Source organism: Leptonotus elevatus, chromosome 15, assembly GCF_054856555.1.
Source record: "Leptonotus elevatus isolate MCC_2025b chromosome 15, RoL_Lele_1.0, whole genome shotgun sequence".
In the NCBI taxonomy this organism is placed as follows: domain Eukaryota; kingdom Metazoa; phylum Chordata; class Actinopteri; order Syngnathiformes; family Syngnathidae; genus Leptonotus; species Leptonotus elevatus.
The window spans coordinates 17,166,982-17,311,160 of NC_141253.1; the positions used below are offsets into that span (position 1 = coordinate 17,166,982).

The 144,179-nt window shown below is 39.3% G+C and overlaps 6 protein-coding genes across 14 annotated transcripts; 5 read left to right on the forward strand and 1 right to left on the reverse strand.

Annotated features, from left to right (window-relative positions):
• The first annotated feature begins 21,337 nt into the window (after positions 1 to 21,337).
• Positions 21,338 to 23,704, forward strand: ier5l (immediate early response 5-like). The gene has a single exon (XM_086095888.1). It carries the CDS (start codon positions 21,489 to 21,491, stop codon positions 22,338 to 22,340), a length of 852 nt encoding a protein of 283 aa, XP_085952014.1. The 5' UTR covers positions 21,338 to 21,488; the 3' UTR covers positions 22,341 to 23,704.
• An 11,031-nt stretch (positions 23,705 to 34,735) lies between these two features.
• ptpa (protein phosphatase 2 phosphatase activator) lies at positions 34,736 to 60,311 on the reverse strand. Of its 2 annotated transcripts, none has more exons than XM_086096764.1 (10): positions 60,183 to 60,311; positions 58,437 to 58,540; positions 57,543 to 57,629; positions 57,164 to 57,289; positions 55,194 to 55,311; positions 53,301 to 53,400; positions 52,970 to 53,094; positions 50,368 to 50,468; positions 42,695 to 42,802; positions 34,736 to 35,913 (listed from the first exon to the last, which is right to left on the reverse strand). In XM_086096764.1, exons 1-10 carry the CDS (start codon positions 60,202 to 60,204, stop codon positions 35,839 to 35,841), a joined length of 966 nt encoding a protein of 321 aa, XP_085952890.1. In that variant the 5' UTR covers positions 60,205 to 60,311; the 3' UTR covers positions 34,736 to 35,838. The 2 variants fall into 2 exon arrangements, with proteins under 2 accessions (XP_085952890.1, XP_085952889.1); XM_086096763.1 differs by lacking the exon at positions 60,183 to 60,311 and adding an exon at positions 59,220 to 59,408.
• On the forward strand, positions 59,352 to 70,513 carry crata (carnitine O-acetyltransferase a). 2 transcript variants are annotated; one of them, XM_086096761.1, is made up of 14 exons: positions 59,352 to 59,929; positions 61,514 to 61,810; positions 61,942 to 62,060; positions 63,452 to 63,505; positions 63,882 to 64,047; positions 64,206 to 64,380; positions 64,560 to 64,738; positions 64,860 to 64,960; positions 66,340 to 66,459; positions 66,542 to 66,664; positions 67,060 to 67,195; positions 68,323 to 68,385; positions 68,782 to 68,919; positions 69,654 to 70,513. In XM_086096761.1, exons 1-14 carry the CDS (start codon positions 59,906 to 59,908, stop codon positions 69,867 to 69,869), a joined length of 1,911 nt encoding a protein of 636 aa, XP_085952887.1. In that variant the 5' UTR covers positions 59,352 to 59,905; the 3' UTR covers positions 69,870 to 70,513. The 2 variants fall into 2 exon arrangements, with proteins under 2 accessions (XP_085952887.1, XP_085952888.1); XM_086096762.1 differs by lacking the exon at positions 59,352 to 59,929 and adding an exon at positions 60,741 to 60,921.
• A 1,715-nt stretch (positions 70,514 to 72,228) lies between these two features.
• Positions 72,229 to 93,750, forward strand: LOC147162282 (leukemia inhibitory factor receptor-like). 7 transcript variants are annotated; one of them, XM_086097756.1, is made up of 19 exons: positions 72,268 to 72,347; positions 72,409 to 72,474; positions 72,554 to 72,716; positions 77,752 to 77,903; positions 77,994 to 78,147; positions 78,246 to 78,521; positions 78,636 to 78,762; positions 83,396 to 83,532; positions 83,635 to 83,780; positions 83,859 to 84,012; positions 84,676 to 84,737; positions 84,944 to 85,160; positions 85,328 to 85,507; positions 85,611 to 85,712; positions 85,843 to 86,004; positions 87,733 to 87,861; positions 87,984 to 88,077; positions 88,167 to 88,233; positions 89,711 to 93,748. In XM_086097756.1, exons 3-19 carry the CDS (start codon positions 72,647 to 72,649, stop codon positions 90,125 to 90,127), a joined length of 2,646 nt encoding a protein of 881 aa, XP_085953882.1. In that variant the 5' UTR covers positions 72,268 to 72,347; positions 72,409 to 72,474; positions 72,554 to 72,646; the 3' UTR covers positions 90,128 to 93,748. The 7 variants fall into 7 exon arrangements, with proteins under 7 accessions (XP_085953885.1, XP_085953882.1, XP_085953880.1 ...); XM_086097759.1 differs by lacking the exon at positions 72,409 to 72,474 and having other exon boundaries at positions 72,229 to 72,347; XM_086097754.1 differs by lacking the exon at positions 72,268 to 72,347 and having other exon boundaries at positions 72,348 to 72,474; positions 72,625 to 72,716; positions 78,249 to 78,521; positions 89,711 to 93,750.
• Positions 93,751 to 98,146: 4,396 nt separating this feature from the next.
• tdgf1 (teratocarcinoma-derived growth factor 1) lies at positions 98,147 to 102,896 on the forward strand. The gene is made up of 6 exons (XM_086097179.1): positions 98,147 to 98,509; positions 98,606 to 98,661; positions 99,169 to 99,357; positions 100,263 to 100,377; positions 101,459 to 101,568; positions 102,303 to 102,896. Exons 1-6 carry the CDS (start codon positions 98,496 to 98,498, stop codon positions 102,404 to 102,406), a joined length of 588 nt encoding a protein of 195 aa, XP_085953305.1. The 5' UTR covers positions 98,147 to 98,495; the 3' UTR covers positions 102,407 to 102,896.
• Positions 102,897 to 107,485: 4,589 nt separating this feature from the next.
• LOC147162284 (uncharacterized) lies at positions 107,486 to 117,122 on the forward strand. The gene is made up of 3 exons (XM_086097144.1): positions 107,486 to 107,618; positions 107,750 to 107,873; positions 116,828 to 117,122. Exons 1-3 carry the CDS (start codon positions 107,615 to 107,617, stop codon positions 116,955 to 116,957), a joined length of 258 nt encoding a protein of 85 aa, XP_085953270.1. The 5' UTR covers positions 107,486 to 107,614; the 3' UTR covers positions 116,958 to 117,122.
• The last annotated feature ends 27,057 nt before the right edge of the window (positions 117,123 to 144,179 follow it).

Sequence of the window (144,179 nt, forward strand, 5' to 3'; positions counted from 1 at the left end):
CGAATGAACAATACTGAGCTCTTAAAAAAAGAAAAAGAAAAAAAAAAGAAAAAAAAAAAGAAAAAGAAAAAAAACAAATAATAAAAAGGAATAAATTTTGTTCAAACTCTGAGGTACCACTGTATATGGAAGTAAATTTTTCGCTCCCCTATTACATTGCTTTAAAAAAAAGGAAAATAAAGCAAGCTTTTTATGAGTTTTTTCAGCTTACTTACTGTCAAGCCCTTACATGTGGGAAAGGAGAGCCACAGCTGCCCTCGCACTTTTGAGGTATTAGTTGAACCAGAGGTGTTCAGTAAAACACATTAACATCATCAGATCATTAATACAATAATGTTCTTGATTGACAATGGGGAAATAAAGGGACAGTGTGTGGAATTTGTCAATATTTCAGTGTTCATTCACTTCATTGTGTTCATTGTGTGTGTATATATATATATATAATTGTACTAATTAAAATACATAGGCTGCGCCACACCTTGCTGGAGGCTAACATGTTTCACCATCTTTCTGCTACGGATACGGACAAACTTAACGAACGTAATAATTGGTGGTAGGCTTACGAAGTGTGGTCTCTCTGAGGCTAGTGCGCATGCTTCAAAATGCACAAGCTTTGAACTTAGGTCCTTGCACTGACTTTAATTTAATTTATCTTTTTTTTTCAAATATTTTAATCCAATGTTATTTTTAAACTCTCTCTCAATGCTCTATAGTTAAAACTGTAAACTCCTCTTTCCATTTCAACTCCTGTTCTCAAATATCAAACTGACCAGAATAATGCTGCCCTGAGGAAATGCCGTAGAAGAGGTTGTACACCCTGGGCGTTATATAGTGGGGATAAATGTCTGTTTGATTTTGGCCTTCCTTAAAATTATTATTTTCCCAAAGTGGAATTATTATACCACATACAAAGAGTTTAAAAACAAGAAATGGATGCACACATTTATTTAGACTTTTTAGTGTCAATTATAGTCGTTATACATATAAGTACAAATCTATACATGGTGTACATTCATCTAAGAAACTCTAAAGGTGGGGGCAAGAAAGTTGTAAAATGTCATGGCCAAGCCTTATTAACGTCTCAAAAGTGAAAGGAATTATTTAACATCTTTCAGATTAAAGGAATTTGGGAATTGTTTTATTTACTATCTTACTTCTGTATATTCGTTACCGCATTTTCCCATTATGATTTGTTTTAATGTGTTAATGTTTTTGTAATGTTAATGTATTTATTGTTCCACCCTTGAGGTTCAACGTCACCCAATCAATCTAATTACAACCTCCTCACTCCTCTATCCTCACTCCTCTGTTTACATTTCAGCTCCTCCCACCAGAGAGCCCATTTCAAATTTGAGTAAATGACATGGTGTCAGCTGTGTCACCGTTTGTACAACCGCAGTAACTGCCCATAGCACTGTGAAATCGGACAGTGTTTACAAATCATATATAGTTCTGCAACAAAGTGTCATATAATCTGTATTTTGTCAACAAAAATATGTTGTTTCTGGTAAAAACAAACCACTACTTATATTGTCGGATTGAATTAGAGAAAATGTTTATTGTAATAATCTTTCACACTGAGTAGCTACCGATGCCTAATTTCACTTTCAGGTATCTAAACCTTGCTCAAAAAAGAAATACTTCTGAAGGACACCTGTCTTCCAACAAGACACATAAATTTTTTTTGACTGAAAATAAAATGGATAAAAATATTGTTGTTGGAGAATCTATGGATTTTTATCAATCCTTGGAATATAAAACATGTATGTAAAATACGGATATTTTCTTCTACAATAACTGATGGTTTATTTGCATGTAATCTTCTTTTGGGTATCATTTCTCCATTTTACCTATAGAATCGTCATCCGATGCAGGAAATCTTTATGAATGCAACAATTACACGCGTCTTCTGAAAGTAGCTTCAGGAGAGCAAAAACATCCTGGAGAGTTGCTGAGGTTAGGGATGGAGAGCAACATGTAATTGCACTTTGCTTCTAATGAGAGTGTGTATGACATATCCTGAGTATTGTTCAGCTCTTAATTGATTGAGACACCTTGTCTTATGTATGGTTATTTATCTTCATTAAAAGTGGGTTTTGATTGTGAGGATGACCCAGGCTCAGACGAGAGATGACTATCAGGTTATGATGCAAAGATATTCATTCCAACATGGATATATTGCTGGAGAGAAAATCTCTTGTTCAGAGGGTCAGAGGAATCCGATGAAAGATTCAGACAGAGAGGGAACAGGATCTGAAGACAGGCGGCAGACTGGGGACAAAATTCAGAACAGGACAGGGTAAGTATCAAAATATTTTGTATAAACTCAATTCTTCTATAAAGATGGCTGCAGCAAACCATGAAGAGTGTTATCCACCTGGCGGTGTTGTAGAGCCTAAGCAAAGCCCAAGATTAGGAAGCTGCTACTGCTGACTGGCCTCAACACAACTTTGTCCAAACCTTTAATAACACACGTAAAAACACGTGCACACTGGGAAAGGGGAAATTGGACAGAGCTCAGGATAAAGAGACAGCAGACCTGACAGCCCCCCACCCCAACTTCCAACCCCACCGGCACCCAGCAAACAGGATGTGACGGTGAAAGTACCAGATGAGTGTCCTGCCCAAACCCTGACAGGCAACAATCCAACTTTCCTCTTCTGGTCCCTAACTGTAAGGGACAGGGGAATGGTAGAGACTGGTTTTATTTCGGAGCTACTGGATGGACACAGAGGGAGGTCACACTGCTTCAATCTCATAGAGGCCTCTGAATTGGTGTGCAAGTATAGAGTCCACCTTCAGGCGGAGGTTCCTTGTACTTAACCACACCTTCAGCATCTTGGATGGTTGCTTAAGGGCCCCAATCCTCACCACCAAACTAAGGTTGATCAGGCTCTTGTCAGTCCAGAAATCTACAATAGCACTGAGGGGTAATGAAGGGTTTTTCCAACAGAGCATAGCAGAAAGGTAAAAAAAATAAACAAGAGGATCCCACCAATACTTTCATCCCTGGCGAGCCTGCCCTTTCACTGGCGATTTGGGACAATTGGAGATGTCATGTAATGACTGATATCCACACAATAGGTTAGAGCTGTGTGAGCTTTGCCGATGTGCTCTCTCATCCAAGACATCCAAGTTGCTATGGCGCAATTCCAGTGTCAATGGGTGAAGCTTGTGGCGAAGTCCTTGGTTCCTTATTATGGAGAAGGTGCAAAGGTGAGACAGTCTGTCATCCACAATAATTACACTACCTCTAATGTTCACGGAGACAATCAAGTTGGCTAGATCAATTAATTGATCAAGAATTGCTGGTTTATTTACGAAAGCTAACTCACCTTGATGGACTCAATTAATGCACAGAGAAAATAATTACTGGAGTACTTTGTTGTTAAACGGACTGTCTGCCACGAGCGTTTTAAAAGTTACAGAAAATTCTGCCACATTGCAAGTGCCTTGACGAAGAAACTTGAGACACTTTGCCGTCTCCCTTTTACAAACCAGGTCTTCCTCATCTCCTCTGTGAACGCAAAAAAACGGCTTCTCTTTGATAACTACTACTTCCTTACTGGGGGGATAGCGTTGTAGTCAAGACCACACCAACCGAGATCAAGACTAGAGGGTATCGAGACCGAGACAAGGTCAGTATCTTTTTTTCATTACATTTACAACAAAAAACTAATTCTGGTATGTTGCTTATGAAATCAAGGGGGTGCGGCACTCCAGGCAACGTTAGGAAGGCAGCGCAGAATCTGCATTCTGCGTTTCTCATTGATCACAGTAGTATACTCTAAAAATGGAAGTAGGTTAAGATCATATTGGCTTGATTAACCAATAGATTGGTCAGACATTGACCATTCCGGGTGGTTACAGGCATACCAATTTTTGGGGTTAGCCAAACAACCAATAAAATTGGTTACAATAGAAAGTAAGTCTAGCTAGATCACTTGGAAATATATTTTTTGCATCAATTTATTACCCATTTTAATTTTATTTATGTATTATTATTTATCACTAGGCGTGACCAACTCAGTGGACTAATGGTATAGTGTCCCCCCTGACACTGGGAGGTTGTGGGTTCAATTCCTGGCCGGGTCACGCTAGAAGATGTCTATTTAATAATAGCGGACTTTAAATATTTGAAATTGACATACAGCCTGCCAGGCACATCCTTGTTTTTGTATTTCCAGCTATAGTTATCCATGAAAACTTATTGTGTGCCTTGTAACACTCAGCTCATCACCTTTGGCAACCCATTTAGTAGACCAACGATCAGAAAACTGGTTTGGTTTCTAGACTATATGCACTCTTATGGAATATTGCCTATATATAAACCTCTTATACAATTGTGGTCTCAAGAACTCCAACATGTGTGCCTTTGTGGGATGGAACAAAATGTTTTCCCGGCCAATCGTCCCCCATTTGCAGAGGGAGGGGAGTTCAGTCAACCCGAGTACGCCGGGTTTGACATTGCGGAAACTGAAATAGATTTGCTCTGGTCCGTGCATGACATCAGCAGATAAACTTCTAGATCTTTTCTTGCAGATGATGTGATGTGAATGTGAAACAACCTTGCACCCACAGACGTCTGTGGAACTCCCCCCATCACCCACGCATTCCTCACGACCCCACCACTCATTATTGTAAAGTGAGTGGGTGCTCTATTAAAAATATAATTAGGATGATGATAATAATCTGTTCAATGAATTGATTTCTACAGTGATTCAGAGGGATTGTCGCAGGCTGTTGTCAAATTTATGAATGAAATACGATGACATCCATCACACACGTCCTGGGGTCTTCCAACTCTGGCCACCCCGCCTTGTTCCCGTGGAAATTGTTTCATCGTAACTTGGCAAAGTTTGTTTTCCTACTTCCTCCACTTCCGAACTATGGATTAATTGATGTGGAATTATCTTGCGGCTGCTTTATTCCCTCACAGTACATTCTGTAGCTACAATAAATTTGACTCTACAGAGAGTCCTCGAGTTACGTCGTATGCGACCTACGTGAACACACGTGTGTCATTCTACAAAAATAGAACCTATGGTCTTTGAAAAGCCAGCTAATCAACATACTTTATTTGAAGTGTACATTATGGGATAATATCTTAGTTTATTGGTACAGAAGTTGAATTGTTTTGTTATTGTCTTGTATCTATTATATATTTGTGATTGTGTTTACATTTTTATTTTATTATTATTTTTCATGTCAAAATGAATGACGGAAAGCAGACCATTGTTCTTGGACATGTTTTATTGGAGAGGGCTACAAAAATGTGTAGGGTTATTTATTGTGTCTGATTTCAAGTAAAGGGAAGATCAAGTGCCACATTAATTTTTTTAAGAGATTGTAAAGAAAAAATTAAATAAAAATTTGTGGAGCCGAATGATCCATTTAAAAATGAAATAAAATACGGGGGGAGTGGGGGACACTTTTTATTATTATTTATTTTATTGCTGTATTATTTGTATACTGATTTCAATGTACTTGACTCTGTAACACTACTACTACTCGATGCATGCCACATTATAATTCAGATTGATTGGCAATGATGAATAAATGTTTTTTCTTATTAAGTCTTAAGTTTCACTTTTGCTTGAGTGGAACCAGTGCTGCAGCAGCCCCTAATGTTTGACTGTTACTGTTGTCTTATTAATAGAAAGAAATAGTGGCCTAGATTGATCAGAAGGACAGCAAAGACCCATGGAAACCTCCTGCAACAACTAGCTATGCAATTTACTGAAATAACTAGTTTTCAGTTCTCAATCTTTGTGAAAATACTAACTGCAAATGTAAGCTAAGTTCCTGTGATTGAGGGGATGGAATGCAAACAGAACCGTTAAAACCGTTTTTGAACAGTTGTTGAAAGCCACCAACAGCAGTTCTCATTCAGACACAGAAGGCGAGCCAGAATCGGAGACAAAGCTGGAGGGCTGTGAGCAGAATGTTTGCTTGGTTTCTTTCTGTTGCATTGCTCCCCTCCCTCGTTCCTTCTACCCGAGTTATCTGGAGACGCACAGAAAAAGCCAGCCTGAAAAAAATGGAGGCAAAACTGGGATACACAAAGACAGCGTTTGCTCTCTCCATCGCCAGCTTACTAATCGGCATCTTTGCTGTGCTCAATGCATGCCTGTCGTCTGTTACTCAGCAGCATTGCCATGGCGACCGGGGTCTGAGTAATCATTTGTGCAATGACCCCTATTCTCCAGAGGGAAGATGGAGGGATGGAGCAATGGGGGGAGGAGTGTGGAATGAAAGTAGAGCCAGCAAAAGTACAGGAAGGGAGGGAGGGAATATGGGCTGCTGCAAAACGACTATGTTTGCTGCTAGCAAAGTAACCAAGTTTGCTTTTTCTTTGCCTTTACCAAATCTTCTCTTACGCATACATTTATGTTTTAAAGCACAAACCCAATTCCAGGTGTGTTAAATGTAAATAACAACAGAATACAATGATTTGAAAATGATGTTCAAGCTATATTTAATTGAATACACTACAAAGACAAGATCTTCTTCTTTTCCTCTCGGCTTTTCCCTTCAGGGGTTGCCACAGCGAATCAATTGCCTCCATCTTACCCTGTCCTCTGCATCCTCTGCACTCACACCAACTACCTTCATGTCCTCTTTAACTACATCCATAAACCTCCTCTTTAGTCTTCCTCTAGACCTCCTGCCTGGCATTTGGAAATTCAGCATCCTTCTGGCAATATACTCACTATATCTCCTCTGGACATGTCCAAACCATCTCAGTCTGGCCTCTCTCACTTTATCTCCAAAGCCTCTAACATGTGCCGTTCCTCTGATGTACTCATTCCTGATTCTATCCATCCTGGTCACTCCCAAAAAGAACCTCAGCATCTTCATCTCTGCCACCTCCAGCTCTGCCTCCTGTCCTTTACTCTGAGGCACTGTCTCCAGACCAAACAACACCGCTGGTCTCACCACAGTTTTATAAACCTTTCTTTTCATTTTAGCTGAAACTCTTCTATCACACATCACATCTGACACTTTTCTCCACTTGTTCCAGCCTGCCTGCACACGCTTCTTCATTTATTTTCCACACCCTCCATTGCTCTTGACCGTTGACCCTAAATACTTAAACTCCTCCACCTTCTTGGTCTCTTTCCCCTGTAACCTCACTCTTCCACTTGAGTCCCTCCCATTCACACACATATACTCCGTCTTGCTACAGCTAACCTTCATTCCCCTCCTTTCCAGGCCAAACCTCTATGCCTCTCCTCCACCTGTTCCCTGCTCTCACTACAGACCACAATGTCATCTGCAAACATCATAGTCCATGGAGATTCCGGTCTAACCTCATCTGACATCCTGTCCATTACCATAGCCAACAAGAAGGGGCTCAGAGCTGATCCCTGAAGTAGTCCCACCTCCATTTTGAACTCCTCCGTCACACCTACAGCACACCTTACCACTGTCTTACAGTCCTCATACATGTCCTGCACCACTTGAACATACTTCTCTGCCACTCCAGACTTCCTCATACAAAACGCAATGCAGCTCTTCTGACCTTCTCTGTACTTTTCTATCAACATCCTCAAAGCAAATACTGGATCTGTGGTACTCTTTTTTTTTTTGGCATGAAACCATACTGCTGCTCACAAATGTTCACCTCTGCCCTCAGTCTAGCTTCAACTACTCTTTCCCATGGCTTCATTGTGTGGCTCATCAGCTTTATTCCTCTGTAGTTGCCACAACTCTGCACTTTTCCCTTGCTTTTAAAAATGGGCTTCCAACACACTTCTCCTCCATTCCTTAGTCATCTTCTTACTATCTAAGATCCTGTTGAACAACCCAGTCCGATTTTTTTTTGCTAACTCTCCCAGACACTTCCATACCTCCACAGGTATATCATCAGGACTAAGTGCCTTTCCACTCTTCATCCTCTTCAATGCGCTTCTCTCTTCGTCCTTACTAATCTTTGCTACTTCCTGGTCCACAGCAGTCACCTCTTCTACTCTTCGTTCTCTCTCATTTTCCTCATTCATTAACTCTTCAAAGTACTCTTTCCATCTTCACATCACACTACTGGCATCTGTCAACACACTTCCATCCTTATCCTTTACTACCCTAACCTATTGCACGTCCTTCCCATCTCTGTCTCTTTGCCGTGCCAACCTGTATAGATCAGTCTCTCCCTCCTTACTGTTCAACCTAGCATACAAGTCATCGTAAGCCCCTTGTTTGGCCTTTGCCACTTCTACTTTCACCTTATGCTGCATTTCCCTGTACTCCTGTCTACTTTCTTCAGTTCTCTCAGTGTCCCACTTCTTTTTAGCTAACCTCTTTCTCTGTATCCACTTCTGCACCTCCTCATTCCACCACCAAGTCTCCTTATCTCCTTTCCTTCCAGATGACATACCAAAGACTATCCTACCTGTCTCCCTGATCACATTTGCTGTAGTTGTCCAGTCTCAACTCCTTCCTGAAAGTCATACAACACTCTTCCTTTTTCAGCTTCCACCATTTCGTCCTCTGCTCTGCCTTTGCCGTCTTTGTCTTCCTCACCACCAGTCATCCTACACCCTACCATCCTATGCTGTCTGGCTACACTCCACCACTACTTTGCAGTCGGTGATCTCCTTCAGATTACACCATCTACGCAAGATGGTGTCTACCTGTGTACTCCTACCCCCACTTTTGTAGGTCACCCTATGTTCCTGCATCTTCTGGAATAAAGTATTCACGACAGCCATTTCCATTCTTTTCGCAAAGTTATCCACCATCTGTCCTTCTGCATTCCTCTCCTGGATACCAAACTTGCCCATCACTCTTTTTACCTCCAGGACGTTCCTAACAAACTCCCCCTTTCACGATAACTCCTACTCCATTTCTCTTCCTATCTACACCATGATAGAATAACTTGAACCTCGCTAACACACAGTATGTCCACCTTCCTCCTCTGCATCATGCCAACCAGCTCTCTACCTGTTTTATGTCAGACGCCCTTCCTGACACAACCCTCTACAAAGACAAGATACTGTATTTACTGTAATGTTCAAAATGATCAACTTGAAAAAAAAAAAAGTTCTGAGACAGGATCATGTTTACCACTGTGTTACATCACTTTTTTTTTAAAAAGTAACATTCAATAAATGTTTGGGAACTGAGGACACTAAGTTCTTGCTTGATTTACAGGTTTAGCTGTTCAAAAGTTGTTGTATGTTATACTTCATAATGCACAGTGCACACATTTTCAATGGGAGACAGGTCTGGACTGCAGGCAGGCTAGTCTAGTACTCGCACCCTTTTACTACAAAGCCACGCTGTTGTAATATGTGTAGAATGTGTTTTGGCATTGTCCTGCTTAAATAATCAGGGCTATCCATGAAAAAGACGTTGTTTTGATGGCAGCATATGTTTTTCCAAAACCTGTATGTATCATACGTAATTAATGGAGCCTTCACAGACGTATAATTTATCCATGTCATTCGCACTAACACAGCGCCAAACCATCACACATCTTTTGAACTTTGCGTCCATAACAGTCCAGCTGGTTATTTTCCTCTTGGTTTAGAGAACACAACATCCACGATTTCCAAAAACGATTTGAGATATGGACTCGTCAGACCACAGAACACTTTTCCACTTTGCATCAGTCCATCTTAGATGAAGCCGGACGGCGTTTCTGGGTGTTGAAATGTCTTTTGTTTAGCATAGTAGAGTTTTAAGTTGCACTTAGGGATTTAGTGTCAAACTATATTTACTGACATTGGTTTTCCGAAGCGTTCCTGAGCCCCGTGGTGATATCCTTTACTCATTTATGTTGGTTTTTGATGCAGTGCCGCCTGACGGATTGAAGGTCACGGGCATTTAATGTTGGTTTTCGGCCTTGCCGCTTACAGGCGGTGATTTCTCCAGATTCTCAGAACCTTTTGATGATATTATGGACTGTAGATTATTAAATCCCTAAATTCCTTGCCTTCGACTATTTTCTTACGTTCTTGTTCACAAAGAGTTTAACCTTGCCCCATCTTTGCTTGTGAATGAATTAGCAATTCAGCAAAGCTCCTTTTATATGCAATCATGGCTCCCACCTGTTCCCAATTAGCCTGTTCACCTGTGAAATGTTTCAAACAGGTGTTTGATGAGCATTCCTCAACATTCGCAGTCTTTTTTGCTACCTGTCCTGTCCTAGCTTTTTTGGAACATGTTGCAGCCCAAAAATTCTAAGGTAATGATTATTTGGTAAAAACAATAGTTTCAGATTGAACATGAAATATCTTGTCTTTGTAGTGTATTTAATTAAACATAGGTTGAACATGATTTGCAAATCATTGTATTCTGTTTTTTATTTATGCTTAACACAACGTCCCAACTCCAATGGAATTGGGTTTATGGGTAGCTTACTACAAGTGCTGTTAAAAAAAACTAAAAAACATTCTTAACAGCTTTCTGTGAGTAATTTGCACTGCCCCAGCTATTGCACATATTTCTTTTATGAGTTTTTACAGTATACAGGCAAGTCTGAATTTCACATTTATTTTAATTTTTTTTGCTTTCAGTGTCTTACCATGTTGTGCCGCAACATGCTGGGCAGTACTGAGGTAACCTGGAAGAGATTCAGTGTAATTAAAAGCAAAAAGAAGAGTCAGAAACAGTCCCTAATGTGCATTCTTCTCACAGAGGAGAGAGAATGCATACCTGTGTTTATTGTTGTGTGCTCTGTTTGTTTGTGCACTGGTTCGTGTGCTAAAGTAGCTGTTGTTTGAAGGTTTCTGATTACCTGTTAGCCGGTCAATGGCGTTTTGCATTATATGTTGGTTTTTTTCCAGGTTCATGCTGTGACCCACTATAAAGCTGATTCTGATGTTATTTCCAATAAACTTCATAAGGTTTTTGTTACACTTACTCTAAATATTGGGACTTTATGACTTGCAGGACACATGAGATAAACAACCGCTCACTGGTCAACAATTTCATAATTTGACCAAAATTTAAAAAACATGCCGTGCATCTCTTTAACTGTGATCTCCGATATCTCACGAGACAACAGTTTTTCCCATAAAAAATTAACTTGAAAGTTGTGCTTTACTTTTATTAGATATTTTTTTCTCACGTGAAAATAGACTATAAAGTGGATATAAAAAGTCTGCACACATATTCATATGCTAGGTTTTTGCAATATAAAAAATACAAAAATAAATAATTGAAAACATTTCCCCCCACAATTAATGCAATTGTGAGCTATAACCAGTTCAACCCAATTATTATGACATTTTTTTAGTGTGACAAATAACTGAGATAATGCGGTTGCGCAAGTGTGCACACCCACTTACTAGTATATGGCTCATGTGAGTGCGTCAACACACACCTGCCAAAATTAAAAGTGGCTCTATTTACCCCCAAATAATTTTCAGTTGTTCTAGTAGGCATTATCTGATCCACCCCCACTTTAATTTTTTCTTTCTAGCTGAAGCTTGAACTTAGTTTTTTTAAACATTGACTACAATTTCAAACTGTTCACAATTCCTTCCACCTTGCCTGAGGCCCAAGAGGCCCCAGTTCCAGCTGAACAAAAACCGCTACCATCATGCTTCATCATCATGGTGTTCTTTTGGTGATGAGTAATTTGCACCAAACATTCCATAACAAAATATCACAAACACGAGGCAAAATAGATTAAAAGAATTATAAAGAAATCCGTTGAGTTGTACAGGTTATAGGTCAAAATGTTGAAACTTGAGATTTATCCTGGTCACATTATTTTATAACACAAAAACCTTGAACGGGGGTGTGTAGACTTTTTAGATCTGCTGTATATAGAGTACTAGTGCTTGTGAAGAAATTTGCAGATGTGTCTGTCCATGCTGTTCAATATAATTTGTCTGAGTACATTTCACTGTTTCTATCACTTTTCATTACCCATATTACATTTCTTTGGACAGTTGCATGAAATAAAACATTTAAAAAATTGAGGTTCATTTAGTTGTGAAGCAAGTCATCTTCCAAACAGCAATCTTCCCTCTTCAAGAGTGATTACTGATTACTTCTACAGATTTAATGTATTAAATTTCCATTCTTTCTTACGGGAACATTTTTGATTAATATGAATACATAATTTTTTTTAGACTGGACAACATCAGGATGATCCTGACCATACAGATTCATAGTTTCTCGGAAGAATCTATCCAGCAGCATATGATGCATGGCAGAGAAGGATTGCACAGGATGTTATAGTCCTGTGTGGATTACTTTGAAGGGGGGAACATGTACCGGGTAGTTTGGACGTCAAACAACAGTATCTTTTGAAATACCAGTCCTGGAACTTATCTGACAAGTCATATTGAGCATCTGGCCACCTGGCCACCTCTCTGGTGAGGTGTTCCAGGGATATCCCATTTGGAGGAGGCCCAGTACAAGCTGAAGAGTATTTTACAAAATAATTTCAAGATGATAGATAATATTTTCATTCGATGAATTAATTTCTATAATAATTCAGAGAGATTGTCACACACTCTTGTCTTATTTATGAATGATATACAATGATATTCGCCACACACGCCTGCGGAGCTCAGACTCTGTCCACCTGCGTATTGATCAAACCCACCAAAATTGCGTTACACCACTTGTGTCACAACTTGCTTTCCACTCAATTTTAGACTACTTTCCGTCACCAAATTGTCTGACATGCTGGGATTGTGTAATAAAGAATCCTCTTGGTACACTGGAATGCTCAGTGAGGCGCAGCGTGATCTGCAGTCTGTAAATTAGATTTACCTCGGCACAAAAATGAATGAGTTTTAATGCCGAACGTGCATGCACCTGGCTATAAAAATACGACCGGTTTCAGAGTGTGGTCCGCATTGCCAGCAGTAAGTCGGATTTGTTTCCAGTGAGGGTTGGACTCTGCCAGGGCTACCCTTTATCACCGATTCTGTTCATAATTTTTATGGACAGAATTTCTAGGCGCAGCCGAGGCAATGAGGGGGTCCGGTTTGGTGGCCTCAACATTGCATCTCTGCTTTTTGTAGATGATGTGGTGTTGTTGACTTCATCAAGCTGTGATCTCCAATTCTCACTGGAGTGGTTCGCAGCCGAGTGTGAAGCGGTTGGGATGAAGATCAGCACCTCCAAATCCGAGATCATGGTCCTCAGTCGGAAAAGGATGGTGTGCCCTGTCCGGGTCGGGGATGAGCCCCAAGTGGAGGAGTTCAAGTATCTTGGGGTCTTGTTCACGAGTGAGGGCAGGATGGAGCGGTGGAACGACAGGCGGATCGGTGCAGTGTCTGCAGTGATGCGGACTCTGTATCGGTCCGTTGGGGTGAAGAAGGAGCTGAGTCGAAAAGCGACGCTCTCGATTTACCGGTCGATCTACGTTCCTACCCTCACCTATGGTCACGAGATGTGGGTCGTAACCGAAAGAACAAGATCCCGGATACAAGCGGCCAAAATGAGTTTCCGGGCTCTCCCTTAGAGATAGGGTGAGAAGCTCGGTCATCCGGGAGGAACTCAGGGTCGAGCCGCTGCTCCTTGGCGTTGAGAGGAGTCAGTTGAGGTGGCTCGGGCATCTGGTTCGGATGCCTCCTGGACGCCTTCCTGGAGAGGTGTTCCGTGCATGTCCCACGGGCGAATGGCCCCGGGCACGACCCAGGACACGCTGGAGAGATTATGTCTCTTGGCTGGCCTGGGTAGGCCTAGGGATCCCGCTGGAGGAGCTGGTTGAAATGGCTGGGGAGAGGAAAGTATAGGCTTTCCTGCTAAAGCTGCTGCCCCCGCGACCCGACCGAAGTGGCAGAAGATGGATGGATGGTTTTAACAACATACACCATAACTACACAAATAGAAGCTCATAAAAACAATACCATTTACTGCTTTATATAAAGACATTAAATTAACACCAGAGGCAGCATGGCTCAGTGGTAGAGTGGTCGTCTCCCATCTGTGAGGTTGTGGGTTCGATCGTCACCCTTGGTGACCATGTTGAAGTGTCCTTGGGCAAGACACTGAAACCCGGTTTGCTCCCAGTGGACCTGGCAGTTCCCTGCATGGCAGCAGCCGACCACTGGTGTGTGAATGGGAATATGTGAGGCATTGGAAAGTGCTTTGGGCACCTTATGGTGTAGTTAAAAGCGCTATACAAAAAAAAAAAACAGTCCAACACTAAATGCAATAGAGGTTTGCTAATTGGCATTGGCCCCAATGACCATTCCAGTTTCTCATGTAGAGTAAACATTTGATTCTCCATGATAGAATAAAGGAAATTGGATGTGCCATTCCAATGAAATTCTTCCTAATGGAGTTGGTTCAAGAAACCAAATATTTGAAATGGCTAGAGGGGTTCTTAAACTTCCAAAGCTGTAGTTTGGGCATTCAAAAATTATTTTGCAATAACATTTTCAAGTCGCTAGCAAGATTTGAATGTAGCCTCACATTAATCTTTATTTTGTAGAGAAAGTAGCCTGCATGAATATTTCCAAATATAAAGTTAAATATTTCATCTGTCTTCAGCTTCATCTGTCGTTTTTTTTTAATTTTCCCTATCTTTTCCTGTGTATATTTCCTACACCTGCACCGTTTTACTCTATCTATCTTGCAAGCTACTTTCTATCTGTGTAAACTTCGGGACATACCTTAATGTGTATCCTTAAATTTATGTCGTTAGTCTTGATTGTTGACAGGAGCTGGACATTTCTGTTCCATGCTAGTCTGCTGTGTCATTGTTGTCTATGTCCTAGAACTATACTGGGTGGGCGGAGTCTCCTGCTGCACACCCGAGGATCATCAGGATAGGTTGAAGCAATTCATTAAATTCTACTTAAGTAGCCACATCTGCCCTGGGGCAGGCTGACGGAAGCGTGGCTGCCAGTGTGCGCCTACGGCCCCTCCCACCACCACCACCACCAAACATTCGCACCTTCCATACAGCAGTGTGACTAGCACTGGAGGCAATGTGTGTGAAGTGCCTTGCCCAAGGACACAACGACACATGACTTGGGGAGAGCGGGGATCAAACAGCTGACCTTCTGATTACTGAACGACTGTCTCTACAACCTGATCTATGACTGCCACACACAGTAAACACAGGATTGTATATCTGTTTTGTATACAAACCACAGTGCAAGTGGAAATGCAAGGAGGATTAAAGTGCCCTGACTGGATGAAGATTCATGGAATAATTGAAACTCTGAAATCAATAAGACATAAAGAAAGGGTGATAAGAAAGAGGTGTGTTAGTGGCGGCAATAACAATCCAAGAATGGCAATTGGGCCTTAATATTGGAGGGAAAGATGGGAGATGAAAGAAGAAATCAACCTGTGCTTTGCTGACACCTGCAAATGCCCCCCAATGCTGAGACACATAAGAGAGATAAACATGCTTAGAAAGAGACAGAGGGCTGAAAATAAGAGCGGGGGAGCGCTGAACAATTGAGCAGTGAGGCTGAAACGATGAGGGGAGAACATAAATGGAAGAGATGGGTGAGGGGGAGAGGAGAGCAGTCAGCAGAGAAGTGCACATGCAACACAGGAAGACTGAAAATAGAAAAAGACCATTGATGTAGAACCAGAAGGAAAACATGGTCATGCAACAACATGTTTGTAAAAGTGTCAGAATACAGACTTAACTTGGTGGATGGTTGTCAAAATAACTACATTGGTTGGATGTTACAGTTATAAATAACATATGGCTCATTGGGGTGCTGTCTAGGCAACCGTTGCCTTATTTAGCTATTACAGTGGTGCCATCATATACGAGTTTTACTTGTTCGATCTGTGACACAAAATTCACATACCAAATCATCTTTTTTCCATTCAAATGAAAAGAAATGCCATTAATCCGTTCCAGCCATCCCCCAAAAACAACAAAAGTGATTGTAATGTGTATTTTAAAGAAAGAAAATGCTCCATAATATTTTCCACTGTATCAGTTGAACTTCCTAAGCGCTGATCATTCTGGTGTGCCCACTTCAACCTCCTGGGGGCAGTATAAGATGAACAGATGGGATCCTGAGATCCTATAAATTGAGATGTCTTAACTTATATATACAATTACATACTTTTATATTGTCTGTCTACATGTGTTGTGTTCAGTCAGTTGCGTAAATTGTTATTGCACCGCAGTATAGCTGATTTTCAGTGTTAGCATCAAGCTAGCAGACAAAAGCTAAGCATGTAGTTTTAAATGAAGAAATTGTAAGTCTTTTTGTTTGTTGCGTTGGACTGTATTTATAATAATTCCATATCATTGATATAAAGGTAAATATTTCTGATTTTATTTTTATTTTTTTTTACAAAATGTAGTCACAAGCTGCTGCAGGCCCTTACATTATACAATACATAGCACTGACTACCTACCTGTGTTGCCTTTATCGCAAAAACTTTATTTGGGAGAGTTGATGCAAGGGACACGTGGTACTGAAACCATCCCACTCATTTCTATAGTTCCTAATAGCTTCTGGGTGACTCTCCCACTATCTAGACTAGAGGCACAGAGTTGGCAGTGCAGCATCAATAGTGAGGTGACGTAGTGCAGATATGGTGCACAAATCACTAAGGCCGAATCCAAGTCAAGTCTCAAGTCCCTGACCCTGAGTCCAAGTCAAGTCTCAAGTTCCGGACCCTGAGTCCAAGTCAAGTCCCTGACCATGAGTCCGACTTGCTGGATAAAGTCTTTAAAAGCAAAAGTTACAATAAACGGCAGCGCTGCAGCAGCCTGTTGCTCCGAGTTTGCCATGCTGGGCACCTGAGAGGCAAACACAGACATTTGAAGTAAGGAGGGAAAATAAGAGCAAGACACACCATAGAGACTCGTAATGTTCACGACTCCCAAAAGAAGAGTCTTTAATGGCTGAGTCAAAGTCGAGTTGCAAGTTTAAAAAAATTGTGACTTAAGTCTCTCACGAGTCCAAGCTGTGAGTCCCCGTCTGTCTCTGACCAAGTGTGTCAGTGGAGGGCCTAACTTCTCAATCCCACTAACCTTCTGAGATCTCAGAGGTGGGTTGCCCTTTCTCTAGGCCTGGGGTCGCTCAGTTGGTTAAAAGAAAAATCAAGAAAAATCCTTGGCTAGGCCTCTGGGTGAATGAGCGCTGCCTGGAGTTCCAAGGCTTTCTTGGTAGACATCCTCTGCAACATTCCTGAGACAGCGCCTCTGAATTAGCAGACCAGACTGGTGGTCCTGTTTAATAAGAAGGGTTTCAAATAAGTGTTTCTGGTCTATTTTGAGGCAGAAATGGTCTTGTGTAAACGTCTAACAATATATTAACAAAATACTGCACCTCACAAAAGTGAGTTCACCCCTCGCATTTGCACTGCAGATATTTAAATGTAATCTTTTCATGGGACAACATTGAAGAAATGACACTGACACAATGAAAAGTAGTCAGTGTACAGCCTGTAAGGCAGTTCAGCCATTAATAGTTAAACCCCTGGCAGTGGCAATAGCACAGGAAAATTTGCATATGCCACTTGGCTAGAAAGAAAACGTCAAGTCTCCGCCCAGAAAAAACACGGACAGGCCAAAACAAATCCTTCGGACTATACCTTTAATGTTGCGTTTGTGGGATATGAATAAAGCCGCAAAATCCGCTTGTTTTTTTCCATCTCAGGGGGCAGGCATTTTGCCACATGCTGCTAACTGAAAATTAGATCAGATTTATTCCTGAACAACTGTGATGTCATTTTCAGGTGACAGAAATTGATAAAATAGCGGCTCCCTGAGATGATAAAAAAAATGTGTGGATTTTTCTGCTAAACTCATATTCCACAAATGCAATATTAATCAGAATCCCATTTAGACTAGTGGGGCCTCATAGAACATAGTGTAAAGATTTTGGGTGTTCAAAAACATCAGCATGAGATAAACTCAACTTTTAAGTAGCCTATATGATCAGCATCAAGTTTTCAGATAAACATGCTTTAATAATTTAACATGCAGCTGAATTTTGTTCAAGGAACCACAGCATTAATGCTACTGCCCAAGCAATGATGCAAATCTATTCATTTTCTACCTCATGGTCGCAGGTGCGCGTTGGAGTCCTGAGGTCCCATGCAGTTGACTTCCGGCAAGAGGCGAGCTATACAACCTGGACATCTTAGTCATGGGAGAGAAAGTACGTTTACATGTGGCAACTACATATGCAAAGTTTGTATAAGGACCATGCAGCATTAGCATTAACAAGTTCCACAGGGTGGTCGGTCCATCACTTTTAGGCGGCAAACATAGGTAATGCTCAGTTGCCATGGCACCCACAGAGAAGCAGTCCTATTCATTTACTAGTCAAATGTAACAGAAATGATTTCAAATGTTAAATGTTGTTTTACTGTAAAATATTCCACATTTTAGCTATAATACACAATAATTGCTTCTCAATGTGTCTGATATCCTCTGTGCTATGTTTTAACGTTTTTCTTACAATCTTGCTTCACTCAATGAGCATGTTACTTATTATACTGCAATATGATGGTTAGATTCTTCATTGATCATTCCGTGTTGCACGTCTGCTCCTTCATCTTCACCAGCCTCCATCTCGTGAGGGGTGATCTTCAAGAAAGTGAAGAAAACCCCTCTCATCCAAGAGGTTACAGAATTATCTTTGCAAAAAACAAAAACAAACCTCCTCCTCTGGAAGAAAACACAAGTCCCACTCTGCATCATACCTTCATCATCCAGTGAAAACATTACGATCAGGTGTCTCAGTCAAAGTTGCTCACAGAGCAGCCGCACTCCCCTCCCTTCATCCTGCATGAAAATAAATGTTTGGGCGGGCTCTGCAGGGTATGAAGTCACTTTCTCCTCAAGGGGAAAATTTAGGAACAGTCACAAAATACTAATCACACCGCAGAAAACTAGAGCTGTACTGGCCTCTACAGGTTCAACACAGGTTATTGCACTCATTTGGCAAACATTTCAACCTATGATTGATCTGTAGAGGCCACTGCAATGCTGCTTTCAGGCTCTGCGCGACTGAGTGGATTGCCCAGTCAATGCTGTGGTTTCTCTTTTCTTCCGCACTACAATTTTCTTGTTGTTGCTTTGACGTATACATTGACAAATATATTTTAATCAGTCACACTCATTTCTGTTTTATATTGAAACGCCATTTAGTAATTTGTCAAGGTGGAAAAGCCATTTCATGTTTTAGTGTTGTCTTTAGGGACGACTATATACTTTTATTCTATATGGCAAATATTTTGTATTACAAATACAAATGATGCAAAATAACAAAATATGGGAGGTTTTATGGCGTTAGGTGTGTCTGGCATGTGTGTTAAAATATCATGTGTGGGTATTGTGAAGTGATGACAGAGTGGCACTGTAAAATAAAATAAAGAACACTTCACATATACCTATTAGAATTGTTTTGAGAGTTATTACAAAAGTGCTTGTGTTTTATTTAGGCTACTCAACTGTCACAGATGCTGTAAAATCTTACTAAGACTTACTTGATGTTTCCACCTAATTCATATTTATTCATTTTGTGCAAATAATATATACTGTGTTTCAAAGCAGGTCATGGTAACCTACTGTTACACTAATATTCCTTTTCACTCTAATTTCTCAGCATCAAACACAAAAGAGGCCAACTCTTGACTGGAACTCTGCAGTATGTCTCCTCCCCCCAAGCCACCACCTAGTGGCCAAATGGGGCATTCTCATGCTTTGTGTCTGCATCACATTCCATGTAGTGTGGCTTTAATGTGCTAGTGTATAGTCTACTCTCTACATCCATGCTCTTGGAAATAAGGCATGTTGATGAAAAAATGTCCTCTAAGGCACTTTGATAATCTAAATAAGTAAATAATTATATCTGTATCAATTGTTCTGTGTTGCAATGCAAGCGCTCTATGATTTGCCGAAGACCAGGCCAGGGTCTTAAAGTCAGCTTGGATAGCTCCAACTCACAAAAAAAATCCCACAAATTGCTTATTTACAGTGACGACTTGACCCTTAATGAATTGACCCTTCATTCTCTCACTTGCTTTACTCACACTTAATAACACTTTGACCATATCTCATCAGCAAAATAATCAGAACCAATCCCCCGTCGTGGGTGAGCTGCACCCTAACCTCACTGTCCTTGGGTGAGAGGCGCAATACACCCTGGACTTGTCGCAGGAGGCAACATTTAATGACATCTAAAGTTGAACAACAAAAATGGCCAACTGGTTTAGACCTGCATTACTCACTAAGGGATGTTACAAATATCTTATTTTGCTGTAGAGAGAGAAAAAAATATGTTCCACTAAGCTACTATTGCGGCTACTTGATAAATCAAAACATGAACATTTTCTTTAATGAATAAATCACACAATTTTCCATAATTAATCACAATTAACCATCATTTTCTACGTCTACTCTTTTCATCGAAGATTGTAGCAAATAGATAGTTACTTGAGTAATATCTTGGAATTAATATAAAATCATCATCAAATAACCTATATTTTAATTCAAAGACTGTCCTAATAGCTTTCTTTGATCATTGAATACAATTCTTCTGGAAAATAAAACTGTTGAACAAAACTATCAAAAGTGACTCAGCTTTACAGGCATTTTCCTTATATTATTTTCATAGAATTTAGAGGCCCTGTGGAGGTCATTTGAAGAGTGAATTTGGCTCTGAAAGACGTGCAACTAATATGCTATTTGAATTTGGCTTTACAAAGTGCATAAATTACTTTAGATTTCTAAAGCAAACTATACCTCTCTAGTAAACTAGTAAACAACTAATAGATTTCTACTAAAACTACCTATACATTCGTCTATGTGCCAGTGACTCCTGTATTTTTGGCTGCACACATGAGCAGAGGTTATTATAGGCCACCGCAGAAATAAATGAAAATACATTCACTGAGCTAGTTAACGTTATAACTAATATTTATTTATTTATTTATATTTTCCACACACAAGTAGGCCTAACATTAATCTGGGTATGACAACTGAAGCCACTAAGGTTTCTCTTGTGTCTGAATGTAAATGTTTCCAAATTTTGATCAGTTTTTTTGTTTTTTGTTTGTTTTTTATAAACATATATATATATATATATATAGATAGATATATAGATATATGTATGTATGTATATACGACTTTGCGCCGTGGTTGGATTCATTGCGACATGTCTACCCGGAACAGCCGGTTCATACATATCCAACGACAAGGAAGCGCTTCTTGGAAGTTTCAGTTACAGGGCCGCTGAAATGAGGACATTCCTGTTAGACTGCCTGTGTGGAATTTGAATGGTACAGAGGAACCGCCAGAAGCTGATTGGTCGTGAACGACATAGTTCCAGCATTGAGTCAAGTCAATCAACAAATTCTAGAGCCCTGATTGGCTTACACTGCGTGGGGGCGGGACATGTGCCTGGTTATATATATATTGTGGTTTCACAGCATCTGCAAATGATTGCTAGCTTGCGCTCGGAGGAGGATCCTCGTGTCCAATGTTTCTTCACAGAGCTGACTTGAACCTTTCTCCTCAGTCGAAGAGAACCTTCCCGAGATAGTTGGAAGTCGGAGTTCGCTGAAGGAGCATAATTATGATCAACACCATGGACTGCGCTGTTGACGCGCAGAGCTTGATCTCCATTTCCCTCATGAAGATCCACAACTCCAGGACTCAGAGAGGCGGCATCAAGCTACACAAAAACCTTCTGGTCTCCTATGTGCTGAGAAACGCCAGGCAGCTTTACATCAAGGAGAAATACGCAGAGATTTACAGGATGCAGCAATACGAGGAGGTGATGGCGGTCTGCAACGAGATCCAGGAGCTGAACCCGTTGGACCTGGACGCGGAGGACGCCGAGAACGAGGAGCAGACGCGGGCTGCTTGCTGCGGCGAAGAAGCGACGCTCCACGGCCGCCCAGCGAGCGCCCTTTCCGGCTGCGCGTCTCTGGTGGACGCCTGCAAAGAACCGGAGCCCTCCTACTACAGAAGCTGCTGCATGGAAGTCTCCAACGTGTCACATTGCGAGCAGTTTCTCGCGAACAACAACACGTACTGCAACAAAACCACCGTGCTGGACTTGGACACGCATGTAGTGACCACGGTGGAAAACGGCTACCTCCACCAGGACTGCTGCTGTGACGCGCTCCAAGCCGGCCAGGGCGCGCAGTCCCCCGGCAAGAAACGAAAGGTTGACTTTGGATGCTGCTTGTGCGACGTTGAGGAGGTGTCAGATTTCCCACTCTCGCGTAAACGGGCAAAACGCGAAGAGTACACGTACTGTAACCCGGACTACACGGACACTTCCAACATCTCCAACCTGATTTCCATCTTCGGATCGGGGTTTACGGGGCTGTTGAGCAGGCAGACAGACTTGGAGCAGATCTGTAGCAAACAGGCACTGGCCAGTCTGGGAGCGTGGACTCGAGCCATTGTGGCGTTTTGAATCGAACACTTTATTTAGGGGGAGATGGGGCTAAATTGTAATATGTTCCCCACACAACACTAATGGGGATATGTTTATTTATTCGGCAACATTGAAATATGCGTAGAGTGATGTTCCCAAATGAGTTGTGGTGACAAAAATACATGCCGGGTGGTTCAACAAATGTTCTGTAGATGGAGACATTTTAAAAGGACAGGCATGATTGAATGTTCACTGATGGAAAGTTATGTGAGACCCTCAACAGGTAAAACAGCATGATACCATAAATGTTCTCTGAATGTTGTAGAACTTAATGGGCACATACTGCGTCAGCCAAGAAGTGTTCCATATAGTGTTATGACTCGGTTGCATAGGATGTGCTTCATGCACTACATGATGAACATTGTGACACGTTAGTTAACAGGAGGTTGGGTAAAACTGGCAGCCTGATCCAAATGTGGGTCCATCTGAACTACATCTAGCAGGTATTAACAACCACCATTCATATGTACCCTCAGTGTATTGAATACAAGCGATGAAGGGATGAAGAATTATACCTCATTTTCATCATTGGTGTATACTGAATGGCATCACTTGCACTTTTCTGATCCACGGTAATTGAGCCCAGTTTCCCCTACAAGGTCAGAGTGGAAAGGACTTTATTTTTGCAGAAAAGACAGATATTTAAACACGCAGAAATGTATGAGTATAGGAGTCATGTCATATACAGTATAGCGTGCAGGCGTTCACATTGGGAGATACCCGCACGTGGATTGACTTCTGTTGCCTTAAAAACAAATGCACACTATTGCTAGCTATTGTCAAAAATGGCAAGTTCAATGAAAGTGACTGAATGTCTGCTGTTCCCTCTTTTGCTCACGCTTTTTTTTTTCAATGGACCTCGCACATTCTGAGTAGTTTAATCATCTTGTGGAACATCACACACTAAACTCTTCCTGAGGTACACAGACATGTGATACAGTGCCAACAATCAAATCCTGATAGGAAACAGTTACACTGGGAGTTTGACATACATCTTTATTAATCCCGTTATTTTAAGTATTCAAGGTCATACATGATTCCAAATTGTCGTGGTTTTGTGAGTTTTTCTTTGTTTTGTAAATTAATAATGTTAGTCCTTTTGTTTTAAAAAGGCAAAGTCATTATTTAGCCATAACCTGAAAATCCATGCATTAGCTTTATGAGCACTATGTGTACCAAAATAAAGAGAGTATTCTGCCATTCTCTGCATATTTTGTTGCTATTCTTGTATTTTTGTGCTTGAAAATTGTATATGGCCGGGTAAAACTGTTGCAGAAAAGTATTTGTAAAAAAGAAAAAGAAAAAAAAGTATAATCAAAATAATAAAAAAATAATAATCTGAAGTGTTAAGGCTTGTTTTGTTACACATACATCATCATCATTAGTGTCACAAATATTCAGACAATTACTATTTTAATTCATTTTAAAGGGATAGAAAAAATTAAAGGAACATTTTGTTCCCTTGATTTTAACACTTTGTTCACTGTGTGTGTGTGTGTGTATATATATATATATATATATATACATATATATATATATATATATATATATATATATATATATATATATATATATATATTCCTTAAATTTTTTTAGCACTGTATATATTCAATGGTTAGATGGCTGTAATAAGGTTTGCAGTTAACAAATTATTATTATTAATTAAGAACTTTATAGCAGGGCCCAGTCAATCATGGAAACAAGCTTCTTGCTACTTATTATTAAGTTCAAAGACTACAATGACTTATCAGCTTTTGGGGACCATCTCAAACAAACTAAAGGGTTAATGTCACCACAGTGTCAGGTAACTTTGAATATTTCCCCATTTTTCATAAGATTTTCCATTGAACTTCATATTAATTTTATTAAATAGACATTTTTATTGGTTAGCCTTCCAGTTTTTTTTTTAAATAATGGAAATGCAAGCAGGCATACATGAAAGCTTGCTAACAGGGTGGACAATGACAGGGTGGACATTTATGGTTAATGTGAGCATTTAATGAGCACATGGTGGACCTTCACTTGAACATGATGCGTTCAGCAAGTTGACTGAACTGCTAAACAAATATTATAAATATATTTTTTTATCAATTGATGTCACTATGACAGTATCACAATATCCAACCAAGCACAAAATAAGCTGAAAATTATGAAAAAAAGTGCACATATTTATTTTACAGCTTTCTTCTGTTTCAGTTTGCATTGAAAAAAGACAAAATGTAAGCCATGATGTCACTGAAAACAGTGGATTTCTTAAAGGGGCAGTTACTCCATAATGACAGGGTGGAAAGCAATTGCAGTGACTCATGAAAAATGTTCAATATGGCTACAGCATGTATATAGAATATTCATTATCAAAATGACCCATTTTACAAACTAATTTGTCAACAATAAAATACTGTTAAAAAAGATTGAATATGATTTAACCACTTAATACATACAGAATAGATAGAAGAGCAGAGTGTAGGACATGCCAAAAATCAGATTTTTTTTAAATAAAATTAAGGAAACACTTTTTAAAAGACTTCTCATTGTACTGGTATGCGTGTGAAAAATTGGCCACAAGACGTCATTCATTATTCCACTGCATCATAATGACCGAATGGATTCTGATGTTGACCCAAAGAAAAAAACCGCAAATACAGCATAAGTGCTAAAAAAATTAAATAAATAAAACCTACCACAAATTAAAAAAATTTAAATAAAATGTGATGCAGTTTCTTACAAAGAATATGCACAGTTTGGCATGTGTTTCTTGACCTTAAAAAAAAAAGTCGTCCCCCGCAATGAATTATAAACAGTATGTTGTTTTCTGGATTTAAGATTTTTCCACATGATGATCATTTTAAAAGCTGAGGGGGGAGTTAACACTCAGATGAAGATATAGGAACAAACATTGTGTATACAGCCTGGATTTTTTTTCTCCCTAAAAAAAAATCGTATAGAGTTAAATGAATTAAATTGTGATTTTTCATTATCACGTAAATAACATGGGAAAAAACGGATTCATTGTTTTCCTTTCAAACACAGTTGATTCTTCATGCCTATGCTGAAAGACTTATGCCATAATTATGTTTCCAGACACAATAGTTAACTAAACTGCAAAAATAGAAGTAGAAGCAATGACAAATGTGAGAGTCCTGTTATCTCTGCAGTGTGCCACTTGGTGGTGTTCTTTAAAATCAATGAATGCTGATCACAAGGGCTCTGTATGCACAGAAGAAGCACATCTGACGGGCCCTCCCTCACACTCACCCACCTAATCTACACCTCTCCGCCTCCTCCTTCTTCTTCCTCCCGCCTCTTGGCTGGCTTGTTCTGCTTGTCAAATGGGGACGCTGCGTTCTAGCACAACACATCACGTCTCTCACCGTTGCACTTTGCTCCCTGAGCTGTGTTTCCCCAGCAAGACATAATAATAATAATAATAATAATAATAATAATAATAATAATAATAATAATAATAATAATAATAATAATAATAATAATAGAAAGTGGGCCATCATGGAAACAGTGGTGGGGCACTTTCTGGTAATGATGCACACATACAGTAGCTCCTCCATCTGGTTCGGCGAAGACTGACACCCACCGCCATGCACACGCATACATTGACAATGTTAATTTTCTTTTTTTTTTGTCCCGAGCACCACTGAATTTATTCATCTTTGCCTCATAATTGTTACTGGCACACTATTTTGATTATATTGTAGATTAATTTGAGATTTGTACATAGGACAACAAAGAATATATATTTTAAGAGTTAGTGATATAAAATGGTATATGCATGTGATGTTAAAGTGTAAAATAAGGTATGATAAGATAATCCTTTACATATAAGCAGAAAAACATATAAGCATAATGAATAATTAAATAAAATACATCTTTAGCTCATTCACTCCTAGCCATTTTCACTGAAGCAACCCCCTTTGCTCCGGGCTGGTTTACTGGATTTTGAGTAATTTTGCAAGGCCCACAGAATATTGTGTTCTATTGCTAAAAAACATGGAACCGACCAAAAGAAAGATTGGAGTCTCTTATTTCAACAGGAAAAAAGTATATTTTATCTGTTTCCATTTTGCAGCAATTAGCATTAGAATATAGCTAAGTTTCATCATTATTCACAAACCTGTTGAAAACAGTGGGAAAAAGAGCTTTTTGCAACATGGCCCTGGTTGATCTCTTATACTCTGCTGCCACCTGCTGGCCGTTTTTTGTAAAAACTACCATTGCTCTAAGCAACCTCTTTAGGTCAGAAGCTGTATCAAAACCTTCTGTATGCTCTAGCATAAAAATCAACAACGTATAAATAAATTTTTTGGGAGTGCAGGAAAAAGTATTAAAAGTGTATTTATACGTTTTTGGGTTTGAATGAGTTTATTGTAGAAGAGTAAGGAAGTAAAAAAAAAAGGCGAAAAAAGAAACTATGAAACACTTCCCTCTCCCTAGTCACTTCGTCCTCCCAGGCCATCCGGGAGACATGGTCTATCCAGTGTGTCCTGGGCCGTCCCTGGGGCTTCCTCCTCGTGGTATGTTCCCGTAACACCTCACCAGAGAAGCCCCCAGGTGGGTCTTAACAAAATGCCCGAGCTACCTCATCTAGCTCCTCTCAATGTGGAGGAGCAGCGGCTCGATTCTGAGGTCATCTCGAATGACGGAGCTTCTCACCTTTTCTATATGGGAAAGCGAGGACACTCTGTGGAGAAAACTTATTTGTGCCACTTGTATCCGGGTTCTTGTTCTTTTGGTCATGACCCACAGTTTGTGCCCATATACACAGTAAAATTTACTCTAAAAAGTCTTTATTAGGTCCCAGTCTAAACTAGAATCAACTTTACACTTGAAAGAGAGTAAAATATATATATTTAAATCAATCAAGGGTTGAGGAACGATCACAGAACCTTCAGGTTGGGAGATGGCCAATCTGAGCCATGCCGGTCTTATTGTGTGACAGTATATCGCTGGTGTCAGGTGGAATTCTTATACCGCCGACCATTTTTGGTCTCCTTTTGGACACACCAGCAATGTTATCCAACAGCAAGTGTGGCATGGCTCAAGTGATAGAGTGGCCATCTCCCATGCTGAAGGTTGTGGGACTGTTTCTGAACCCTTGAGTGATTTAATATTTTATTATATATATTTGATTATTTTCCGAGTGTAAAGTTTACTCTGTTTAGACTGGGATGGCTAGGAACGTAGATTGGCTGGTAAATTGAGAGCTTCACCTTACAGATCAGCTCCTTCACCACGACATACCGATACTGAGTCCATCTGTTGCTCCATCCTCCCCTTACCCATGAACAAGACTCCAAGATACTTAAGCTCCACCAATTGAGGCAGGATTGCATCCCCGACCCGGAGAGGGCACTTCATCCATTTCCGATTAAGGTCAATGGTCTCAGATTTGGAGGTGCTGATTTTCATCCCAACCACTTCACACTCGGCTGGGAACTGCTTCAATGGGAGTTGGTGATCGCAGCATGATGAAGCCAAATTACCTCATCATCTGTAAAAAACAGGCCATAATGAGGCCACCAAACTGGTCCCCCTCAATGCCTTGGCTACGCCAAAATCTGTCAATAAAGGTTATGAACACAATTGTTGACAAAAGGCAGCCTTGGCGGACTTGAGCCCTCAACGGAAGAGTCATCAAACAGCCCGTACTAGGGTGCCCGGTGCCTGATACTCCTGGAGTACCCCCACAAGATCCCCGTGGGTACATGCTCTTATGCCTTCTCCAAGTCCATAAAGCACATGTCCCTATAAAACAGCTTCTGTAACCGAGGATTGGACGGCCAATGTCCCTGCCATTCGGCTGCCACCCACCTCTCTGCACACTCAACCTCTTTGGCCCCTCCCACAGGGGATAACCCGATGGGAAGGGGGACCCACGTTGCTTCTTCGTGCTGTACCTGGTCCACTATCCAAATATTTCATTCATCATTTTATATATATATATATATATATATATATATATACATTAAAAAACACATAAAAAAAATTGTGGTGTTAAAGGAACTTTAAATTAGCTCAAAATTAACGCACAAATTTTGACACCCCTAATATATATATATATATATATATATATATATTAGGGGTATACATATATATATATATATATATATATATATATATATATATATATATATATATATATATTAGGGGTGTCAAAATTTGTGCGTTAATTTTGAGCTAATTTAAAGTTCCTTTAACACCACAATTTTTTTTTATGTGCAATTAATGAGCGCCCCTTACTTGGAAAGCCTGTACTGGGGGAATATCAGTCACAATGCAGCAGACACGTCCATGTCAAAATTTAACAGTAATGCATTTAATAATAACTTTTGAGCAGCACTGTATACAGTGCTGCTCAAAAGTTTGTCAACCCTGCAGGCATGGTCAGATTTTTTTTTATAAAATATTAAAATAACCTTATTAAATGTTTAGTCACACCCCAATCTACAATGCTGACATTGAAAATAATGGACTTGAACAAAAAAAAGAAGATAATATCGTCATTCATTATTGAGCAAAAATTTGTTGATTTAAGAAAAACTCAGATTTCATGGGTGCAAAAGTATGTGAATCTCTCACTTAATTAGACATTGCACCTCCTTTTGCAATGACAACTTCATCCAAACACTTTCTTTAGTGACTTATCAGTCTTTCACATCCACTTTGGGGGATTTGTGCCACCCTTCCTTGTGAAATGCAATCAATTGAGAGAGGTTGGATGGGCGTCTAGCTTAAACTGCCCGCTTCACGTCCCGCCACAGTATTTTGAAATAATTTAAGTCAGGATTTTAACTGGGCGCATCCAGAACATGAATCTTGTTGTTCTTCAGACATTCCTTGGTTGTGTTGCTGGAATGCTTTGGATTATTGTCATGTTGCATGATCCATCGTCTACCAGGCTGTAACTTCACAAAGAACGGCTTCAGGTTATGATCTAGGATTTCACAATATTCCTCTGAATTCATGATTACCTGGATTATGTGGAGTTGTCCAGGTCCTGAGGATGAAAAGCCAGCCCAGAATTGTTAGGGTGAAGGTTATTTTGCTGGTATGCAGTTTTGACTTTTCACCAAACATGACTGTTTTAGTTGTGACCAAACAGTTCAATTTTTGACTCATCTGTCCACAGAAGGGACTTCCAAAATGCTTCAGTTTTGTCCAGCTACTCTCTGGCAAAGTTGAGATGGGCAGCTTTGATCTTTTTTGTGAGCAGAGGCTTCTACCTAGCAAGCCTTCCATGAAAGCCTTGTCGATTGAGTTTTTTTCTGATTGTTGAAGCATGCATGTGTCCCTAATGCAGTAAAAGAGGTCTGCAAATCCCTTGATGTGATGTTTGAGTTGGCTTTTTACCTGAATTATCATTTGTCTTGTGGGTCTTGCTGATATTTTAGAAGTTCGTCCAATTCTAGGCTGGATTGTAGTAATTTTCAGTGTTCTCTAGTTGCAGATGACCTGCTTCACAGTGGAATGATGAAGCTCAATTTTTTTTAGATGACTTTATAGCTTTCCCCAGACAGATGTGCTGTCACTACCCACTTGCTGAGGTCCCCTGAGATTTGTCTCTGTTTCAGTCAGTGATGCACAATTTCTTCGCTAAACCGCTTATTCCATTAGTCCATTTCAGTGGTTAGTTTAGCTACCAATTTGTCCTACCTGATCCTACTTGACAGCTTGTTTTAAGCAATGCAGCTCAGGGTTCACTTATTTTTGCACCTACATGGATTGACCAAAAACTCTATTTAGTTAAGTTTTGACTACACAATTGATAAAAAAAATAAAAAAATAAATAAAAGAACAATGCATTGAAATGCTAAACCTACACCTAAAATGTAATGGTTCAGATTGAACAAGAAAATCAGGTTGAAACAATTGGAAAGTCCAAATTGCTCAAGAGGTTCACAAACTTTTGAGTAGCACTGTGTGTGTGTATATATATATTTATATATATATATATATATATATATATATATATATATATATTAGAGCTGTCAAAGTTAAAGCGTTAACTGATGAATTAATCACAAAAAATTATCGCATTACTCATGAATTAACGCAGATTAATCGCACTATTAATTTTGACCATAGATTATACTTTAGCGTGGCAGCGGATGGCTACGTTTGTGTATGACATTTAGAATATTTGTTCATGTAAAAATATTGGGGTCATTTTTTCCCCATTTTAAATTATACAAGAAATTCATTGATTAGGAAAAAAGGATGATGAGCGTGTGCAGTGGATCACAAAATGTTGAAGACATCCTCATAACATTAAATGTCAAAAGAATTAACACATAACCTGGTACTCTTCAAATTTGGCAGGGAAAAAATATTGAACACTAAGCGATTAATCTGATTACAAAATGTAATAGTTTGACAGCTCTAATATATATATATATATATATATATATATATATATATATATATATATATATATATATATATATATATATATATATATATATATATATATATATCCTTTGATGACAAAAGGACAATACCAGGTGGAGCAGTGACGTGGCATGGCTGGGGGGTGACGAGCGTTGTTCTGAGTGTGTGGGTGTTTGTCTGTGTTTGTTGTGGTGTGTGTGGAGGGGGTCCTGGGAGGAGGGGGACGGCAAGAGAACAGGGAGAGTCGGGAGGGCTGGTATGGGGGTGGGGCATAGCAGGAGGAGCAGAGGAGGGGGGATGCTTTGTTAGGAGAGGGGGTAGATGTGTTGGGGGTTGCAGAGACCACATGTGACAGCAGAAGGAGGGTGTGTGTGCGTGTGTCTGTGTGTGAGTGGGGAGTGGGGGGCTGCATGGAATAGGTGCACTAGGAGGGGGAAGTCAGACTGTGGCAGCAGAGATCACACAGGTCATCTGTCTGAGAGATGTGATGCAGACCAGAGCCTGTCCAATGAAAATAAAATTGGCCAATCCTAGAGTTGCTGTAACTCTGTATCTTAGAGCATAAAAGAAAGTAAAAGGGGGAAAGAAACACAGAATGTATCCATAATGCAACTGTCGGAATAGTTATCACTTATGTTTGTTTCCAGTCCTGTAGGTGGCAGTAATGAGAATTACAGAGTGTGTGACAACTGCTAAGTAAAGGAAGGAAAATAAGTTACGTCCACCATCTTACATGGATCAGAGTGTTAGCAGAGAGCAGGGATTGGCAGCTCAAAAGAGCCATTTGAACCCGTTTCAAACAGAAACAAAGCCATGATACCCTTTTGACATCTCAAATGATGATAATTTCTTTCTTCTTCTTAATTTATTTCTATCTATTTATTTTTGCTGCTTTCCGTACGATACGCGCGTCGACCATATTGCATGTAGCCATCGTATTAGCCATAATATCGGCAAATGATATTTGTAAAATGGTGTTAGAATGGCATATAGTAATAATAAAGTAATGAGTCAATTTTACTGTAATCGTATTAGTAGTGGTTTGATACATCTCCAAGGAGCAAATGAACGAGGCATCGTCAGAGATTGCTTCACTTTGCCACATTCAATACAGCTGCAACGTCGATGTATGATTCATTCATTGGTTGAAGATTTGACCCAGCATGTTGGGTCAAGATTATGGTCCAACAAGGGGTAAAAACAACTAATTTTGAAAAAGCTCAATGTAGAGGATAAAGATATTTTCTAGTGTACATAAAAATGCTAATGCTAAAATGGGCTAGGAACCATGTGAAGTGAGACATGTTTGCTATGGGAGGCTTTAGGAAGAGGTTAATCAATATGATGGGTACTAGCCTGACCAAAATACTAATTGGGACCTATCTAATAAATACATTTGGTGCATGCAGATGGGAAAATAGAATTGTTGATACTGATCTCCACTGTATCTTTAGCAGGGATGTCTAAACATTTTCTTCCGAGTGCCACATAGAGAAAAATCAAAAGATTTAAGTGACACTTTTTTGTTTTTTACTTGAATTGATCAAACACACATAAATCAGCCAATCAACCAGGGCGTGCATGCCTTGCCTTTCACACAAGACAGCTGGACTCCAGCTCACCTGTAGAATAGAAACTGCATATTGCAATGATTTGTGAATAGGTCTGAAAGTGGATATTAAGTCATAATGGCACCAAGTAGACCGTTATGCCAGAGATTTTGAAGGTGGAGTCATCCATTCATGCTCAGTAACACAAACCACACCTTCACAAAAAGCCCATAACAGGCTACATCTTATTGCATATTCAATAAGAGTCTGACACGCCCACAAACAGAATTTCAAAAACTAGGCCAAGGTTCATTTGCATAATTTTATAGAATTGCTGTCCCTTATTTGCATATAATGAAAACGATGGACAGTATTTCAGAACAATGAGACAGCTTTGAATGTCTACGTCTGAGATCTGTGCATTTTTCAAAATAAATGATAAGATACTAAAAAGATAAAAAACTTAAATAATTGCAGCAATTGACAAAATGGTCTGATATAAACTCTTTATTTGACCAAAATTTAACAGAGAAAGTCTAAGTGGTATTCCAAAATGGATTTAAAAATGTGCAATTTTGACCCCCCGCCCGTGATGGAATATTATGGCAACATTTAAAGGGTGAATGACATGAAGACATACTTAAAGAAGACAGTATGTAAATTTTAGTGCCATCTAACTGATAACTAATAGAATGAGACGACCTAAGTTCGAAGCGTGTGCATTTTGAAGCACGCTCACTACGATGCCTCAGAAACAACACAAGTTGCAAGCCTACCACCAATTACTACGTTCCATAAGTTCTTCTCCTTCAGGTATCCATAGTGGAAAGATAATGGTGAAACATATCAGCCTTTTGTAAAGTGAGGCACAATTTATGTAATACTTTTAGTGATTACTAGACCTACGTTTTTGTGTGTATTGTTGAAATTATAGTGGGTTGTTAAAATGAACATTGAAATGTTGAAACCTTTTACTCACTGTCCCTTAAAAAAAAAGGCATGCGACAACTTTCTGGGGACCAATACAGTTTTGCATATGAATTTATGCAGTGACCCAATAAAAATCGACTTGGGACTTGCAACCCTAAAGTTAGGGAATAAAAAAAAAAGCTATGTATTTTAAAAGTACACTGCAGCCAACCACTGGGGGCTCCTACATCTATGCCAAGAGGCATATTGCTACACTTTGGACAAAAGTAAATAATTGACACTGAGACGATGTTCACAGTCTAAGGTTCTTCTCTTCAACATCGTATGCTTTGGTTTTCTTTCTTTCTCTTTCAGAAGCTTCCACTGAAGTCACTATTTCAAGACCTGACGTGTTGGTTCAGGTAAACACAGCCTCCCCATTCCTAACATTCTTCCAAACGAGACAAAAAAATTAAGTCCTACTCAGCTCAGACGTCTGGACCCCCAGAATTCATGGCCACTATTTTCCCACTTCCTAATTGTGACTCAATTGTTGTATAAAACCAATGTAACCTTCTATTATATCAGCTACTTTTGTTGCAAGGGTCTTGTGATGCTTCAACAAAACTACATTTAAAAAAATCCATCAATTTTCTATACCCCTAAATAAATTCGGGTGAATGGGGCGAACCTCATTGCATTGGTCGGCATCAAAACAATTGTACATAACAACTTTATAGTACAGGGGTTTGTACTATCCTGTGTCCTTCAGAAAGAGGTATGTCTGTTCTTATGCATTTTGGGTGTAGACAACATAGATTGTTACAGTTAACAATTTTAATCAACCAGAAATCTAATTCCTGCCTTTTTAAGCTCAAGTTGCTAGACTCAACTGGCACATTGTGAGCAGAGCGCTATTGAATGTTCCACCATTTATGTTAGAGCAGTGATTAATATGTAAAACATTCCATCTGTGGAGCCTTCAATCGTCTATCAAAAAGACGTTTTAATGAATTCCATTTAAAAATCCAGAAATCAGGATCAAGTGGTTAACTTTTGCAAAGTCCTTTGTTAATCTTTGGACTGATTGGCGCCCCCCTCAGTCTAACATCCTCTCTGAGTACGGATTCCCACCTTCGTCCTTGAGAGGGCTCATTGTACGAGAGGGGGGGGAAGTTTGCGCTAGAATTGTGGATTTGCATCGCAAGAGTTGACACACTTTACACACTATAAAGAAGACCAATTATTTGCACTTGGGTCTGAACCAGACCCTGTGAATACAGTAAAAGCCTCAAATGTACGTTCACTGGCTTTTGCCAATTCGGCTCTGTGCATGTGGCACAAATCTACTAACAAAAAATTAAGTTTTCTCATGACAAGTTCCAATTACCGACCAGACTCACATTAGTAGATTCATCCACTACCGAAATCTATATTTTATTAGTTCACTTCAACCAATTCTAAATGGCAAATCGGTCTGCCTAAATACTTTACATTTTAAGTCAAAAGACAAAGGAAGGTGCACACAAAGGTTTATTAGGTCAGGACAAGTTAATGCAAAAATAAGCACAAGAAACAAACACATGGTCTTGCATATGTTCGCTCTTTAAAATTTTAAACAGACAAGATGGAGTGATTGAAAAACTTTGGAATATGAGCAACATAACTTGATCAGGCATAAGTAATCCGGGGGAAAACACAGACTTTAAAGTGAGATGACAACATTAGTGACAGACCAGTTTCCTCAGCCCAGGTTTTATGGACTAATCTTTACCCTATTCAAATAATCTGACAAACCAAAAATGATTGTGCCTCCTTATTTATACCTTATTTATTTGTACTTATTGTGCCTTAAATGTTAAGATGAATGGGAAAATAAAGGGGAAAAAACATACAATGGGAAAGATATTAACATTTGGCTTTGAAAGCAATATAATAAAAATAACAAAAATGTTTATATTACATATGCAAACTAATGACTACCTTTTCTCTGTCATTACCTGCTCCATAGTAAGCAAATCTGGAGGCAACTCAAGCATTCATTTAAAAAACATCCCCTCTAAAACAGAGTTTGATCCAAAGTTTATCCAGGATATAAATACAATAACAAGAATAGAAATATGATCAGAAAATAACAAATCCACAACAGATGGACAGTTTCAACGTATTCACACCTAATACACAACTTGGGTGCTCACAGCACAAAATGGCAGCGCTTGCATGAACGCAAGCAAAATCCATTGCTGTTGACTCAGACATCTGGATGTGGTTGGGAGTACACCAGTGAAGGCCCACACGCCCTTTTTCTTACAATTTGGAAAGCCTGGAACACGACGAGAACGAACAAGTAACGTTTTAATTTCAGAAAGAAGTTATAGCGTGTGTAGATGCTGATGCATGTGAAAGTTGGAGCTGTCAAGATGTGCTCCAAACACTCAAGTTGCATTTCAATGTGAGGTCCAACAAGCCATCATGACCACATTTGGGAGAATGCCGTTTGTGTCCAGATCTGCAGTTCTGTAAATCCACGACAAGATGTTTGACATTGGGAAAATGGTTGATCTGATGTGCTGGGATTGTGGTCGTTCCATCATGTTGCTTGGTTTGATCCAGAAGTGTCAAGGCTTTGATGGCTGGATCGACAGCAGGCTACCAAATTTGAAGTGCTGGATCACAGGGAACTTCTCCAAACACTAAAAAAAAAAAAAAAACGGTTGCAAATTGAGACTTTACCAGAAAAAAAAAGTATACTTTATGGTAATTTTATACAGTGTGTCAGCTAAATTTTCCAAACTGTTAAAATTATGCTATTGGTTCAGCTTTTATTCCAAACAATAACACTTTTATCCCTCGTCCATATAAAAATGGGTGGGCTGTGTCAGAGAGGGCATCCGGTGTAAAAACGGTGACAATCAAATCATGTGAACGAGTTGCCCTGGCGACCAAACAGGGAAAAAGCCAAAAAAAACCTTTTCATTTTGTTTGTTTGGTGTAGTTCCAGGTGACACAATGCAAGTGGCTACCGCTTAACTTGTACTGTTTGGACTGCGTATAAGAGTCCATGCTCTATAGGAACAAACAACTATTGAGTCACTGTATGTGCAAAACTCATTGTGAGCTCATATACATGGTGAGTAATATTCAACACTTTGTGGGCAATATGACTGATCCGGCATTCAAAATGTAACTTTCTGCCACGGTGTATTGAAAGTCCTGTATCTCCACTTGACGTATTTTGATATATGTATATATTTCAAACCCACACTACAAACTTGACTTTGGAAAATATGATTGAGCAGCACGTCTACAAACAGATCTTGTGGCATTTGCTTGGTTCAGTGTGCGAGAAGAGGTGACAATAGTTTTGGTTTTAGATGCAATCTTTTAAGTTCTCTGTGCTCAGTGAAACATAAAACCTGTCCAAAATCCATTTCCCAAACAAACAATTTCCAACAGTAAACCAGAATGCAAGAGTTTGATCATTTTGAAGTTAATTGTTATCCTTAAAAGGGAACAATTTACAAATCAGTTGACTTCTTAATTGGTTTCAAGCATACTAGAGGTCTGGAATCACTAATTCCACTGTAGTATTCTACTGTCGGTTGTGCCCTGTTTATTACCTACATTTTCTAATAAAAACACAGAATGATTTAGCTATTTGTTTACAAGCAGGGCTGGTTTGGCGCAAAAAAAAGAAAATAAATGGGCCCTGGCATTTTGACTTAGACTAGCCCACAGAACTCTCAATGCATTAATGGCTGCTCCCTCTAAATTGTAGGTTATTCTTTTGGGGGTAAAATGGAGGAAAATAATAATCAAATAGCACCGTATTATCCCCAAAGGATGCCGGCCCACCGGGCAACTGCGCTACAGTGAATGCCAGATGGCCAGTCCAGCCCTGCCCTGTCCTTTTAAGGATAACAATTGTGGCAGCCGTGGCTCACGGTGTAGAGACGGTCGTTCAGTAAACAGAAGGTCAGCTGTTTGATCCCCGCTCTCCCCAAGTCATGTGTCGTTGTGTCCTTGGGCAAGGCACTTCACACACATTGCCTCCAGTGCTACTCACACTGGTGTATGAATGGTGAGAATGTTTGGTGGTGGTTGGAGGGGCCGTAGGCGCACACTGGCAACCACTGGCCCCGAGGCAGCTGTGGCTACTTAAGTAGCTTACCACCACCAGAGTGTGAATGTGTGAGTGCATGAATAATGTGTACATTCCATTGTAAAGTGTCTTTGAGTGTCTAGAAGGCGCTATATAAATCCGATGCATAATTATTATTATAAGACATTTTAGAGACTGAAAATGGGGGAACACCAAAACTAAATCAAGAGTTTTTACTTCCACTAAATGACCTTGTATGATCAAAACAGTTGTGTTTCTTTGTGTGTTTGAAAAGGCCTTTGTACAGATGTTTACAGATATCAAAACACTCTCCATTTTCCTATAGTGGCATAAACGGCCTGGTTCATTTGCATACCGCGTCTGAAGGAAGTACAGTAATACAGTACAGTACACAGAAAGTGCTTATCCTCCAAGTCTTATCCATAAGTGTATTTTTAATAGTCCACTCCCTCTCAGCTTAGAGAGAATTTGAGTGTCTCCACTGGTAACAGTAAACGTATACTTGGTGGAGAAGCGTTATCAAGCTTATTTATTAATTTTTATTTTATTTTTCGCATTTGACATGCACGCACACACAACAGCACTGTGCTCCAACCTTCATGAATGAATGTGATGTTTTGCACATATCCTCTGATTTAGAGCTCTCAGGTTTGTAGCTTTCAAAGTTCGCAAATGCGATTAAAAAATTGAGACGTTTTTAAAAGTTTGCACTCCTAAAAATAGTTGAGTATACATGGGATCAACACAGCACAATTTGTACCGTATTGTGTAAGATGGGCTTGAATTTGATAACACTCCACACACCAGCAGCAGTGTGTATTTATGGCACCACTACTGTGGCCAGCGGAAAATACATTTTACTTACTTTTAGATAAGCCCTTGGAGAACAAGCAATTGGTGTTTCCTTACAATGTGATATTGCCAACTATTGGCAAGGCATTCATACTCTTCATTGTTTTTTTCTGAATGCAAGTTCTTATTCTCTCATCACATGTAAAAGGTACTAGGGACAATACAATCTCATTTGTTTACACCCAAGTTCGAGCCCTAGTTGATTAATTTTGAACTCTGGTCCCATATCTCGGCAATGCATTATGAAAAATGTGCATTTCAGGAAAGAAAAAAAATACAATCTACAAAATCAAATAATAAATTCCACTTAGAGTAGTGGCAAATAAAGCTCTTAACTGGCCAATGATCCAATTTCACACAGTGAAAGACTACACGAGTAAAACTAGCACGCTTAACTCCACTTCAATCAACGAACACCGACAATCGTAGTTCTCTTATGTGCATCGCCTCTAAGCCACGTCATCAATCAGCTTGATAGACATGCCTACACCAAGCGATGGACGCATTAGATATGTTGCCTTTTTTTTTTCCTGAAATCAACTTAATGCTTGGTAAAGGCCTCGATACACAAAGCCGACATCAGCCAAATGTGTCCAATGCCAACCGCCTGTGACGTCGGCAAGTCACACCACAAAACTAACAGAAGTACACACCGCAACAGACAACGACGGCAATTTATAAGTACCTTCTGCGCATGTGTGAGAACCTCCCTACCATCGGCGGCGATATACGGCAATCAGAGTGATCGATGAGTAATATAAAACAAAATTATTGATGTCCCTTTTGCAATATCTTTGGACCACACAAGATTATTTTTTTTGCTTTATGAGAAAAAATAATATTATAAAAAAATTATTAGTAAATGTTATATCTATATAAATATATATCTATATATAAAACGTTCTCGGCTCAATTTTCAAGACAACAAACATGAACGTTTTACTGTGATAACGGTTAAACTATTTTTGGACGTTTTTTTTGTTCGTGTATGCTGGATCCACTTGAAGTTTCATAAAGATACAGTCAAATGGGGAAAAGAGGTACAATTTCTCAAGCTGTGGAGTGGGCCTTTGAGATGAAGACATTAGAGCTCACAAATGAATCCAAAGCTTCAAACTATCTCCATCCAAATGTGTCATTTCATGCCTTTGGAAAAATTAGCCCCTATCAGACCGAATAAGCGCTGGATCCTGCTTTCCCCAGGCCGAGTAGAACTCAGCCCGAAACCTTGTGTGGGGCCAGCAAAGGGAGTGAGGAATGCGAGTCTGCTGATGGTTGCTCCAGGCTTGGAGGAAGGTCGGGAAAGAGGGAGGGGTGGATTTAATGAAGGGAATGGCAGTGGAGAAGGGGGAGGGGAGGCAGACAGCTTGGCCCCTCAGCTCTTTGGGAAGACTCGCAGGCTGCTCTGGAAAACACAGGATGTGGGCATGCAGGCGGGAGAAGGCTTAGACATCCCCCCCATACCCCTCCCCCTACCGCCCACACACACGCACACATGCACACAATTCCATTCTCTCCGTTCCTCTCTTAACCCTTTCCTGCCTCTTCTCTTGCTTGCAGATGGTTAAGGGCTTGAGTTTCTTTAATGCCATTAAAAAAAATATATATATATATTTATGAGAAAATACTTCAAAATGAGACTAAATGAAATTTACTGAGACCTAAATGGAATTTTCAACAAGAAAGAAGGACTACAAATACTTCTCATGAAACAACATAAGACGATGCAATATCCCCAACTACAGTACAATGACAATTTACACGACCATTCTTTCTGTTTTAGGCAGAAAACGTCACTCCAAAATAAAAATAAATCCAAAACCAGAAGCCAAATGTTTTTTTTTTTAATTTGCTGACTAAAAATAGGTAAACATTGAGATAATGCAGACAAATACATATCTACCACTGACAATAAATCTCAATTAAAAGTAGCCACTTTCACACCAAATGCCCAGTTAATTAGCGCATCAAGGGCCTAGCGCATCAAAGTAGAGCCGGGATTTATTCGCCTGTTCACATAGCAGTTGCGGCTTGCCTGATTAAAATAATTCGATGCGTGGAAACGTCAGTGACACAAAGGGGTATTGGAAGCGAGTCTTGGGTGCTAAACTTCACACTGCTTGTAGCAGTCAGTATCCTGCCTGTTACAAGCCCTCAAAATCCTGGTCAACTTTAACCCTACCGAACCCTATCAATATTTACCCACAGGACGGAGAACCGGGGATGCAAAGTTAAGAAAAATAGGGGTGGGCGATATGGCTTAAAAATTATATCAAGATACTTCAAGGACATTTGCTGTGATATTTTTGACGATATGAATAAATACAAAGAAAACACAAGCCTTGAGAAGTTAGTGGCCCCCATACCTGTTTGTGCGCTTGCAAATTGCACGAGTCAAGAACGTCCAATATTTTCTCCTGTGTGATTGATCTTCGTGATGTAGAGGCAAAAAAAACACCGATGATATGCTATCAGCCAGTTTGTGTTGTCATGCTTTGCACATCGCAGGCAAATGTGTTGTTGAAAAATGTTTTTCCCTGGGATTGTTTAGGCAGTGGTTATTTTGCCATGATGACAACTCTCCTGCCAGCGTTTGCCGTGAATGTCTCTGATTGGTCAATCAGAGGAGCGAGATATGATGGACACGCCTCGAGAGCACTTAGCTTAGCGGTTAGCATCACAAAGTCACATCAATTAGGAGGCGAGTTGCCGGTCACGGGAAAACAACCATCGCGCATTGTTTATCCGGGCCAAACAATATGTGACCACTTTAGTATTATCTAACCAGGGTCTGCTTTTTTTGTCATAAGGAGTGTGTCTAATAACGAGTGCTTCAGCAATGCTCGGTTGTTCACGTTTATGCCGAACAAAACAAGCTGTTTTCATGTCCTCCTCAGGTGTCTTTAGCCTGCACAAATTTGGCTGTGTGATAAAGCTCTAGTATGTTTCTCCTTAACTTTAAAGGTAACAGTATTCCTGCATAATTTGTAAACAATTGTATTTTGCATCATATCCTGACCTCTTGTAACCAAACAACCTCCACACGACAAAGGTAGCTCTCATTTTAGGCACTAAATCCTCTTTTAAGGAAGAAGACGCGGCAGAACTGGCTGCCAACGCTCTCCAACTTAGTTGTCATGCTGTAGCGAACAACTCATGTATGTACGATGACATATAAGGTTACGGATAACGTCATCACATACCTACAGTTTCAATTTTGCGATATTTAAAATTATTACCACCCCCCCAAAAAAATACATAGCTCCGTTAATTATCCAATAAGGTTACATCATTGGAGCACGTTAATGAAATGAATGGAGTTGAATTAAGTTTTTTTCCCCCATAGGGATTTTTGTTTTTTCCCCATTACATTACTGAATTGACAATGTTGACCAATCAATGGACTGTGTCGAGCTCAGAGGTCTCCAAGTCCAGTTCTTGAGAGCCCCTATCTAGCCTGTTTTCCATGTTTTCCTCCTCCAACACACCTGAATCAAATAATCAGCTCAACAGCAAGCTTTGCGAGGCCTGATCATAATCCGGATTACTTGATTCAGGTGTGTTGGAGAAGAGAGAAATGGAAAACAAGCTGGATAGGAGCTCTTGAGGACCGGGCTTGAAGACCCCTGGTCTAGCTAAATCCTCAATGGCAAACACCATTGCAACAACCTGGGACAGTACATTCGGAATATTATGGTAATAAAAAGTATTTAAACTGTGCAAATGTAAACCAACTACAAACACATTATTCAGTATCCACATGAGGCAAAAAGTGTTGAAGGAAAAGGGTGGCTCCTTTAAGAGAGCAAGGCATGTATGCTGTGGGTGAAACCAGGAAGGAGGGGGAAGCAGACAGGAGAGCAGAGTGCAGCAGGGAGGAGACAGCCACCAGGAACAGCAAGTCAAAGTTAACAGAATGTGAGCACACTCTGGACTGGAAAATTCGACATGCTAAGAAAAGTGACCTGGAAGTTAGCAGAACTGCTCGTTGAGAGACGCACATCTACGATGTGCGTGCGGATAATTCAAAACCTTCCTTTGAGGTAATCTCAAGGAAACTTATTCCAGTAAAAATTCTGATCTCGCCCTTGTCTATGTTTCCACCAAACTATACAATTCAGTTCACTATGTTAAATTTTGGAACATAACAAAACACGATTCTAAGTGTGACATCCTACATGGTATCAACAGTATTTATTTCATGTTCTGTATGTATGGAAATGAGAATTGTCCATGTTGACCAAAGAAAAGCCAAAAATGTGCCTAACTATTGGTGCTGTACCCTGTTCAACAAAGCATGGGTTAGCCCTAGGCCATGTTTCCACCAAGGGGGACAGGTCTATTCTGTTCTCATCGGTGTGACTGGGATGAGTAAATTGTACGACAAAACTTAGATAACATTTCAATGAAGCATGATGGAGTCATTTAATTCAAAGGGCAATTTATCTTTAAGATCCTTGATATAAGGGAGAATTAGAGAGTAAAATGAGTAAACTCACCTCAGCTTTGTACATTCTAATCAGACCCTGGTTGACTTTGGACCAGGAAGGAACAGCACTGATGTTCCACAGCTGGTTGGAGTGTTCAGCAAAAGGACCTGTCTTCATCTAGAAAATTCAATAAAAGATGGAAGACAAAATATAAAACACTGCAGGTATGGCTCTGCTACACTGCATTATAGAGAAGTCATCTCCCATCCGTGAGGAGAAATTTGCCGGGATACAAAACTGCACTGGCCTCATAACAGGCAGCAAAATGTGTACCACTAAACTACCACTCCTTCAAGTCATAATACAAAACACATTTAGTGGCTATAAAAAAAAGGCCACACACCCCTGTTTCATATGCTAGTTGTTAGTGATATGAAATAACGCTATAATAAAATAATTTCAAAAGTTTTTCCACTATTAATGTGACCAGTGCCGTGCTGTCAAGACCTTCAAGAACTTCTCTGCTGGCTTATACACGATCAGAATTATTGTCTTCATTTCACGACATGCGTCTTGGCTGCGCAGCTTCTAGCCATTTGTAGTTTTTTTTGGTGTTTTTTGGTGTTTTTTTCCCAATCACATTTCAGCTTCAATGTGTTGCCATGCAAATATTAGTTGCCTAAGGCCTTTAGAATCCCAAGTGTTAGCGTCAATCACACACACAGTTGAAATTGCTGTTTCTCTTTTCTCATATTTTAGATTCACCACAGCACCCTAGTCAATACTCTGACTGATGTCGGCATTTTCCTGTCCTCTGATAGGTTCAGATATGTTTATCCCTCTGATTGGTTGAGCTTAAAATGTCCACCAAAGATTGATTTACAGGAGAGGACAGTTTCCACATGATCAGAGAGGCATCTCATTGTTCAAAGATATCACTCAGTAGACTGGTACAAAATTATTTCCAAGGAATTACATACACCATGGAACACTATGAAGACAGTCATTAGGTGGAGAAAATGTGGCACACTAGTAATAGTAAAACTAGACGTCACCTCCTTAACTGAATGAAAAGATGAGATTTAAAGAACTGAAGGAATTTCAATCAACTACTGCCTTTTTAGTACCAATTAGACACCAATTTGCCATCTTCTTCATATGACTGACAAATATGCCTTTAATTGTACTAGGCATTTAAAACGTCTAAAAGGTGGCCAATTGCAGAAAATGTACATATTTATATGTATGACGCTTTTTTTGTAGTTTGGCTTGGCAACAGTTGCTTATTTGTATTGTTTAGGCAGCACCGATTAGCATATTTTGATGAAATCTGGCTCACATTGACGGTGTATATCTATCTGCTCTGTCCATTTACGACGTAGGGTACATAGGCAGATATTGAATAAATGTTTTCAGACACATTTGAATTAATTTCAATTTGAGGGTATATGATTTCAGAGGTGCCCCTCCCTTTACCTATTTAGCAGCTAACGGGTAAATAGTTGTGAAAAAAAGGAAAAAAAAAAGATTTGAATTTTGCTCCCTGAACTATTACTAGTTTGAATCCAGTATGTGAGAAAACTAGTTGTGTGTTAATATTGGGGTTCACAGAAAGACAGTGCTTGTGTCCAAATTCACAAGGCTGGGTTTTGAAAGGCCATGAAAACACGCTCAAAAACCCAAATATGCTGTTATTCAGGTTTTCAAAAACCAGAGAAAGACCCTTTTTTTTTAACCCGAAAACCTGTTGATATCAACGCGGTCGAAATAACTCGATTGAACGAGGCATTGGTTTCATGTTCTGCGCATGCTGTGTTCGCAAGCAATCTTGGTCTTTTGAGTACATAAAGTACTTGCATGCGCGACTGTCCCATGCACTATCCACAAGAGTACAGGCAGAGATCAACAAAAATGGCAGAAGTTTGACCTAGTGCAACAATACACTTTTGGAGGAAACTGACTACTTTACTAGTACGGTGGTGAGTGATATGAAAATATCTCTTATTGACGGTAGAAAATGAGAAGCGGAAACGGCGTCAACTTGCGTCATTGTGCTATCTTTTTTTTGGTAGCAATAGAACACAATATTCTGTGGGCCTTGCAAAATCAGTCAAAATCCAGTAAAACAGCCGGGAGTGAAGTGGGTTGCTTCAGTGAAAATGGCTGGGAGTGAATGAGTTAATGGAAACGTAACTGACAATTTAACTGTTTAACAATTAGTAATGAATAAGAAACATGGATTAGTTGTAAACTGCACTCATATCTATGTATGTAAACTCATATGTACGACTTGAAAATAAAAATCAGGTCTTTGTACTTTCCTCAGTTATGACGGTCTGAAATGATGTACAGAATATACAATTTTAAGTAATGAATTATTTTTGTTTTACAATTGACACACAACAAAGTACAAGTAGTACACTTCGATATGTTTGCGCAGATATTCTGGTAAGCCGAATTGCAGGCTCAGCTCCAACACAGCTACCAATAAAGGAACTTGACTTTCAAGCACGGACATGTACAGACAAGCTGGTTACATATATATACTTCAGTCTAAGGCCCTCAACTATCCATCCATTTTCCAAACCGCTTATTCCTCACTACATCACAAATACATGATGAGAACTTGTTAATTGTCCAACTAAACTGGGACTTTTAAAAATATGCTGTGAGGGTGAGAACCAGGAGCATTTAGGCACGTAAAAGAGAAAGATAATTTCAGCAAGAATTCAAATCTCAATAAACATGAAAAAAAGTGAATTTATGAATGAAGTTATATGCTATTTTCCAAATATCTTTTCCCAAGAGCAAAGGAACCCAAACCCAGACCCTGGGGCATCCATCTAACAACCCCCTCCTTTTTCCATTCCACCCCCACCGCTCTCGAGACTTTCCATGGCCTCGCATGAGAACACAAGGGGGGAGGGGCATGGAAGAGGGAGGAAAGGGGGGTGGAGACAGCCCATATTCCCTGGAGGAAGGAGTGATTCACAGCAGCATGTGGGGAAGGAAGTGACTCATGTTTAGGCTGATGCATGCACGCACACACATACACTGCATCCTTGTGTGTGAATTAAAAACTGAATTTGCCTTGTGTTGAAGTACCCACATGTGAAACAAAACAGGAATATAGTTCAGTAGACATGCTAACAGTGAACAAAATGTGTGTGAACCAAACAAAAAGTGAGGCAATTTCTCCCTCTTCCACATACAAAGACAGGGATTTAACACAAAAACAACAAAAAACAAAAACTAGTTGAGGTAGAGTTAAGTTCTTGGACAGTGATTTTAGTACTGGACATTCAAATTATATTTTTAACCTGAAGTAATATTAATTATTACTGTGCAGCCTCAAGTTACGAACTTAGCTGGTTCCCTGAGTTCATTTATGACCTCAAAAGTTCATAAATCAAGGTAATGTTTCTCATTGACATGAATGGAATGCAATTAATCTGTTCTAGCCCCTAAACCAAGTTAGTTTTTTTTAAAAGCAGGACTACAAATGCATTGTCCACCATCCAAATGTTAATCATACTGTTTATTTATACAGTACTGTGCAAAAGCCTTTGGCCGATCAGCCTAACATTAAAACTTTTCAGTGCCTTTTAAATGACTAAAATAATTAAATAATCAATCACTTGTACAGCCGACAGATGATTATAAAACCAATGTCCTGATAAGATAAAACAAAGAAATAATTTTAAGATTCTTAGGCCTTGATTTCCCATGGCTCATGAATGAACTTGTGGGGTTTTATTGGTAACACTGAACCAATAGAGGAATGTTAAAAGATTTACTACATAAAATGTTGAAAAAGAAAGGTGGGAATAATTTGATGTTTGCATGAATATGAATAACATTTCAACTCTGATTTGAGAAAGCAAAAATTGCAATCACAAAGAAAAACATGTTTTACAAAATATATTCAGGGAGCAGCAAGGTAGACAGCCGTGAGGAGATGCGGTACTGTGAATGTACAGGCATTAAAATGCAGGCTGCCATATTTTAGTATGAAGGTGAATTTGAACTTTTCAAGCTGCTAACGAGATTTGAAAGTAGCCTAGTCACGCCCCTCACAAATGTGCAAGCGACCTGCACTGTATACAAGCCGACGTCAGCTATGACTGCTATGTTTGTAGCATGGCAAATTATGTTGTAAAGTTGCAAACACTACATGTTACCAGTTTCATGCTGTTATTTGGGGAATGCACAATCAACTCAAATTAAGAGATGTGATGACGTTACCTGACGACCATGTGAGAACAGTGAGGTTGGCAGTGTGTTTTCCAAGCCCAGCGGTGCAGCTGTCCATATAGGACACAAGTGTTACATATGTTTACCCTTGATTTGTTTCCAGTGCTGTCCAATTACTTATTTTTTTCTTGCTAAACATGCACAGCAATGATTGACAGGCTTCGGTCACACTTTCTGTCACAACAGTATCCACTAGGTTATTCTTATCTCGGCATGAGAAGTTTAAAAATAGCAATAAAAAAAAAAAGAAAAAAAAAGAGGCATATGATTGGGCCAGAATGGGATGATTTTTCAAAAGATCATTTTAATAATATTCTACTGTCAAGTCATACAGTTTAAACAATAACATATACTTCAGTTTAACATATTTAACTGCAGCTTGCCCCTTTAATTCACACGCCTCCGATGTTAAACCAATGTTCAGGAAAATATGCCTCCAAAGTTTCAGAAAACAATTTTTTAACTCATGAGAGCAATGTTATAATAGCAGCACAACGTGCAATTAATGACCGGCCCTTACTTGGAAAGCATATACTGGGGGAATTCCAGTCGCAACTCAGCAGACACGTGCACGTCAAAATTGAGCAGTAATACATTTAATAATAATGCATATATTTGTGGAGACTGGGGTAAATGGTATTTTACAATTTTAAAAATGTGCAGAATTTCACAAGTTACATGTTAAAGATTAGATAGCTCTTAATATGAAGTGAAAAATGCACTGAGCTGTCACCGTCTTACAAATGCAATTATGCCATCTAGTGGCAGAAATATGACCTCAACATAAATCAATATCACTAGTTTTTTACAGTACAGTACAGAATACATAATTAAGTACATAATCATTTGTAATGAATTTCAACTCAATTTGACGAATTATTATGAAATTACTGTATCAATGATGAAAAGATGCAGCCATATTTCTATTAGTTTAACCCCCCCCCCCCACACACACACACACACACACACTTATGGTAGCTAACAAGAGTATGAAAACTTGAAAAGAGTTACTCTACATTTTATTGTACATTTAAAAACAGAAATTTGTGATTAATTAACTATTAATTAACTATTGTTAAGTCATGCGATTAATTACGATTAGAAATTTTAATCACCTGACTCACCTAGTTTTAATATGTTTTGCCTTTTTAATTAATTAACACAAGAAGTCTGCTGAACAACACAATATTACAAATATTATGCACAACAATATTCACAAAAAAAAAGTAAGATTGAGGCCAACTATCTTTCAAGTGTCTTTCCCACTGAAAAGAACATCAGACAGCCTTTTTTCGACTTAAATACAAGACCGTACTAGCTCCTGTAAATAGGTAAAACTATTACTGTCTGGAACCACGGTAAAAACAAAATAATTTTAAATACTTTTTATTTTAAAGCTGGTGGTCCCCTTGTGGCGGTTTTCCAGAGGGTACATATTAGAGTAGAATAAAGTGTTCCCGTTGTGGAGCTAACTTGCTGGGTTCAGTTGAGCTCATATTGAGAAAAGGGGTTTGGCTTGTTTAGGCCCAGTGGGTGGGTCAAGGACTTCCCTCCCAGAATCAATAATATCAGCAAATCAAGGCAGTACACCTTAGTCAATTAGACAGTCACTTGTTTGAAGGACATACCGGTATGTATTTTTTTGTTTGTTCCTGACACAGCTACCTCAAACATTGACAGCAGGACAGTTGGACAAATGTAAAATAAAAGGCACATTTCAAACTGTGTCCTGGAAGTCCATCTGTGATGTATGGATTAATCTATGAAAGGTAGTAAGCGTAACATGGAGACCACTTTGACACAGCAGCCCCCTTTCAGAACTGTGAGGAGGGCGGAACAGGTCAAACGGGAAGGAGGAGAATAAGGGAAGGAGGCAGTGTGTCTGAGTGGGAAGGAGGAAAAGGATGTAGCATGCTCCCCCAACACCCCTCCCCTCTACTTCCCTCCCCTCCTTTTCCTCCCAAAAACAAAAACAAAGCGTACAGTTCCTGCACTGGCACATTACCAAAAGAATCCATCTGCTTTCCCCTGAATAAACCCCTGTCTCCTTTTTCCTGGATATGCTTCGTAGCTAATTCCATACAATGTATTTGCAAAAGCTACATGATCCAGATGATATATATTGTGATTCTAAAAGTTTAAATAAGTCAATGGAGTGAAGCAGTGATGGAATACAAATAAAACAATGTAGATACAAAGTTAAATGGCATAACTGAACCATACAATAACCTTAACTAATAGAGACCTCCACGTGCTATGATCCCCATTTGAAACAGAGTGGCCTTTACTTACAAACTGTGCTTGTGAGAGAAAAAAAAGGGCCCATGGCTCGCTTTCGTTGACGCATTTGCTGGGCTAAGCTGATTGGTTCTCAGAGCAGGCTGGGCGTGCACCGGTAGCCAGCGTCATTAGATTGCTGTGCATTTGCAATCTTCATACTAATATGTTTTATCAGTTGAGCTTTGATTTTACTGAAAATTTGTACAATGCGGGCATACTTAATTTAAAATCTTTTTTATTTTATTTTTACATTTCAAGGCACTACTGGAATGTCCAATGCACATTTGTCACCCTGTTTCCGCAACTAAATGCTGCATTAAAATGATTAAAATGACACTGTTTTGTTTGTTTTTAGTCTTTGAAATGTTCCCTTTTTTTGGGGTCTGAGTGTGTGTGTGTGTGTGTGTGTGTGTGTGTGTACGAGCAGTCTTACGTCTACATATGGACACTATAACCAAAAGCTTATCTACAAGTATGTCAATTAGAACTGCATACACTTTAAATGAATTATCACAATGAGAAAAAAGTATAAGGGTACAAATCATTCGGCTAATTAAGAAATCATCACAAATCACCCCGCAATCAAAATTTGGACATTGGAAATTATGTCCAATCAATGTCCCTTTAACACTGTATAACAAAACACACCTGCATTAAAACATACGTATTTTGTAATAATGATTATGGCGGTGTAAAGTGGGCATACTCTGAAGTCTGAATTATGTTTTCATGAGCACTGTAAAAATGAATGAAGTATTGAAGATCATTTAGCACAGTGGTCCTCAACCCTGGTCCTCGGGGACCGGTATCCAACCTGTTTTCCATGTCTCCCGCAGCCAACACAGGTGATTCATATCATCAGCTAATTAGCAAGCTCTGGAGAAGCCTGATAACGATTCCCACCTGTGTTGGCTGTAGGAGACATGGAAAACAGGCTGGATACCGGTCCCCGAGGACCAGGGATGAGGACCACTGATTTAGCACACACAAAAAAAACTGAACTTCAAGCATGACATGAGTTGAGTTTCTGCAATGAGGTGTAAAAGTATCCCTTAAATACCATTACTGAATAAATGCTAGATTCAAATATATCACAATAAGCGCATGCTCAATTTGACAGATTGTAGTAAATATTGATAGCTACTAAGGTGTTATTTTGGTCAAATGTATGTATGCTTGTGAAAATGTCAAGAGTTTTATTGCCCCACCTCATTTATGAACTTGATGCAGTCCAGAAACATGTAGTCAGGCTGATGTTCGTTGATCACCCTCTCATCAACAAAGTGCCGAGGTTCGAGGGTTGGGTGATCTATGGGAGAGAGTGTTGCAATTTTATATATTTGCCATCAGGTGTCACTATTTGTCTTCTCGTTGCCCTAATTCAACACATTGCTGAGGTTAGGTTGGAGATCTACAATACATTGAAGTAATTACAATCCTTACTTCACCCACCCACACTTGCTACATTGCAGCGTTAATCAATATCAATTCAGTCACAACTTTCCAATCAGCAGCAAATGATGACAATAGTAACACGTTATTAAACCAAAAGAATGTACAATGCAAGTATTTATAGTAGATACTTTGCTGCAACACTAAAAATAAACTCTGGTCCTTCCATGAATTTTTCCTATCCAAGCGAGATGACTCTGAACTACTTGAGGCTAGGAGCATTCAAATTCTAAAAATGTTTAGGAAAAGTTGCTAGCCAAGGTTACTTCTGACCAACATTTACGAAAGGATATACTTACCCACATTTCTTTACGGCAACAATATTTAAAGCAACAGGGCACCAACGTAGTTGACAGACTACGCAAAGATTTTTAAGTTTCATGCTCAACACTTTAAAAATAATGTTAAAAAAACACAAATAGTAATACAACTTTTTGACATAAGATAGTAATTGAAACCAAGAAATATACGTTCAAAGCAAAACGAAAGGTGTGGTTCCACAGAAAAAGAAATACAATTATAAACACCTTTCTACTATTTATTTGTGAATGTGATTCCAAAATCACAAAAAAAAATCATAATAGATCCTAGTATCTGTATTTTCTTCATTTTATTAATATTTTGCAGATAAAGTGAAAGTGAGAGACTTGCGTCACCAACACTTGCCGTCGCATAATGACAGAAAAAGTGGAGTCAAATTTGTGTGAAAGTGCGTTGTCCTTTCCTATGTTTGGAACGATGAACATTTTCATTTCTCCTTCACACAATGACGCAATCCAACAAAGGTTAAGCAAAGGTGGCATAAATGTTCGGGGATTTAACCTTACGAAGAGGCCCTAAGTGTGCTTACTGTTCTTTTAGGGGCATATTCTCCCGTATGCTTAAGTCAGAAAAGGCACATTGCTGCTCACTTTTTGGGCTGTGCATATTCTCCCATTTGTTGTAATTTGACATTTGCCGGTTGGTTGTGAAATACACAGAAGTGCTGCGCTCGCGTGTCTGGCGTTGCTCGGCAACACTTAAACAGCCCACTCACTCACTTTTCAACGAATTCGACAGCTCCAAATATGCATTCAGTCATGATTACAATACTTCGATTAAATTACTTTTATTGTATTTATTAAATACAGAATGCAAAAAACACATGCTCCTTCGAAGTTAGATGAGCCGCACACATCAGTATAACTTCCGGATCCATACGCAAGTCAAGTTTACACCTCTTTGGAGACTGCACCAGTTTTCGCCTGTTACGCAGGTGGGTGTGTCGGAAGAATAGTCAAGAAAATCGTCGCACATTAAAAGTGTGTAGTAGGATAGGCGCATTTCGAAATTGTCTTAAGCGTGACCGGGAGAATAAGTCCCTTAGTGACAGATATCTGTTGTAATACCACGGCTGACCAGTGAGAAGCACTAGTAGTGCAACAGAGGATCTAGGCCAGTGGTGTCCAAACTCAGTCCTCGAGGGAAACCTGCAGGTTTTGGATGTTTCCTTTCTCCAACACACCTGAAACTTATCAGTAAGCTCTGCATAAGCCTGATAACGACCCTATTTATTGGAACAGGTGCGTTGGAGCAGGGAAACATCCAAAACCTGCAGGACTCCGGCCCTCGAGGACAGAGTTTGGACACCACTGATCAAGGCCGTTGAAAAATACTAAAAAGAAAAAAAAGAAGCTAGGCTAGGTGTTAGCCTATCAAAGCAAAATGTGCTTATACTTCAAGCATATTCCTTCTTACAAGGCAGTTTTCTGTAAGAGCATTTAACTTGCATCATTTTTTTCACTTAAAAATACTAACAGAGAACTGTAACCTTATTTAGATTTTATTAGTTACGACACAGACCGCCCAAAAAATTATATGATGTAATATGTGTAGGTTATGCATTTTAAAAAATCACTAGTTTTAAGACTGTTTTTTCAAGCTAACTTTTAAGTTATTTTATGAAAGCTTGCCAAGTCAAATATTCTTGTTCTATTGGCAGAATATTTGGTTACATTAAGTAATACATTCCTCATTTCATTTCTATAAATGACGCAGAGTTTTTTAATGAGTTACTCTTCTATTTGTGTCCAGCAACAGTGAGTATCAATGCCTGACTGAGAGCTAGCTGCTGACCAGAATAAATGATCAAGGGAGGGGGAAAAAAGCCTTGACGAGAAAGATGATCAAATACCGGTACCTATTGGTCCGGCTCCAAAAATCCTGGTTGAAGACATTAACTGTTCTAATAAAGCCAACTACCACTTGTTCATATGTTCTTTAAACAAACAGACAAACACACAAACAAAGCATTGTTTGTTGATGCCAGGAAAATATGAAAGAAACATTTTTTTCTATTTTAGTTGAAAATCTTCATACCAATAAATTGAGAGCTACCCCATATGAAAGGTAGAAACTGGAAGTCATCGAGGCCCCATACACCTTGGCTTCCAGCTGGTTCCATCCTGTAGGTCCTCTGAAGTTTCCGCATCACTGAGAGATACCTAGGCAAAAAGACATGCTAAATTAGTCATGATTTGAAGTGACGAGAGGTGGTGATGAACTAGGAGAAAAATAAGCTTTGGAATGCAATGTATTTGTTTTCAAAAATTTTAAATTCTGGATAAAGAAAACAATGGAAAGCTATGGATATGGTTTCTTGGGTTAAATGAAATAAAGCAATAACACCAAGTCCGCAGTAACCACTTACTTGTTAAAAATTTCGAAAACAATAGCCAGCTGATCATCTACTTTAAGAGCTCCAACCTTGCAGAGACAGCAGAGGAATGCAGCAAAAGCAGCTTCATGACCTGAAAAGGAAAAACATGACGTGAAATGTGACCAGAAACTGTGCATGTGCAGTTTCACTCTGTGAGCCAAAAGGAATATGGTGCTCTAGAAAATTGAAATTAACTTCATAATTCATCTATCCATCAATCTATTACATTTCTATAAATTGTAATAGTCAGTAATTACCAATTGAGCATGTCAATTTTTCATTTATATACACTGTACAGTAAATGCACCTTTATCAATTTGATTTATGGCAGGTTCACATAAAACTCATGGAAGGCGTTTCTATCAAACCTCCTTGGTAATAACCTTGCAATCAAACTGAATTATTGCGGAATTTGTTCACAAACACTACAAGAATCCATCTTGTACTGCTCCCGCTGATCAGTTCACACCTGACCTTTTTTAGGTCGGACCAATCGGGCGTTTTTTAGGGCGGGACATGCAGCTGTAACAAAACCAGGAAGCGCCGATGCCGGGGGAAACAAACAAACGTAACATAGACGAATGGACGCTGCAATTAATTCTGTTCTCGCAGAATTACTCACCGTGTTGAATGTTGAACAGCGGGAGGCACTTTGTGCATTTTTATCTGGTAAAGATGTCCGTGCTATTTTTTTCCTTTCGTAAGACGACATTTATATCTGTTGTCATGATTGGTCAAAACAAACCTGCACAAGATACCGCAGCGTCCAATCAGCTCAAAGTATTGTACAGAATGTCCCGCCTTTCCCGAGCAAATCACAGTAGAGCAGTCCCAGATTTATAATGTGAAGAACTCCCTTGAGTGGATCACAATTATCAATCTGGCTATTGCCAGGTTACCTTGGTGAACAATGCAAAATCAGTTTAACCAACCAGCAACAGTAGTCAAACACAGTGCCGGCTGGGACACTGGCCCAATTTGTTTTCCTTGAGAAATAATGGAAATAAAATTGTGTGTGCATCAAACTACTCATGAATTCCCCCACCCTGTTACTTGTCTTTTCAGTTTTTGTGCTTGTTCTGAAAGTTGAAACACCTTAAAGTTCCACAAGACTGCAGTAGATTTTCCTAATAGAAAAGTGGTGCTCTGGCGCCATCATGTGACATTTTGGTGCTAAGGAACTATTGAAGTGAAGGGAGGAGCTCAGACATGCAAAAGCTCTTTCTAATCCATCTTGTGGTTATCTATAGACAATTCTGAAGCTTTTTAAGGGGGTGTCAATTACTTGTGGGTTTTTTTTCACTATTTGCAGCAGGACCATATCCCTTGTGGACAGCAGGCAGTTAGTGTATTCATGATTCTCAATCAAAACTGTTGCCAATATAACCTTTAACTGTACAGTGGATCCCTACAGGGGAAAAGGGGCGCAGCCCTCCGCCCCAGTAAACGTATTAATTTATGAAAGTCCAACCGTAAATGCGCGGTGGTGCACTGTGCAATGCGTGCAGACTATTTATAGGGGGGTATGTTTTGTCATTCTTATCATATGAGAGGAGAGATAAATTGAGCAATGTTAATATGAAGAGGGACAAACCAAACATTCAGTCTTAACTTAATGACAAATGGCAAAGCTATAATCATAGGACAAGATGGCAGTTCGAAAACAAAAATTTGGTGCAGCTTAAGACGCTGAATTGTACGACCTCAGAGGCATTTGATATTTAGAGAACCAATACTTTGGAATGCACCAAAGCATTACATACCATTGTAGTGATATATATGTGCATAATCATAGCATAGTTCAGTCACATACTTTGTGCCAATTATTGCCTTTTGTTTTTGCAGAGCAATGCAAAAAAATACAAATAAAAAGAATGATAATACCTGTTCCGTAGTCTATCCTGGTGGAGTTCCCCACGGACTCTTTCAGGTAGACAGCTATCTCAGGAGTTGCGGCTTGTTTGTCAGCAGGTAGCACTGCTGACACCAAGGCTTCTGCTTCCTGCCGACAGCAACATTACTTAAGTTGCAAGTATCTACAAAAGATACTGAGCATCTGCTCAGCCTGAGTGGGTCAATGTTAAGCTTTGTAAATTGGATGGGTGACTCTTTTCATACAAATGTTCTTAGGCTGTCTAGCTCTGAGGATCTAAAAAATCTCAGCCAAAATTACATGCTGTACTATGAACCTTAGGCTGTGTGCGATTTGTTTTTTTTGCCCAAATGCAACCTGTATCTGATTTTTTTACGTCAGTCTGAATGGCTCAATTCCGATTTTTCAAATACAACTTGGGTCACTTTAATATGGGATATGTATCCAAATTTTTGTAATGCGACCTCAGTCTGAACAGCGAGGTCACATAGATCCGACCTATACATCATCAAAAGTCCAATATGTGCTCCACATGGATGGGTTGAGCATTCGGGAGACATACGTCAATCTGCAAAGCTATTTTGAGTAACAGTTGTGACTTTATATTTGACTTGAATTTAATCCCACTTGAAAAATGAAGCAGAAAGTTGTCATTTGTGGCGATAATAGTAATTTAGTCATGCTGACGGTTCATTTGTTACTTGTGGCAATGACGTGACATCAACTTTAGTAGACGCCTCCATGAAATGAGATCGAACATGCTCGCTTTACTTTCCCAAAATATTATTTCTACCTCTTCCCGCATCGCTCCTGTTGTAAATATGAGATAATAAAAAGATGAGCTCCAATGACGGACTTATAAAAGTCCATTCCGTAAACACAACATTGTGAGTGACGTCGTCCCTTCTTCTGCACATGCAGGTCACTTTGAGGATGCATGTGGTTCACACAGCAGACAGACTGAGGTCACAACTAATTCAACAATCAGTCAACATTCAATCGACCTTGAACATGACTGTGTTGAACTTGGCATTCACACAAATTAAATTGCTTGTATGACATTACACGTCCATATCGCAGATTTACCACAGATTAATGACATTAACATATAAATAAAGCAGAGATTTATTGACTCATTCACACCCAGCCGTTTTCAAAGCATATATCCCCATACTGTAAGCTGTTTTACAGTATTCTTATGACTGATCTTTCCAAAACCACAGAATATTGTTCTGTAGCAATATACTGTCTGTAACCTACCAAAACAATATCACAAGACCAACCAAAGCAAAGACTGCCAAACAGTTAACTTTCTTTTTTCACCAGAAAAATATTATATTAGAAACAGTGCAGAGCAGTGACTATAGCTGCATTTCCATTAATAGTTATGTTGAATTTACTATGTGTCTGCCCACCGCTATAATTTACTCACAAACTTTCATATGAATATTATATATTTCATATGTACGCCCATGTGTTTACTACTCTTCTAAATATACGTCCCGCTTTTATGACGTGGCGTCCGCTCTTCGCTGATTGGATTTTTTCACTGTGTGTTTGGTAAGGTTTGTTTGCAAACAAAGCTTAAAATATTGCGATATTGTGGTGACCTTCAACAGGGACTTGTATCTTTAAATGAGAGGTGGGATTTATACATGTTACTGGGTGCAAAGGGTGTGTCTGGCTGTTTGCTGTGGAAGCTGTCATTTTTGTTGTGTTGAGTAAAGAGACATGACTCGATTTTGTCTCCTCATCTCATTATTCACTGCATCGCTATAATATAATACAGCTGTAATTCAGCATGCCTAATTTGTCTTCTATGAATTTATATTTTACCAATTTGATTAATTGTTTTCATAAACCTGAAATTGACCTGTTAGTCCTTTGTGAAGCACTGACACGTGAAAAAGGAACAGTATAGACCCCCATACATATAGCAGTGCAGTAAATGTGAGTGTTTTATGTGTGTTTGTTGACTAACCTCGTCTAATTGAGCAAACCAGGTTCTGAAGGCTTTATTACCAAAGCGGGATGGCTGGTCAACAGGAGGGGTCTCATTTATCCATCTGTCCAGAGTCGCCAAAAGATCGAGTAACTTCTCCACTGTCTGTCATACAAAAAGACAACAATGACTATAGTGATAAGACAAGACAACTGGCGCTCGTAAAATGTTTTAAGATGTTAAATCTCAAGGAAAACAATGTGTGTAAAACCACCACTTCTTTGTTACACAATACGTTTGGATGTTAGTCTTGTACAACATGAAGAATGTATCCAATCAATCCACAATCCTCGGAACAGAAAATGCAATTACAACATCATGAAACCATTTTTCTGGTATAAACAAAAAGGCAGCATACCTCAGACACTTTATATTCACATGTTAGCTTCTTTCCTTTCACACTTTCATTAAGAGTCAGAATGAATCCCATGTAGTCAGCGTAAGCCTGTAACAAAGATAAAAATCTGCAGTGACTATGCAGTCAGGCCAATGGCTGCAATCAATGATTATGATGAACAACATTTGTTAAAAATTACATCAATAATCGATTTCACACTGCCCATCTAAGCAAGCATTTTCAAGGGTCACTGTCCTGTGTGTTAGGGACTGATGCGGCACTGTGGTTTTGGGGTTTAAGTTGACCCAACAATTTGCTACCGATGTAACAAATGGCGAACGCAACCAGCTACAACCAGTGTGTAACGTTTAACACCCCACTCAGTGTTATTGCCCCTTTGGGTTGAGAGCAGTAGTCACAGTTGCGGTACCTGTGCCACACATTTACTTTGTGAATGAATTTCTCGATGCTACTTAGTCCTGCTCTGAAGTGTAGCACTTTTCTTTGCACATTGACTTTTTAAATCTTTATCATGGTGTTGTGATATGCTCATGTACTGGTACAATTGATCAGTATTTACTGCTCCCTATTCTGGGTGGAAGGTAGTGACAGTTTTCTGTAATTGTATTGTGTTCTTTTATGGTTACTTAGATGTATACTGTGTTCTTTTATGATTATGTTTGATGATGCATTTATGTGAATTATTGCTCAATGGGTTTTTATTTTCTGATTAGCTAAGGGTTTGATTGATTGAATTATCTTAATGGAAAGACCTGCAACGGTTGAGTGAGCGTGCACTCCACCTCTGTGATTTGTCTAAAAGGGATAAGCGAATAAATCCCAGCTCTTGTCTACAGTGTTGTACATCTGATGCGCCAATTCAATGGCAATGCTGTCTAGCAAGAGGACATTCACCTTAGACCGCTTCCACTTGCCCATGTCGGGCACCATGCTTATTTCTTTCTTGGGTACCATGAAAGGCATTGTAACCTCAAGTGATTCACCCTCGGAACCAGCTCCTACAAAAAGACAAAGTCACTTTGAAATGTGCAGTTTTTTAAAGTTGTCTGCTGGAACAATAATACAAGCAAAATCTAAAAACATCTATTGTGATTGTAAATAACAGACTGAATATTAGTGCTGTTGTTTATTTTTCTTGTTTTAAACTAAATTGCATGAGGCAAGGATCTATGATGGTGAAACGCAATGTGACACAAACATTTCAATTGTGGGAAGCATGTCAGCCTGACTGAGGTTTCCTGTGTTATCATGGATTTTTTCGAGGTAGTCAAAAACATGCATGGCAGCATAATTAACGACTCTATGATTAAAACTGATTTTTTTTTAAATACAACTCAAAAAAGATTACTAAGTAAAGCTGACAACTCAGGGTTTATAGCAGATTCTATCTCGTAACTAAACGAACAATTCAACGTTTAACGAATGCAGAGGTCCACTTGGCATAAAGGAGTAACATAAATGTACTTTAAACGTACGAAACAAAAAAAACAGCTTTGTTTGTGGACTCCACAAGAGTTGTTATTGTAATATTTACACAACGGTTTAACTGTTACGCGTTGATGTGCAATTTAACGTGCAGTATACATTCAAAATGTTTTTGCTAAATGTAAAAGACACATGAGCATAATCGAAACAAAATACACAGATTCTGAAAACAAACATTTAGCTGAGTTTTACCTGACTGCTTTTTTGATTCCGCCATGTCGAAGCTGTCAGTCTTCTTCGCGGATTAAAAGCGGAAAAAATAGTGGATATGTGACTCGCTACCGCCATCATTGTTGGGTAAGTATACAAACAAAATGTTTTGTTTTGTTTTATTCATTTTCCCCCCTTTCGGACACATTATTACAGGTTACATCGATCATATCATATCATTTGCAACATCTGAAAGAAGGGCTGACGGGTAGAAGCCATGGCTTTTTGGAGCTGATGTTTTATAAAACTACTGTGCATATATTTAAACATACACATGACGATGTGTTTATTTGTTGTATTGTTCATTCATAAAACTATATAATAATAAATAAGTCAGTACTTATTTATTTCATGTGAAGTATGTATGCCGGAAGTGCTCGTAAAGTGCCATTTCCGTTACTTTTGTACCTGAATTATATTACTGTAGTTATCTAATCTGATAAGTGATCATAATACTGTATCTGCATGACACTCATTTGTGACTTTTTAGTCGTATTCTATATTTGGTTCGGCATCCGTTTTGTGCAGCTGCCGTGGCGTGTTTAGAGTTTGTCCTTTGTTGGCGGGTGCAACGTAAATACAATACTTAACTGAATCGGAGCTTTCTGCTGGACTTCGGGCACTTACTTTGATATCTTACAACACAGGGGGCGTTTCTAAGCCTCAGAATGTGGGGCATTTGCAGCAGAATGGTAAGAAATCTAACGTTAGTTGAATCTTAACATGGCACAGTTTGCAATGATCATAACTGTTTGATCGCTGTTAGCACGTTGGCTAGCAGCAGCATTATGCTATCTGGGTAAAAGGTTATCTGTTTTTGTTGTTTGCTTTTATGAGCTCCCGTATAGCTAGCATACAAATAGAAACAACGAAAGACAATGCCTTTTCTCATAGGGTGACCATATTCCAATTTAAAAAACAAAACAAAAACAAGAGGACACTTGCCCAATTGTGGTACCAGTCGCATTTACACAGTGTACTTCACTTCCAATTAGTCACGCAATGCCAACCAGACATTTTCATGCATTTATTAAACCCCCGGACATCTGAACAGGACGTAAGAAAATGGTCTGTACTCCCAAAAGATGATACGTTTGGTCACCCTATCATACGTCGTTCTTTTGAAGCGAATGTTTTACTACGGCACGGAGAGAAATAGTGTCCGATTTAAAATACTGTCAAACTGAACCGATTAGACTAAACAAAACATCTACAGAAGCTTCAGATGTGGTTGTTTACACATTGACACTAGTAGCACAACGCTGTTTATCACCCAAAATAATCACTGTTGTTCAAACATTACACATAAGACTGAAACTAGCTAGAGTAGGTTAATATTTATATAAAACCAAAGAGACAAGAAAACGGTGCGTTATTTTTTTTGTTTATGTATGTCACGTCACGTGTGACATAGGAAACGTCTTTTCGTCACTCCTTTTTGATGCATGTGCAGCCTGCCCTCTAGAGGTGACAATTATAAAGTGCAGTTCTGCATTTATAGCCAAAAAGCAATCATTGTACTGTACTTGTCCGTATTGAATACTTGATAATGAAGCATTAGGACTGAAATAAATAAATAATGGGCGTAACTTTGGTACCCTATTATATGTTAATTATTCTTAAAAACATATGGAAAATAAGACATGTTAGGTCTTGGTTTATTCTACTATTTGGATCACGAAAGGTGAGTTTTGCAATGTCATACAAACATGCATCCATTTTCTGTCGTGTGTACCAGCTGACTTTGGGCAAGAAGCTGGGTACAACATGGACCGATGATTCCCAGTCAGTCACAGGGCACATATAGGAAGGCATCCATTCACACTCATTCATACCTATGGACAATGTTTTGTAAAGAGGGAAGAAACTGTTGGTAAACGGAGAGAAAACCCACACAAGCACAACGAGAATATACAAATTTAGACGTGCGAACTGCTAACCAAACTCTCATAGAAGTATGGTCTTTTTTTAATAGAATAAGCACAATTTGCAAGGTAGATTTCTGGAAGACAATGACCAAGAATAGTATTTTGAAAATTCTGAAATGAAGGTATCCAAAGAAATGATATACACATGATCATTCTGCAGATGTGAGGGTCACTAAAATTTGGTGTGTGGAGCAGTGCAACACAGTTCATGTTCTTTTCCACATTTTTTGTTTAAGCAACTACCGGTACATGTATTTGCCTTTGAGAATGCAAGGGGATGCACCAAAACTGGCATGACAAATGAGAACAATGATTTTAAATGCAAAATGATCTTATTTTATCTCCCAGGTAAAGGTGGGGATGGCAAAACCAGGTGGCCTGGTCAAACCCTGCCACTTGGTGAAGCCAGTTTCAGCAACCCGGATCACTGGAAGATACTTGACCCACCAGAAGGGGTTGCCCAGTCTGCCCGTCCCCCCTCTGCAGCAGACCTTTGAGCACTACATCACAGCACTGGAGCCCATTGTGGAGGTGGATGAGTTGATGCACACAAAGGAACTAGTGGATGACTTTCAGATACCTGGAGGGCTTGGTGAAAGACTGCAGAGAGGCCTGCAGAAGAGAGCGCTAAAGACGGAGAATTGGGTGAGCTTGTCAAAAAAAAAAAAAAAAGACATTTATGCTGCCATTTATATTGATGCTGTCCTATTAGTGGTACATTATTGTTGATTTGTTTAATGATCTTTTATTTAGGACTTTTATATGTGTCTGTGTAGTTGTCAGAATGGTGGGTGCAGGTTGCTTACCTCGACTACCGTTTGCCTGTGGTGATCCATTCAAGTCCAGGGTTGGTTTTGCCTCGAATGAACTTCAGTGATAAGCAAGGACAAATAAGGTGATTACACTATGTTTAAAATATTAAAATAGACTCATGCTATCAGTTGTGATATGAGAGATATGAGTGGCGTGTGTCAGTTTAATCTATTCTTGGTGTTATGCAGTTGTGTTTATGCAGCGTTATTGTCGTGAGAGCCACACACATTTTATCCAAAACCGGCATGGCAAGACTGTAAACGATCAACATGCACCCCTTACTGTCACCTCAAACAGAACTGACACAGTATGGGGCGGCTGTCTGCCTTGACCAGTTGGGTGCAGACTGGAAAACATATACCGGTATGATGGGGCAAAAACAAAATGCTCCCACTCTTGACTGGAAGCTATGCTTCTTTTGGTCAAGTGTTCTCATATGTCTGTGGGCAGTGGGAGGGGTGACACATTCGACACCATTTGCCCAACCTTAGTCTCGAGTTATTGTTAAGGAGGGTTTGCCATGTACTACATATGGTATGTGACTGAAATAAATGATTATAAAAGTGATATTCTTAAAGTTTACAAGTGAAATATAAAGTGACCTCTGACTAATCTGATAAATAAATTCAACATGTATTCAATGTTAGTCATTCAACCAACTATAGGTCACAATTTTACTACGCACGTACATGTTTACGTTTTGGGCCAAGAACGATCTTGTAAAAAAAAAAAAAGGCTAATGGGCATGCACTATAATTTACCATGTTCTGCAGTAAGTAGACCAACTGCATTGATATTTAAATTAGGGCTGGGTATCGATTCAGATTTCCAAAATCAATTTGATTTGATTCAGAAGGGCCCGATTTGATTTGATTCACAATTCACATTGATTTTTGATTCAGTTAAGGATTTCATGCAGTACCAATTTTAATTTTATATGGAAAACATTCTCAGAAGTACCCATGCTGCAAACAGTAAAAACCTCTTGCTCTTACTTGGTGCATTAGTATGAAAAATATATAAATATTTACATTTAAAATTGAATCCAATGCAGTTACATTAATATCGATAACCACATCACTATGTAAAAGTGGCAAAAACACTGGGTTCTTCTTGGGTTACTCTGAATAACAGAAGGGCACATTTGAACAACGCTCGAACAACGAGTTTTTGAACGGAGTACGTGTTGCCTCAGGCATATTTCCGTGGTTTCTTTTTTTTGTAAAATAAATTTCCCTGTGATGTGAGAAGCGGTATTAAAAGTATCGATTCATGGTTTTATGAATTGATGTTGGGCTATGAAAAGGAATATCAATTCGATATCGATATATCGATTATAATTATTATTATTATTTTTTTTAAACCTTGCCCTGATTTAAATAGTCAATGCTTGAAAACTGAAGATACTATATGTCCTGTGTGACTGTGGTCATCTATAACTGCATTATTTATTTGTTTATTTTCGGTCTGCAGGTTTGCTGCCAAACTGATTGCAGGTGTTTTGGATTTCAAGACAATGATTGACAAGTGAGCACATGTAATTAAGTATCTTTTGTTTATATTCAGTTTTTTTAATGTACCACACATTTTTGTAGTTTTGTATTACTATTACACCCCTTCAACAAATGAACATCGTAATACTTCTGTAGATCTAAAGCAGCTTCAAGTATAAATGACACTGCCTATTAATGCCAAATGGTATCATACCTCCACTACGATTAAGGTTATTTTAGCAAAATGTTAAAAAATAAGTTGAAAATTGTTCAATGATTTATAATTACAGTTGACTGTCCGATCTCGTTATGTGTTCTTTCATACACAGTCTCCTTTGCCTTATATACACATTGTCATAAAAGATGTATTCCTGTTGTTCAAATCAACAAGAGCTGTTGTACCACTGCAGTGAGACTATTCCGGTGGAGTACCTGGGAGAGAAGCCACTGTGTATGAATCAGTACTATGAAGTACTAACGTCCTGCCGTATCCCTGGTGTGAAGAGGGATGCTGTGGTGAACCATGCAAAAAGCTCCAGGCCCCCTAAACACATCACCGTTGTCCATAATTTTCAGGTGAGGAGCACAAATATGGTTTACTGTCATCTGTCTGTGGGCTCATATTGGTGATCCCGACAATAAAATAATATTCTGCTGTTCAGACATACCGGTAATTAAAGCAGGTGATTCTCTCTCTCTCTCTCTCTCTCTCTCTCTCTCATTTTTGAATTTAGTTCTTTGTGCTGGATGTGTACAACAGTGACGGGACACCACTGACAGCGGAGCAGCTCTGTGTTCAGCTTGAGCGGATCTGCAGTTCCTCTCAACAGACCAATGCGGAGCCTGTGGGCATCCTCACCACCCAACATCGTGACACTTGGGGCAAGACCTATGTTGACCTCATCAAGGGTAAGTGTACTTTAGCAATACAATGTTGAGCATTTGACCATTTGTTTTAAGGGTGTGAGCTGTTTAGCACTCGGCTAAACATAAGGGATAAACATTAGATGATTAAAATGACTTAATCATGTCAAGTCTTCCCTCTGAATTCCTTACATTTGGATTTCTTTACCAATTTGTTTATTTAGATCGGACCAACAAAGAATCTGTGTCGGCTATTCAAAGGAGCATATTCACGCTGTGTTTGGATGGGCCGATGCCTCAAGTGCCAGAGGATGCTTATCGCAGCTGTGCGGCAGTGCAAATGTTGCATGGAGGAGGGAGCCTGTGGAACAGTGGCAACCGCTGGTTTGACAAAACACTGCAGGTGAAAAGGAACTCTCAAACTGGGCCTCTAGGCTAGTTAGTAAAGGTTTCCTGTATAGAAGTTGTTTAACATGATGTGCTCTCAAATTGTTAATTGTAAAGAAGAATAATTTTTCTTTCAGTTCATTGTTGGGGAAGATGGGACATGTGGTGCCAACTATGAGCATGCCCCAGCAGAGGGCCCACCCATTGTAGCCCTGATTGACCATGTTGTGGAATACACGTAAGTAGTTGTCTATAATTATATTGGCAAGGAATATCTTAAACAGCTAAATGTTGTATACTTTGCAGTCAACGTGAAGCCAAAGAAAACACGCGGGGCCTGCTTTACTAAAGATTTGCCTGTGCAAAAACAGGCACAAACTGATCCACGCAGGATTGTGTCTGTCAAACACACAAATTTTCTGCACAGTTCATTTTAGACATTGTTGAAGAAGAATATGCAAATAGGTGAATAAAGCACAAGTAATAAGATTGATCAAATTGGAGGAATTGTAATGGATGATTTTGTGGCCTAAAATACAGCATGTAAAAGGTCGGTGCACATTCAGCAGTGCAATTTTAGAGCTGATCGAGCTGATTTGGAGTTGGTCACAGAGAGTCATGCCGTATCACTTAGGACAAAACTATGCATCAACTCTGCATTTGCTTGCATCTGGGTCATTTTAGTGCTCTTTGGCAATACATTGGAGAGGCATCTCCCAAGTTTTAAATGCAATATTACGCAGCATGGACAGATGCATTCTATTCTCATGCTTTTGGGGGCAAGTAAACTCAAAACAAAACATGGCCTTTATGCAGTTGCTGGCTCCCCCAAAATTATGGGAACAATACATTTATTTTGTGTAACTCAGTAATATGTCTTCAGCTAGCACTCCCGATTACATATTATTCCAACTTAATTTTATGCTTACAGTACTCTCCCAAGTTTTCTCTGGTAAATTGCCAACAACATAAACAATCAGAATAATTGAACACACAATTTATTGGGAGATCACACGTGACATGCCCACCAACAGCCTGCTCAATATTTTTGCGTGAACACACAATTTAGAGCCTGCTATTTGAAATCTTTGAGAATCAAGCCGTTTGGTGTGTATTAGGGGTGTGAATTGCGTAGTAACTGGCGATTTGATCCATATCACGATTCATAGGTCACGATTCGATTCGATGCAGATTAATCTCGATACAAATCTATAAATTGATTATTACGATTTTTTTAAACTCAAATATAGAAAATACTCATCAGTAAACTTGTACATGTACGCTCTAAGATTTGTATGAAAATGTATTAATTTATCTGAAATTTCAGGCGAGCCACTGTATTTAACAAATAGGTTGCAGTCTGTTTCATGTTTGAACAGCCCTGAAATAAAATATTAAGGCTTAATGTTCCATTAATAGAACATTCTTCCATGCTTAAAGTGTGAACCCTAACCCTAAGTAAGATGTTTTGTTGAATATTTCCATCAAAGATGGATGTTTAAAAATCGATTCGGTCGCATATTGAATCGGTTGGAGAATTGTGCACTATAAGATCGCAATATATTGCCGAATCAATTTTTTTTAACACCCCTAGTTTGTTGTATCATGTGAAAACAGGAGGAAGCCAGATATGTTTCACTCTCCCACAGTGCCTTTGCCTATGCCCAAAAATCTGCACTTCAACATCACACCTGAGATTAAGAAGTACATTGAAGAGGCCAAACAGAGCATGAATGCGTAAGCACAGTTTTTTTCACTTCCTGATGAATAGTGATATTTAAATCGCTTGGCTGAATGACTGACATTATGTTCGCTTCAGACTGGCTGATGACCTGGATATGAGGGTTATTGTGTTCAACCACTTTGGAAAAAATGTTGCAAAAGCCCACAAGATGAGCCCTGATGCCTTTATACAGGTGGCATTACAACTGGCTTACTACAGGTGAGGTGCATGAAAAGCTTGACTGCCATTAAAAAATCTGAAGCCATCAACTCAAAGATATTTCTGTTTAGAGGGTGGTTGTTCTTGTATCCCCTCTCTGAGCCTTTACAAAAATGCTTTCCACAATTGTATCATTTGGTTTTGTCTTTGTACACACACAGGCTACTGCTTGTAACTGATAGTTGTTGGAAAAAGCATACGTTATACTCTGTTTTTAAAATTGTTTGCTCAGATGAAGCTGATGGTGCTTTGTAAAGAAAATATTCAGTTTTTAGTGGCTATTGCCCAACTAAGCAATGATCCAAACCTTATTATATGGCTGATGAGAGTTATCATATATGATACTGTATGTTTTTATCTACCGTATGTTACAATCTTCTTCTTTTTTTCTGCAGAATGCATCAGCATTGTTGTGCCACATATGAAAGCGCCTCCCTGCGTATGTTTAGACTTGGTCGCACTGATACAATCAGATCAGCCTCGAGTGCCTCTGCTGATTTTGTAAAGTCCTTCGATGATCCAAACAAACAGGTGTGAAATGCTCCTCTTTGAACTTTATTTATAAACCTTATTTTCCAAGCACTCTTCCAAGACCTGTCACCTGATTCTGTAACAGAAGTGTTTTGGTGTCTAGCAGGCAAAATGGCAGACCCCAGAGAGAGAATTTTTCTGCTAAAGTCATATTCCACAAAATACAATATTACCATATTTTTTCAGGCTCTAAGTTGCACGTTCCGTTCATAGGTTCACTGGCACCCAAATTCCGTTTTCCCTAATCGTTTGACGGCTACGAACGATTTCTGGGTGCATTCAAAACTTTTGCTTCTAACTATGGCAAAGTTGTTCTTTTTAGTTTCATATGTCTTACCTTAACTAGAATCCGCCCATCGCAGATTGACCAAAGGTAGACTCCTGGTTGGTTAATGCACCTTTTGGTGCTGTAAATATTAAATATTTGTTTTGGTCTCGTTTTTTTAAAAATAAATTTCCCCCCAAAATGCAACTTGTACGACTCATTATTACGATTTATAATCTGAAAAATACAGTAATCAGAATACCATGTTTCGATTAATGGGGGCGCATAGGACGTATTATTGTTAAGAAAATATTTTACTTGACTTCCTCTTTGAGTTTACTGAGTATGTACCGCTAGTTTTAACCCCGTATGCACTTTCCACGTCACCAAATCATCTCATGGTGAGGGTGTTCTGGTTGATCCAAAGTCGACGCTTAAAGCTAAATGTGATGGCATATTTTCCATCAGAGTGCTTAAACTTCGGAATAACGCGCTACAGTAGTTGTGATACACGAAATTAGTGACACCTTTTAAATATTTTCGTAAAACCCTCTTTTGGAGTTCCTTTGATGTATTTTAAAATGTATAACTTTTTTTTTCCACCCAACATCTGGCCTCCTGGTCTCAGTTGTTGGTTTGTTTTGTTTTTGGGTGGGGTCGTATATGAGCAAGGCAATTCTCATCTTGTGTTTCTGTATGACAAAGCACTTACTTTAAAGGTGCTAATACACTATACAAATGAAAGTATTAATATTAAGGAAGATGATGATGTCTAGATCATGTGTTCAGATGTACTCTTGTTAAACAGTGATGCACTGTAGACAGTTAAGCTTGAGCACAGTCATCTTTCTCTTTCTTGCAGAACACGGAGAAGGTGGCTCTCTTGGAGAAAGCTGTAAAAGCTCACAGGTCTTATACAAACCTGGTGAGTGATTGTGTTGCCTTCTTAGTTGCTGTTGAAAAGTATAGGTTTTCAGTGTTTATGGATTTTTTTGAATGGGCCACTTACATAGTCTCAAAGGTGAAAAGGTGCTGCCCCAATTTACTAATTTACTAAGATCACTATAATATCATTGTGGGGCATCTGAGTTATTACATTTAAGCTCAGAAATGTACTGTTTCTGGAGGAAGATCAGTGGCATTGCCCTAGAACTACCAGTATCTTGCTAAAGTGCCTTACATGCATGGGGATATATTGTACTTTGCAGTGATGATAGTATAACTCATGATTGATTTTTTTTGTTGAGGATTTGCAAGTTCTAGTTCTGTATGCGTGCAATTATGATGAGTTAACATGGACAATTAAACTTTGTCTTGTCAGGCAATCACTGGTCAAGCCATTGACCGACATCTACTTGGTCTGAAGATGCAAGCTGCTGAAGAAAATATCTCAATTCCTGATGTTTTCAAGGATCCATCCTATGCCAAAGCTTTACACTACCGCTTATCTACAAGTCAGGTATATTTTGTCGAGCTATGTCGTACAATTATGATCATATACAGTACTGTGCACAAGTATTAGGCCAATATTCAGTTTCTCATTTTTCAATATTATAATAATCACATGTAATTATTTCGAGATATGGTCAAAGACTTGTAAAGTGCTGTTTATCAAAATCTGTAATTCCAATCCATTCACAATTAATTACTATTGCCTGGAATCAAACCCACCACCCACTACCTCAGTGTTGCATGATAACCACTCTACCACTGATAATGAAATATGTTTAAAGTCATCTTACCCTAAAACATAAATGCCTTACATATGGTTTGATTATTTTTTTTAAACGCTTTGTCGCCATAGCAACCTGTAAAATCCATTATAAGCAATAACGAGATCTCGGCTGTTTGTTAGCTTGAGCTTCTGAATAGCCACTATAGCAAACACGTGGCAAGAGCACTCCTTGACTTTGGTTTACAACCCAGAGTAAACTAAGCTGCGCCCCATCATTAAAATATCTTAGGACAGGTATAAGGTGTATCTATTCAACATACCTCCTTGACACCAATTACTACTTACTTATTGGGGTGGTGGTTCCATCTTATACCATTTTATAGGTTGTATAAGTTTCACAGAAACCAATGTGAATAGGTGAATTTGTGGATAGCGAACTACAAATAGGAGGGGGTTAACTGTATCGTGCTTTGCATATTTGGATTTCAAAAACACTTTATTCTTTTTTTTTCCAAAAGGTGCCGTCCAAGACTGATTGCGTCATGTGTTTTGGCCCTGTTGTACCTAATGGATATGGCGTCTGCTACAATCCCATGAACAACCACATCAACTTTGCAGTGTCATCATTCAATGGGTGTAAAGAAACAAATGCAGCTGATCTGGCTCAAGCTGTGGAGAACGCTCTTGTTGATATGAGGACACTGCTGGAACAAACTCCAAGAGCCAAACTGTGATGCTTGCTGAAAAACTCTTGGTAGATACAGGTTTAGTGAGCATGGAAATAACTTGAAGGAATTGCCTCATTTCACAGGTGTTAAATCTCCACTTTTTTTCTTTTAAGAGCTCTTCTTTAGCATAACTTGAACTTTATCAATCTCCTTAAGGAGAGTCAAATCATGCAACACCAGAGTCAAATCTTTTCTACTTAAATAATTTGATGAAATTAAATAATTATATTATTGGTGTTAACTCAAGTACAATCAACCATGTGGTGGTAAAAAAAAACTCAACATAGCAAGACATTTATAATGTCTGAAAGAAACATAGAAAAGCCATTGTTTTCTGCAAGAAGAACTTGTGCTCTGCAGATAACGTATGCGCAAGTGGTCAGATAGTTTTGCTGCCCCGCTTAAAAAGAACATTCTATTGTCCTATTTACAGGTTTTAAAAGACAACAAGACTGTGCCTTCTATTATGTTGACACTTGACACTTTGGCCCATGTAGAATGGATTTTTATTTTGAATGGTCAGTTATCTTTTTTGTATAAGATGGGATGTAAAATGTGTTTAATACAATAAAATTGTGTAAAACTGATTTTTTTGACAATTTGTGTAATACGATCAAGAGTTAAACTCAATTAAAAATATTTAACGATCATCCGTTTATTTTATTGTAAAGGAACTTGGTTAGATGTTTAAGTAGTGTTTGCCTCCCAAGTATTGAGGTAAAATTTCTTTTTCTTTTTTGGGGGGGATACTGAAGATTTGGGTTTGACAAATTTGATGAAGATTCTACTGATAATTTTTGGTGCATTTTTCTGTAAATCGCCAAACAAGGGATTTGTAAACTTCAGAATTCATTTTGCTGCAACAATCATGAGTTACATCTTTAATAAAGACATTAAAAGTCTTTATTGAAGTTTTTATTACCACAAGATAACAACAAAACACTCATCAGCAAAAACTTCCTTGAAAAGTGAGTGGCTTCAAACAAAAGGTGTGCGTGGTTGCTGGAGAGCTGCTTTTCTTCAGGATTGTCAGAAACTGATCACAGTTGATGGGGATATGAATGGAGCTACATACAGAGCAATACTCCCAAGAAAAGCTGTTGAGACTGGGAAGGAGATTCATCTTCCAACAAAGACAACCATGGCTAAGCATATAGCCAAAGCTACATTGGAATGGTTAGGTCAAAGAATATCCACGGGTTATAATGGCCCAGTCAAAGTCCAGAGCTAAATTCAATTTAGCATTTGTGGCAAGACTTGAAAATTGCTCTTCACAGATGCGCTCCATCCGATCTGGCTGAACTTGAGCTATTTTTCAAAGAATTGGCAAACATTTTTAGTATCTCATTTCATTTTGCTAATTCAATTTTTTTACCCCGCACCAACCTCCCTTTAACAGACACCAGTGATGGTAGCTTCTTTGTGTAATATTAGGTATTTAAGGTTGAGAGTTTTGTTCTTGTTCAAGTCAAGAATTAAAGAAGTGAAAAAGTGAACTGCCGCCACCGATGTTTGAGTTGTAACCGCATTCAAATGCAACCTCTTGTTCTTGCAAACAAAGAGAGGAAGGAAATAAAACTTCACTGCCAGCATAAACGGGTCAAGGAGAAAGTGAAATGCCCTCTGGTGATTTAATACCCGTCATTTTTCTGTACTGTTTTTGTTTCTCATCGTGGTCACTGTCCGGTTGAGATGGAAAATACCCAAAGACCCATGCAACAGAAAGGCCAGGGCTGAGATTCAAATCCCTGTGAGACAGACAACTTCAAAGCAAGTGTTGGCTGGTAGTGGTGGTGGTGGTGGGGATCATTGGGCTGGGTGTTGAGCACCTTGGCATTTATTTATTTCCATTCATGAATCATAACGAGATTCAAACCATCGCATGCCATGACAGCTTCCCTAAGTTACTACTGTTGAAAGATTTTTTGGTCCTCTTAAAAAAATGACAATACAGTTGACCTATATGCTTACAGTAGTTGTCAGTGTGTATGTAACCACAGTGACTCCATGAGATTTCCATGAATATTAAGTGTTTTTTCCTTACGCCCCTCGCAATCGACGGGAGCAGTCCACAGTCTGCAAGTTGCGGCAACATATTGCACTGAGTCTTCCATTTGCCGCATAATGAAAACCACACATTTTCATGAATTTATCCCTTCCCCCTTGGACAGGAAGTCATGCCAGGGCAAAAGAGTCACCCTAATAAATGTATACTGCCTTGCTCAAAGGAACCTTAACAGTAGCCAATGTCAGGAAGAAAACTAGCATGTCCCCAATAACAACTTGCTCAAATTGTTTTCCCCTGAAATTCCTTCGAAAACATTTTTCTTTCCAACTTAGACCCAGCCCACTGCAGACAGAGTATGTCATTTCCAAGCATTCAGTGTTCATGTCTTTATCTGACCAGTATGACTAATGGTTACCAGAAAGTAGCTTCTCCATTTCCTGCATTCCTATCCCCATGGATTTCACAATCATTAGGAGGTAAGCCAGCAAATGGACTTGAGTGTACCACAAGCTGTGTTTGATGCTAGTGTTGCTACAGGGACAAACTGGAATTAATTTTTGCCTTCATGATTCTTTTCTCACTCTTTTGGAACTATTTTCTCAGGTGAGACCTTTTGAGTTACCTCAGTAATATGTAATCTTTGATAACTGACACTAAACAAAAATCTAATTTATTTCCAAAGCTAACAGCTTCAGCAAAAGACAAATAAGTCTACTGACTCCATGGAGATTAACTAAAAAGTTATACTTCAAGGAATCTGGCCAGTTTCACCATCATGATCACATGGCTGTTACTTGTCTCACTGTTCTGCAACAGCGCACAGGATATACATTTAAAAGACGATGGTGAGTAATTCAAGCTGGAACTTGTTATAGCTTGCAGTCATTATTTAATGACAAACAATAACATGCTTTTAACATGCTCTGTTGCTGCTTCTGAGACTTAATCAAGCTAATTCTCACATTCAAATCAATAAGACCTCAATTGGTTGTCACAAATGCTCACACACAGCTGCTGTTGTACCTTGTGGTTCTATTTAAAGAGTGTTGACTAGATGTGTGTGTGTTTTTATTTTTTTAAACTTTACATTTACCAGCATGAGGGTTGAGATACCTTTTTGCTAACCTGGAACTCCAGAAAATAAATCTCCAGATGGCATACACCAAACTTTTTCCTCAAGAGGGTCGCATGGTATACACCCATATTGAAGACATTCGCCACCAAATCCGATAAATTGCTCAAATATTGCTCCATTTCCTTTATACTGTGTTCCCTATTATATTATATTACAGTAATGCTGAATGGCTATACTCAATTTCAGTTTTAAGTTTCTTGTTTTCACTGTAAAGACAACAGTTACAGTTGATGCAAAACCAATACGAAAACCAGAGAGGTGTCTATGAAAATTGAAAGCAAGCAATTTGTCCAGCAGGGAAAAGATGGATAATTAGAATCATTGCATAAGCATTGGTCATGACAAATACAACAATTTGGAATGTCCTGAAGCCATCAGAGTACTAAGAAGCATTGTGGAAACGGCAAAGAAGGCCCCGAAATTAGTGATGTCAGCAACAAGCTCCAGAACGCAGGAATGAAGAAGTAAAAATTATATAAAAATGTCAAATATTAAATATTTAATTTATACGTTATTTCAGGACTCAAAATATCCCAGTTGAGTTATTCGACACCAAATGCATGCAACCAGCCATGCTTTACAAATTGGTGCAGTCATAAAAAGGTCGTCCCTCAATCTTAGAAAGAAATGGAAGCAACCCCCCCCCCCCCCCAAAAAAAAAGATTTGTCCCTCCATGAAACCATTTCCATTTTGCAGAGTCCGCCGCACACTTTAAACCACTCTGGTGATGTGATTTAAAACTTAATTGCCTTCAACTCCAGCTAGACCATGTACACTCATGTTATTAAGATCCCTGGACACGTGGCAAGTGGAGGTTGCAAACTCTTAAGTTATTGAGTCAGCACAGTATTGCAATTTTTGCATACTGTCTGCCTCAGCACTTTGCAACCACACCCTGCAACTTAAAGTGGTTTACTATTCCAGTGCTAAATGGTTCTAAATTATTTTATTGCACCCAGTTTAACACTGAGAGAGGAAATTACAGATACTGTATAGTTTTTTTTGTTAGTTTTTTCTATTTTTTTTTTCTAAAGAATGGACCAATTTTGTTACAAATGTTTCTTAACGAAGACTGTGTGGCCAGGTTTGGGGAATCCAGGCCCAGAAAGTAAAAACCTGAAACAGTCTGGTTTTAGCCACACGTGCTTCTATTCAACAGGTGGAGACAAGCTTACTTACCTGCCAGTTGAGTAAAAGCATCTGTGGATGAAGCCAGGTTTTTACTTTCTGGACCTGGATTCCCCAACCAACCGTGTGTGTGGCCGTAGTAGATTTGTCGTATTAGTTTGAGGCTCAAGTTGGTACTGGTTGTAATGAAAAGTTTGAATTGTTTTTTGAAATTTCAAATCAACAACTCAACTCTTGAGTAGTCAACGACACCACATACTAATTCCACTAATACTTAGATGCATAAAAAAAAATTAAAAACGGTGAAATATAATTTTCTATAAAGGAAGACCTATATATACACCAATATAGCATGTTTCATCAAAATTGCATGAAATTAAATTAATTTTCTATTCTTCTGATTTCCCCATATGTATGGATGGATATACTAATTTAGAAAAATAGCAGGTTAGTCTTTAATCTGGTAGTTTTAAAATAGGAAAATACAAACCTTATTGTCATAAATAAAAAAAAGGATAACTAGTTTTAATGTTTTTAGATAAAAACATCTTGCAATGGAAGGTTGTATCTAGGTACCGGTATATGGATGATAGATAAATATTTCTATGTAGTGTGTGGTGTGGGTGACCATAATTGTGCTCACTGAACCAAACCACAGATTCAGTAGTGTGCAGTAAGGTTCAAGACTCGTGAGGCACGACTACTCTGAAGTCAGATATAAAAATCTGAAACCAAAACAGAGAATTATCCTATATTTCAATTTGGACTTTGATTGAAACATACTGTACATTTCAACTTTCAATCAAGGTCACAATTGATTTAAAAAAAATAGCCTAACAGTATTTGTTTTCAAAACTTTTAATTATGTTTGAATGAATGCATAGTTTATTTTGGTTCCATACATGGTACAGAAAAGAAAACACAAACATCCTTTCGAACATATCAATTACTGGAAAATAAATAGACTTCAATTAATTCCACACCGTTCAACAATCTGATAGCACGAACAAAAGAATATAAGGTCAAGTTCATTGTTGTTGGGTAATCTCTTAATCTCTTTCTTCTTCTTTTTTTTAATAAAACATTTACTTTTGTATTTAATGTTATGAATGCAGCAATTATAAAATTACCCTAGTGTCTGGTATCATAACTGAACTGGCATCTGATGTTTCTAACAAACCAATCCGTGTCAAAATCGATAAAGAATTCGAGGAGTTATTACTGGAGCCAAAAAGTTACTTCAATACAAGTGTCTGGGAGAGATCGCCAGGGACTAGTGGTCCAAGATTCGAATGGTTTTCAACATGACAAAAATTACCATTCTCCAAATGTTAAACATTTTTACCATTAAAATACACAGGGAAAAAATCTCTATTCATTCCCAATGACACATAATAAAAGAAAAACAGATTAACATTCAACAAAACCGATTCACATGGTTCACATTTGAAATTCTAAATGTTCAGCATTCACATTCAATTCACATGCCAAAAATGTAGATTTTCCAAAAATTCCACTTTTTCTCAACTGAAATTCTCACAGAAAATCCCTATCCATTCTCAAAGACACATTGTACGAAATAATTACAAATTCTAAATTTAGCTCATTCAATTCACCATAGCAGTGATTTTAAACATGACAAAAGGCTCTGTTGGTTATGTATATCTATGGCAGTTGTTAAAGAAAACAATTTCCATTTGACTGAAAAATGTTTGTTTAAAATGACTGCGGCCAATTTAAGTCTAACTTTGCAACAAGTGGAAGGAAAAGATATCCTGTCAGCCAGCCCCAGTCATCTCCTTTTCAAAACAAGCCGTGAAGAGGTTAGCAACGAGAACAACCAATTTCAAGAAAAACAGTAAACACAATTTTTTGGGGGGAGAACAGGGTCATGACATGTCTTGAATGCACAGAGAATGTTGAAATGACACATCATTACTCAACTAGACTTGCTGAGGACTGAGGAGTAGGCAAAGTATCAAGGAGAGGAGATAGATAGAGGAAGAAGAACCGTAAATATTCTGAACTGGGTGTTATTAAAGATTGAGCATTTTGAATTAGTTTTACTTTTTTATTTTATTACTTGAACCCTTTTTTCCCCTTTTTTTTTTGTGGAATAATTGATGCGGCCCAGACACACCCAGACTATCTCCGGCCACCCCCCTCATATGTTGATTTTATTTGACATCCATCCATTCATCCATTATAGTTTATTTTTTATCTGTATTCTTTCTTTCCTATTGTTTTTTTTAATCAGTGTTTTTAACTCATAGACTTATAGACGTCAAAAATTCATTTGAACTATTTCTACTAGTTAAATTTTTTGTAAGAGTATGAAAACCTAGAATTTTTTTATTGTACATTTAGAACAGATATAAAATGTGTGATTAATCGTGAGTTAACTCGTAAAGTCATGCAATTAATTGCGATTTTAATCGGCTGACGCTCCTAATTTTTAATTGTAATTACTCGCATGACTTCAATAGTTAACTCACGATTAATCATAAATTTTGTTGTTCTGAATGTAAATGTACAATCTTTTTTTTCCTAGGTTTTCATACTCTTGTTAACAAAAGTGGAAAAAAGGGTAAACTAATAGAAATAGTTCAAATACATTTTTGACGTCAATGGCAGTGAATGAGTTAATATGTGGAGCACTTTGGGCAGTGTTACAAATAAACCTTGACCATTCTAAAACATTTATAAACTATTATCTCAGCCCCTATGGCCTCAGGAGCGAATTTTTTTTAGAGCCGTGCCTGGTTTGAGAACCCTGTTGTATTTATTGTATCAACGGAGCACAGCACTGCCACATGCTGGCAGCGACAATTTACATTCTTGACTTTGTCGTGAACTTTGAGTCGCTTTTCTGGACGAACAGAAAGAGTAAATACCTCACACACATTGATTTAATATAATAGACTGTTGACTGTCAGCATGTGCAGTACAAACAATTAATGTTTATCGTGTGAGCGCATGTGCCTTTAATTGCCTGCGTCAATTCATGCTTGAGCCACACATGGGGCAATGCTTCTGTTTTTTGCCCATGTAAATGATAAAATTAATGCCATTATTGGAATGAAACAGAAAATCTATGTACAGCATGAAATAGAGAACTAAAATGGAAACAAATAATGTAATCCTTATTATTGTTGTTTTTTAATTTGTGTTGTATATTAGTGATATAAAGGCAAACAAGCAATGCCGCTTGTGTTCCCTTCTGTATTTTTTTCTTTTCTTTTCACATGTAGGAGAGTTCATTGTCTACCCTGCCTACCCTGACCAAATATCCCTTCACAGATTAAAATATTGCTCAATTAATGAAATATTGGCCTCTTTAAAATAAAGTGAAAGGAAATTTTCACTTTGAGAACTAACCAATCTCTATTGTGCTATATAATGATTGAATCTCCTTCAGAGACCCGGCAACCAGGCGAGCGCCTTTTCTTTTTCTCTTTATTTATTTATTTTGCAATTTTTGCTATCATGCCATGTCATCTTTTCATGCACACAGACATCTGATCACTCTTATTTCAATTGGCTTTGAATTTTTTTACTGCGAAAATTATCACAGAATAAGGGGACTCTCATTAATCATATGGTAATTTTCCATCAGGTGTTTTTCGCTGTGGCCCACAGGATATAACAGTCAAGACTTCAGACCATGCAATCTTGTTAACATGGCAAGATGACCCATCATGCATGTCAGTACATGATATGCTGACGTATGAAATGGAGGTGCTCAGAGCTGACAAACTAGTACATTATGTAAGTTAGGGGTGGCTAATGTTAACCATAATGATATCTCAAGTGCTAAGTCAAACTTGAATTTTATTTTATCTCCCCCTCAATGTTTAGGATGAAGTCGCTGTTACAACAGATCAGATCGGATCTACTCATTCCTGGACATGGTCACCTCATTTAGCATTGGAGTGTGCTCCACTCGCACTAAAGCTCAGGTCTCGAGCCGAAAATCGGACAAGCCAGTGGAAATGGGAGCACATTATTCTTGGTTGATAACAATTCTACTACTTATTAATGCCATTCACAATGCGATAACGTCACTTTGTTGTCATCAAATGCTAATAGTGTTCTTGTATTATATCACAGCAGGCTACATTCACTCCGATTCACCACAAGTTTATCCACGAGACAAAGTGTTTCAAGTTGGCAGTAAAGCTACCTTCTGCTGTGTTCTACCAATGGGCCAAGTTTTGGAAAAACTGTATCTAAGTGGACAAAGCAGCACTGACTGGAACATTAGCAGGATCAGCAATCATACCTATGTCTTTACTGTTGACCTGAATAAAGCATCAACGACCAGTTGCACTGATATCATTTGTGAAACAAAGACTGCTGACAATGGGGCTTGTGCTTACATTGGATGTAAGTACAGTACAATAGATTTTCGCTCCTTAAAATTGAGTTATAGATGAATTAATCAGCTGTTATTACATTCATGAATAATTATATATTTGAAATATTTTAACTATTGACCAGATCCACCTGCTGATCGGGATCTTTGCTGTGAAACTCGGGATTTCCAGTCGGTTGAATGTCTGTGGACAGTGGGACGAAACACACACTTGGCTATCAAGAGTCCAACAAGCTATCAACTACTACAAAGGTATTGGAAATGTAGCGTGGTGCAGGATGCAGTTTGGCGCTACACATTCAATTTTTGTGGATTTTTATTTTGGGTTTCTGGGAAACAAAATATAATGCTTTCAATGCACAGGGTTCACACACACACACGGCTCTCCACATTGCGTGTGGCTCTTCTCTGCTTTAGCTCCCCCCCTAGGCCATGTACACAAAATAGCGAACGCTACCCTCCGCTGGTTGCCGTTAGTAATTTTTCTCCTTTTTCCTCAACTATTTAACAATAAGAAAAGATGACCGCCCTCTGAACATGGGATGCACTATAAATCAACACAAAATACCTGTGGGAACAATATAATTCTAAATATAATACTTTTGAATATAGTTGTATACCACAGATTTCACAGAAGTCAATAAACAACATAATCGACAGAGACATTTCATCCATTGCCATCTTCTCTGTAGCGTTACACATACTATAATTCCATATAATATACAGAAAAATAATAATTTTCTCATGTTTTCAGATTAAATTATAATTAATTATATACATATTACATGCACAATATAACCTGGCATGTCATCCTTAATTTTAACTATTTAAAATTTTAACTATTTAAAATTTTAACTATTTAAAATTCAGGGGATCCCATAAGTGATTTCAACATTACAAACATCGCAAAAATATCAAATGAACTACTTTAATTAACGCAGCAGTGTAAAAATATGTTGTCAGTCACTCAGCACAAGAAGGCCCAATCAGTTACCACCAAACTTAATATTTTTTATTGGATTATTTTACTTTTTTTGGGGGGCCTGGATGGAAGGTTACTGCCCACATTCAAAAGATGAGAAATGCAGATGAGACTGCCATAGTTTCGGTCATGTTTCGATTTTGTGGGGTTGGGTTTTTGTTTAGTTTTGGGTGTTTGTGTCCTTTGTCTGTGTCATCTGTATTTTATTATGTTGTCCCTGTGTACTTCCCTTGTCTCGTCAAGCTTTATATGATCCACCTGTGTTTGCCTGACCGTCCTCGTGTGTCAACCAATCAGTGTCCCCTGCCACTTGTGTCTTGCCCAGGTGTGTCTCGTCTTGCCAATTAGTCAAGTCAGTGTTGGTGTATTTTCGCCCCGTCCAGACAAAAGCCGTGTCATAGTTGTTTTGCACAACCTCCTTAGCTTGCTTATGCTTTTACAGCAACATATTTTGCGTGATGTTGTTATACTTGAATCACCCACCATTGTCGCTTCTCTTGAAAAAAAATAAATATATATTTTTTTACAAATGTATGTGCCGCTTTGAAGACCCCCTTTTTCTTTTATCGCTCAGTTTCTTTGACCCCAATATCAGATTTAGCAGGCATCTTTTGTTGAATTACAGTTATAATTCTTTAATAAAAAAAAATCCAAGTTTCCTCCTGTAAACACCATTGAGTATATCATTTATACATGTCTTTAAGGCAAGTTGTAAAATGTCTAAAGTCCTCTTGTTTATGTTTAACAAATTTAAAACATAATAAATCATGCTGTTTCTAACTTTCTACTAAGTACTGTCTCAAATGTTCTCCAATTTGAATACTGTAAATGTATAGGATCGTATGCCGAGAAACGTTTCTTGGGAGGAGTAATATGGCAGCCTCGCGACTTCAAAAGTCTTGGCCTATCAGCTATCCAGTAACTTATTCAGATCAGTGGTTCGTCTCTTTCGCTGATTCTTCTTCTACGCTTCTGTTTATTTCCTGTGGCTGTGCTACAGCGCCACTCCAGACTTGGCATATACATTACAGCCGTTAAATTTTCTCAGCGTCTTCTTTTGGACAAAAGCATGTCTTGAAACGTTTCTGAGTGTACAAGATTTTTTTGAGGAACGAAGCCAGCTTTGCTTCCATGTGAACAGGGCCTTAGTCTCATGTCTTTTGTTCAGTTCTTGTTGGGCCGTTGTTTGTTTGTAGCTGTTTGTTTGTAGCTGTTTGTTTGTTGCTGTTGCTGTTGCTGTTGCTGTTGCTGTTGCTGTTGCTGTTGCTGCTGTCAGTCTATGTCTTGCCTTGTTTTTTCCCCACGTCATGCCATGCTCTGGATTTAGACTTTGTTGTTTTGTTTTGTTCTTTTGACCTGTGCCTAGTTTCCCTCCTTATTTTTGTTTAATTAAAAGAAACCTTTTCTTTTGGTCTTTGCCCCTGCCACCTCATCTCTGCTTCCCTGTGTATGGGTCCTCAACCCCCACATTCCTTGACAATTTCTGAACTATAACAAAGTGCACAAAAGATTAACTCTTTGACTGCCAGACATTTTCAGAAAAGGGATGCCGTCAGTGCCAGCCGATTTAAGCATTTTGACTGATCTTTCAAGGTCCACAGAAAATGTTCTGTTTGGACTATGGAAACACACGTACTACCAAATGAAAGATTGGACTTTCATCTTTCATCAGAAAAAAAGAGTTTGTTTCTACCTTATTCCGTTCTTTAGTAATCAACAATAGAAAATGGTTAGTTTGACCCAATTTCGCCTGTTTTGGACCAAAATACGGAGAAATCAAGCTTTTAGTGAAACAATATTATTTCATGCATTCTAGTGAATTTGACACTTCTTTTTGTCCATGAATGATGCCACAAACACCTAAATAGTGCTTTACTTCTATAAAACACTACCACCAAGAATGAAAAAGTGTTTTTTGATAGCAAAATACGTTTATTTACATTCAACAGTGTAACAATTTGACAACAATTTGGCAAACTATTTACAAATGTGTGCAACTGTGGTGCTATTTACAAATATGTGGATGTTTCAACGACAGTTTTTCTTTTTGTAACACTCTCCTGCGTGCAAGGAGACGCAACAGCATTTGCACAACAGATTGCCTCTTCGCGTGCGCCACTTTCTTGCAGGCCGTTTTTTTCCGGGGAATAGCAAGTATATACTGCAGTGTGTCATCAAGTCTAATATCAGGATCATGCTACGGTTTCGTTACGTCTCGCTTCCCCGTGTCCTTCAGTTGCTATACCGGGTGGTAGGAGATGTTCTGATCCATTTTATCCACTCCATTCATGGTGGCATCGTAGTCCAGAAACAGTGTCTTCTCCGTGATCAGACTGTACCCGCTCCTCCGATGAATATGCATTGGACTCGGGGTACTCTTCATTGTCCGATCGAATGTCCGCTTGTGCAGCTCCGGCGTTAGCAGCGGTAGCCGCGCTTAGCCGGTGAGGCTTACTACGTAATCATAGCAGTTGCGTCAAAGCTTCCAACTTTGGCGTAGAGCTCGGAGTCATCATCATCATCATCATCAATCTGCATTGGTCGATGCCAACTCTCCATCGCCCGATCGAATGTCCGATTGTGTAGAAGTACCCGGCCGGCTATTGTGCGCGTTTTCCGGCCTTAGCAGCGCTAGCCGCGCTAGCCGCGCTTAGCCGGTGAGGCTTACTACGTGTTCATAAACACGTCAAGGCTTCCAACTTTGGCGTAGAGCTCGGAGTCATCATCATCATCATCATCAATCTGCATTGGTCGATGCCAACTCTCCATCGCCCGATCGAATGTCCGATTGTGTAGAAGTACCCGGCCGGCTATTGTGCGCGTTTTCCGGCCTTAGCAGCGCTAGCCGCGCTAGCCGCGCTAGCCGCGCTTAGCCGGTGAGGCTTACTACGTGTTCATAAACACGTCAAGGCTTCCAACTTTGGCGTAGAGCTCGGAGTCATCATCATCGTCGACATCAATGCGCTTTTTAGTATTGATTGATGCTTTCCGTCTTTGAAAAAAATGCTCAAGCGTGAGTTGCTTGCAACCGGTTGCTTGGTCAAGCCACAATGGCTTGAACCAGCCATTGTCTCCTCAACACTCTAGCTCCGCCTCACGTCTTCTACTGACGCCCACGGTGGGCGGCCCATCCAACCTTGTGCAAAGAGAGTCATCGCTGCCCTCTAGGGGCCAAAACGAGTCTTTTGCTAATCAGATCTGCCTGATACTTTCAGCACAGCTGCCCAAGGCTTTCCTGCACCCGTTTTTGAAAAAAAAACAAAAACAAACATAGGGGACGTCTTTTAACGTCCTCGGCGCCCTTCCCTAGGTTTATGCTAAACGTTTTATAACGTTTATGGCAGTCAAAGAGTTAATATAGCCATAAAAAGAAACATGTACATATATTGGTAGCTTTGTTTTGTTAGCCACTGGTCTCCATGTTAAAAAATGGGTATTTTACAACAATACTTAATCATACTTATAATTGTATGTACCTATGGATGAAATAGTGAAACTTGTGGTAAAAATGTTCGTAAACAGCGTACATACTGCAGTGGTTCCATTCAAGTGGATGGGAGTGAGCCCCACCTTTCATTATATTCCCGTTTCTCGTCTATGTTCGCGCCCCTGTCCTTTCCTTGAATTACATTCTATATTCTGGTGATACAGTTCAACATATTGTATGGGGAGCCTTGTATTGTATGGGGAGTCATGTTTGTAAGCATCGCGCAGTGTGTAGCGGCACATTTTTCATTTTCATCATGCATCAGTCTAAGCCATTTGAAACCCACTGATAATAGTGGATCTTTGTACACTAATCCATGCTGTCAAGGTCCAGTTTTGGTCAAATATTTCACTTCCCACTGAAATGTACGTTATATGTGTCGGATAATGTATATTCTCTTGGCCTTTGTGTTCCAGTAATTGTACAAAGGGGTCCAGTGGGAGATGCTCTCACAAAGTGCGAGTGGATTTTGGAGAGCGGAATTGGACTTTAACAGCACGAAACCAACTTGCCACAGTCAAGCTCACTGACAGGGCAGACCTTACTAAAAGAGGTACCTCAGTTTAAAACGTTTTCAACAGTTAAAAAAAATGTGAAAATAATCTGTACAATATTAGCTGGTCCTAAAATTAATTTCTTGTTCATTTCATTTCAGTGCACATGTTCCCTCCACGAGAAGTTAAAGTGTCATCAGTGAATGCAAGTAATGCCAGATTTGACTGGAAATGGGCAATACAAACGTATGACAAGCTCGATATAAAATGCCAACTAAACATCAGTGACGGAGAAGCACATTTAGTAGTAAGTTAAAAAAGTATCAGAAAAGTGTTGATCAAAATGACAAACTAAATTATCGTTCATCTATTGTGTGATCCAAAGAGGGGACGCAATGGAGTTGGTCTTAATTTCGCAGTCTTGAATGACTTGATTCCCAACTGGACATACAAGGTGATGATACGATGTGGAACAAGTGAACACTTCTGGAAGTGGAGCGAGTGGAGCTCAAGTGTCGACTTCCACACGATAGGCGACGGTTGGTATTTAACTCATTCACTGCCATCGACAGCTATAGACGTCAAAAATTCATTTGAACTATTTCTATTAGTTTAACTTTTTTTTTTCATTTATGTTAACAAGAGTATGAAAACCTAGATTTTTTTTGTACATTTAGAACAGATATAAAATTTGTGATTAATCGTGAGTTAACGAGTGAAGTCACGCGATTAATTACGATTACAAATTTTAATCGCCTGATGTCACTAATTCTTAATAATCTTTTCTTTTTTTTAACTTTTTTTTTTAATCTTTAATATTTTTTTTTCTTTAATAACGTTTTTTTTTAAAATCTTTAATAAAAAAATATATATTTTAAGAAAATATTATTTAAAATTAGGGGCGTCAGGCGATTACAATTTTTAATCGTAATTAATCACATGACTTCACTAGTTAACTCACAATTAATCACACATTTTATATCTGTTCTAATACAATAAAAAAATTCTAGGTTTTCATACTCTTGTTAACAAAAGTAGGAAAAATTTTAAACTAATAGAAATAGTTAAAATAAATTTTTGACATCTATAACCGTCAATGGCAGTGAATGAGTTTTAATGAAAATGGTCAATAAACGCAATTTATGAGTACAATTTTTTGCTTGGTATTTGCACTCAAGTTGATTCATTTCAATGTCCCACAGTTCCAGATGCTCTTGATATATGGATGCATGTAAAAGGCAGCCAAACCATAATCACTTGGAAAGTAAGTGTGGACTTTATTTTTTATTATTTTATGTATCCTTATTTTATTTAATGAATAAATTATGAAAATTGTGAGTAGTCTCAAATGCAAATATAATCAGAATAGTTTTGTTTTTTTACCACTTTAAAACAAATGATCGCACATTTTCTTAGTTTCTGTTCTGCTTCATAATAATAATAATCTACCATAATTGTCATTTTTTGTAGGTACCACTGGCCAACCAAAGCCATGGTGACATCATAGATTATGAAATTATTTGGGCACCAACCTCTGAGAGACGCCAAAAATCCAGAGTTTTGCACCCACAGAACAGTTTTGCTCTTAGTCTGGATGCCACGAAAGAGTATGCAGTCAGTGTTACGGCCAGCAATGAATATGGAAACTCTTCTCCTTCAACTATCACCATCCCAATCCTCAATACAGGTATGATGGGGAGCTGTGAAGCACCATTGTGTGGAAGAATCAACGATTTTTATTTTTTTTCGTCATTTATTGAATTTAAATAGTCCATATTAATTGTAAATTACTCAAATGTTGTGTTGATTTGTGTAGTATTTTAACAGCAACTTTGAATACATATTTTTATACAGGAAGTGATCTGGTCAAGTCATCAAGGACACCAGGTAGTAACGGTGGTTTCAACCTGTCTTGGTCCGCCAGCCCAATTGCTAGCTGTGGCTATATCGTGGACTGGTGCCCAACAGAGGGGCCATACGTAATAGACTGGTTGAGAGTCCATCCTAGTGAAACTAGTGTCCGTATATTTTCAAGTAAGTTAACTTTTTTACGGGTAAGATATCTACAGTTGCATTTATAAAATGACGTCTTTGTGTCATAAAGTACCTTTCGTCTGCTGTGTTATGTCTTCACCAGAAAATCTTAGAGAAGGGGTCAGATACTTGCTGTCGATACATGGCTGCACTCACGGAGCTCCAGTGTTACTTGAGAAAATAGAAGGATATGTCAAAGAGAAACGTAAGATATATTTTTTGGGTGTGATTATTGCCTGTGGCCTACTCATCTCTGAATAAATATGTCATAAAATATGGGTTGTAAAACGTTGCTTTGTTTGTTAAAGTTGTTGCTGTTTCCTTTCCTTTTACAGTCATACAAGATGGTCTTTTTCAAACACTGAAATGGGAGCAGAGGGACATGGATGTTGAGGTATCTTGGGATCCTGTAGCTCTACAAGACCAGTCTACTTTCATCCAAGGCTACATTTTATACTATAGGGACAACAACAGCAGGGTGATGAATATCAGTACAGGTAACATTAAACTCAATTGGTAAAGGATTTTATTGTATTTTTATTTTGAATACTACGTATTGCCCCTCAGCTCAGAAATTGTAAAGCAGGTGGCTCGAGCACATTTCTGTACAGGCCTATAAGGGTTATTCCGTGTCAAGTCACGCGCCTTCCCCAGTGACACCTCTTCAATTTGCCAGATTTTTATTCCATTAGTGCTTTATGATGTCAAAAGAAATAATCTGAAGTTTGAGCCTCCTATATCAAAAGGTTTTCAAATTATGGCCCTTCAAAATTTTAGTGCCATGCCCACTTTTCGGATCCAGGAACTGAACACTAAATTTTGGACCATATACGGATGCCCTAATCTTTTGTTTTAAAGTAGGTAAAAACCTGTATCTGTGTATTCTAGCCCTGCCTATCAGAATCAGTGCTTAAAAATGGTGAGGTGGGTTTCGGTGCGGGCGGTGTGAGCGATCCTCCCTGATTGATGGACCTTTTCCCCTACTCGGTTCACCAATCAGGGCAAGGGAGGAGCGCTGATTGCTGCATCGGTTTCAGGTGCATGAAGAGCTGTGGCCACAGTTTAAAAGGCTGGTGGCCAGGCTGTTTGTTAGTCTGGCTGGTCGTGTGTGTTTGCTCCCCTTTCATTCAAACTGTTTGAGCAGTCTCGAACTTAGGATTCTTTCTTTTGACATCACAAGGCATTAATGAAATAAATATCAAGCCAATAAAGCGGTGTCACTGGGGAGGATCTGCCGAATTGTGTGAATTGACAGATTTAATTTTGATCATTCTATTATTGATAATAATTCTATTATTGATAATAATGTAAGGTCAAGCCTTGTCATGAGCTTTTTTTGCTCACAAGCCACTGTGGATAGCGGCTTCCCTGGGTTACTTGCCACCCAGTATTTTCACTAGCCACAATTTTGCTGTTGGCTAATAGGGGTTATGCATAACCAACTTCCCTATTTGGTAAAACAGAATAACTTGGATAAACATGTGGCCTTTCCTCCATTACTTAATTTCCCCCCTCTTCAATGGATTCCTGTCTTCATGCAAATGTTTGTGCAAGTGCCTGTGTGTGTGTGTGCGTGTGTGCGTGCATGTGTGTGTATGTGTGTTTTCTAAAAGACAAGGACAAAAAAAGGACAAATTGGCAAATGCACACAACTTACCATAAAAAGTCACACTGAACAAAGCGGATAAATGAAAATGATGTTAAGACAGCAACATTAAAGCACCCAACAAAGCACTTCCGGTTTATGCACTCATGAAATTCAGATTCAGACTACCGTACTTCCGTTGCAGTACTTAGCGGAATGACACTAACTTATTGGTCACATACTGATACATATCACAAAAGGGTCATTGACACACACTGCCGAACGAACTCACAAAATTGTGCACATGGAACACTCTGTCCTCAGACTTCTGACTTTCATCAAATATTCCACTTCTCGAATCACACGTACCACTGCTCAAATCGCATGAACTAAACTTCTCACCCAATATTATTCAAATTCATACAAAATTAAGACACTTATAATTATTACAATTATAAAGCTTAACATATTTACTTAAATAATAAATGCTTGCCTTTTTTTTTTTTTACACTGCAATTAATGTAAAATCCAACTTGCCAAGGTGGCCAGTAGGAGGAGCTGTGCTACCCACTACTGCTGAATTTGGCAAATTGCCTTAAAGTATTTGTCTACTGTATAATGTCAAACTCTTTTGTTTCAGACAATCCTCAGGCCACCAGTTTAACAGCAACAAACCTTCAAATCAACTCATACACATTCACAGTGAAGGCAAATACTACTGTTGGACAATGTGGTGCGACGTCCATCAGTGTCACCTTGAATTCACTGAGTAGGTTGCTTCTTCTTACTAGCTAGAAACTGAGTCAGAAATACATTAACATTATTTATGGGAAAAAAACCTTACATCAGAACACTACTTGTTCCTCATCTGGGCTGTTTCTCTTCCACCAGCTGATAACTTGATCAATGCCATCGGTATCACCCTCGCTACAATTTTTGTTCTCCTCTGCTTGATTGTTATCCTTTGCTACAGAAACTGGGAATGGTGAGGAACACAACTCACTGTTTCACATCATGTATCACTTTGTTGCCATGTTTTGCTCCTTAAAATATTGTTTATGCAATGTTTTCTAGGATCAAAATGAAGGTCTATCCTCCAATCCCAATGCCAGTATTGAAGGACAAATGGATGACATCACTGGTAAGTAACGGCTCAGAAAAATTATACCTGGGTGCAGGTCATCGTGGTCCCCCTCTAGAAAAAGTTGTGGAAGTTGGGCTGGATGGCAAGCGGCTGGTAGTCTGCACCCATTGAGCCTGGCTGGACACAACTCAAAGTGATAATGTAGACCCTTTCCATTAGCTCTCCACCTAGACCACGGTGATCTGATCCCCAGCTACAACTACAGGATCACAATCCTCAGCCTCCCTGGCAAAGATCAGTGGACCTGAAGAGGAGGGTCCATCAGTATGTTGAATCTCAGATTCCAAAGAACCAGTGTGGTTTTTGTCCTTCCCGTCAAACTGTGGACCAGCTTGACATCCTCAGCAGGGTTGTAGAGAGTACATGGACATTGGCTAAAACGATTTATTTATGTTTTGTAGACTTAGAGAAGGCGTTTGCCTATGTCTGTCGAGGAGCCCAGTGGGCAGTGAGGTGCTGTGGAACAATGGACACGATCAATGTCAGAGTTTGGTCCACATTGCCACTTGCAAGTAGCATCTGTTTCCATTGAGGATTAGACTGTGGCAAGGTTCCCTTTTGCCAACAAATCTGTTCATAACTTTAATTGACAGAATTTTTAGGCGCAGCCTAGTCGTTGAGGGGGTCTGTTTTGATGGCCTCATTATGACGTCTCTGCTTTGTGCAGCTGAGGTGTTTCTGTTGGCTTCACCAAGCTGCGATCTTAAACTTTCGCTCGAGTGGTTCTCAGCTTACTGTGGTAGCAGTTGGGATGAAAATCAGCACCTCCAAATCTGAGGCCACGGTCCTCAGTCAGAAACAGGGGAAGTGCCCTCTTCAGATCGGGGATGAGTTCAAGTATCTTGGGGTCTTTTTCAAAGTGAGGGGAACATGGACAGGCAGATTTGTGCAGTGTCTGCATTGGTGCAGACTCTGCATCATTTAGTCGTAGTGAAGAAGAAGCTAAGCCAAAATGTGAATCTTTCGATTTACCAGTTGATCTATGTTCCCACTCTCACTTGTGGTGAAGAACTTTGGGTCCCGACTGAAAGAACAAGATCATGGACACAAGCGGCTAAAAGAGTTTTCTCCGCAGTGACTCTTGGGTCCCCCTTAGAGATAAGATGAGAATCTTGGTCATCCTAGAGTGGCTAAGAGGAGAGATGTTTGAAGAACCAGCTATAGTTTGGGCATTTGGTTAGGTTACCTCCTTGAATGCCTCTCAGGTGAAGTGTTCTGGGTAAGTCCCATTGGGAGGAAGCACCTGGGAGGACACAGGTCACCCTGGAGATATTTTGGTCTCTCGCTTGTCCGAAAATACAAATACCCAAATCTTCATTAACAAGCCACAAAGTTGTGGAAGGAGGCAGAGAGGGGCAGGTCATTTTGTTTCTTCATACTGTGACAGTACAATAATGGGAATTAAACTATGTCTCAGTAAAGTGTTTCAGACTGTCCCATTATTAAGACGTTTGTAATTTTCTCTATTTTCCAGACGAAACAAAGTTGCCGTCCTGTTTTTGTGGAAATGGGTCACCACACTGAGGCAGAATTAATGGCTATTCCAGAGGTGCACTGCAAATCAGAACCACCAGCAAAGGATTGTGTTGACCCAGGAAATGTTTTTTCACAAACAACAATGTACTTCAACAAACCAGTTGAAAATCTCACCACACACAATACCACCACTCCATGCCAGTTACCACTACTACCACCACCACCATTATCATCATCTCTTGTGAAGGATGGACATCTTAACCCTTCATTCAACCTGACCTCAACAGACTCTTTAGAGACAAGTTCCATTGGATATCAGCCTCAGAAGCAAGCGCGACAGCTAGAAGAAGCCCCAGAGAATCCTTTGCCTTGTGTCTTAACTTACATTGTGTTACCACAGTTACCTTCTGAATAGTTACTGCTCACTCATTTTACTGCTAGGAATGACAACATACTGTAAGTATGGACAAATAGTAAAGACACTGAATAGCACTTTTGTAGTTTACACATCACCTAGAGCACTTTACAACATTCAGTACAATGTTCCCTTGATATGTTATGTAATGTTACTTCACATGCAATTGTTACATTAAAAGTAAATGCCTTTTAGATTTCTAATTGGCACAGATCTACAAACAAACCAAACAAACAAACAAACAAAAAAACGGCACACCAAACAGGAAATCGCAGTCCTTAAATTTGCTTGAAATACAATCAAGCAATGAAATCTTCACTTATGTGGACTTTGCTTTGGGCCGTTGTGATAAAGGATCCAAGATGCCAAAATGAGTTTCTTCACCGGTGCTGTCCTTGAGAGATAGGTTGAGAAGCTTAGTCATCGGGGAGGGGATAAAGGTAAGGGACCAGATGAGCTGCCTCGGGTTTGGAACACATCCCGTGGTGAGGAGGCTGAACAAAGTGGCCGTGGGAGAGGGTATTCTGGATTTCTTGGTTTAGGCTGATGACCCTGCGACCTGAACCCTGATAAGCAGAAGATAGAGTGTTGGATTTTAACCTGTTGCCTAAAAGTTCTTTCTATAAATGTTCAGAAAAATCTGTGACATAGGGTGGCGGCCGTGGCTCAGGATGTAAAGACGGTTGTTCACTAACCAGAAACAGACAAACAACCAGAAGGTTGGCTGTTCGGTCCCCACTCTCCTCAAGTCATGTGTCGTTGTGTCCTTGGGCAAGACACTCTACACACATTGCCTCCTGCTACTCACACTGGTGTATGGAAGGTGCATATGTTTGGTGGTGGTCGTCGGAGGGGCCGTAGGCGCACACTGGCAGTCACGCTTCCGTCAGCTTGCCCCAGGGCAGTTGTGGCTACTTAAGTAGCTTACCACCACCATAGTGTGAATGTGTGTGTGCCATTCCATTGTAAAAGTCTGTCTAATTAGCTAGAAAAGTGCTATAAAAATCCAATGCATTATTATTATTATGATTATTAAAGGGCATTCCTTCATTGCTGGTGTCCACCAAAAGGTACAGGGGTTACTGCCACAACAGTCTCTATCCACCTTACGACCATAGCGTCGCTCTGCCGCCGAGTCAACAATAGAAGGAGCAAGCCTGGCACATCCTAGGATGCATTCGAAGTTCTGCTGGAGGTGAAAATGCAACAACTTCTGACCAGGGCCACAGCCAAACATTCCTCGCAGACCCTCACAATATGTCTGATTTGACAATGACCAACTAAGTCTACTGTTTGTTGTTATTGTGGCGGCCGTGGCTCAGGATGTAGAGACGGTCGTTCAGTAACCAGAATGTCGTCTGTTCGGTCCTTGCTCTCCCCAAGTCATGTGTCGTTGTGTCCTTGGGCAAGGCACTTCACACACATTGTCTCCAGTGCTACTCACTACTCATGGAAGGTGCAAATGTTTGGTGGTGGTCGGAGGGGCCGTAGGCACAAACTGGCAGCCACGCTTCCGTCAGCCTGCCCCAGGGCAGTTGTGGCTACTTAAGTAGTTTACCGCCACCACGGTGTGAATGTGTGAGCGCACGAATAATGCAACCACTGTGAAGCGTCTTTGAGTGTCCAAAAAAGCGCTATATAAATCTAATGCATTATTATTATTAGTAGTAGTAGTAGTAGTAGTATTATCATAGCGAGTCTTTTCATATCATCATACTGAGATTTGTTTTCATTCACTTCTAAGTTATGAATATAAAACAAATGAAAAACACATTAGAGACACGAATGCCTAAAATTTGCAAGTTAGTGATGACAGCCGCCCAGCCCACTTGACCCCCATCTTGTCACATAGTACGTCATTGCAGATAGTGCCTAAAATACTGTACACCGACAGGCCCAAGCCAGTAGGTGAGCTTATATCAAATAGCAAATTTAGTTTCCAAATTAAAAAAACAAAACACAAATATATGAATTCCACAAATAGGTGGATGTTTAATGTACAGTGGTATCTGAGCATGCTTTCTTATGCTCTTCAAGTTGTAATTGTATGCTGCTGCACATACTAGTTAATCGTAAGCAATTTGTAACCTTAAAATGTCATACTTACAATAAAAACGAAAAATACTCCAGGACGCAAATGCAGGCTACAGGGTACAGCATTATTGTTCACTCATTAAATAGTCCAAATATAAAACACTTTTCTGTTCATCCATTTAGTTTGATCGCAATAAACGACCTGTTCCTTCATGCCAAGTTATGGTGAAGTTGCTTGGCTTCCAAAATATAAAGCCTTGGATGCAGCGAGCTGTAGCTGACGTCACATTACTTATCCTCCTTTACTTTTTAGGCTAGTTTAAGGTATGTTAGAGTTTTATCAGTGGGTTAGATTTGCTTTCTTTTTTTGAAATGTCAACTGGTGCTTGGTGAGATTGTCTACGATTTCCTTAATACTTAAAATGGCAGGTCATGTGCACTAGTGCAGAGAAATACAGGTGGAAAAGAAATCTTACTTGGTTTGTCGTGCACATGGAACCCAATTTTATGAAATCAAATCAAAAACCTGTTATTAATTTTCTGTATGACAATAGATAATACAAGTCAGCCAGCAGAGGGCAACACATTCTCACTTTCACCTATGTGGTAAATAGCAACGCACTGTGTTGTGCTTTAATTGTGCTAACGACAAGCACACAACCAATCGAGCTGCACAAACTTGCTGCAGTAATGCATCAGCGTATGCCCAGCAATTGTACTGTTGGATATTCCCACCACTTTGCTGTTATTCTTATCTTCTTGTGTTACATTTTCCTGCACATAACGTTCTTGGTTTGAACGCACACTAAACAGCACAGATGTACAGACAGATGTATTTCTATTGACCTTGCAATATTGATAGTATGAAACATTTAGCATAACCATTGCTACATAATTCCCCATAAACTTTGAAGGTGTTTGTGAATATAACTGGAAATAAATGAGGAAACACTGAAAAAGTCAACAAAAGTGTGTGTATCCCAGGCATATTTCTGTGACATCAGCCTTTAACTGACAAGCATGGTTGGCACTAGTGGCACTTTTTGTTCATGTGCTTCTGATCTTAAATCTCAATTTGAAATATTTTTTTTCCCTAACACATTTGAACTTTGCCTCCTGTTGGGAATTAAAGGGAAAATTCAGAACCTGAGGGTGCTTTCAGTGTACTGCAGGATCAGTGAGTACAGACTCGCTAATGTGTGAGGCAGGGGTGAGGATGGGGGACAGAATATTATGAGAGTAATTTTTCAACGTGACGTGACCATAGAATTTACATCAACTGCCTATCTTTAGTGAAATTGTTAACGTGTCTCGCCTTAAGCCACTTTCGAATCACATAATAATTCCCCTCGAAGTTTGGGAATGCTTTCAAACCCTACAGCTCCAATGTTAAAATGTTGTTGTTGTTGTTGTTGTTGTTGTTGTTGTTGTTGTTGTTGTTGTTGTTGTTGTTGTTGTTGTTGTTGTTGTTGTTGTTGTTGTTGTTGTTGAGCAAATCACATCAGACATGTTATTAATAAACCTGAAAACTATTTTAATTAGTAGAAAAAGTGCAGGCAGACAACCATTCGCACTCACAATCATACCTAATTGAGAATTCAACCCATGCTGCCTGCACTGAAGTTAGGTAAGTAAACCGGGATATAGAGCAAAACGTACAACCCTTCTGCCAAATCAATCTGCTGGGCTAGGCTCCTCATCCGTCACCCTAATGAGGACAAGCCGGTATGGAAGATGGGTGGATTGGTACGTGCTATCGTGATAAAATGTAAAAAAAAATATTTTAAAAAACTGGTATAGTATAGCATTCTAAAATTGTCATCTGTAATAGCTTTTATCATAGTTTTCTACTCAGGTTGCTATCTTGCTGTATGTTAGCATCTCAACTGTTGGCCTGTTACAACTACAACTATCGTTTGTAACTGCCACTCTCTGTACTCACCTTTCAAGTTCAACTTTTGATAGAGAACTGTTGCCTATTCCATGGGACCCAGTCAATCACAGGGATGACACATGATACAGCTCTTATGTCAAATCTAATTAGATATTCATAGGTTCATAATGCTGTGGTCAATTGTTGTAGATGGCTGTGTTCGGATCACTCGTTGTCCACTATATAATCCCCTACATATTTTACAGAGACTTGTAATAAATTTGCCTTTTTGTAGTGTTGTTTGAATGTTAAGTGAGAATGGCTAATACCCTATCATGGTGCCCCTAATGTAGCCTATCCCACAATGCATCTTGAAAAGTAGTAAACGATGGTCTCTAGAAAATCAAATATGTCCAATATATGCGATAATATAGAAAAAATATTTTATTTTTTATTATTGGGATAAGCCAAATTTGAGGTGTGGCGCAATACTATCTTTAAAGCAGAAGTCATATAAAAATTGCAAAAATGTTCTATGTGCCAACACTATAAACACAGTGCTTGTATTGCATTTGTGAAATTGGTATATGAATTTAGCCGAGGGGAGAAAAAAACATTCAATTGACACCAGCACATAATGAAGAAACCTGTGTTTTAAAATCACCAGTTTTTTTTCTCTCGAGGTTCCACACGTGTTCGTTTTTGCGCTGCTGTGGGAGTGGTCAGTGGACACAGCTGACTTCAATCATGGCCAAACAAAGTGGCTCCTTTCACTTGCTTCAAATGTGCCGCGCTAGTTGTGCACTAGAGTCTCAACATGAACACTGGTGGAGCCAGAGGGGAGGCTGGAGTGGCACGTGCCCTTGCTCACATGAGATTGGACCCCACAGGCGCCAAATGATTGACATAACACGGCACCGGCGCAGTGGCGCCGCACGTCTTGCCTGTGCAGCCTCCCATTATTTTAAATCAGACGCCTACTAATTGCTGTGCCCCTCCTGCACAGTAGGTGGCTCTATGTACCACAATATGTTGTAATCCACCTCAATAGAAGTCTGGAGACAAAGAGTCTCCCGAGTCCCATCAAGACACTTCAGATCAGTGCATCAAGATGACACGTTTTTGGCAATGTCATGTTGGTTTTCCCGTGAGATGTGAGTGACTGTTTAAAATATTTTATATTCAGATAGATTGTTTCAACATCAATAAGTTAAAGCTGCAATATGGAACTTTTTCCCCAAAAAATTACTTTACAGTAAGCTTTTTATTTGACCATTTATGACTGAAATGCTTTCTTATTAGTAGATTAACACCTTAACTGTTTACAATGGGTACTCCTGCAAGCCTCTGGCCAATAGTTTTCAGACTGGAATCGGGTTAGAATTTCCCACGCCCTGTCTGCAGATGTGACGTAATGTGCGTGGTGTGTATGTGAAGAACGTCAGCAGGTGGCAGTAGCGATTCGAAATGGAATATTCTACGTTCAGTAGCTTTAACGTTGTTTTGCACAAGCTAAAAATAAATGCATGAGCTGAATGACGAATGAATACATGAAACAGGAAACAGATGATAATAATAATAAAAAAATAATAAAATAAATATTATTATTATTATTATTATTAACAATAATAATAATAATCATGTTTAATGCAATGTATATTTTTAAAATTTTCAATTGCTACATTCCCCAAAAAATTAACATTTCAAACCCATAACATTTGGTTATAGTAGCACTCCATTACAAATAAGGCATGCTACCACCATAGCACCTGTGGTTAATGGCGGCTTGTTTACACTGCTAATGCTAGCTTAGTAATGCTAGTGCTGCTAAAAATAAAATAAAAATAATAATAATATATGTGTTCTCTGTGACTATTTATCACAGTTACACAGTTTCAAAATCATTCCTTTATGAATGTTTGAGAATCACACTTTCGTATATTAGTGAGGGCAGTAGCTTTGGTCAGAGATTGGTGGGTGGGATGATTTTAGCAAGTGAAGCTACATCCAAATCTTAACCCACAACACTTTCCCTCTCTAACGATCAAATTCAGCAATGACTGTTTGTTGGATGTCTCTGAATATTATAATATTTGTACTGTGGGGTATATTAGTAGTGATTGTTTCTATACTTATATGTTTGGAAAAATATCCTCTCAAGTACACTATACCAGAGCCGCAAGCCCACACTTTTTTCCTTGCCACATGTGTTGTCTCTTACATTTTAAAGTCAGTATGTGTGCACAGCACCAAAACAGAAAATGTTACATCTTTTTTATTTTTTTTAACTTGTGACTGTAAATAGCTAATTGCAGCCTTAACCAAAGTGAAAGGAACAGGCCTAATACATCGTTATCTATTATTTGTCAAGTAGGGGGAAAACAGAGCAGTTGATGGGAGTAATGGTGATGACTGTAGATAGCAAAACTTTAGTGCTTTTAAATAGCAGTGAAGTCAATGCTTAAAAAGATGTAATTTGATTTTTTTTATAGTGTTTAAAGAGCATGAGTTGTTAACCCCCCCCCCCCCCCCCAGTACTTTTCATTTAATTGAAAATGTCACGAGAAAATTTAATTTTTTAAGTTATTTCTATATTAGTCAATTTTGTCCACCCTGTGGGCAAGAACAATTAAGAAAAGGATGAGGACCATAGAACAACCCCAGGTTCTTGGGACACCAAATAAAAATGTTATGTGTGCCCCTTGACTTTCATAAGTCACACAATTGTACACACTGCAGTAACCCCATGGTGCATTTCTTTTTTGTCTTCATATATCCTCTTCCCTTTCATTTCTTGCTATTGGTTTAGCTTTCAGATGGAGATTTCCTGGAGTTTTCAGATGAGCTTTCCCTTCATGCTGCTGGTGCTCCTGCTGTGTATTAGCATGAGATCAGACTGCATTGTGATGCTGCACAAATTACAAAATACCCATTTCCACCTCTGATTATCCCATCTATCCAATAGTCACTTGGGGGGCGGGGGCGGGTGGGGGGTTTGGTATAGGAAAGGAAAGAATGCAAAATTAAGGATTCAACTATTACACTGAGATTATATCAGACATTGAAAAATCATTTGTCTTTTAAGATTGATTAGTCAATAATATATTGAAGAAATATTACGTTTCCTCGTTGTTCTAATAGCGAACTCACCACAATGGTCAATGTTTCTTACCTGGTATCAACTGAAATCCACCCTCCTGTGTTATCTGCATTGTATCAATGTTCCAAAAACTGGAGTGTTGAAGACTCGTTGGCCACGTCTAAGATCACATAATCAGAACAGCAGGATGTTAGAGCAGAATTAATGTCATATGTTTTAAACACACAAATAACATACACTAAATAATAGACACAATATTACTCAACAGGGTAAAAACAAATGAACCACAAAAGGCCACGAGTGTTTCAAAATTATGCATATTCATTTATGCATGGATGGATGGATGGATAACCTTGGTATATTTTGCAGCTTGTAGTAAGAGTGTAAGCTAAATGTAATATATGTAGCAACTTGTGTAGATGGTAGCCTACTCATTGATTTGAAATAACAAAACAATTACAAAAACCTCAATGTGGCAATTTACAATTTAAACTTAACTTAAAATATCACTTTCTTTATTTAAAAACAGACAAAATGCACAAGAAAGTAGCTACACACATTAAATAGATTTGTATCCTGTAAAATGGGTTTCTCAGTGTGCAGAGAAAAGCTTGTTTCCTGGTGGTGGGCATGCCTATTTAACATGTGAATGGCCGTATGGGCGACTGAGGGTATTTACATATGCATGAAGAGGGAGGAGGAGGGGTACAGTCAAGATTTCAGGCTTTCGACAAAAGCGTGTTGGAGAAACTGAAATTTAATTAATATACATTTTCATCCTACGTTGATTGTTTATCATTTGAACAGTAAAGGAGCGCATATCAATATTATGCGCCGCGATGGTTGATGAATGCTGAATCCAGAGCCAGGATTAATTTTCGGTTACGCACATTCACTAGTTTCTAGCGTTGTTGTTGATTGGGCCAAAGCCATGACAGATAGCGAGACGGCCGGGGGGCGGGCCTTCCGGGGGCCACTCCACCTGGATGAGAGTCACCTGGGGTCGGGAAAACGCACTCTCACAAGACGCCTGGCCGAGAGGAGACTCTGGAGGAGGACTTAATTTCGTTTGTCCTCATTCCCCCAAACAGGCGGCGATTTTCGTTTCACACAAATCCAGGATTACAGCAAAGACAATTTCGGATGGGAACTTCTTTTCTCTTATCTACACTGTTCATCTGACACAGCTGGATGCTTATTTCTGTTCTGGTGGATCCTGTCTTGGTTTATCCAGATTTATTGATTTATTTACTTTTTACCTTTTAAAAAAAAAATCCTAACCGTCTGCTGCGGTAAGAAACCAGAATTTGTCAGTGTGTGGATTTAATCCCACATTTATTTTATTTTTTTAAGAAACAAAGATGCAACTCCGCAGGTAATAACCAACAAAACAGTGAGAGGGGAGCGTGTGTGTGCGTGTTTTTTTGAGGGAGTGTCTGTTCATTAATTGTTTGTGGTTGTTTTTTTGTAGGCTTGTGTTTTTCACTTTGATCTGTCTCAGTTCCGCTGCTGCTATCCCTGCTTCAGGTCAGTGTTATAATTAGGCACCCTTTCCATGGCATTTACCGTTTTTTCACTTTTAAAAAGTACTTCTACTACGACTTTTATTTAGAATTTGGAATTATAAGTACAGTACAGTTTAAGTAAGAGTATTGAAGCCTCGTTCCTTTTATTGTATTACATCCTCCCACAATAAAAAAAAAATACTGTCATAATTTGATAACAAGCTTAGCCTATATATTTAAAAATTGCAACTGTGCTGTACTAGATGTGACCACTGATCATGTTCAAGTGGTAGAATAATAATATGTTGGAATAGGGTTGAAATACATGGTCGCAGATGACTGTGGTGTATCCCCCTCAAAATCCTGATAAGAGTCATTTATGTGGCCTATAAAAGTGATAAATCCAACTGTAACTGTTAACTGACATTAAATGAAATGCTATTGAAATTAATGCAGAATGTGAGGATGCACATAATGACCTGATATCACTTTCTCATCGAGCTATAAAATCTTCTTCCTTTTTTTGTAGGTTGTGTGGGAGATGAGTGCAACAAAGGCCAGACTCCTCCATTTCTTCCGTCGTACCCCGCTGAGATCCAATCCCAGCAGCCCTCCCAAGAATTCCTTGATCAATTTGCCCAGGTTAACTCACCAAACAATGGGGACCGTAAACACCGTGATGCCAACGCTGTCATGCCCTTCATCGGCCTCACTAACAGTAAGTTTGCCCAAATAGTCACTAAATACACAGACGACAGCCTGCCTGCCCACACGTGGCAGGATTTGTCACTCCGCCTATAACAGACATGACCACGTAAATTTAATTGACATTACTTTAGTCTGCTCTGAACACGACCTTTAGATATAAATAAATATTCTAAATAAAATAAAGCTACTTAAGAATTTTACATCCGCCAACAAAACACACACTAGTATGTGAAACTATGTGTACTTATTTGCACATACAGAATAGGCGCAATCTATTTATTTGTGTGTGTGTGGGGGGGGGGGGGGGATCTGTTAGTTTTAGTGTATTTTTGCTATTTTCGGATGTTTGTTCAGACTCTTTGTGTTTGTCTGCTGACGTAAAGCAGATGCACCCCAAGAATGTGTGTGGTTAATGGATTACGTCACACACAGACACACTGACACCAGGGTCCAATTTGGGATCTAGTGTCTGACTGGGACCAAAATAAAAATAAAAACTACCGTTATTTAAAACACAAAACCGACACAGATTTCCCTGAATCTTGGTTCTTTAGATGGGATAATATATATCATATTATATATATATATATATATATATATATATATATATATATATATATATATATATATATATATATATATATATATAAAACAACAATTGTACACCTTCAAAAACAAAACAACAAATGAAAAGAAAAAAATTCAGCATCCTAGTTATCCTGCAGATATCCATCCATCCATCTTCTTAACCGCTTGTCCTCACAAGGTTTGCGGGGGATGCTGGAGCCTATCCCAGCTGACTTCGGGCAGTAGGCACCCTGAACTGGTTGCCAGCCAATCGCAGGGCACACAGAGGCGAACAACATCCCACACTTCCTGCAGATATGTTTATTTAATTTATCCTTATATTTTTAGGCGCGGAGCAGAGCCGGAGCTGCTGTAAGAATGGAGGCACCTGTATTCTGGGCAGCTTCTGTGCTTGTCCCCCTTTCTTTACTGGTCGGAGCTGCGAGTACAACCAGCGCATCAGGTAACGTAAAAAGAAACACCCGCAATCAACAAAACTACTACACATTTAAATGATCTTTTATTAAGACCAACATCCTCACAGGAATACCTTTAGTCCAAATGTAAATGGTCCACTTTCACATACAGTAATTTCTGGACTACAAGCCGCTACTTTTTTCACTTGCATTCAACCCTGCGGTTAATGCAAAGGTGCGGCTTATCAATCAGATCACAATGGGGCGCAAAGGAAGCGCAAGAGCGTTAGGCAGACCAAAACAAACCAAGTGAGAGTGAGACAGTTTGCACCATCATTATGGAAAATAAAGTAGCTGGAACCCGGTGCGGTGACATTAAAAACACCTGCGGCTTACAGTCACAGATCCCTCTGGTGGCAACAACATAATGTGGCTTTCCCAGTGACATTAACAAAAAAGACGATCCAAAAGAACCCTAAAAGGAACTCTTAAGACACTATGACACATTTGTTAGTTTTCATGTAGAATACATATCAAGCAATAGGAGAACACATCTTATATTGGCACATAACTGTCAAGACATTTTGGTGCTAAAAGTTAGAAAAATATTTATATTTTAGACATTAACATATTTTTTCCCTGAGAAACAATTATTTCCATTTGAATTATAACAACTTCCAATAATTGAAATACTCTACTCATATCAGTAAAACTAATTTATTTCCAAATGTAAATTCTATTGGGTATGTCTATCATTATTGATTATATTATATGACAATGACCCATATTCATTGGTTTCATTGTGTTTCAGTATATATTTGTAGCTTATTGTATTAATTTGTTTTCTAGGCACAATGATGACATTATTAGGTTCACCAATTTGATGTTATGTATTTGCTCCATCAGGTGGGGTAAAATAAAATGAGACTTATTTTAGTATGATGCTGCTCAATTTAACATTTTCCTACATCTATAACTACTGTACTAAATAAATACCACTCTGAGCATCAATATTTTTTGGGGGAAAATGTGTTAATTTTTATCTCATGCCTTGTATTTGGATCTCTTCGACATAGATGTATACCTCTAAAAGACTATTAGTAACTAATGTTTCTTTTCTTTCTGCAGGCACTGCGGTTTGATTCCACATGGTGAATGGGTGCGGAAGGGCTGCTCATACTGTCGTTGTGGTTATGGTTTTCTGCACTGCTTCCCCCACGTCTTCCACAAAGACTGCGGTATGGATGCCATGGTTAATGCAACTACAATGCTTGAATAACACATATTTAGTCTGTAACATGTAAGGCAGTCTTATTGTTTTCGAGGTAGCCAACTCCCAACTCAAGTGCTTTTCCTGTGTTCGTGTGTGGACAAGACAAAGGTGTGGCTGGCGCATAAATACACATCAGTTAGTTAAAACCTTCTCAATTTGCATCCAACAAGCAGCCCATAAGGTGTTTTCTTTCCAGTGTAAAGTGTTGAATGGCTACTGAGCCCGCTCCCATAGTTGCCATCTTTCCCAAAAATAAAAAATATAAATCACTACAACTATAAGCTTAGTCCATAGAAAAAAATTCCATAGAAATATGGAACATTTAGACAACATTCTATGTTTCCTTTTTTTCTGAACTGTCTGCCACATAGGTAAATGCACTTTACTACACGATATCATTCTATGCTACTGTATTGTCACGGTTGGCATCACTATCGCTATATACATTATTATTTCCCTTTTCGGATCATCTCTTACTGCAATCACTCTAGGCACATGGCCACCCCACACCGAGTCTTGGTTGTGTCTTCTTTCCACTGTCATCAAACTGCTTGCTTTTATATGGTATATAAAGAGTAATTACTATGATGTAAGTATTATTCAAACAGACAGACGTGATTACAATCAAGCCAGATATAGAAATACCAGCAATCATATATATTATGTATGTTCTGAATTGTCTGTTTATGTGGTTTCTAGATGACTCTGAGGAAGTGCAGTGGTATCATTCGTCTGCTGTCAGGACTCTTCACAACAGCTACATACTGAGTCTGACACCGCTTCTATTGTGTCTCTTCTTGTGATGCATCTATATTTTTAAGGCTGGATTGAAACATCTCCAAAGCTGGAGTGAGCTTCAAAAGTGTTTTTAAAAAATATTTATTTTATTCATGCGAAATGTTTCACAGGAGATAAACATATGTCTGGAAAATTGGAAGTCAGACGCTGTTCCTGATGAGTGAACACTTTCAAATCCTGATGAGTACCTATAAAGTTCAGCGACTGGTGCGCTTTATGGCCGATGGAGATGTTCGATGATGCTGACACCCTTTTCAGCAGTGATTGTGATTACGTCAAACAAGAAACATCATATTACTCACTTGCAGATTTCAAAGTTTCCTTTGTGAACAGAAATGAACAAGCGGAGTTTATTTCCAGACATCCAACCACACACTTTTCGGATTTGTGCACGTTTCTGTGTTTTGAAGACAGCGGTACATAAAAGCTTTATGAAAAATATATATAATTTTTTTTGTATTTTTATTTTTTAGGCTCCTTTTCCATGAAGTAAAGATGCACATTTTTTTTTTTCTTGCTTCAAACTTTGTGTCTTCTGTTTGCACAAGAGATGAGTTGATATTACACTTTATCCAGGGAATAACAGGGTATAAACTTGTATGCACTGTTTATTAAATTTGGTACAAAACTGTGGTTTGTGTTGTGGTTATATATGAATGAGTGACAGAAAGCATATGTCTATATTTTGACATATTGACAAAAAAGTTGAACATACAAAATTTTCTACCACTTAATTTAAGCATATGTAAAGTTCTAAATGGTAACATGCCTTACTATGCTTGAAGACAAGCTTCAGAATCCTCACGTCACAATTTGTCAAATTTCATATTTTTTTCCAAAAATTTATACTTTTGTTCAGTCCAAACGAGTGGGTGTCATTTTGACGAATTCTTGACCAATCAAATGTGTTGAAAATGGCTTGTTCTCTTTGATGATGCAATGTTAATGATTGAAAAAAGGTCATTTTTGGGGTCTCCTGAAAAGTATGAATTTTCGAGGTACAAGGTTTTGGCCCGATGCCAGCGATATGAATTTTCTAGGTCTAAAAACTGAATAGTTGTATATTTTCAATCATCTCTCATGCCTTTTCCATCTTGTGCCATTGCCATCCAGAAATGATTAATTTACTCATTAAAAAGTACTGTCAGAACTACTTAGTAATTGTTACAATTTTTTGAAATGCTTGTACAGGTAATAGTGTTTGGAACTATTTTACACATTTCAAGCAATTTCCCTTTGCAACTGTCCCTCCCTCCTTCTCTTATCTTGTTATTTTCAGTGACAAGTCTCTTATCTCCACCGTTTGGTGATGAGGCTTGAATTGAATCTCTGTTGCCTTCTTATCTTAAACACGCACATCCGTTGTTGTTCGGCTTGTTGGCATGCTCAGTCTTATCTTAACTTAAATAATGACGACTAAATGCAATAGGTCGATTGTGGTCTACTACAGTATATTGTAGATTTTCAATACAGCGTAGAGTTGCATAATCAATTTTGTGACTATGGAGGTATTAGGAATGTTCTCAGGCAGTTAAACTGGTACTACACGAGAGGCACCTGGACTGGCTGCTCGCCAATCGCAGGTCAAACGCAGACAGACACCCATTCACACTTACATTCACACCTATGCACAATTGAGAGTTTTCAATCAACTTGCATGTTTCGGAAAGTGGAAGTCGGGGTAAAAGAAAAAAAGAAAGTCCCTGCAAACATAGGGAAAACATGCAAATTGAGCCGAGATTCAAACCCAGAATCACAGAACTGTAGTGCATATGTACTTACGACCAGTGTTGCCCACTCCAAATAGTTAATAAATTCAAATGATGGCAGTGTCAAACAAATCAAAACATAATCATCTTGCACCAGTTTAGGATAATGATAAGACGTAATAAGATGTAAGGTCTTTTGTGTAGAAGCAGTTATTTTTAACATCATAATCTCCTGGTAATATGACTGTAATCCACCTTTTGTTATCCATCCTTTCAGGACAAGAGAGCAATGTCCCTAAGAATAAAGTGTGATTTAAACCCAAAGATCCTATTAAAACTCCTGACAGGATTTTCATCATCAGGCTTCACAGCGGATTTCCACTGAAAGGTTCTCACCAGCGATGGATTTTCTAACCTGGTAAAATGTATTTGAATTTGGTGAAGCAAGAATTCAAAAAGCAACACGACAGTTCGTAAACTCCCCAACCACCAGATTTAAGCCTCTGTCTGTTGGTCTGTCTGCTGGAATGTTGTAATTGTCTTCTGATGGGCGTAACAGGATTGGGGAGGATTTAAGAAGTTTCATTTGGCATCACAGGGATCATTGATAATTTGAACAGTGATTGATCTGTTTTTAATTATTATTTTTTTGAGTGACCTAAGCATTAAAGGGACAGTGTGTAGTATTTAGTGCAATCTAGTGGTGAAGTAATAAATAATTAATTAAAAAACCCCACAATTAATTTAAAAAATATGCAAAAAAAAGTGATTTCACATCAACATACATTTTGTTATATAATCGTAGGTCTAATAATAACTAATTATCAGAGGTGGGCGTGTCAATGAATTTTAAGCATTCGTCATTCGGCAATCGTCAACAGTGGGGACCCCTTCCGTCATCGTTTTTCAACCCTAACCGCATTGCAATCGTCAGTCTGTCATTTGTCATTTCGCAGCGAAATAGGCGTCCGTCAGTGTTTCCGTCATTCAAAATGGGCATCTGTCAACAAGTCATTCACTATTTGGGCATTTCGCCACGGACGGACCTTCTGTCAATATTGGCGGAGTGCCCACCTTTGGGAAATTTATTGTATACAACATCATCTACACATATTAGACAGATGCGTTAGTCACCCTGTTATTGATGATTACATTGGAGCACCTAAACTTGTCATCCACACGAGCACTAGCTTGGGGTTGTAGTAGACCTAATTTTCTAAGTGGAGTTATCCATCCCTAGTACTCCTCAGTTACCACGTCATTGTGGACATACAGAAAGTAATACGTTTTGCTATCAGTCAGTGATTTGCCCCACTGCCTACTGTGAATTCCTCACAAAAGTGAGTGTGACGCAAAATTGTTGCGTTCTATCAATTCACCACTAGATGGCGTTACATCTTGCATACTGTTTCTTTAAGATGTCAAAGAATATGTCATACAGCTCAAAATCCTTCCTCTCAATGAAGATCGTAAGGTCCAGTTTAAGAGCATGTAGTAGAAAACATGGAAAGAATGCATAAAAGCAAATCAAATTGTCAAAAGAATTAACTAAAGGATTACTTAACTAAAAAAGGGAATTTAATGGGTTTATCAGCAGGTACCTTATTGAACAGCTTCACACACAGCATCTGCTTGTTGTAAATCTCTCCTCTCTGAAAAATCTGACCACAACTTGAGACACCTTGAGACCACCAACAGGCTTCTGGTGGAACAGCAAGGCAGCCAACAGAAGAACTCCGACAGTTTAAAGACACAAATGAGGTGCCAAAGGAGTGTTAATAAATTAATTTGAAAAATGTAACAATAGCTCTTGTCAGATGCAGACACAATGTCTTGCACTATCAGCATTGTCTAACCACAACAGAGACATGGGTAACAATAGTGTAGCCCCAACAGACTTTTGTCTTAATTGATTTTTAGCTTCATGGCATTTGCGTTACTCTTTTATGACCACCAAATACTTAATTTTAATTTGCGGCAGGAAATTCTTAATTTGTTTACATACCTTCAGTAAAGCGTCCCATTGGTCTAGGCACTCTTTATCAAAATGTACCAAAACTGTATGTCAAGGCGAAATATCTTGAAGTGGATCCAATACTTGCGTTCATCCAAAAGATTTGTTTGTTCGTTCGCGAATGAGAGAAGAAAACAAAGCCATGTCAAACTTTCTGCTCCCCATCAAAAACTGCAACAGACCTGAATAGAGCACAATTTTCAATTCCCATGCACATTTGTAGTTCCTCAATGAGTAGTGTCTGTGTTTTATTGTGGCATCATAGAATTTGACATTTTAATCCAGTGGTCACTGTGGAATTGTCCATGCCTTCCACACTCATCCCACTCCTGTCAGCTGGTTTAATCCCGACCGTGAAGTTTACGCTATGGTGCTGATCAGCTGCTAGGATGGATGTGACATGATATTAAAGTTTTGTAATGCCTTCTGTCTGACTGGCCTGCAGAGGGATTTTGTCTGCAACCACCACAAAAAGCTTTGAAAACACATACACACACCTGTTCAAGTTGTCATTAAAACAAAAATCAAGAAAAAAACAACTGTATATACAAATTATGCTGTGATCAAATTGATCTATGGTGTACACATTTAGTGTATGAATGCATGTGCAGTATATATGTTACGTTATGTTATGTTACGACTCAAAACAGTTGGGGGGCAAAAAGAAGCGGTATATGAGTGGGAGTCATTTTGAATGGGAGCAAGATGGGAGTGGGCGTCATTTTCACAGGGAGCAGGACGAGACACGTTTTTTTATATTTTTTTACGGGACGGGATTCTTTTTTTGTGGAAGTGGGATGGGAAGTGAGTGAAAATCCACTTATCAAGACTCATGTGCACGACTAGCATACTGCATTTAATTGAAGAGAGTGAAAGGAGCCGCTCTAATTGGCCATGATTGAAGTCAGCAGATATGCTGGCCTGCGCTAGTCTGTGAAATTACCAACTTCGGGTCTAACCTGCCTCTGTGCAGAGATACGCCATGTGCGGTACAGGATTTATACCAGTTATGTAATTATAGGCACTATGAGAGTATCTGTGTGAGAGTGTGTGTATGTGTGTGCTGGTCACAATATGTGCAAGATGATGCAAAACACTGCAATTCTTCCATCTCTTCTTGCAATAAAATAATGCTAAGAATGGAAAATACCAGAGGCTACTAAATTGTTTATCATATATGTCTTCACTGTTATTAGTCAGTCCGAGGGGGAAAAGCAGTTTTTTTACACTGTGTAGTATAATGAGCAAACATCCAGTCAAACCTTTCTGGGCCTGGTAGCGAATGACGAGAGACAATGAAAGAGAAAGGTGAAGGGAAGGGGAGGAGTTAGAAGAGCAGATAAAAAGACTTGAATAGAGAAGCATACAGTAGGAGAGATGAGTCAAAAAAACGAATGAGAGAAGGATGAGAGAAGAAGGTGAATAACAAAGAATATTGAGAACTGAGATTGGTTGTGTGGAGAAAGGAAGAGTCTAACTCCTTGGAAAACATGAGTAAGTAATTTAAGCAGTCAACTCTGGATTTAAAGGGCTATAAATGTAATTTATTGAATACAAGCAATGAGATAAGGAACAGATGTAAAGTAATATCTTCACGTAACCCACATTTACATGCTGCTGCCAAGTGATGAACGTGGCTCGGATACATGACAAACAGAAGCTGAAGTTCTTCTGGGAGCGGAGGATCACCCAGCACATCCACCAGATGATCGAGGAGGAGAGCCGCGGGAAGAGCAGCGCTCTGACAAGGTCATCACCGCCATTTGATCAAGACATGCTCAAACTTGTCCAGGAGGGATCATTAGTAAGATATAATAAGATACAATTGAAGAGCTGTGTTGATCATGCTTTGATAAAGTTAATTGTGTTAGTAAGTGCCTTCGTTTATAGCATCAGAATTAGTGGTATTTATTTTATAATATGTCTATTATTGTAGCCGAATATTGCAGTGGTTTTGACTGCTGGAATTACACTGAAAATCCACCCCCCCCCCCCCCCCCTAATAATTTTGTTATTGCTTTGCGTTGCTTATTTAGCTACGCGACTAGGATTAGGTAGAAGAGACACGTCTATTGAAGTCAATGACTGTACAGATACTATGTTTGGCACACTTATGCTTAAATTGTGTTGGTATGGAAAGCAGCAGCTGATGAGTGTATTCATAAATACATCTTTCGAAAGTCTTCCAATATTTCATTGCAAAAGTGATGTTTTTGAGATCTTTCTTGTGGGAAGATCATGAAAGATCAAATTTCATTCAAGCTTCACAGCTTGATTAGTTTTACAAGTTGTCTTAGTGATGTTTACAGCTCATCTGTCTGTCAGCACATAGTAGCCTGGGAATGTTGATTAGGGGCGCCTGGCGATACATTTGAATCCCCCAGATCAGCGTGAATATCCGAGGACAGATGAGTAGAATGATAAAGATTAAGTGAGACGTGATGGTGCGTGATGACAGATCCTCACTGACACAACAGACACAACAACATGGATCGAGATACCAGTACCTTGCTGACTTGCGCCATTTTTTTTTACAACCTAATTATGCCTGACAGCAGTAACTTCAGATCAAGTTGCAGTAGATGCCTGCACGATTAATCTAAGCCCACACCCAAGAGGCTAAATGCTGGTCTTAGTCAGGCCGCCATTCTTCTCCTTAGAAACAATGAACATGGATTTCAGTAAGCCAAAAGTCGCCCATAAAATTTGCGTAAAATATTGACCTTTGATTCTCGACTCAACTTACATAGCCTACACTTTAGATAACATACTCTCTTGAGATCCGACACTCAGGAGTGTTTGCGTCTGTTGTGTATGAGAATGTTTAGCTGTTTAAATGAATGAACATTATATTAAACTATTAAGCAATCAGTTAATAAAGCCCATCGAGACTGTTTATCAATGCCTTTATTGTAACTTCAAGGTTGGCCTCTGACACCGTCCTCGCGCGAAAGGAGTTTACAAACTCTTTTAGGCTTGCTTATATGGAGGACTAAAACTGCCAAAATTCAAAATAAATAAATGACTAAATAAATAAAGAAACGACTAAAAGTGAAAATAAATACATTTATAAAAAAATATAATTAGAAAATTGTTGTTTTAATTTCCATTATTTATATTTTTATTTAATTTTCTAATTATATTTCTAACATATGTTTTTATTTTATTGAAAATAAAAATGAATAATAAAACATTTAAATAAAAAAACATATAAATGGAAATAAAAACAACTATATATATATATATATATATATATATATATATATATATATATATATATATATATATATACCCCTCCGTGAGTCATCACCTTATTGTGATGGAGGGGTTTGCGTGTCCCAATGAGCCTAGGACCTGGCAATGGGATGAGGGACCAGACAAAGCATGGCTCAAAAGACCCCAATGATGAATGTAAACTTTTGGATCTTGGTTTCCCTTGCCCGGACGCGGGTCACCGGGGCCCCCCTCTGGAGCCAGGCCTGGAGGTGGCGCTCAAAGGCGAGCGTCTGGTGGCGGGGCCTATACCCATGGGGCCCGGCCGGGCACAACCCGAAAAGGAAACGTGGGTCCCCCTTCCCATGGGCTTACCACCGTGGGAGGGGCCAAAGGGGTCCGGTGCGCAGTGTGTTGGGTGGCAGCCAAAGGCGGGGGACCTTGGCGGTCCGACCCCTGGCTACTGAAGCTAGCACTGGTGACATGGAATGTCACCTCTCTGGCAGGGAAGGAGCCCGAGCTGGTGTACGAGGCTGAGAAGTTCCGACTAGATATTGTCGGACTCGCCTCCACACACAGCTTGGGTTCTGGTACCAATCCTCTCGAGAGGGGCTGGACTCTCTTCCACTCTGGAGTTGCCCACGGTGAGAGGCGCAGAGCAGGTGTGGGCATACTCATTGCCTCCCGGCTAGGCGTCTGTACGCTGGGGTTTGAATGAGAGGGTAGCCTCCCTCCGCCTTCGCGTGGGGGGACAGATCCTGACTGTTGTTTGTGCTTATGCACGAACAGCAGCTCAGAGTACCCACCCTTTCTGGAGTCCTTGGAGGGTGTGCTGGAGAGCGCTCCCCCTGGGGACTCCCTCGTTCTGCTGGGGGACTCCAACGCTCACGTGGGTCATAACAGTGAGACCTGAAGGGGCGTGATTGGGAAGAACGGCCCCCCCCCCCCCTGATCAAAACCCGAGCGGTGTTTTGTTATTGGACTTCTGTGCTCGCCACGGACTGACCATAATGAACACCATGTTCAAACACAAGGGTGTCCATATGTGCACTTGGCACCAGGACACCCTAGGCCGCAGTTCGATGATCGACTTTGTAGTCGTGTCATCGAATTTGCTGCCGTATGTGTTGAACACTCGGGTTAAGAGAAGGGCGGAGCATTCAACTGATCACCACCTGGTGGTGTGTTGGCTTCGATGGTGGGGTAAGATGCTGGTCCGACCGGGCAGACCCGAACGTATTGTGAGGGTCTGCTGGGAACGTCTGGCAGAATCCCCTGTCAGAAAGCGTTTCAAAAACCACATCCGGCAGAACTTCTCCCTTATCCCGAGGGAAGCAGGGGACATTGAGTCTGAGTGGACCATGTTCCGATCTTTCATTGTTGAGGCGGCCGATCGGAGCTGTGGCCGTAAGGTGGTTGGTGCCTGGCAATCCTCGAACCCGATGGTGGACACTAGCGGTAAGGGATGCCGTCAAGCTAAAGAAGGAGTCCTATTGGGCCTTTTTGGCCTGTGGGACTCCGGAGGCTGCTGACGGGTACTGGCTGGCCAAGCGGAATCCGGCAAAAACTCGGACATGGGAGAAGTTCGGTGAGGCCATGGAAAACGACTTCCGGACGGCTTTGAAGAAATTCTGGTCCACCATCCGGCGTCTCAGGAGAGGAAAGCAGTGCACCATTAACACTGTGTATAGTGGAGATGGGGTGCTGCTGACTTCAACTCGGAACATCGTTAATCGGTGAGGAAGCAGGGTCTGGGGACTCTGAGGTGGTCTCCCCTATCTCTGGGGTCGAAGTCACTGAGGTGGTTGGAAAGCTCCTCGGTGACGGGACCCCGGGGGAGGATGAGATCCGCCCGGAGTTCCTAAGGGCTCTGGATGTTGTGGGGCTTTCGTGGTTGACACGCCTCTACAACATCGCTTGGACATCGGGGACAGTGCCTCTGGATTGGCAGACCGGTGTGGTGGTCCCCCTTTTTAACTCTTTGACTGCCAAGCATTTTCATAAAAGAGGATATGTGGGTGCCAGCTGATTTAAGCATTTTGACTGATCTTTCAAGGTCCACAGAAAATGTTGTGTTTAGACTATGGAAACACAGATACTACCAAATGAAAGATTGAACTCTCATCTTTCATCAGAAAAAAATTGTTTGTTTCTACCTTATTCCATTTTTCAGTCAATAGAAAATAGGTTAGTTTCATCCAAATGCTCTGTTTTGGACCAAAATACGGAGAAATCAAGCGTTTTGTGAAACTATATTATTTCATGCACTCTAGTGAATTTGACACCTTTTTTTTCCATGAATGATGCCACAAACACCTAAACAGTGCTTTACTTCTGTAAAACACTACCACCAACAATGAAAAAGTGTTTTTTGATAGCAAAATACGTTTATTTACATTCAACAGTGTAACAATTTGACAAAACAATTTGGCAAACGATTTACAAATGTGTGCAACTGTGGTACTATTTACAATTGTGTGGATGTTTCAACTACACAGTTTTTCTTTTTGTGTGGTTTATTGTGTAAAACTTCCCTGCGTGCAAGGGGACGCAGCAGGATTTGCACCACAGATTAGTTTCACTGCGATTGCCCCTTCGCGTGCACTTTTTTGCCGGCCTTTTTTTCCGGGGAGTAGCAGTGTGTGTTTAGTCATGTTGTCATCAAGTCTGCTCAGGATCATGATACGGTGACCTGGTGTTACGTCTGGCTTCCTCATGTCCTTCAGTTCCTATACCGGGTGGTAAGAGATTTTCTGATCCATCTTATCCACTCCATTCATGGTGGCATCGTAGTCCAGAACCAGTGTCTTCTCCGTGATCAGACTGTACCCACTCCTCCGATGAATATGCATTGGACTCGGGGTACTCTTCATCATCCGATTGAACGTTCGCCTGTGCAGAAGTGCTCGTTTTCCGCCGTTAGCATCGCTAGCCGGTGAGGCTTTACGACGTGATCGAAGCCGCCGCGTCAACGCTTCCAACTTCGGCGTCAACGCTTCCAACTTCGGCGTCAACCTCGGAGTTACCATCATCATCATCAATGTGCTCTTTAGCATTGGTCAATGCTTTCCGTCTTTGAAAAAAAGGCTCAAGCGTGAGCTGCTTGCAACCGGTCGCCATTTTCGCTTCCTCAGCCATTCTCCCCTCAACACTCGCTCCGCCTCACGTCTTCTACTGACGCCGACCCGATCTTGTCCAAAGAGAGTCATCGCTGCCATCTAGTGCCCAAAACTAGTCATTATACTAACTCGACCTGCTTGATACTTTCAGCACAGCTTGCCAAGGCTTTCCTCCACCAGTTTCCAAAAAAACCCCCAAAAAATCATAGTGAACATCTTTTAACTCTTTGACTGCCATAAACGTTATAAAACGTTTAGCATAAACCTAGGGAAGGGCGCCGAGGACGTTAAAAGACGTCCCCTATGTTTTTTTTTTTTTTTTTCAAAAACGGGTGCAGGAAAGCCTTGGGCAGCTGTGCTGAAAGTATCAGGCAGATATGATTAGTCAAAGACTCGTTTTGGCCCCTAGAGGGCAGCGATGACTCTCTTTGCACAAGGTTGGATGGGCCGCCCACCGTGGGCGTCAGTAGAAGACGTGAGGCGGAGCTAGAGTGTTGAGGAGACAATGGCTGATCCAAGCCACAATGGCTAGACCAAGCAACCGGTTACAAGCAGCTCACGCTTGAGCATTTTTTTCAAAGACGGAAAGCATCAATCAATACTAAAAAGCGCATTGATGTCAACGATGATGATGACAACGAGCTCTACGCCAAAGTTGGAAGCTTTGGCGTGACTGTTATGAACACGTAGTAAGCCTCACCGGTAAGCGCGGCTAGCGCGGCTAGCGCTGCTAAGGCCGGAAAACGCGCACAATAGCCGGCCGGGTACTTCTACACAATCGGACATTCGATCGGGCGATGGAGAGTTGGCATCGACCAATGCAGATTGATGATGATGATGAAGATGACTCCGAGCTCTACGCCAACGTGACTGTTATGAACACGTAGTAAGCCCCACCGGCAAAGCGCGGCTAGCGCGGCTAGCGCTGCTAAGGCCGGAAAACGCGGAGCTGCACAAGCGGACATTCGATCGGACAATGAAGAGTACCCCGAGTCCAATGCATATTCATCGGAGGAGCGGGTACAGTCTGATCACGGAGAAGACACTGTTTCTGGACTACGATGCCACCATGAATGGAGTGGATAAAATGGATCAGAACATCTCCCACCACCCGGTATAGCAACTGAAGGACGCGAGGAAGCGAGACGTAACACCACCGTAACGTAACCGTAGCATGATCCTGATATTAGACTTGATGACACACTGCAGTATATACTTGCTATTCCCCGGAAAAAAACGGCCTGCAAGAAAGTGGCGCACGCGAAGAGGCAATCTTGTGCAAATGCTGTTGCGTCTCTTTGCACGCAGGAGAGTGTTACAAAAAGAAAAACTGTCGTTGAAACATCCACATATTTGTAAATAGCACCACAGTTGCACACATTTGTAAATAGTTTGCCAAATTGTTGTCAAATTGTTACACTGTTGAATGTAAATAAACGTATTTTGCTATCAAAAAACACTTTTTCATTCTTGGTGGTAGTGTTTTATAGAAGTAAAGCACTATTTAGGTGTTTGTGGCATCATTCATGGACAAAAAGAAGTGTCAAATTCACTAGAATGCATGAAATAATATCGTTTCACTAAAAGCTTGATTTCTCCGTATTTTGGTCCAACACAGGCGAAATTGGGTCAAACTAACCATTTTCTATTGTTGATTACTAAAGAACGGAATAAGGTAGAAACAAACTCTTTTTTTCTGATGAAAGATGAAAGTCCAATCTTTCATTTGGTAGTACGTGTGTTTCCATAGTCCAAACAGAACATTTTCTGTGGACCTTGAAAATCAGTCAAAATGCTTAAATCGGCTGGCACTGGCGGCATCCCTTTTCTGAAAACGTCTGGCAGTCAAAGAGTTAACGTCTTTGGCGGCGCTCATTTGGATTTTACTAAACGTTATCAAACGTTTTTGGCGGTCAAAGAGTTAAGAAGGGGGACCGGAGGGTGTGTTCCAACTATAGAGGGATCACACTCCCCAGCCTCCCAGGTAAGGTCTATTCAGGGGTGCTGAAGAGGAGGGTCCGTCGGGAAGTCGAATCTCGGATTCAGGAGGAGCAGTTCGTCCCGGCCGTGGAACAGTGGACCAGCTCTACACCCTCGGCAGGGTCCTTGAGGGTGCATGGGAGTTCGCCCAACCAGTCCACATGTGCTTTGTGGACTTGGAGAAGGCGTTTGACCATGTCCCTCGTGGAGTCCTGTGGGGGGTGCTTCTGGAGTACGGGGTACCGGGCCCCCTGATACGGGCTATTCGGTCCCTGTACGACCGATGTCAGAGTTGGGTCCTCATTGCCGGCAGTAAGTCGAATTTGTTTCCTGTGAGGGTTGGACTGGGTGGAGTTTCCTCTCCGGGTCGGGGATGAGATCCTGCCCCAAGTGGAGGAGTTCAAGTATCTTGGGGTCTTGTTCACGAGTGAGGGTCGGTTGGAGCGGCAGATCGACAGACGGATCGGTGCAGCGTCTGTATCGGTCCGTTGTGGTAAAGAAGGAGCTGAGCCGAAAGGCAAAGCTCTCGATTTACCGGTCGATCTACGTTCCTACCCTCACCTATGGTCACGAGCTGTGGGTTGTGACCGAAAGAACAAGATCCCGGATACAAGCGGCCGAAATGAGTTTCCTCCGCAGGGTAGCTGGGCTCTCCCTTAGAGAAGCTCGGTCAACCGGGAGGGACTCAGTGTCGAGCCGCTACTCCTCCGCGTTGAGAGGAACCAGTTGAGATGGCTCGGGCATCTGGTTCGGATGCCTCCTGGACACCTCCCTGGGGAGGTGTTACGGGCATGTCCCACCGGCGGGAGGCCCCGGGGACGACCCAGGACACGGCGGAGAGACTGCGTCTCTCGGCTGGGGTGGGAACGCCTTGGGATCCCGTCGGAGGAGCTGGCTGAAGTGGCTGGGGAGAGGGAAGTCTGGGCTTCCCTGCTAAAGTTGCTGCCCCCGTAACCCGACCCCGGATAAGCGGTAGATGATGGATGGATAAATATATATATATATATATATGTATATATATGATTTTAAACTGTCTATATTTTCTTGTGACCAGGATCGCAGTTTAATGGGACAGTCTCATTTTGAGCCGTGTGTCAAAGTCCCAGTAGATTCCACCAGCCTCATTGTTTTTTCCCTTTCTTACCTAAGTCCCGTCCCGCTATCTCAGTTTTTAAGCCAATAGTTTGGGCCATGTGTATGTCAATCAAACAGTGGTCATAGCAATTCATAAAATATGCCAATGAACAAGGTATTTAACTGTAATTCTCCTTCCTATTTACTTTCACATTCACGTTAGCATTCTGCATGTTTTCATCATACCGGATCTAGAACTACTTTCTGCTTCTGTGTCTAAGAATCATGGGAACTATCTCAGGTAACAACCAATCACAGCTCAGCTTAAAAAAACAGGTGAGCTGTGATTGATCGTTGCCTAAGCCCTGAGCAAATGTAATATTAATCAGAATACCGTATTTGACTAGTGGGGCTGCATAGAACATATTATTGTCAATAGTTTTTTGGGATGGTTGACTTCCTCTTTAATAACATATAGCAACATGAATATTCCCTTTTTAGAAAAGTGCAATGTAAATAATCTTGTTTTGGGGAAATAAATGATGCACACAAGATCAAAAGTGACAGGTTGATCATTCTGTATTATTGTACTATAAAAACTACAAAATCATTTGTCATTGCTTTGGCTTGAATTGACGAGCCCCAAGTGTGGCTGTTTAAATGTCGCTGGAAGTTACATCTTCACTGCACTTTTGTGTTCTTGCTGCAAAAGTGTGATCTATCAGTCTGATTTACAAGCTTGCATCTGCCAGCTCAAACTGAAATTTGCTTTCTTTTGAATCACTATAAGTGTACTGTAGATTTATATTGTTCTTTTACCTTCCACATAGTCAAAGCCAAGCACTTACACGGAACACATGATAGCAATTGTGATGGGTCACACTGTCGTGGCAAGTGACAAACAACTCAGTCACACAACTGATGAAACTGCATCAAGTAACTTAATGTTAACATCTTGCTGAAGGCTACTTAATAGTTGATGCAAACGCACATCAATAAACCAAACAAAATATGCATATTTCCTTTTCTGCTGCTTTACTCTCTCCTAGCCATCACCATCACCACCACATTTTAGGTTTTCCAGCCAGCAATGAGGTTTGGCACAGAGCCAAATCAATCTCTGTAGAAAAGTGAGCTGGCAAAGCGAACAGTATCACACACATAAACGGCTAAGCTATTTCACGTTGCGCCACTGCCAGTTGGACACTTCCAATTGCAGGTTTAGTGTTAACCAGAATGCGGCCATATTGACTGAGTCCTGCTGGCAAGGATTGTGGAGTCTGTGTGTTAAAAAGGCCTCTCTTCCACTGTCTCCAGGCTGAGGGGGCAATGGTTAGTCAAGTTGGATCAGAGGAACGAGCACCAACAAGGATTTTTTGAGGAGAGAATCAGACGATCTCAGAAGGCACAGCAGCGGCTCACGGAGCTTGATTCTCCTTCGTCATGATGTTGGAAGATCAAGATGAAAAAAAAAATTCTAATATGGCCCAAGTCAGCTTTGAAATGGTGAAGCAATTGATCAATTGATTGAATGTCACATCTGTGTCTTGTGAATTGCAAATTTGTTGTTATTACTGGACGGTACACTGTATTTCTGGGGATGAAAACCATGTTGATGCCAACGATGATAAAGATAAAATAAAACTTTGTTTGGACCATGCTAGCATTTGTACTTTTTGTTCATATTTTAAGTCTATATATAACAGCACAGTGCAGTGACTTCCTTGATTTGGAGTTGTATTTAATCTTTTACCGTACCCTTTTTCTACACTCTAAAAAGAGAATTGTTGAACCAATTTTAGATTATAAATTGAATTGTTGACCAATTAAAAAAAAAATCAATTGGTAACACACAATTGAATTAAGGTAATCCAAAGTGAATATATTAAGTTTAATTAATTATGAGTTCATTAAACTTCATATATTCACTTGAATTAAATTAATCCCAAAATAATCCAAAATTAATTAACAAAATTAATCCAAAGTGAATATATATAACATATACAGGAACATATTTTTCTCTTAAGGGTCTCACAAACTGGAGCTCATCAGTCAATCTTAGGACTGACAACTAAATACATTCAAACCTAGTTGCATACCTTAGTGTTATGAGGGAGCAATGTTAACCACTCACCCGCTGTGCAATAGGCCTACCTAAAATAATAAGGTGTATTCAAACTTTCTGATATCTTAAGATCACAATTATGTGCAGACAACTGTCTGAGAAAGTGTTTCATTATGATGATGACAACAAATCCCCGTTCTGACATTTTGAACTCTGCTGGCAGCAGTGCACCGCACACACTATGTGGAAAATAGTCACCCTCACAGGGTAATTAAAATATGTGAAACATTTTTTTATACAGCACTTTTTAGAACCCAGATGGACTCGAGTATACAGATAACGAAACAAACAAACAAACAAATAAATAAATTAACAACAACAACAACAATAATAATAATAAGCACAGTTTAAGAACAGACTTCATGTACACTATTTGTATTTGGAACCTTTTTTAAGAGGATTCTTCTTTGTTCTTAATCTTGACCAGTACATTGGTGAACTGGCAGGTCAGAGCTAGCTGCAAAGACTCAGTATACAGATTTGGATACCACATGGTCTACTTAGCCAGCTAGATTTTTGCAAAGCTAATTACGACAGAGACAAAAATAATGGCCCAAGTCATCTCCCCCCGTTTTTTTTCTCTCCCAGAAAACACAAAAAACTTAACCAAACACTAACTATATTAATTAATCATTTCATTTCTGCCGATGTGGCCAGCATACTGATGAGTTAAAAAAAAAGAGAAGAGAATATCATATAATATAATATAATATAATATATAATATTAGGTTAAATGACGAAATGTTCAACTTCTCTAGTCCGAACCCATCTCAACAACATGGCATCATATCAATATTGGTTCTCTTCAGCTGCGATACCTTAATTTGAGTCTATCACTGTCTACACTATTAGAAATAGAGGTAACAGCAAGGACACCATACTGGTTCTCTGATGTCATTGTTATTCAATGTACACCTAAAATTAGAGTTGTGACATTAATACATGCACAATGCTCAAATAAAAAGCATAGTCACTTGATGCCATACTGTACATACATTCTGTTAGCAAATCTATACAGGTATTTCTAGTGTATCTTCTTTCGGACTTCTAGTTATAGTCACAATGTACATGGAATATTTAAGGTGTTGTTAAGACACTCCATGCATGCTGCACTATATATTACATACTAATATAGTGTGCCACTCGGGTTATATATCACATTGATTGACCTCAAGCAAATTTTGTGACACAATTTCCCAGTCACCTGCTCATTAGTTGCCTTTATACCATCAAATTACTGGACTTCAAGTTAATAGTTTATACCTTTTCTGGGGCCAAAAGAGCATGCAAATGTCATACACAAAGGCCCAACATGAATACTTCTCTATGGCAACAGTGCAAGTGCTGCCACAAATTAAAATACCTGGTAGAATTGCAGAGGGAAAAAAATACTGCAGAATGAGTACAGTTCTGCCCAATTTAAAAATGGCAGATGTCAGTTAGGCCTGCGCTCACTATGCTGTTTCCTTGGCAACTTACTGTTCCACACTACAGAAACCAGGGAAATTGGCCAGGAACACAGTAGACATTGTTGTATAGACACACGTGAAGGAAATTATCTAAAAACGGGTGTATTTTTGTTTTATTACTAAAACTATTTTGTGGAGACTTTATGGGATTTTACAAATCAGTCAACTTTCACAGAGGGGCAGCTAATGTTGCAGCCTACAGAAATGTTACAATGACAACTACCGGTACCCAAACATTGCCCTTTTCTAAACAAACACAAAGGAAACTCCACAATACGTTGGCAAAATGAAGACAATCACTTCTCAATTTGACCGTTAGATGGCAGCAACACACAGTTAAACCCATGAAAAGTAAAATGAGAGCCGGTCTCGCCATGGCCAATAACGTGTAGTGTTCCTTCCCCATATTTTAGTAAAGGGTTGAAACTGTTCCCAGGTTTTCATTTCCTCCAAAATGACAAAATAACTTGTACTAAGATCATACATTCATAAAGTTCTCTCTGTAAGGTGTGATTTGCACAGAGCCATGACCTTAACCGGACTCATGTGTTCACCCAGCATCAGTGTTGGACCTCACTTGTGTTCGTGAGACAGAATGGGAACATCCCTGCAGCAAGGTAAAATGCTGTTACAGCAGCAGAAAATAATACACACGCTGAAAATCACACGGTTGGAGTATTTGGATTTCATGATAGCTTTGTCTCTGTGACTTTGCATATTAGTTATTCGGTAGAAAAATCTCCCAAACATTAATAGCACCCATCTTCACAGTGTCCAAGACGCCACAGTTCAAAAACAAAGGTCCTATGTTATACTAAACTAAGACATATTTCCATAAACCAGTGATTTACAATCATAATGTATTTAGATTATTCGGTGAAAACCAAAATCTGATACTTTCTCTCATCCTGTGGTGGAAGTTTAATGCTGAGAAGGAAAACGGTTCATCTCAGACACAATCTGCTTCCTCCTCAGGTCATTGAATCGGTGGAGGCTGGTGTCTGTGGATCTCACTCGGCTTCGTCTGTCCTTCCTTCCTTTCCTCAGTCTCTCCTTCGGTCTCTTGAGGTCTCCCTGATTTTTTTTTGATTTGTTGGAGTTTAGATGTTTCTGGGGTTGGGGGGGAGTTCTGGTGGGTGGCCCGGTGGGTGGTGTCTGGTCGGTGCTGGATTTCACTTTCCTTTGTTTTCTTTGGTCCCCTCGGGTCTCCTGACGGCGGTGTTCGGTTTAGGTGAACGGTATGGGATTTTTTCTAATAGGTTTTTGGTGAGCTAACAAATACACGCACGCACGCACGCACGCACGCACGCACGCACGCACGCACATACACATACTCACCCACATACAAAAAAAAATAAATAAAAAAGGAGCAATGATGATGACATTACCAAATGAACAATACTGAGCTCTTTAAAAAAAAAGAAAAAAAGAAAAAAAGAAAAAGAAAACGGTCCATCTGAGCAGAATGCAGAATTTAAGGGAATTTCTAAAGAGATGATCTAAATATGGTCACGCATAAATCAGTGCTACGCAATGAGTTTAAACCTGCTAGCAGTCCTCTAATGGTGAGGTGGTATTTTTGAATACAGTATGCCTAGAACATGCTGAAAACATGCCACGAGGCCACGGCACAAGCTGTTCATGAGCATTACACACACTAAATCAGCAGGAACAAATTTGCTTTTCGTTTTGTTTCAAGTAAGACATCCCTGTTGTTAACTATGCTGGATGTGGGGGACACAGTTTACTAAGAAATCCACATTCATTTGAGATCAATTAAAGCAGTTTTTGACTGCTATTTTACAAATTAAAAGTTATTATTGCCCATCGAGCAATCAAATCTACTACAACCGAAGGTCGCCTGTCAGTCGAAGTTGCACATTTAGTCGGGACTCATAGAGCGCGATATTTACTTTAGTTGGAGATCGCTAGTTTAAAAACAGCCCCTTACCTTCTATTGCATGCTGTTTTTACCAAGTTAATCAAATCGACGACTTTGCCGGAATTCACAGCGCACGACCTATATCATTATGTAGTCAATGCCGTCTCTTCTCCTTACACCGGGGCTGATTCAAAAGCTTGTCGCTGGCTGAGTCTCTGGGACGAGATGCTACGCTCACACCCGGGGACAATATACTTTGTAATGCAAAGGTAAAACTTGTTAATCATGCTAACTGACTTATTTTTACATAGTCCGTTCTATATTGAAACGCTGTGATGATGTTATGTTACTATGTTTACTATCATGGAACAAATGACTATCGTAGTGGCAAGCTATGCGGTAATTTCATGAATATGAGTCCGGCTCCAGAGTGAAAAACTCCAAGCACAAAGACGAAATCCCCCATTATTAAATATTCAAATGTACTTAATAGTTTTGAAGAAGGTGCATTTTAAAACTAAGCTGTGCAATTGGAGTGGACGCTAACTATCTGGCTCGTTAATGTGATTTGAAACACGCAATTCGACACCTCTGTTACAATCTAGTATACATTTACTAATAAAATGTATGAACATTTATCAACTAATTACAACATTTATCTACTAACCTCGCAAAAAATTATCGGTGCAAATCCATGAATACATTGTGGGCTGCCAGTCCTTTAAGTTGATTGCTGCTATCAATCGACACCTTTTGTCGTCATTAGTAGGTATGTAATAAAAAGCAACATTTGGTTTACTCCTTTGTCTGTCTGTCCACCCGACCACACAGCAAGATATGACCATTTTATAAGATAATAGATGAGATAAAGGACTTTACCCTGTACGAGATTCAATGGTTACAATACAGGCAAGTGGCTCTTTTGCCGTAGGGGGGAGTTCCCATAAGGGCTGTGGCCTGCAGGCAAAAATGCTGCAAAAAACGATCCTCCTGAAGGCACACCGCCACTGTGCTTTCACCAGCCCTGTTCTGGTAGCGATGTGTGTTCGTGGCGCACATGCGTAGTCAGTTTCCAAGTAGAAAAGTAATTTACGTGAATAGGCAGATCACTACGCAGCTTTTTTACGTCGCTGTATTATTCCTATGCGAACGTACGTTCGCACAGTGCATTCGTGAATTCAAAATACACTTTGTGCACAGCAAAGTGGTAATATGACGCTACTGGAGAATATAAAACTATTTTCACGCCTTTCTTTTGAGGAAAACCATCAGCTTTTGAAGGATGGGAGACCAACGCCTTTGCTACCGAATCTTCAGCAAAGTAAGGGACAAATAATAAAATAATAGTGTGATTAATCTGCGTTACATACATGATTAATGCGATAATTTTGTGTGATTAATCAATGAGTTAACGTTTTAACTTTGACTTCACTACTTAAAATGGAGCTTTCTACATTCTGTTAGTTCCAGAATTGGCCGCAGTTCACCACAGTGCCAGTAAACGGCAGTTGTGTATTATTTTTTGGTGCACTCAAGCCTGGCAACCCGCCAGTATGCTATGATGTGATGCACACAGGCCAAGTCATGTCAAGTCAACTTTGTTTCGAAAGCACCTTATCACACAAATGCAATTCAAAGTGCTTTACAAAAAAACATTTGCAAACCCTGCTAGATTCCTCTAACTACAATTTGGTGTATCGTAAGTAAAAGCTTGATAATGAAACCCTACAAGTCACAATTTGTTCAGGCCAGAACGACAGGGGACAAGATAAACCGCAAACAATTTTCTGGTGATATGCAGAGTGCATATTGAAAATTGGCTATGAATCCATATATCTTTGAATTTTTCATTAAAATTTGGAGCAATACATCTTATATTGTTCAACATTAAAGTGCATTGCGGAGTTTGTCACTTTTTTACACATGACTGCCACCTCTGGCCTAAAGCGCAACTGCAGCCTCTGTGTCAAGCTTGTGCATGGTGAGCGTGCGAAAATGTACGCTCGAATAAACTCTTTGTTTTTTAAGAGTCTGGGCTGAGCTCGAAGCCGACCTCGTCTTGTTTTTTTTTTCAGTTTTCATCCCAATTAACCTTTAGCAAACCACGTGCCCAAATGGTCAAAGTCTGTCAAACTCGTGTCCGGCCCAGAGAGTTCCATTGTAACGTTGATCCACAGTTCCTCTGTATGCTGGCATAAAACCTTACCAAAAAAAAAAAGTTCCAAGAGCCTGTGGACCTCCAACAACAAAATGGTGAAGAAATGTGTCTAGCTAGTTATCTGCCCAAAGTGGACCTTATGGTAGTACAAATTATTTTAAAAACACTTTTCCAGGGTCAATAAGTTATGGTTAACTGTGGAAACATCTACTTTAATATAACGTGCTAAAATAGAGCTGTAGGAACTAAAAAATGTTTTCCCTATTTTTCACCACGTCAGAATACTGTGCCAACCTGTTGGTCCTTTTTTTTTTTTTTCCTGATAAAGGAAGTTCAAGTGTGTAATAAAAACAATGACTTAGATGTAAGAAAATCATTAGTTTAGCGATAATAGTAGTGACAACATTACAATATTAGCTTAATTCGTGATTTTAGACATAATAGTTTAAGAATGTGGATCTATCAAGCCATCAAAATGAAGTTAATTTGGCCTTTACATTAATTAACAAACTAAACTAAACTAATTATTTTTTGCATTTTTTTTTATGCCTAAGGCAAGTGATGCAAATGGTTCAATTTTCTGTGATTCCTGAAAAATCTGATTTAAACTTAAGTGATTATTTTAAGAAGGCATGAAATTGTTATTTGTTTCAATGTAAACAAATTCTGTGATATGCAAGGAGTGGAGTGTGCTTTGAGATACAAATTTAATTTGTTCTATTGGGTTGCTCATATCTCAAAACAATCATATGACTAATCATCTTTCACCACTGAAATAAATGGAAATGCCACCAATCCCTTTCCAGCTCCACAAACACACCCAACATTTGTTTTCTTAGGTGTTTTTGAAAAAAATATATATAATTCAATAGTTGTACTGTATAAAAACAACACAATGACTCTAAATATACATGTGAAAAAAAGAAAAGAATCAGTTACTCATACACATTTTTTCACATTGTTTTCACGTGACTTTCACTAAACTTAACCATAATTTTTTTTGGGGCAATGCTTTTTTGCAATTTTTTTTCTTTCCCAATATACTAAAGTCTTCCCCACATTCACATGTCCATTATCTCACTTGTAAGCAGGAGCTTCATCATTTCAGCAGAAGTTGTGAGGTAACACCCCGCTGTTTTCACATCTGCACTCAGTGATGACGATGCTGCTTTTAAAATTCTCAAATCAGCCCCGATTTTCTTTAAACTTTAGTCTAGCGCCTCGTCCGTTGAATTTCTTGTGGCCTGGTGCACCAAATGTGCTTTCTTGCAGATTACATTCTCACCGTTTCTCCTGCGATACTTTTTCTATTTTAATACCTTTGTCTGGTGTTCTCTCATTGAGCAACCAAACTACTTTAATGACTTTTTGTTGCTAGATTTCAAGCTACAATTTGGTATAAGTACTGCCATTTTGGTGAAAAAAGGTCACTCCAAACAGAAACTTGACTCAACACCCATGCACCTCCATCTTAGGGCTGTGCTCTAGGCCTGACCCGATCCACCTCATCCTCCCTCATGAGTTAAAGGCTCCAGACACAAATTCTGATCCATCTGCCGTCTCGTGCCAACGCCAGCGGTGGCTTTTGATTTAATCATGAGCAGTATGCCTCAGTGCCTCTTTGTGTTTGCGTTAACCTGTGTGTATTAGCCCGGCAGTTGACTTGGTGTATTTTGATGAGCTCTGCTTACTCATTTGTGCTATTTGTTTGCAACTTTGAAACTAGGGATTTATTTATTTATTTATTTTTATTTTTAATAAAAGCTGTTTTCATGCATGCACACAATGTGTATATGGTTAATCATGCAAGCATTGGTGCAGCCTGGAAGGTCGCAAATGATCTTCAAGAGTTTGCATTGATGTGACATCTTGAGTGAGCAGCACTACCTGCGCCATTTCAGCAACTGCTGGACACCGCATCGCAGTACCTCCAGGGGTGGGACACTGACAAAATGCAAATGTGAACACAACATCAGCCAGAAAGGATGAGAGCAGAAAGATGGTCTGTGGGCACTACCTGCAGAACCACTCTTTCATAAATTTTGGTAATCACCGCTCATTACCACCTGTTGCCTGCTTAATTTATACATCAGCAGGCCAAATGGATTCACAATCAGCATTGCTTCCTAACTGGACAGGCTGATTTAACAAAAAGTGTGATTAAATTAACATTAACATTGTATTATTTTGGTGTTCCTTTAATTTTTTTGAGCACTGTATTTTAATTAGGGGCAATATAAACACCCATTTTTAGTTTCTTTTTTATCGTCCTGTGTTTTCTTTTTTAAGACAAAAAAAGGTTGTGCTTTACCTTGACTAGTTTCGCCGACGACTGCCGCCTTCCTCAAAAGCTGTCTTATCAGCTGATGTTCCTGAGCGTAGACGAGCTGTCATGTGACGCTATATATATATATATATATATATATATATATATATATATATATATATATATATATATATTAGGGATGAACCGAAATGAATTTTTTGGGCTGAAATATGAAAAATGAAAAAAACGAAAATGATAAATGCTCAGGCGAAAACCGAAATGCCGAAAAAAACGTATGCAAATATTTTATTATGATTGCATTTATTATAATTAATTAAAGTTTTTATATTATTATAAAACATTTTGGCCTATTTAGCACGGGCATTTTAACAAAGCACAATATAAATTGAAATGCGTCCACACTAGACATCAGAGACGTGTTTGGTGGTTAATGGTACATTAAACACCAAACGTGGGGTGAGCAACTGAGCATTTTCTGGCGGTGCAATTGCACTTTATAGTCAATATACAGTACTTCGCACCGGCAGGCACGGATGCTTGCTTTACTTGTTTAAAACTGTTGATAGCAATAGTGCTAACATTAGCTAAAGTATTTAGCACGGCCAACCGAATGCAAGTGAAAAAGTGGAAGCGCTCGAGGGGCTCTCATCAAAGAAAAAAAGGAAGGTGCTGCAGGAGTGGCTCACCTGTAGTGCAGTACTCGGCAGCGCTTTCTTTTTTGTCATAGTTTACCAAGCGACCCTCTCCTTCTCCGGTGTGCACAATGAACCTGCCGGTACTTACACACCCCAGCGAGCAGCAAGGTTGACACTCACTTCCGTGTTTGGTGTTTAATTCAAACAGACACTGGCTAGCAGTGGGTTTTTTTTTTTTGCTTGCGTCACCACAACATCCTCTTTTGGCCATATTTTTTGGCCTGAATTTTATTATAAATAAATAAATAAATATATATATATATATATATATATATATATATATATATATATATATATATATATATATATATATATATATAGCCCAGAGTGTGTCCACAAGTGTGCAGTTTTTTTACCAACTGGGCACTGTGTGGGTCACCTTTCTCATGATCATCATTTCTCCACATGTTGAGTTCTTGCAAGGAGTGACAGAACAAATTAGCCAGTGGTGGCTTCAGACAATGACTAACACAGAATCTCTGCACCGACCATTTAGAGAGCTGATCAGGGAGCAAAAATAATTCTTAACCCACTCCACACCACAGGATAATTGGTCACCATAATCTAGAGTGATCCGATAATGGGCCTTTGTTGACTTTGAGCAGAAAGGGGGCGACTAGTCTCAAATATGTCCTGAAATTTTATGAACATTACGTGAGCCCCACTTCAAGTACATCTTCCACCTAAAATACTGTAAGTCTTTGTCAGAATTCTGGTAGACAAAATTGTTTTCTTTTTCAAATACATTTATCAGTTTGTTTATATCCTACCTTGATCACCATGACAGTCCCAGACACATCACAATTAAATCTATACCACTTCTTTCGTTGCATGCCTGGAGATGAAGCAAAATGGATGGAATTGTCACCTAAATGTTAAGTTCAATTGGTGTTAGAAATTTGTATATCAACAGGACCAATCTCCACATTCTTTTCTGTTAGACATTTATATTTATTCAAATTTAGTATGAATATTTCCTTGTAATCAAAACGTTCTCACTAAAGCATTGTGAATTAAAGCATCAACTAAGTGCTGTTTCTTGTCCTGCTGCAGTATGTTCCTGCTGGTACCTAATCTCACTGAAATGAGCAGGAAGTGAATGTGACAGCTCTCTGTTCAGCAACTGACAGCCAATTAGCCCAGTTTGCACAATGGAACGAAAGAGACTCTATTCCTGGACTGCGAATTGATGAGCAATGCCAAATTGTGTAATACTGGTCTTTTATTTATTATGTGTATACTGGATTGAGAAACATAGAAATAAGGGTGATAATTAATGATGCAACATTTGCTGGTCATTAATTGAATTTATGATTTGGGGACGTGTCACTTTTTTTAAGCCAATACCCAGGCTCAAATACATACAGTACACATATTTGCAGTTGCAGTTGCTGGTGTCTGTTCTTCAAAAGTAGATCAAAGTCAATGAGTTCAAGTTCAATACTTGGCACATACAGTAACCTCACCCTTACTTAACAGATAAATGAAATCTCATTTTTTTTAAATCTATAAAGTATGGATGAGGGTACTGTATGTACCAAACAAATATTGAGCAATTCTGAGCTATAATACCCTCATATTTGGTTAAGTTCAGAGATGGGAAGTGCAAAGTGTGAAGCTGAGTCTGTGCTTATTGTTGTGCAACTCTCTTGAGTGTAAACATCTGTTTTTAGTGTGTAACATTGTCACCTTAAAACGCCTCTGCTTCCTTGGATTTACATTAAAGTATGGACATTGGTTGCACACGTTTCCCCAACCGATTTGATTTTGTGCAATAAAACATGATTTTAATGCATGCAACTAATGTCGATACTTATTTTTATGTAAATCCCACAGACTGTTTTTTTTTCAGTGGTTGAAAAGGATGATTGTACTGTTTTTATATACATTTTACACACTTTAATGGTTTGTATATGCACTGTGTCTGTCACATTATAGTGATTTTTAAAAAATAAAATAAAAAATGTAACAAACGTGTTTTGGGGATTATGGTAAATGGACTCATCTTATATAGCGCTTTCCATACCATATGGTGCTCAAAGTGTTATACCATTTAATGGCATGTCAATGAATTTCTATGGAGAAAATTGATTTGATATACAAGTAAATTGAGTTACAAGCTTGATCAGTGAACACATTTAACTTGTATATTGTTGATGATACAGAAGAATGGATAAAAACAAACTACAGTAGAAGTCCTTGCAAAGCTCATACGCTGATCTGATATGTAAACATGAATGTCGATCACAGGCAGGCCTGGAATTCTCGCAAGGCCGGACTGCAATTATATACTGTTTGAGCCACTACTCCAGCCCGACCATTAATTATTTCCATCACGCGGATCTGTTTTGAAATTAGTCATTATCTATTCTGACTGTCTCTTTGTCGTACAACTGTAACATGAATGTTTTAAACATAGGACATAGCACTGATTGCCTATCTTTGTTACTCAAGAGTGTCACCAAGTCACAATAATTCAATAAAAAAGTAGCAAAACTTTAATACACAAATAGAAGCAATAACACTGTAACGAGAAACATGATGGGAAAGCCGTCATGTTAATGTCACTTCGCTAAGCAGTGCACCAAGAGTGGTGAGAATAGGTTTCAAAATAAGAGCATTAACAGGAAGTACAAAGTTAGTTGCCTTAACCTGGCTGGTTTAACTACGTTTGGTAAATGTGCAGTGTTAAACGTAAAATGTCTTATCCCATTTAATGTACATTTTCCTATTGGTCCCTTTTTGTCCATTTTCCCATTTTATGTTTACACACTCAAATAAACACTGATCATGATCTTGTAAGCACATTCCATTGTAAATTTGATTTTTGATCAAATGCAATATGAATATCGGTGGAGGAAATGGTAACCTATTTTATATTGATACACTCATAACTGTAAAATTGTGTTGTTGTTGTTTTAATTAAAACATGAATTAAAGTGGGCTAGCACTGAAACTCCAGGATGAAAATTAATCCAAGTCCCGCCCTGGTCACAAGGCACACAAATATTCAAATTAATTACATCCCCAATACAGTATTACGACAATCAAAAATGACAGTACCGTTGGAAATATGTCTGTCATTTTATTTCATGGCAGTTAAATTGAATTCATAATAAGATGTGAATAAAATCAGATCACCTGAGTGTTCCAGGCTTATAAGACTTAATTAAGTCAGTTTGTCGAATCATGAAAATGACAAGAACGGAAGTAAAAGATACCAGGAAAGTAAGGAGAAAAGCCAGACCGAGATTCTATGCAGCAGAGAGTTGAGGAGGTGGTGGAAGCTGATATAATTTGCCTGTCAGAATTAATTAGGACTAAAATGGTGACGCACATACACACCATGGCATTAATTCCAGAATCTCATTTCAGATCTGATTAATTACTTTCTCACGCTTGACGAAGGAAATCAGCAGCAAAACTGAGGGGATTAACACACTTACACACACATGCACACACAAGCACGTGCATACGCACGCATACGATGTGAAATGAATTATTCATTTAGTTAGGCACTTTTCTTTTACATTGAAAACAAAACAGTGAAATGCATGTTGTTGATAGATGCTAAAGAAAAAATGTCCTAGGATGCTAAAGCTACGAAAAGGCAAGACCTGCTGCTAATAACTCAGGCTAATGCTAGCAAGCAAGCAAGCAAGCGGGGAATTCGTTCTAACATTTGCAGTACATGGCAAAAGCATAATACCCAATAATATACAAATTCTTATTTTAGGCTATTTTAATGAAAGCATTACACAAACATGTTATTAAATCTCATTGACAATTTAAGTATAACATATAGCCCTATTCCACCGCAATGGCCAACAACTAGTGCAAGTTTTGTCATGACTATGAATATGTAATGACATGCATTATGGTTACAATAATTCCGATACCACTTGTACTTATGTTAGATACAATTTCACTTAACGCAATGACAGATAAAGATAATTGTGAACAAATACCTTTCTGTCTTTCTGATGCACATGATGATTCACCAGTGTGTCAAATGGCTGCAGCGTAGTACAAACTACTGATATGGCAAACTTATTCAGTGTCTGATTTTTTTTTCCTTAATTATTGGTGGCTTTTATTGATATCCTTTATGAGTACTGATACCTTAAATTAAGGCCTGTATTGGACCAAAACTGATACCTGGCCTCTGTACTTGCCCATCCCTTATTTACAGTTATGTCACTTTCTCCCAAAAATCCTTCAAAATTGAATATTGATAGCATTTAATAATTGTAATCCCTGAACGGTAAATGACATTTTTGTGTGAAAACTCTTAAATGTGAAATGAAACTTATCAATCACATTCTTGATTTTCTTCCTATAAGCAGCTCATCAGCAAGCTCTGCTGAAACCTGAAAGCAATCCTGATCTTTAGATTAGTCCAAACCCTGTTTTTGTTCTTTTCGCATTATTTTATTATGTGTTTGTATTTTGCCCTACTTCTGACTTCAATGTGGTAAGGATGATTGGAAGGGCTCATTTAGACAAGAAAAAAAATGCTGGTTCTTGCAAATTGCATCTGGCAAAGAAATAGTCATAGTGCTCATGGAGTCCTTCCACCATCTGCTTTGGACACCATGTTAGTACGTATAATACTGGCCCACTTGTTTTCCTCCTGCTCTTCAACTTGAATCTCATCATGAACAAATTGATGGTTCTTCTTCCCATGGGCTGTCATAATTTGGGAAATGTGCCCAGTCCTGCCTACTACGATCACTATGTACTGCTTGTTTTCTCTCTTTTAAGCCTAAATGATGAAATGGAACTCTCAAATGAATAAAAGAGACTCAAAGCAGGGATTTTCTTTTGTCTGTCTTGAACTCCCCCTCGGCAGTAAACAAGACATTCTTGAATCACTCAGAGAAACTGGCAAATCAATTACACAATTTGATATGTTTTAGCAAAAAGAGTCTTCTGGATGCAGGAGTACAGAATATAGCAACTTTGATATTGCTGGATACAAATTCTAACCACAAACAAACAGTGCTGTGGGTCAGATTTTGTTGTTTTGCTTGGCAAGTACTCATCATGTACACTTAGCACTGGGGCTAAACGATTATGGAAAATAGTCGAATTTCGATTTTTTCCTCCCCAAAATTGCGATTGCGATATCATATGTGTTAATTTTTTTCAAGGTCCTTTTCAATGATTTTTTTACCCAACAAAAAGTTAATTATAATAAACAATATCAGATCTATTATAGATTACAGGATTTTAAGATAAAGGCAAATGAAGCCTTAAATCACTACGATTACTATTACAGTTACAATTTACCACTTCAACATATCCAACTTTTCATGTTGCATGAAACATGACATGTAAACATAGCACTTTTTAAACCCTGCATTTATCAATAAATATATGCAATATACATATTTCAAAAATAAAACATAGCGATTTCCAGTCAGTAAACTCACACATGCTAAAGTGTAGGCAAAGTAAAATTATACCTGCTTATATGACGTAACATTTTCCGATTTAATTTAAATTGAAAAAAACACTAGCATTCTGTAGCAATCCTTGTGAGTGGGTCGCGGGTTGCGTAGTTTCCCATGGTCTGGACGGGCAGTGAAGGCTACACAGACTTTTGTTTTGGTAAACTAAGCGCTTTCTGAGCTGTTGTGTTCTGGCGTGGTTACGGCCTACAATTACTTGCAAATTGTCATTAAAGAGTTGTTGTTTGTTCAGAGCTTGGCCTGATTAGTTCACCAAAGATGTCATACATTATTAACTACTTTAACATGTACCTTCTCTGTATGGGTTGAAAAAAACCCATAACTCTCGTTTGAAGTCTTACTTAGCAAATGAATAAATAATGACATAATGTTGTAGGGCCAACATTTTTGCTCCCGCCATCAAACTTTTGGGGGGATTTATGGGACAAGCTGTGATCGAACACGCACCCTCCAGTTTGGCGGGACAGTGTTGTACCAGTGAGTTAAAGCCCTGCACGGTTGACACAGCTCAGGGCCTTGTTAGAATGCTTAGGAAGTGCAACGCTGACCTACAACCAACAAAAAAATCTTATAACAACACACACACAAACACACGCACAATTTTTATTAAATTATTATTTTTTTTTAGCAAAGACTACGTCGGCTGCCATGTGTATTATTTTTTTGCTACAACAACAAAAGCACATGAACAGAAGTTGGTCGTAATTAGGAGTATCCAAATGGTAAGGGCCATCCATCCCATAGCAGGTGAAGGCAGGGTAAACCACAAGTGTCAACCTCAAGGCCTGGTAACCACATCTGGATAACCATATCATTTTATTTGTATTGTATGCAAAAGAAAATGCGCACAGGCTTCATCTTTTGTTGTTATTGCTAAAATACCAAAATTACAAATTGCCTTCACTTTTAAAGATTTTGAGATGTTGTGAGCCTTTTATGATACCAATCCCTCTTTTAAAAAATAAATGTAATAATAGTTGAACAGTTTTTATTGGCAAAATGGACAAAATTTGTAATTTGTCAATTTGTGTCTATATACCGTATATGATATGAGGTCATTGTACATTTATTTGGTTTCACAGTCATGAACGTGAACATGAATATTTTCACCAATCTGAAAACATGTCACAAAAGTTTGTATTGTCGGAATTTTCCAATCAGTCAAATTTTTGTGACTTAAAATTCTGTCTGGTTGAACAAAAATGGCAGAATGCAGAACAAATGTTTTGGAAATTCCTGTGGCAGGAACTTTACAATCAGAAGACTTTAAAGTATTGAGCCAGTAAACGTACATTACATTTAAAATTACGAAAGAAAAGAAAGTTGTCCAAATGAGACTGTGAGTCCCAGACTTCAGCAACTTTATGAGCAGTGATGGACAGGGTCTCTGCATCCTCTCCCCAGTTTGTCCACTGAAAGTCAGCTTCACACCACATCATTCAAGTCAAACGTATTGATGTTTTCAACTTTAAAGTGAAGTTTAGTTCTTTGAATGATTTTTCAGGTTTGTTCAAAGCAGTCTCCATGGTGATGTGTCATTTGAGTGTGCACTGATATGTCCTTTCCCTCTCTTCCTGTTGCTTGAAACGGTAGTCTGACTTTCACAAATCAGTCAAATAGAATCTGAAGGACCTCATACAATCCATTACCATGGTGTTTGGCAATAACCAACCATGAAAATGGATTCTGATAACTGCACGCATGACATATTGTGACCTAGTGACTTTGCAATTATCTTTCCAGGAAATGATTGAGGTTTAAATAACCGACTTGTGCTATATTTTCAAAATCTGTGGTCATGAAAACAGCCACGTTATTCAAATATGGCTGTGGTATTATTTCATCAACAATACATCCCTGACAGAGATGAAAAAAATTTAATAGTACGGCTTCGTATTCACTTTTGGGAAATACAAAGAGGCTTAAAATTAGGAGGTGAAAATAGAAGTGTGTGAAGAGTAGATGGCACAAACAGACCCTGCAGGGATTAATAAAAGATAAAACTTTCATTCAGAAAAAAGAACAAGACAGAGCAAGAGAAACAAAACTGGAAGGGCAAAGCACAATAAAACATACCAAGATTAAAACAAACATCACTATATTACAGATCTAATCAATGTCAGTGACAATACGAGACTGAAATTAACCCCCCCCCCCATCTCTCTGTCTATAGGGATGTTAAAATTAGTGCGTTAATAACGAGTTATACCGGGTAATTTAAAGTCACTTTATTTCAACTAAATACTGCATGCCGCTTGTTTGGAAAGCACTGTACTTCAGGAATTCTGGTCGAGACGCAGCAGGCACATCCTCGTATAAATTACCATTTATAAATGCACTGCAGCCAACAACGTTTAACAAGAAGGACAGTGGAGGAGAAATTTGGACTGTGAAGCATCGACCTCATTTAAAAAAACATATACTTGATGATGCCTCAGGAGATGAATTGTAAACTGAATGTGTTCTTCAAAGCTGGTGTTGATTTTATCTGTTGAGAGGTCCAACTTTCTAGAAACACAAACTGCTTCCTCAGCCAAGCTCCGGTAACTGCCAGTCGCAAGACAACACCTTGTGCACTGTAGGTGATAGCTGTCGTAGGAAAATGTGCATTTTACTTTTTGAAGCATAGGGAAACTGAACCCCTCGCAAGTGGGACAACTCTATGTACATAAATGAACAAAATAACACAACTATCTGGCAACAAATTGCTATATTTTCATGACCTTTAAGTGTTTTTGTGATGTTTCCCAAGGTTATAATTAGTGCAAATGGTAATGACATAAACGTCTTCATAACAATCATGTGTGTTGCACAATTAACATGTGTTGCATTCAAATTCTACACAGATGTAAGTGCATGAATAATAATAGTTAACTACTGGTTAAACCCATAAAACCGTAAACTATCCCTTGTTCTGCCAGGGGTTTGGGGACTTGTCAAAAATGTTTGGGTCCCACCACTTCAACGCTGCAAATTGGAAATACAGTACTATTTTCCAGGGCCACTGTCAGTCATGTGCGCTTAGAATAGTAACCAATTTCTCCCCCTATGGTGCCCTTGAAGCTCACCATCACTTAGGCAACAAATACTCAATGGGAGTGTTTAAATTGGATTAAGGTGAAGAGATGTTGTTGTGATGTAACCTAAGGCAGCAAATACATTTCGCCTACCAAGAAACTAATGAAAGAGAGCAGCGACACATACAGTATAGTAGCAGTCAAAAGTCAGAAGAATGAGACAGTGTGCCCTAACTTTTGACTGACACTGTACGTACACAAGTTTCTGGTCTGTTCCTTTTACTACAGGCTGAAATCTCATTGTGAGTGCACCTCAAAATGTCTCCTGCAAGTATTTGTTTAGCTATGTTGTATTTTTATTTTCACAGTCTCAGCACCATATGTTTTTCACCATGTCAGCGTACTTACTGATGCTTGTCTTTGATGCCGCAACCTGGACACATGCTGGTAGTTGGAGAAGAGCTCCGAAACATGCATGCAACAATACCATTCCAATTACTTGCAAATGACAGTCGATGTTTGGGATCCAAATTGAAAACCTAATTTGTGAGCCAAGCCAAGCCTATCTTGATAGCTAAATTTTTCTGTGAGGAATATACAGTCGCAAATCTCAAAACCAATTTTTTTTGTCGGTAAGATCATATATATATTTTTTTTTCAATGGAAATAACAGCCTAACCCTAAATTATTTTGAATTATGGGAAAATACAGTAGTGTACAGTAGCTTGTTCGGTACCAGTGGATTTACCTAATGGCAGATTTTTTTCTATTTTTTTTTCAAAATTTTTTGATCCACCCCCATTTTCCTTGAACAATGCTTATTGGCTGGTTAATATTTTTGTGTGTGTTTAATAATAAATAAATACTGTAAATACAAATTCAATGCGTCAATTATACGCAGATCTTTGTTACGGTGACGAAATGGCTCACTGAGGGGTGGCAATAAAACGACACGTGCACACATTTGGCCGTTTAGCTGAACATAATTTATAAAATAATGCCTCTCCTTCCTTGCTTCTGTCACTTCTATCTCGTGCACTCATTCGCTAGGTAACAGCCAATCAGAGTGATCAATTGTGACCAATGGCCGATGCTGTTTTGCAAACCGCCATTCGACAGCTTTTTCATTTTCTTTTTCTTTCTCTTTTTTTCTTGTCTTGTTAGGGGTCTCCACAAAGTGTCATCCATTTAACATCGAAATCTATCTTCTACATCCTCCTAACTTACACCAACTGCCGTGCCATTATAATCGCATTATGACAGAAATAAAATACTCCATTGATAGATGGATGGGATGCCATTAAACACATTTGTGATAGGGAGAATTAATATTATTAAAAAGCACAATGATTTTTGAGTGTCTGTCTTTCAGCAATCGGCAACAGTCCAATATACCACCAGTCGGGACACCCTTCTGTCATTGTCAATCCACCAATATTTCAAACTGAACCAAACACTAATCGTCAATCCGTCAACGTTATTTTATTTTTATTTTCGTCATTGCTACATTACAGTCGCTTTTTAGGACTGACCGTAAATTTCATTGCCGCAGTCCGTCAATCGTCATCCTCTCAGCATTATTTAACTACGCTTCCGTCATGATAAATTACATTCCCGCAACCCCATGATATGCGGTGCAGAAAATGTTTGGATGGATGGATGGATGAATGGATGGATGGATGGAAAAATTCGGAACAGCGGACCTCCAGTGCAAAGGCTGAGTCCCCTGCCAAGTGTGGCCACTCAGGGTGCAGCATTTTACATACATACATTGTGGCGGGTGTACCCCCTGGAGGTGGACTTGGAATAAAGTGTAGAACTCAGCACAACTTGGAGTCACAAAGGAAGAAAGATAGCTTGGGAGATGGCGAGATGCTGTGACTATTGCGAGACCTGCAGCGAGACCATGAATACCCAACATGGTGGCGCCCTGCTCCTAAGATAGAAATAGCTCTATTTTGTTCAACCAAATCTGAATTTAACCACCATATAACTTGGCTTTTCTCTTCTTTCTTTCATACGGCAGATTTGGAATACCACCCAGCGTGGAGGACCTCAAACGTTTCATCGACAGATACTTTTACAGCTGCGCGATGGAGGATCCTACCTACGAGAAACCTTCCAAGAAGAGAAAAAATTACTCAGCGACGGACACGGATCATCATAGCTACTACGCACGACTCGGTCAGTATGCTGGACTCCATAAACAAAAAACTAGATGTCCTTTGCCTCATCCGCGAGGAATTGAAGGTGAGTTTGGAATTCGTTAGCCAACAGGTAAGTGACCTCCAATGAGATAATGCCGAGTTACGTTCTTCACTCGCGGCTGTTTCAGCCGAGTTGGAGACGATTAAAAAAGGAGAATAAAACGCTAAAAGAAACGGTTCTGGATGTCCAATCCCGTAGCATGCGGGAGAATTTAATATTCTCAGGCATATCCGAGAACACCTCTGACAATCCAGAGGGCGAGATAAAAAAAATTATGACGACATCGTTAAAAATTCCTCAGGAGAGGGTAAATAATATCTCTTTTCACCGTGTATATTGGCTCAGAGCTCGTAGGGGCAACAAGCCCCGTCCTATTATCACCAAGTTTGAGCATTTTAAACAGAAATAATTTGTTAAAAGTAAAGGACGGGAGCTCAAAAGGACCTCTTTTGGGATGAATGACCAATTCCCGAGAGAGATTAATTAGCGACGAAAGGTACTGTTTCCCATAATGAAACAGAATAGGCAGGAGGGTAAAGGGACTACAATGGTCGTTGATAAGCTATACATCGATGGCCAACAATTTCGGAACCGCAACTCCACTCCCTGGCTGTTCTAATTGACATTGGTGGAACTGAACTTTGTTTGATTATTAGATGTATACATATATATGTGGTTATAAAACCTAAAATATGAATACTTATTATGTATAGGCTATATTACAAATATAATATTAATACATAACTATAAAAATCTTGCTTAGGTTACCATTTACTGGTGTATTGTCACGTTTAATCCCCCACCAATTTCCTTCACATCCACCTCCCTCCCCATTTTTTCACTGTCATATTTATTTATACGTCACTCACCCTACAAGTTGATTACACCTTCAGACCATCCCCGACATGGTGTTTTAGCACCTCAGTGGGCAGACTTTCTGGAAATAAATGACTCTGTCTATCTCGTCTAACATGGGATTCAATTTATCCTGATGATTCTTTGCAAAATTCCCTCCAACCTGGTAATGTTCTAACCCACCTCTGTTGAAACCTGAGACCGGACCCCTGGTGGGGGGACGCTAGCAGTAGCCACAAGGCTTCATGCTAGTCTCCCTCTTTTGCTCTTCTCTCTTCCCCTTTCGCCTCTGCCTCTGATTCCCGCTCCTGGCTTCTCTTCCCTCTTTGTCTCTCACAGTTAGGAAAGCCAGGACACAACTGGTGTGACCGCCATTTTTCCTTTTTTTTTATCACTTCACCGATTTTTTTCCTAATTTTTTACACTTTCCCTGGCTGCGTGACTACCTTACAGCTGCCATCGCTTCGCGACAGGCCCAGCTAAACACACTGTCTCTGCCGGCCTTAAAGGATTGCGGGGCTGTGCTGACAAAGGCGCTCTGACGCCGAAAGAAAACGAGCCCTCTTCCTGTCACAGTGCTGTGCTGCAGTGTAGTGTTTTGTGTCCACTTTCAGTTCCTGGTTGAGTGAGGGGGCGTTCCTTCCTGCGCCGCACCTGCGGCACATCAGCAATTAGGGCTATAAAGGCAGTCGTCAAGTGTGGTTTTCTAGGCTTTGTTATAGTAATTGTCCCTATGTCAAAGTTGCGCTAAAGCTCTTGTGAAAAATGTATATCCTGGTTGATAATAGCCCTTTGAGTAACTCATAAATGTTCCAAAAAAAAGGGGGTGTAAATGTTTTACTTAGTTAAACCACTGCTCCACTCACCATATAAAAGGTGTTGGAGTAGTTTTGTTTTAAAAAAAGGAAACATTTCCTAAATAAAATGCCGAGGTATTGGATCGGGACTCGGAATCGGCCGATCTCAAAATGAGGTGACTCGTACTTGGGTCCAAAAAAGTGTGATTGGGACATCTGTATTATTTATAATCATCTCCAACAAGCAGTTGTTTCAAATGCCGCTGGTTGTTGTTTGTATGTGACTCAGAAAGATTATGCATATATTTGAATTAAAATGACTTAAATGCCACTTTATGAGCAGTGTCAGATTAAATTTTGGTGCAAATCTGGATACGAACGTGGTATGAGGAATTAATTTTCTCTTTTGGCTGTTTGAGTCATGCCCCAGAATTCAAGAATTGTATGGTCCCATCATTAATGTTACCCTGCATGTGATTGTTTAGGTTGTGGTTTTTATTTATTTGCTTGTTTTTGAAGTGTTAGCTGACACAATGTTGTCAGAAATGTAGGTCTTTCAATTCCTTATGGAATTCATTGTCACGTTTTGTCATCTTGTAATGGCAGTCTCTACCATTCCACTTCCTGTTTGGCTTTATTTCTACTCATCTGCATCACTCAAAGAAGCAGTTTGTGCAATAAAAATGAACTAAGGTCTTCTGCTTCCCCGTCATTGACCCATCCCAACCAGCAACGGCAATAATAACTATTGAACAGAGTTATGCTCACGGTGAAAGCTCCCGGATGGATAATAAAGAAGAGAGTGAGACGTGCAAATATGATGTTAAAGCAATTCCACATTAGAAACTGTTTTGACTCAGAATGGAAAGGACAACTGGAATGGCACTTAGCATAGAGTCACCAAATCCAAACAATCATAATCCCAATCCCAATCCAAACCCAATCATGTAGAATCATAGACGCTCATCTTTTAGATATGCTTGAATTTTATCATCAGGATATTAATCTTGATATATATTTTTCAAATTACAATAATAATGAATAAATAAAAACATCCATCATTAAAATACACTGCATATCATTTTATCTACCCGCATTCATGTATTTTGAGCAATACAGCACCCGTATATACCTTTTCATCCTTATTAGGGATGTCCCGATCACACTTTTTTGGAGTCAGAGTCCGAGTCACCTCATTTGGAGATCGGCCGATTCCGAGTCCCGATCAGATACCTTGGCATTTTATTAAGGAGATTTTTTAATTTTATTTTTTAAACAAAACTACTCCGACACCTTTTATATGGTGAGTGGAGCAGTGGTTTAACTCAGTAAAACATTTAAACCCCCTTTTTTTTGGCACATTTATGAGTTACTCAAAGGGCTATTATTAATCAGTATATTAATTTATATTTATAATATATTTTTTTGAGAACCCACTGTAGCCGTTATAAAGCTTGCTACTTCACACAAATTGATGGGCTAACCTAATGTTGTTTTACTTTAAGAAGAAAAAATACTGTATATATGTGTGTGAAACAAGCCAACTTTGAAGAGCAAGCAAGCAAAACGTATTGAATCTTACCATATCATGACTTTGGGGCTGGACTTGCACCAGTCTAGACTGCCGGCCCGGGCTGGGTTTGGCGGCCCCGCTAGGACGACCCTTTGGATTTGCGCTAGGCTAGGTTAGGCACCGGGCTAGGCACTGGGCTCCCTTTGGAGGGCGTGCAGGCACCGCAACTGGGGTGGTCTGAAGCACGTCGGCGGGGCTGCTTGGCTGCCAGTCAATGAAGTGGAGCGGTGCAGCGGGGAGGCAAAACATCTACTATATATCCTTTGCGGAATTTGCGCCACACGAAATGCTCACATTGCACACAGTGCAAATGCACAGTCTCCGCTTTCCACATTAAAGATGATAATAACTAATTATCATCTACCTCCAAATTCCTCAGCACCATTTCCTTGTTTAGCCCCGCTGCTCGATGGCATTAATAGTGTCACTGTAGTAAAGTGACGCCATGCCGCACGCACTGTGTGGAAAAATGAAGTGTCACTCTGTGCCACCGCCCAACTCCAGATTGAATAAAAAGTTATAAAAAAAAAAACTCAAATATTTATCCTAGTCCTGATCGGGAGACAACGTCCGATTCCGATCGAGTCAGCAACCACGTGATCAGGCCCGATGTCCGATCACGTGATCGGATTGGGACATCCCTAACAGTGAACTGCGAAAATGACTGAAAATGTACCTCTCAGATGTGCATGAATTGCTTGCCATCCTTGTCAGCATTATTATCGGTAACTTTTTGGGCCTCATTCACAATTGTTTTTTTTTTATGTTTTAAGAACAACTTATTCCATTTTATGAGCTTCAAGAATAATGTGTTATTTATAGGGCTGTCCCAATTTGATATTGATATTGGCTCCGGGTCCGATAATCAATTGCGTTGATTTGTTTGGCACAGTTATGTCCTTCTTGATATGACCCAACACACTGGACAGCAATGGTATGAAAACTAACTTTGTTGATGCTGTAAAAATAAAACAGAGTTGAATGAGAATGACGCGCAAATTCATCATAACCGTCCTCTTACATCCCAAAAAACATACATGACCATGCACAATTTTTGCTCTGCTCTCTAATAATAATAATAATGATAATAATAATAATAATAATGAGGCTTTACACGATCAGGATTTTCTGACCGATCAACGAGTTTGATCCAAGCCGATCAATTATATATTAATAATCGGGCAAATTAAGACATTACAGCCGATCACGATTTTGCTTAAAATGCAAAATTTCATCTGATCCCAATCCAGCCAATCAGATTAGTGTAAAGTCATGCATAATAGCACATAGCACAGAGTGTATTCAGACAGATTAAGCCTCTCTTCATCCAAAATCACTTCAATCCAGTTTTATTTCCATATAGTGTGAACAAACATAAGATAGATCTGTGGGTGAGTCCTGCACATGCAGTTGGCGTTTGCACAGTTTAAGAAAGATGACAAACAAAAGAGAAAGTTTGCTCATTTGAATCTCATGTAGTAAATCAATTAACTTCAATCAAAAGAAAGGAAAAATAAATAAAAAGGTAAATTTAAAGATTTTCAGGGACAACTTGTAAAAAGGTCCTGCTGCCATTTCTTATAAAAGAAAAAAAGTAGAAATTGTTTAGAGCATAAAGTAAGTTTTGATTGGCTCAAATATTAAACTACCCAATGTTTATTGGAGTTGTGGCAAGCTGTGGTGCTGAATTGGACTACAGAAGTGTCCCACATTACATGCATCCAGGTAATAATGTCATTACGTGTCCAATGTTGGATGCTACTCCTTCCTCCAGTGCAGTTAATTAAGCAGAGATGCTGGTGCGCCACCTCCAATCCCTGTGGTATGCAAATATTTTGTTTTTCACGGAGGTCCATAATCTCTCCATTTGTGCTTCAGTGCGCGGCCTCCCCACGGCAGCGACATCTTAAGCAATTCTGGCCCAGATAGCGGAATTGGCAAGTGTTAGCCTTTGGCACTCTCTGACCAAAAAAAACAAAAACAAAACCTGCTTGATAGATTTATGCACACGACACCAACACCTCCACCTCAACCTCCTTGAAATTTAGCTTTCTTTGACATCATTACTTTCAAATTCTTTTGTAGTTTTACTTCTATCTGGCTGTCCAACCATGGGAGGGGTGAGCATTGGGTCATGCATTTGCTTTGACAGTCATTTGGATGGTACAGCTTTCATTTAATACTCAGATTTATATTTTTGAAAATACTTCTCTGTGTGCAACTTTAGAGGGAGTGGGAAACAAATTAGCAGCATACATTTTTTACCCCCATTGGATTCTCATCACCTATTTTCATACATGAAAAGTAATTAACCCCTCATGGTACCCCCGTAGCATAGCAACTGTGGCATACGGACCACTGACTTTACTATGACTGGGTCAGTCTCCACCCCGAAGCTGCTACCCATTGGGAGCATGTGTCCAAAGTGTATGAAGAATCTTTGAAGATACACCAGATGGAGGTAGCTAACACTGATGCAACCTCACTACAGTGAAGCTTCATCTTCCACAATTCGTGCACAACTACACTCACTGTGCATCTCTGTCCATTAAGCTAAGCCTTGAATTCATGAAAATGAACGGTACACATTTGTTTAATGCAAGTACAAACCAACCATGACATATTTTCTTGTTCTTAAAGGTTAGAGGAGGTTTGGTTGGTTGTTCAAGAACATGTTTAAAAAGCTGTACTTTTTAGATTAATATTGAAAATATAAAAAGTAAGTCATTTTGCAAACTGACATTTGTCGTAGTGGCACAACAGGCCCTTAAAACTTTCATTTAAATTTATTGTATTATGAATTGCTTTTTTTTCCTTCTGATTACTGGGCATTCACTGAAGGAGTCAAAAACCAAAGGTTTAAAACCAGAAAATGATTATGGTACATAACAAGACTTACTGTCTTCAGCAGGGCTGGACAGGCCATCTGGCATACAGGGCAGATGCCCAGTGAGCCGGCCTCTTTTGGGGCAGATGCAGTGCTTTTTAATGATTATTTTCTTACATTTTACCCCATGAGACTTGCCCAAAAGAGGGACCAGTCCATTAATCCAGTTGGAATATTGATGGCAAACTGAAACATCATCAGTAAACATCAGTGGCAGGAGTCGGGTTGAGCCAGGCCGATGGACATAAGTCAAAATGCCAGGGCCGATTTTTTTTTTGTGCCTGTCGAGCCCTGGTCTTCAGTACCCATTAAAATTACGCCATATCATATGTATTCACAACTTTTCATGAGGAGATACTTTACTCTATGTAATGTATGATATTTTAGCTCAAAGTCAAACTTTGAATAAAAGGTGCTAATTGAAAATCGATGAAATACAGGCATTTTTCTTCAGGTACACACATCAGGAGCGGAGATGGGTGGTGGCTGGGTAGGGGATGAAGCCAAAACAGTTTTCAGTTTCGTCCAATCTAAACCCAAATTAGATCTCAAGTAGGCCAGACAAGTATGTCTGTGGCCAATAAGATATAAATAACAACAGGTCAAAATATTCCCGTTTTTTTGGGGGTGCAAAAATTCCCATGAATTATTACCTTATTGCAAAATAATCCGAAATTTCTTAATAAAAATTTGCAAATTTTGGCATCAAATCCTGAATAACAGACAAATTACAGAATATGTCATGTAAGTGGTTTTCAGTGCTCTCTTCAGTAGACAGTAGCAACAACAGCTAATTTTAAAGAAAAATGTCAGTTTGTGTTCTGTCTTCACAGGCCAGACTGGACACCCTGACAGGCTGGTTCTAGCCCGTTACATACGGCAAGAAGTTAATTATTTTGTCAGCACATACATTCATCTGAGAGGACGGGCCTATAATTAGAAAACAATATGCTTCTGGGGTTGGTGAAAGATTCTGGTTTGTAACCCTGTGGGTGGTGTCAACTTCACGACTATTGGGATTCTGAAGTATTCGGTTTAGGTGAAGGGTTTGGGCTTTTTAATAGGTTTCAGGTGAATTAATGAACACAAACTCACACGCACGCACGCGCGCGCGCACACACACACACGCACTTTCTCACGCACGAAAAAAAGAGAGAGCAATGGTGATGACATGTTGAATCGGTAAGATTACCGAATAAACAATACTGAGCTCTCTCTCTCTCTCTCTCTCTCTCTCTCTCT

Excerpts from the sequence above, each read along its gene's own strand:
- ier5l (XM_086095888.1), top strand. The coding sequence starts at position 21,489 with ATGATCAACACCATGGACTGCGCTGTTGACGCGCAGAGCTTGATCTCC.
- ptpa (XM_086096763.1), bottom strand. The coding sequence starts at position 59,244 with ATGGCGGAATCAAAAAAGCAGTCAG. Across the intron at positions 57,630-58,436 it reads GCAAGTGGAAGCGGTCTAAG|GCTTACGCTGACTACATGGG; the intron begins GTGAATGTCCTC and ends TCTTTGTTACAG. Across the intron at positions 50,469-52,969 it reads GGGTAGCTCTCAATTTATTG|ATCACCCAACCCTCGAACCT; the intron begins GTATGAAGATTT and ends TCTCTCCCATAG.
- crata (XM_086096762.1), top strand. The coding sequence starts at position 60,817 with ATGGGCGTAACTTTGGTACCCTATTATATGTTAATTATTCTTAAAAAC. Across the intron at positions 66,665-67,059 it reads TTACAACTGGCTTACTACAG|AATGCATCAGCATTGTTGTG; the intron begins GTGAGGTGCATG and ends TTTTTTCTGCAG. Across the intron at positions 68,386-68,781 it reads ACAGGTCTTATACAAACCTG|GCAATCACTGGTCAAGCCAT; the intron begins GTGAGTGATTGT and ends TTGTCTTGTCAG.
- LOC147162282 (XM_086097753.1), top strand. The coding sequence starts at position 72,437 with ATGATTCTTTTCTCACTCTTTTGGAACTATTTTCTCAG. Across the intron at positions 77,904-77,993 it reads CTGACAAACTAGTACATTAT|GATGAAGTCGCTGTTACAAC; the intron begins GTAAGTTAGGGG and ends CTCAATGTTTAG. Across the intron at positions 88,078-88,166 it reads TGCTACAGAAACTGGGAATG|GATCAAAATGAAGGTCTATC; the intron begins GTGAGGAACACA and ends AATGTTTTCTAG.
- tdgf1 (XM_086097179.1), top strand. Across the intron at positions 98,662-99,168 it reads TGCTGCTATCCCTGCTTCAG|GTTGTGTGGGAGATGAGTGC; the intron begins GTCAGTGTTATA and ends CTTTTTTTGTAG. Across the intron at positions 99,358-100,262 it reads CTTCATCGGCCTCACTAACA|GCGCGGAGCAGAGCCGGAGC; the intron begins GTAAGTTTGCCC and ends TTATATTTTTAG.
- LOC147162284 (XM_086097144.1), top strand. Across the intron at positions 107,874-116,827 it reads AAGAGCAGCGCTCTGACAAG|GCTGAGGGGGCAATGGTTAG; the intron begins GTCATCACCGCC and ends CACTGTCTCCAG.